General features: G+C 43.1%; 3 protein-coding genes and 1 long non-coding RNA gene across 9 annotated transcripts; 3 read left to right on the forward strand and 1 right to left on the reverse strand.

The window, feature by feature from the left end:
• Positions 1 to 19,952: 19,952 nt before the first annotated feature.
• SHQ1 (SHQ1, H/ACA ribonucleoprotein assembly factor) lies at positions 19,953 to 60,393 on the reverse strand. Of its 4 annotated transcripts, none has more exons than XM_069027824.1 (12): positions 60,320 to 60,393; positions 58,022 to 58,204; positions 57,500 to 57,564; positions 56,920 to 57,042; positions 55,999 to 56,147; positions 55,201 to 55,313; positions 53,170 to 53,297; positions 47,731 to 47,885; positions 46,417 to 46,470; positions 44,450 to 44,573; positions 41,585 to 41,705; positions 19,953 to 21,874 (listed from the first exon to the last, which is right to left on the reverse strand). In XM_069027824.1, the coding sequence occupies exons 2-12, from the start codon at positions 58,162 to 58,164 to the stop codon at positions 21,229 to 21,231; spliced, it is 1,821 nt and encodes a 606-aa protein (XP_068883925.1). In that variant the 5' UTR covers positions 58,165 to 58,204; positions 60,320 to 60,393; the 3' UTR covers positions 19,953 to 21,228. The 4 variants fall into 4 exon arrangements, with proteins under 4 accessions (XP_068883925.1, XP_068883924.1, XP_068883927.1 ...); XM_069027823.1 differs by lacking the exon at positions 60,320 to 60,393 and adding an exon at positions 60,065 to 60,173; XM_069027826.1 differs by lacking the exons at positions 19,953 to 21,874; positions 60,320 to 60,393 and adding exons at positions 36,129 to 36,394; positions 60,065 to 60,176.
• Positions 60,394 to 60,430: 37 nt separating this feature from the next.
• Positions 60,431 to 61,995, forward strand: LOC138117537 (uncharacterized). Its single transcript, XR_011154691.1, has 3 exons — positions 60,431 to 60,777; positions 60,885 to 61,074; positions 61,620 to 61,995. It is a non-coding gene; the product is annotated as an uncharacterized lncRNA (long non-coding RNA).
• Positions 61,996 to 62,107: 112 nt separating this feature from the next.
• GXYLT2 (glucoside xylosyltransferase 2) lies at positions 62,108 to 83,757 on the forward strand. 2 transcript variants are annotated; one of them, XM_069027946.1, is made up of 7 exons: positions 62,108 to 63,108; positions 69,914 to 70,103; positions 70,304 to 70,435; positions 76,135 to 76,386; positions 77,362 to 77,485; positions 79,791 to 79,963; positions 80,583 to 83,757. In XM_069027946.1, exons 2-7 carry the CDS (start codon positions 69,963 to 69,965, stop codon positions 80,763 to 80,765), a joined length of 1,005 nt encoding a protein of 334 aa, XP_068884047.1. In that variant the 5' UTR covers positions 62,108 to 63,108; positions 69,914 to 69,962; the 3' UTR covers positions 80,766 to 83,757. The 2 variants fall into 2 exon arrangements, with proteins under 2 accessions (XP_068884047.1, XP_068884046.1); XM_069027945.1 differs by lacking the exon at positions 62,108 to 63,108 and adding an exon at positions 63,573 to 63,847.
• Positions 83,758 to 84,819: 1,062 nt separating this feature from the next.
• Positions 84,820 to 115,437, forward strand: PPP4R2 (protein phosphatase 4 regulatory subunit 2). Of its 2 annotated transcripts, XM_069027514.1 has the most exons (9): positions 87,604 to 87,788; positions 88,490 to 88,571; positions 104,919 to 105,089; positions 109,554 to 109,647; positions 110,475 to 110,512; positions 110,832 to 110,906; positions 111,325 to 111,468; positions 111,741 to 112,009; positions 113,092 to 115,437. In XM_069027514.1, exons 1-9 carry the CDS (start codon positions 87,755 to 87,757, stop codon positions 113,403 to 113,405), a joined length of 1,221 nt encoding a protein of 406 aa, XP_068883615.1. In that variant the 5' UTR covers positions 87,604 to 87,754; the 3' UTR covers positions 113,406 to 115,437. The 2 variants fall into 2 exon arrangements, with proteins under 2 accessions (XP_068883616.1, XP_068883615.1); XM_069027515.1 differs by lacking the exons at positions 87,604 to 87,788; positions 88,490 to 88,571 and adding an exon at positions 84,820 to 84,929.
• Positions 115,438 to 121,896: the final 6,459 nt, after the last annotated feature.

Consider the following 121,896-nt stretch of genomic DNA (forward strand, 5'->3'; position numbering starts at 1 on the left):
TGTGCCTGTGCTACCTTGTGGGAATGGGGGGCTTTTCTGGATCCCCAAACTACAACAAACACTCATAAAAACACATCCTAATCAATAATTTATTATACTGAGATGGCAGCATAATTAAGTAACCGGAGGGCTTTGGGCAAATATCTGGTAGCATAAGGTGTGACGGGCTTTTGGCACGAGTTTTATTTAAACACGTTGGATCAATTTGAATCAATCTGACATGTACACACTTCAGGGCATGGCTAGTGTCAAATCAATTAAACTCCTTATGACTTTATGATTAGAAACCTGAGGTTAAAAACATTAATATAAAATTGCAGTTTATAAAGTGAAAAGTAAAATCCCAGCGTAACATTTCATAAAGATCACAGGAACATTATATAAGCTTCATTAAACAAACAAGGTAAGAGTAATTAGGCTGTAAATTGAGTACAGTAGTTAAAAAAAGAGGAAACTATAATTAGGAGGTGATGGCCACTTAGCCAAAGATAAGGAATTATGGAGAACTGTGCAATTTCAAACAAAAACACAGTTGATTTCCTCATGGGATGGTGCTTCCAAACGAAACCTTCAGTAGCAGAAGCTGGTTGGAGCAAATAGATGCAGGACAGGCAAGCAAAGAAATTGGTCTGAAATTGGCCTGGAAAGAGACAAAACCCCTACATTAAGCAGCAAGGCACAGATAGGGCTGGTATAAAATAGTGAATAAATTCCTGATTTGTATCATAGCCACAAGTTGTGCTCTGAAGCTGTGGTTCAGCAGAGCACTGAGCAGGTGCTCAGGTCTTCCCTGTGGGGAGAACGTACGTGTAAGTCCCACTAATTCACATGTACAGGACTAAAATGTGACCTGATAAGGAATGGGTTCAAGGTGGGGGCTTGGGAGCATTTCTAGGGGAAGGTCTGCCAATAGATTTTGCCTTCTTGTGCATTTAGTGTAGGAATTGTCAAATTCAAACATGCCACTCCCGACTAAGACAATTAACAGAAATCCCACAAGGACTAAATCCTTCCAATGAGCATTTAGAGCATGATGGTTTTGCTGCTTTTCTGGCTTGGCACAAGTGATCCAAACAGATCCAAACTATCCCTAGCACAACTGCATCCTCAAGCAGATTCATGCTTCCAAACAGTGTGAGACAGCCTGTGATTCTCCTTCAGAAATATGGATAGCAATGTTGCGTGAGTTTTATCTGCCCTACCCAAAACATATCTGTTAATACAAAAAACCACTGTGGATGAGAAAATGGAAGGGGCTTCCCTGCAGCTTCCTCTCTTACACACGTGGCATGAATCCCTTCTGAGGGCACTCAGCCACAAATGCCAAAGGGCAGGGTCCAAAGTCCTCAAAGTTATCAGGAAAACTCATCAGCCCCAGTGAGCTTTGCACAGGGCCTGGTGCCAGCAGATCTCCTTCACTCTTTGTTTTAATGGGGTTGAGGGGGTTGTTTAACAGGGGAGGCCCACACACGGCTGTGGGAACTTAACCTTCGCTCACACCCAAATGGATGTTTCTGTAGAGATGTGGAGGATCTGAAGAATAAAAATGTAAAATGTAGAATCATTAGAAGGCTTAGAAGGGATCCTAGAGATCATCTTGGACAATCCTAACTGATTTCAGGCAGAGAAAGGACTTCCAGCAGACCCTGCAGCTCAGGTCAGGTGTTGCCCTCTGTGGTGGTGTCACAGTGTGCCCAGTGTGCCCAGTGTGCCCAGTGTGCCCAGTCCCACAGCCAGGTGAATAAGAATCTTCCCACACTGCAGCCCAGGTGTTTTCAGGCAGCCCAGCTCCGTGTCCTTCTCTCCCCATCCTTCTCCCTGGAAAGCCCCTGCCACACACCCAGGCCCACACAGCTCATTGTGGGATGTATGTCTGTCTATCTATGACCAGACAGTTTCACTTCACACATAAAGGCATCTGGCCCCCTTCTCCTCTCTCCTGCAGCCTTTGCTGCATCATCCCCTGCCCGGAGGGGTCTGCAGCAAACACAGGACCTCTTTCACATCCACACACCAAGCCAGGCTGTGAGAGCCTCCCAAACCCCACCACAGCATCCCAACAGCTCAGAAAATAAGGTATAAAGACTTGAAACAAGCCCCAAATCTGCCACTTTGAACTTCTTGGCAACCGGTTCAGAGCCTTTGAAGCTGCATCCCAGTCCCACCTCCCTCTGGGTTCAAATGCAGAGCAGCCCACGTGCCTCCCTCAGCTGGCCAGCACATTGGGACAGCACATGGATGGGGGCTGCAGCACCCTGGCAGACCACCGGCACCACAACAGACCACCAGCACCCTAAAAAACCCACCAGCACTTCAGCAGACCCACCAACACCTCAGCAGATGCATCAGCACCCCAACAGACCCCAAGTACTCGGCAAGGAGCCTCAAGGGAGAAAGTTGTGGGGAAGGCAGCAGCTGGGGGTTCTGTAGGGAATTAATGAACAGAAAGAAGGGATGGGCCACTGTGGTGAGGCATAAGGCCCCTGGGATCAGACCCTAAAGGCTGCGGTATGTGAGTCAGGCCCCACAGCCGTGACCTTGGGTTAGAGCATGGGGAGGTTTGATTCGTTGCCCGAGGCTCGGCTGGTTCCCTGGTGGGTTTTGGCTTGGTTTTCAGGGGTGGGATGACTCATTTCTCCATGCTTTTCCTCCTGCCCAGAAAGGTGAGAAACTGCTAAAACCCAGAGAAACCCCTGAAGTTGGTGATATTTCCTGTGACTTTGCTGCAGGCGCCAGAAACCATCTGACCCCTGGGGAAAGGGCTCCGTGTGTGCAAATGGGAGGAGAAAAACTGGTTCTGTCACACAAGTGCTGGGGCCATGGTGGCCAGGTGACACTGTCCAGCCTCCCCCCTGTAGAGGACAGGGCAATGAGCCTTAAGTAGGCCTTGAGGGGCTCACAGAGACCCCCCTGCCTGGCTGTGCCACTGCAAGGATCTGGAGTGGCGAGTGGGATGGGAAGGGGAGCCAGCAAGGGAGGATTTTATGAGCTGGCACAGGGCAAGTGGCCAGGGACGCCTGAGCGCTGGCTGGGAGCCAGCACGACGCTCCTGCATTTATTAGGGGACCCGCTGGCTTGCCAGGAAATTACACAACAGTTAAATACTTTATACGCTGAACTAGTTTATTAAGGAACTGCTTGAGATTCTTTCATGGGGGACCGCTCTGGCAATGATGATGCTGCGAGCAGGAGCTGGCCCCAGGACGTGGCACAGGCCGTGGCACGGTGTGAGGCTCGGTGACATGGTGCTGCTGCGCTGCTGCTCGCAGGGAACAGGAGCACAGTGTGCAGGAAAAAGATTCATAAAATGGGAGAACTCTCCCAGGAGGCTGCAAACAAATCCAGAAGAGCAAATCCCAACAGGCATCTACAGTTACACATCGGCAAAGTCCTAGCCGCAGCACAGGCGGGCAAACCCATGTGGGTTTTTAATCTGTGAGTGTGGGCACTGGTGGACAAAAACCACAGCAGGATAAATCCCACGGGAAATAAATGCTTGTTCCATGCCTGGAATGAACACACTCCCACCAGGGCTCCCTGTGCCAGCACCCCTGCCCTGCTGTGCTCTCTGGAGATGGGATCAGACCCCACTGTGCTTTCTCAGGTCTCCACTAATTTTCCACGGATGCAAACCCAGCTGTGACTCAGCTTGGCCTCACGCACCAGGCAGGCTCTAGAGGCTGCCAGGATGGTAAATGCCAGCACAGCAACTAATGAGGAATAATCCCTGCAGGTGAGGAGTGACTCAGGTGCAGACCCTGGGCTCACAGGTGCCAAAGCCAACACAGAAAAATGACAAACAGTAAGCCTTGAGACTAGAAATGAAACGATGCACTCAGTGAGAAGGTCATGGTATGGACTGGTCAGAAAAGCCATCAAGGATGTTGCAAATAAACAAAGGAAAAAAAAGCCCTCACATTTTCTTATGGCAGTGAAGGAGCATTGGGCTCCTGCCTGACACGACGTGCTGGCGGCAGAGGGACTTTGCAGAGGGACAGGACTATGGCCAGGGGTTGCACACTCATTCCTACAACACACCCAGCCCCAGGGAGCACCCAGGTTTTGGCCAGTGGCCTCGGGCACAGCACCAGTTATCTGCAGGGGCAGGGAAAGCCCTCACTTCTTTAGGAGGGGAGGGCAACCTTTTCTGATTAAGCAGGAAATTCAGGGAGCCTGTAACCACCAGGGTGGCTCTGGCAGGGAGCTCCTCAAAGAGGGCGTGAGAATTAATCTTAGATTGGATATTATATAGGAAATTATCTGACACTGGCTACTAGGAAAATGTTCTTCACTTGAAGGGTTGTCAAGCCCTAGAACAGGCTGCCCAGGGCAGTGGTGGAGTCGTCATCCCTGGAGGGATTTAAAAGAAGTGGATGTGGCACTTGGAGACATGGGATTTAAGACATGTGGATGTGGCACTTGGAGACTGGCACTGGCAGTGCTGGGTTAACAGTTGGACTTATGGTCTTAGAGGTCTTTTCCAGCCTAAATTATTCTGTGATTCCATGAAAATTGCCTCTGCCCACACAAACCAGAAGGGTGGCACGTGGCAGGAGCAGCACACCCATTATCAGGATGACAGTGGCCATTCTGCACCTCCCAGTGAGGAGCAGCAGAAAATGAGTTTTCCATGGCCAGAACAACTGTCAGCACAGTGTTTGCATCTCATCGATCACCTCTGGAGAGAACGGGGACAGCGAGTGCGCTGACCTTTCCAGGGAAGCACCGCGTATCTGCGCCGGCCGCTGCCGGGCTGGAACGCACGGCTTGGCTGCTACCCTGAACAAAAGGATGTGTCTCGCTCCCCCGGCCTCGAGGGCACAGGAATCATGTCCCTCCTGTGCCAGAAGAATGGATTTCCCCTTGGCTTTGCCCAGAATTCGCTACCTCGCTGCACAAGGCCTTCTCCCAGCACCTGCTTCCCTGTGCTCCCACTCCTTTGCCTTCTGACTTTGAAGACAAAGCTGTGGGAGGTGCTCTGCCCTCAGGCCGCTCTGCTCCTGGACAACCCAGGCACACACAGCCCAGTGGGCACTAGATCATGTACGACTGCTGGAGTGTCACCAGCAAGGATGTGGCAAGCAGCAGCTATGGCCACTCACCCATGAAATGTAAATTTAATGCAACTATTTGCAATGTAAAGTGCTTTGCACTTTGAAAAATATGCTATTATTTGTGCCTTTTATTGGAGAGAGGGGGAAAAATACATTCAGAAACAGTCTCTTGTGCGTGTTCAGTTCTTTCTGCCTCCAGAGTTATGGAGTTTATATTGAAATTTAGCAGCTGTGGGATCTGTGGACCAACAGTGCCATCACCACTAAATCATCTCTTATTTAGCTAATGCCCTTCATCGCTTGCACTCGCCTGCAAAAGCTACATCTAGAATAGAAAATTACCTGCCAGGCTCCCAGCACACTGGTCAGGAAAATTCCTCCTTCCTTCAGTTCCTACAAAATGCATCATCCCAATAATACCAACAATGTGTTTATAAATATTTCAGGACTACTGGGTTTATTCTTCGGTAGTAATAACAATCTCCTATGAGTCTTTTTTTTTTTTTTTGTGGTTTTCATTCCCCTTACCAAAAGTGTCCACCTGAAAACAGTGAAATCCATTGGGAAGGAATAAATGCATTAAAGACTGTTTAATCCACCATTGTCCCAACGGCAATATTTTATTCTATTTAAAATTACAATAAAGACTTAACTTTCTAGTTAATATCATATTAAGGAGCTGGTTTTTTAATTGCACATCTGTAGATATTAACAAAGCAAGAAGAAAGTGTTCATTCGCCAACAGGAATATTTCAATTAATTCGACATATCGTGGGTTGGTTTTCAGTCATTTCCTGACATTCAAATTCATAGAATCATAGAATTTGAGAATGGTTTGGGTTAGTGGGTACCTTAAAGGCCATCTAGATCCAGCTCTTGTGGGAGGTGGCTGCAAAGGACATTCATCAGAGCAGAGCCACCCCCAGCCCAGGTGAGCTGCAGGAGTTTTCTGCATCAGCCTGGTGGCACAGAAAATTGGAGATTGGTGATGGTGAAGGAGATTTTCATCATTTAGTGAGGTAAGAGGCAGAGATAAACACTTGTGGGGGCTGCAAGGCTGGTGGGAGTGGTCTTACCTCACACCTCATTAAGTGACCAGAAAGCTTCATCTGCTGTCACCGAGGGCTACACTAAGGGGACCTGGTGGTTTTCACGGACTTGGCTCCAGGAGACAGCAAAACTTACCCTGAGCACTTCTTTAAAGCCACAGCCTTCGTGATGGCTAATAGAAAAAAAAACAGGGAGAAGGGCAAAATGAGGGTCAGTGAAAGCTGTACAGGTGGCTTGCACTAATTTGGTGCACCACAAAGGACAGTGGGAAGGAAGGGAACTCAGTGCAGAGAAATCCCAAAACCTTATTGCAAGATCTGCAAAGCTTCTGGCATGGGAAGCCAGGGAACAGAGCACTTCACGCAGCAGAGAATTATTATGAAAGACCATCATTTTCTGGCTTAAATGGATGAAAATTGGGATTTACCAAGGTAAAGCCTAAAGTAACAACTAAGCAACAGAAATAGCCATCCCAGAAAGCCAGATTGTGCTGAACTGACCCCAAACACGAGGATGCTGGTCCAGGTTCCCTCCCCAGGTGCAGAGGTGACCCTGCAGGGCTTTTGGGCAGGGCAGGCTGGACGTGGGGACACCCTGCTCATGGACCCACTGTGTTCACTCCCCAAACACTGCTCTCAGTGCCTCCCAGCAGAGCTGTCACTGCAGGGACCAGAGGATTCAGACAGCCAGTGCTCACGTAGGACCTTGCAAGTGTCCAGGGCAGCTGTCCCCAAGGATGAGCGTGGGCAGTGACTTGGGTCAGGCTTGGCCTCAGCTCCCCTCACCCCAACAGACCCCAGAGACCCGAGGCCATGGGGTCCCAGCACATCCATCATCTCCTTCCCAAGCTTCTGCCACTTTCCTGCCCAGTTTTCCTTCTCATTCAGCACACACAGGCACGGGTTAAAACCTAAAGCCATTTATACTAATTATGCTGAAGGTTGTCTACAGATAATGCAGCAAATAACACTGGATTTGGAAAAAAACTCCACTCTTAGCTTTAATAAAAGCATTTCAAAGCCCTGGAAGGTTATTTATAGGGTGTGTAAATGTAACTGGAGGGGAGGCAGAGTAAAAGGAGTTCAAAGGGTGTCTGTGAAAAGAAAAAAACCCACTGTGTTATTGACACTGCTTCCTGCTTTCTCACACTCAACAACCTTCTTAAAACAAACTAGAGGAAACAACAACAAAAAAAAGCTACTGAGAGCTATTTGAGATTAAATAATACTTTTTGACAGCTGGTAGGAAAGGGACTGGTTCTGCATTCATGCTTACAATAGCATGCTGCTCCCAACCCTAGCTGGCATTGTAGAAGCATCTGAAAGCCCAGAGGGAGCTGCGGGTCGGGGCTGGCAGGGACACGGGGATGGCAGGGAGATGGGGACAGGGATGGCAGCAGGATGGTGGCTGTGGGAAGAGCTGAGCTCTTTCCTGCAGTGTCAGTGGGCTGAGGTGCTGCCACAAGGTTCTCCCCTGGACCATCATCCCCCGGCATCACCCACGGCTCCAGGGGTATCTTTGTAGGATAAGTGGTTTTCATCCCCCCAGGCTGAGCTCACTGCTTTCCATCTCGTGAGGACTCCAATTATTTTGGGATGCAGCTCTGGCCTCCCTGCCACAGTTGCTGCCACTGGGCTTTGGTGGGAGACAGCACCAGCTGCTGGGGGCTGCCCACGCAGGCTCAGTTCAGGATACGTGGGAGAAATATTCCTGGCAGAAACTTGGCTTTAGGCAAAAATAAAATCATGTAGTGCCAGCGTTTCCTCGTGGCTTTGGAGCATCCGTAGGCTGAACATGGTTAAGAGGAAGGCTGAGGTCTGCCCTGCAGCTCCCAACTTCTCCAAGGAGCACCTTCCCACTCCTGATCCCTGGCCATGCCTGCCCCTCAGGAAAGCCACCCCTGTGCACCCTACAGAAAACCCTCGGATTTCTCCTTCAGCAGGCTCATCTGCAGATTCATCCACACCATTTTCCTTGCAGGATCTTTCCAAACCCAATGGCTCACACCTTTTCTTCTGCTCTGTCTGGGGAATGGCCAGAAGATCTTTGGCTGCCAAGAAGTCTGTGTGGGGTTGTAACAAATGTTCTCCATTGCAGCAGAAAGGAAAATAAAAAAAAGAAGAAGTGATGGAGGAGGAAGAGAGTTAAATTCCTTAAAAGAACCAGGGTGGGGAGGGAGGCACACCTGGATAAGGACAAGGATTACATCCCTTCGGTTCATCCAGCCCCAAGAGGGAAATGCAGGCAGGTGCCCTGCTGTGTCCTGAAGTCCTGCCTGGAAACCTGCCCCAATCCTCCTGCTTCCAAAAAATTTTGCACTGAGTGCTAATGAAGCTGGGAGGATTGGAATCACAGGACATGAAAGCTGCACAAACATAGATCCTGTAAACAGTCTTCATCTTCTGCTGCTCCCTTAAAATGCAAACCCATGCAACCACATTACACTCGGAACTGCTGAGTGAGCAGAGAGCCCCGGGGCCCGGAGCCCGTATTCCAAATGAGGAAATCGCTGTGGCCGGCCAGGACCAGCCCGTCAGCCCCGGGCTCTGCTAATGAGCACTTCCCACACGGATACAACAGCTCCGTTTGGGGGGTCCATCCCAGCCCTCCTCTTGCGTGGTTTGGGGCAGAGGCATCTTCAAGCAGAGTGGAGGAGGGTTTGGATGTGCTTGGCTGAGCAGAGCAGCTTGGAGGGGAGTGATGCAGGGTGAAAACATCAGCATCTAAAGCACTTTCCTCTTTGCAGAAGCCAGCGTGGTGCAGGAGAGCCGTGGGCTCGGCTGGCTGCTCCTTTCCTGCTCCAGAGAGCCAGCCAGCGTGTCAGATATTCATTCATTTTGGGTTAACTATCTTTTCCATTTCTGAACAGCTTCAATTTTCCTGATGTCTCGGGGAATGGTTTATGAGGAAATAGAGCCTTGAGGGTGGACAGATGGAGAAAAATCTCCCTTCTCACCAAATTGATCACTATAATCTTTCATCTGCTCAGCGCAGGCCTGGGCTGCTGGCATGTGGAGGTGCCACGGCTTTACCTGTGGATCAGTGTGTCCGGAGGCACGGAGCTTTTGCAGCAAGGCTGGGAGGAGGATGCACAGCACAAACCCAGACCATTGCACCTGACAGAAGGAAGAGGAAAGGAGATGGGGGAGTTCAGAGCTGGGGTCCTGAGCAGCCTCAGGGTTTGCCCACAGACAGCACTGGCACAGATTTAATTGCTGCCCTTGCCCCCTCCCTCTGCTACTGCTGTTCTGGGGCATGGAGGAGCTTCACATCTTTGCTGCTAATAAGGAGAGAAGAGAAACCCGCTGTCCTTGTTGTGAAGCACTTGTGTAACAACACATCCACGCCACAGGCTGTAACCAGAACTCTAACAGTGCTTGACAGGGACACACTGTGGGATCTCCAGTGCTGGCAAAGCTCAGGAAGGGGTTAAATAAACAGCTTCTGGGAATGATTTTGACAGGGATCAACCTGCCTGAGGGCAGGAAAAGAGATCTTGCAAGGTCTGTTTCCTTCTGGTATTCCCTGATGCAATGACATCACGGATACATTTTCCCCTGCAGAGTTCTGGGGTTGCTGAAAACGTGACCAGCTCAAGCTGGTGCCAGTGGAAGAAACATCTTCCCTCAGTGGGAAACATTGGTTAGCTGGTATTAAGCAAAATAAATAAGAAAGGAACATGCAAGGAACCATCCTGATATCCCAAATTCAAGCAGGTCTAGAGGGAAGAAGCTGAGCCTACACCAGTACATGGTGTAATTCAAGTGCCTGCACCCAGACACTCAGGGTGGAGCCCAGGTGGTTCATTTGACCATCACCCTTGTGGTCCCCAGACAGTTTCTCAATCCCCATCCTCCCCCAGGGCTCACTTTTCACTTCCAGGCTGTCCAAGTCACTCAGGAGAGCAGCCCCAGCCCGCCCAGCTGACCCCAACCTGCTCACTGGTGGCACCCAGGAGGGCAGGACAATGGCCCAGCCATGGGGAGGGCTCTTGCCAGGATCCCCAGCAGCAGAAGTGAATCCAGACCTGGGATGGACACATCGATGGGAGGCCTGTTGGTCAAGCCATGGGGTGAGGCAGCCTCTGAGCCAGCACCCAGGGAGATCCCCCACATCCTCCTCTCCTTCAGCTCCAGCCGCTCCCGTGACTCTCAATTAACATTTAAGATTTCACTGAATAGCTGGCTGATTTATTTCATTTCTAGGGCCAGTAATTTATGGAAATATATTCTTAAAAATCAAACAGAATGCACTTTACTAATAGCTGGGCCATTCTCTGACATTTCGCAGAGTAAATGAGCATCTGTACCCAGTGGCGTGTTGTCCCATGACTGAACCCCTATAAAGGGCTTCAAAAATATCTATTAGCCAAGCTCATTAGCTTAAATATCATTAAAATAAATTATATTTCTCTACACATGGGCCCCAAAGTGAACACTACTCTCAGCGGTTACAGGTCAAACGCTCACTTACTCTAAAGACTCTGTGCTGAAAATAGAAAGGGTGTTAAAATTAGTTTACACATCTGCAATGGTACAGAAATGATGTGCCCGTGCCTCACTGATCAGTTTAAAAGCATTAACATTGAATATGAAGAATTTCCTTTTCCAGAAAAACCAACTTTAAGATTTCCTGCTGGTTCTGTGAACATTAAAAAGATCTTTACCTTAATTGTTCAGCTTTTTAGATTTATTCATGTATCCATGTCTCCTGTTTAGAGACCCAGCTTAAGGGAATAATTCAAGGTGGGTTTATTTCGGTGTAGCACAGTTTCTCACATTTCTGCTTTCAGTTCAGGGGGGTGCTTTGTTTATTTTCCCATTAATCAGGCATAAAATAAACAAAAGTAGCACCAGCTCCATTGAAACCACACCAGCTCAATTAGGCTGATTTAAACCACTCCCCATCAGCAGGGCTGATTTACAGCCCCTGCCCGGCGCCGCACAGGCCCCGCTCCCGCGTCCCGCTGTGCTCAACGCTCCTCTGCCTCCAGCAGCTGCCACCAAGGGACTCCCTGCCCATCCCAGCCCTTGTCCCCAGCCAGGATGTGGCAATGGGCTCGCTGGTGGCCCACAAAGTGCCATCCTCACACAACAGACAAGACAGGTATACCTGGAGATGATGCAGCAGCAGGCAATGGACCTTCAACCCATCCAGCAGGTATTTTTGAAGAGCAGAGATGATGATTTATGTTGTGGTGGCTTTGCTGAGCTCAGGCTGCCAAAAGGGAGCTTGCCCTTCTCTTTTCTTGTTATGCCTCAACATCAAGTTGTTTTCAAAACTCCAAACAGTTGCATTTGCATGATTGTAGGGGCTTAAAAGGCTGGAGAGGGACTTTTCATAAGGATTGTAGTGACAAGAGGGAATGGGCAGGTTTAGATTAGACACTAAGAAGAAATTCTTCACTGTAAGGGTGGGGAGGCCCTGGCACAGGTTGGCCAGAGCAGCTGTGGCTACCCTTGGATCCCTGCAAGTGTCCAAGGCCAGGCTGGACGGGGCTTGGAGCAGCCTGGGATAGTGGAAGGTGTCCCTGCCCATGGCAGCAGAGATAGAACAGGATGGTCTCTAGGATCCCTTCCAACCCATTCCACGATTCCATGATTTTTGTTAGAATATGGACGTTGATAAGATGTAGTGGCATCACCAAGGACAGAACTGGGGGGGAGTGTGGTTGCAGAGGTAACACAGCCCTTGCTGTGCTCTACTCGACCCCATGTTATGGGCAAAGAGATCCGGGGTGGCTCCAACGGCCCTGGGCTGAATTTGCAGAAGTTAAAGTTCCTGATGAATAATCTCGTCACGGCACAGCGAACACGGCAGCCCACAGAGTGATTTTCACAGCCAGCTCCTGACAGGCTGAAGCAACAAGACCTTTTGACCTCGAAAGAACACCCTCCCAAAACGCCGTTCGGGCACATACCTGCACCCCAACCCCGCAGCTGCTCTAACTGCAAACCAGGGCTGCATCTCAGTCATCTCGGGAGAGAAAAGCACATGTAATTACCAAAGCAATTTGTGTGTTACTATTCTCAAAGCATCCCATGAGTTGTATTTTCCTTGTTAGCAGCACCTCGAGAACATTGCTGCCAGTGTAAGAGAAACCCAGCACTGAGGTCCCCCCGTCCGGACTGTGACAGATTGCTCGGAGAAACAACGGGGTGATTGAGGACCTGGACTAATCACGGCAATTGATATAAATTACCGTGTCAGCTACACCGATGCCGCAGTCTGCAGGTTCACACCTCATTAAGCTTCCAAGTGCCAAATGAATCAACAGGGTTCAGCAGAACCATTCTTAATTAATTGTTGTAGCAATAGGGAAAAAGTAACGGAAAAAGAGAATCAGAACTCCCGGCGCGGGCGGGCGGGCTTGCACAGACTGAAACTCTGCTCCGATTTAGCATTTGAGATTAAAGACGCCCACGGACTAATCTCAGCCAGCAAAGAATTGCCAGGGGCTGGTGTTGGACTAGGGTGGAGTGAAAATTCAGGCTGGAGACTTGCAGACCTTTTTCCTCGAGTTGTGCAGTGTGTTTTGCATGAAGCTCTTCTGTCGCCTGTGAAATCTCCAGGTTTCAATTTCCCACCCCACCCGCAGCGGGCAGAGGCCACTGCTGGGCACCTTGGAGCCTCTTGGAGCTGATGGAAATTGCAATTCAGCAGCTTATTTTTAAGCCAAATGTGTCCATTTTTTCCTCTTTATTCCCCAAAGCAAGATGCAAACTTACCAGCGAGGGACGAGGCCAGGAAAGCTGTGGTCGCACCTCTGGCTGAGCTCCCAACCTCTTTCTCCACGGACTCCAGCGTGCCAGGCTGCTGGAAGGACACAAAGTCAAGCTCGGGACAGAACGGCAGCAGCCACAAGTGAGTTTGAAAAGCAAAGGACACTTCAGTCACAATATCCTTGTCCTCCCAGGGGACTGTCCTCCAGCACAGGGCAGCGCCCAGAAGTCTCATCAAAGCCTGGAAGTCCTGGAGCTCAGGGAATGCTGAGGAAAGGCCAGCACAGCCTGTGGGCTCATGGCATCTCCTGTGGCTGAGCACAGAGCCAGCCTCCACAGGCACTTCTTGTGGCATCTTTAGGATGGATTCAACACAGCAGCAGCATCCAGCTCCCCAGAGTGGAGTTACACCAGCACGCCCGTGGAGCGGATCCAGCCGGGACCGCGGCGTGCGCGGCTCACGCTCTCCAGGGGAGGTTTGGATATCTTCTCCTGCCTTCCCTCATGCACGTTCCGCCAGCTTAAAGCCTCCCTGGAGCTCCCATCTGCTCACCACACAGCTTGTAATTGCGTGTGTAATGCGAGGGGCAGTTCAGCACTCAAACCACATTCCCAGCGTTGGATGTCTCTGGGTATTTGCACTTTCCCCACCGCTGCCACTCATCCGGCCCCTTTTCCCTAATCTATAAAACATCCATCGAATACTGATATCCCAGCAGGGCCCTGACAGCTCGTAGCTGCCACTGCTTTGCTCCAGTGTTCAGGCCCAGTTACACCAGATCACCCAGTTTCTCTGCACCATTGGTTAACCTGTAACCTCAGGAACTTGCCAGCAAAATGTAAATTGAAGAGAAAAATAGGATATGAACACAGATTTCACCTCTTTCCTGCTTCCAGCTGGGGAGCACCACTGCCTGGCAAGGGAGCTTTACTGCTGGAATCTTAAGGGATGTGGGGTGCCAGGAGTGTAAGGGAGGTGCCCATGGTCACTTAAGAAAACAGAGTAATGAGTGAAAATTAGTCGTCCTCATCCCTCATTGTGCCTGGGGTGGGATCCTGTGGAAATACGCAGCCAATTTCAAGGAACTCAGGGCTGGTTTAAAGCAACATTAGCATCCAAGAAAAGCTGATACTGCAGCTCCAGCCTTTTCTGCAGAGCCTGGTCAGGTCAGAGCCCATGGGGAAGGAGGATGTGGATCCCTGAGCAGCGACACGCTCAGGGCTGGGCATTCCCAGCACAAAGCCTCCCGCACTCCCACATGCACCAGGGTCTGCTTCACATTATCAATGAAAATATCTTCCCATGACTCGCCAAAATCCAACAGATTCTCTTAATGGACTGGTCTGTGACTTTCCTCACATAGAATCACTTCTCCTACCCAGCTAATGCGTCACTATTTTCTTTAGTTTCTCTTTCCCCCCTATAAATCTCTACTAAATTAATAAAGCCAACAATTCTTTAAGAAAAAAATATCTAAACCATATTTCTAAGCCTCAGAATTACTGTTCTAGCAACTAGCAGAATTAAAAAAAATATATTAACTGCAGTTTGGGAAAGAGGTTTTGATAAAGCTGGATCCAGAAATACTTGTATTATAAATATTTAAATTATAAATATTTTGTTCTCTTACACTTATTAATGCAAATCGGTGCAATAACATTTCTGCCCTTGTTTTATTTTAAGGGATTTAAGGTGCAAATTGGAGGATTAGCAATCCAAACAGAATAGCAGGACTACAAACAGGCTTCCAAGCCCATTCGTAAAAGCCAATTGCCAAAGAGTCTCTGTTCTCAAGCGAGGAGCCCAACATGGGAAGGCAGGTTCTTGTGTGGAAAGTCTCTTCACACCTTAATTACAGCTCCTGCCAACCACTTCAGCTCTGGAGTGGGATGTTTTCTCTGGTGAGAGGATACCATTAGTGCAAGGAGCAGCATCCAGGGAAATCACCTCGCAGGGGGAACTCCTCAGGCTTCTCTTTTTAGCCACTTTGAAAAACAATTTGATTAACACACACACACACTTGTGCAGGCGCACACACACCCATGCTGGCTTTGCACTGACACCCAACAGCTTCACAGTTTATAAGCAAAGTGTGATTTAGGACTTTCCATTAGGGTCATTAAGAGCAGTTGCAGTTATCAGAATCCTGGAATATCCTGAGTTGGAAGGGACCCATAACGATCATCAAAATCCAGCTCCTGGCCCTGCACAGGACACCTCAAGAGTCCCACCCTGTGCCTGAGAGCATTGTCCAAACCTGCTGTGTAATAGGTTCAGGAAAGGTGCATCACTGCAATTATTCATAGCTCAAACCTTGAGGATTTCAGAGCATAATCATGTTAGCACCAGTATCTTCTTGGAATAGAGACTTACCCCAGTTTTTAGGCAGTGCTATTCCCTTACTTGGAGAGCCTCCACACCCTCCACCACCGAGACCGATGGGGTTTGCTGTCAGACATCTGAAGGTAAAAGGCAACTCTCCTCTGGTGCCCTATGCCAAATGCTTGTCTAATCCTTCACACCGTGGATAAAGGACTGGAGCACTGCCAGGCACCTTGGTTCAGTGTCACAGCTCCTGTACGTGATACCCACAGCTCTTCGATGCAGCCTGTGTGGATGAAGCTGGGATCCTCCCACATGGTGCCACAGGATCACCCGGACACAGCCCAGCTCGCACAGACTGTGTGTAACTCCTCACAGCACTGCCCTGGGGTGCAGAAGCCCACAAAGAAGTGCCAAGGCAATTTAAAACACCACAGGATACACACCACAACTTTAACTTTGATAGTGTTCCCCCCCCAGGTGCGCTGTTCCCGGGATGTTACAGTCCCTGTGCATTGCTTGTTATGATGGCACACAACAGGTTCTGGGCAGTTTTTATCCCTCGGATATCTTCCAGTCGGACTAACAAAATGATTTGCTGAGTTACCTGCTGGCAGCAGCAGGAACCAGCAGGAGAACGAGCAGCACATTACCCTATTGCCACCCCTGATCCATCAGGGATCCGGGAGTGTGACAGAGAGAGAAGCAGCTGGGGAGGAATAAAGCTCCTTGTTCAGGACAGCAACTACTGACAGCTCATCCCATGCTCTCCTGGTTCTCCTTGCACTGGCTCCCACAGTCCTGAGCAACTTCTTCCTAAATTCACAGCACAAAGCATCACACTTGCTTTTTTTTAATGTCATCACTGGAACCCAGACTCACAGCTCAGATGCTTTGACCTTGTCTGCTGCACTCCTACATTCAGATTTTAAAATTAATCATCTAATTCCAGGTAAGTGCTTTTAAATTCAGCTGAATGGGGTATGAATCTTGCTGGATGGGAAATGCAGGTCTCTGCAGTGAGATGGATGAAGCCCTGCTACGCTCCCCGTTTTGTTTCAAGGCTTCAGTAGCAATTGCCTGCTCTAATTCGAGATGGGAGGACTCGCTGTAGGGTAATTAAGCACGTGGGGAGCTCAGGAGAGCCGCCTGCCAGCACCTGGCAGTGGGATTCCCCTTCCAGAGGCACCTGCACTAAATGGTAATTCCTTCCCTCCATTTCCCACTTCACTCCCGACGCTTCTCCCGGCAGCTCGGAGGAACAGATGGAGCAATCACCCTCCTCCTCTCCCCAGCACGGACCCCTGCTGCTACCCAGCGCCTCGTGCAGTTGTAATACACATAATTAGGCAAATCAATGGACAATGCAGCATATTAGAGGAGGTGGAGTTACATCAAGGCAAAACACGGATCCCTATTTATTTACTGCAGGAAACGGGATATTTCTGCATAATTGCCAAAAATTGCGGACAGGAGATGAAATGTAATCACAGCCCTGGCAGGTAGAGTGCAGCCAGCAGGTCACTACCTGGATTGTTTGGAGCACAGCTGAGAGGATTTGCTCTCATCTTGATATACTGTTGATTTATGCTTTAAACATCTCATTACCATTTATGAGTTATACTCCCAAATCTCTCACACACGCACAATTAGAGAGAGGAATGTTTGCAGCCACTCACCCCACCACTGACTCCAGACCAAAAGCACAACTGAAGGTTTTGAAGGTTGCAAAATGCTCACTGCAAGCAGCAGCCATCCCTGCCCTCCCTGGGAAGCCAAGGCCTGCCCGGCAGAGGCCAAGCACACACAGCTGCTGGCTCCTGACAGAAGTGGCTGCTGAACCTTCTCCTCCTGCCGCTCCCCAGGCACAGCTTTGTTTAAGGTCAGCGCTGGCTGCCTGCTCAGCAGCTTCTCTGCTCTGCTTCTCCAGCCCTTGCAGCTCCCACCCTGCAGAAAGCAGGACGTGGTGAGGTCTCACCATATCCCAATGGCAGAATGAGAAAATAAAAAATGATGTAAAATAAAATATATCGACATAAAGAGCAGGTGTGCTGTGGAGGAGCATCCTGTGAACAGAGATGGGACCTCCTGGAGCAGGGTAACATTCAAGAAGGGGGGCTCTGCATGGAGAAGAGGGGTACAAGCCAAATCAGTGATGAGTGAGAGAGGCGTTTATATTTCTGGCTCTTCAAGGAAGGCAATCTACCTGCCAAGAGGAAGCACCAGAGATCTGTTTCCAGTGCTAGAAATGGTCTCAGACACACCCAGTGTGTTTTATCCTGGGTTATGGAATCAAAGTCAGCTGTGCCCCAGGACTGCCTGAGAAAAGGACCTGTCCCTGAGAGCCACCAAAGTCTTGTTCAGGTGGTGCTGAGGCCTCACAGATGCCCTGGGCAGAGGGCTCTGAGGTGTTTTATGGAGGTACTGATACACAGTGGAATAGAGGCCAAGCTTTCAGACACAATGCATTTTTTTAAGAGGTTTCTGGGATCTGATTTTGGCCAGCTTTGTCAAATTTCCAGGAATTTAGAGGAGCAGTGACTCCAGCTGGTGTGGGTGAGCACCACAGCTCCCAAGGCCCCGATGGCCTTGAGTCACTTGGATACTGATACACACAAGGGTATTTAGGAATACATCAGAAATGGCAGATTTTAGCTTCTCGCCCTTGCCCTGCACAAGTCAGTAGCAGATTGAGAAATCTCCACTGCCAGATTTGAGTTTTACTCCTTTTCACTCTGTGTTCTCCTTCCAGAGTCTGGACCTTCCTGAGTTAGGCCTGGTACCTCTGTGAAACCAGGGAAAATTATTTCTAAAGTCACTCAGCACATCAGCATTAGAGGGACTGGCCACAGAGCTCCTGGGGTCACTGGGGAGTAGTATCACCTACTGACCTTGCTGCTTTCTAAACCTCAAACTTTTTGCCTTTTTCCATGCTCATCACTATAAAGGAAGCTTCTCCCATAGAAATGAGCTGCTCTGGGGCCAGAGCTGTCTATCATGGAGCTCTGCCAACATCTTAGTCCTCACCTAAGGGACACAGATCTTGTTTTTGTCTCCAAGTATCCTCAAAGTGCCACCAGCTATGCTCAGTTGCTGCTGTATGGTGGCTTATGATACGAGAAAACATTTAAACAAATGCAAACCAACATTACCAAGTGCATTTTGGATCTGATCTCAAGTCAGGTCACCAAATTCAGCATTTGTCGAAGTGGGACTGTCACTTCTCCAAAACCTAAGGATATAAAAATAGCCTGATTTATGGGTACCACAGTACTACAAACCCAGAGTTGTTGTGTCAATGCAAAATCATGCCTCACATGTGCCCACATAACCACAGGCTGCAGCCCACGTACCACGAAGAAGGGGAGGAACAGATCCACGACAGGCTCAGGAAACACTTGGGTGACTCAGACAACTGACACCGACACCGTTTGTTTGTTTCCTGTAAAGGTATAAATATCACCCACTACTGAAACCATTAGGAAAAGCCTGCAAGTTCCCACTTGCACTTCCCTGGGTGCTCACCCTGCTCCCTGCAGGCACCCTGGGCTGGGGGACCCTCTCTGCTCCCTGTGCCACCGCCCAAGTGCCACCACAGCGGCTCCACATTCATTTTCTTCTCCCAGCTTATCTCCCGCCGGCTTTGGAGTGCATTCTTCCTTATCTTGGAGACAAATGGCCTCCACGGAGAGCTCTAAACAGCAGAGCAATTTATCTGCCTGACATGTGTTTCCCTGTTTGTTTTCTGCAGCCTTGAGCCATCGGCTGGGCTGTGACAACACTCAGCTGTAGCACTGGTGGAGGGTCACCCGGCCCCTTCACTCAGGGCTGTGAATCAATGCCTTTCCCATATTTATCATTTATTGCAGTAAATCAAGGCTAATCGATGCTTTCTTTTTTTGACGTGCAGCAAAGCCTCTACAAGCTTTTCACAAATCTGTTTGGAATTAAGAAAAGCCAGGGGAAAAAAAAAGATATTTAATCAATTTGGTTCTAATTTTTAATTCAGGGAAAGAAAGGAAAAGGTGGCACTTGTCCCCATGAGAAAAAGGAATAAAAATCAAAACACACTTGTTTAGCTCCTTCTGATGGTTTCCAGTATTTCACTTGTTGATTTTAACACCTTATTCTTAAAGCACTACATGAATAAGCACATCCCTAAGACATCTCCATCCTTTTCCAGCCAACTCCTGGATGCAAAGGCTTCCCTCCCCTCTACATAAATGTGACTCCTTAGTGGAGTTCCTTAACTTTTGTTTGTTTTCCCAAGTGTTGATACTTCACAGACTCAGTAAGCCTCAATTTTGGTTAAACGGTATTAAAGCTCCGTTTTTCTTTCGCAAGTGTCCGTGTGCATTCTTTCCGGAGAAGCAAGGCTTCCCTCTCACGCAGACACCGCTCACCCTGACCACTCCACGTGTGCTGGGTAATTCAGCCACAGGCGAGATTCCAATCGCCCCCTATGGAAAAACTTCACACCCCACCCCTACAGAGGTCACATAAAATTGCCATCAATCAATCCACAACAATCAACATCCCTTATCAGCTGCACAACCAGAAAACACCAAGTTTCACACAGCTTTCTCCAGCCCCTGTTCAGATGCAGGAAGTTCCTGAGTTCATCCCTGGAATTTGGCGAGAGCAGGACAACTGCTCTTTTCTCCTGAAGTGCATTTCTCCCCCTTCTCTCAGACTTTGGCAGCTCCAGTGTGGATTTTATTGCCGGCATTTAGAAGAGTAAGTGCTCCCTGACACACAGGATGGGAAAGGTTTCTCCCCCAGGGAACAGAACACAGAGACTGATTAAGCGACCAGCAGGTATTTAAGAACATAAAAAATATTGGCAGGTGAGGGCTGCAGCTCTCACTGAGCAGGAGCTGGTGCAGGAACAGAGCTCACCTGCTGATTTCAAGCAGGGAACAGCACTGGTGAAGAGTAAGTCCTTTAGCTTAGGATTTTTATATGCTTTTTAATAGAAAAAAGGTTGAAAAGTAATCAAAACTTCCTTCTGCAGAGGAATGAATCAGGTGCTCCTGTTGGGTCTGTGCTCCTGCTGAGCCAGACCTGGTGGTCCATGTTCCATCTTCCCAAATCCTTCTGTAGAGTAGTAACAGCAGATGATTTGCAGCAGCCACCCCATTTCAGTAACAGAAATTAGCTAACAAACTGTATTAAGCTGACTGGCTTATTTTGAGCATTATAAAGGCAATAAAGGATAAACAAGTTGGCCAAAGCTGTGGGTGCAGACTAACAAAGCCAGGGCTACACAGGCCAGGTTTGCTCTCAGTTCTGTTCCAAGATGCACAAACTGTGGTGTTCCTTCATTCTGGTTCACATTACTGTGGTGGTACTGAGAGCATGTACAGAAAGAAACATTAAATAATTGGGATTTCTGTTCTTTGAGCAGCATCAGAAGTGTCCACACATAGAAACATTTCAAAAACAGCACAAAAGAATGAATACATGACAAAACTGAAAGAACTTATGGAAGATCTGCAGAAATATAAACTTCTAGCTCTTAGACATATAAGATACAAACATACAAGATACACAACAACATATAAAATCTTGTCTTCAGGGCATAGAAATTTCTTTTATTTTGTACAAAAAATATAGAATTTATATAATTTAAAATAATTTGCCATCACTATTTAAACTTATAACCATTATGTGAAGTGGTTTGCTATGAAGCATTAAAAATAACAGTACAATGCCATAAACAAGTTTATACAAACATAATGAGGATTTTTTCAAGTAAATTCCAACAGCTAAAACACATTAAAATGAGTCATTTCAGTTAGAATGATGTCCTAATCAAATACATCACTGAATAAGCTTAATGAAAACGGTTTCTAGAAGTTTATTGAAATTATACATTCTCACATCAAATATGAGACTGTAGATTTGGAGGAAAATAAAATAACTGTGAGAGTATCACACAGTCCTATCAATTCTTTTCAAAGCCGTCTTGTCCTCCAACAAAAAAAAACATTTTTGTGCAGCACAGGACAGCCTTGGGGCAGCTCATTACAGAACAAGCTGTGAGCTAGTGGGTCACTCTGTACTCCTGCATGGTCCTTTAGTCTTCATCTTCATTTGTGCTGCAGAGAAAAAGAAATGGATTTGGCTTGGGAGACACCTCCAAGAAATTTCCCTTCCCAGCAGCATCTTCTGAAAATCTGTCAGGCTCGGGTACAGGGTTTTCTTCTTGTTCCTGTGAAATGCAGCCTGCAGTAGCCAATCCTTCAGGCTGCTCTGAAAGTCTCATTGCAGAGTGGATTTGCATTTCTAATTCTTCTACCAGTTTTCCAGGAGTCGTGGATTGCAAGGAAACCTTTGATTTTCCATCACCGACCTCCACCGCCGAAGTGTTTGTGCCCTGCCTTAATCCATTACAGTCAATAAGTGGAGCTGTCCTCTCCTCCTGGAGCGTGCCTTGGAAAGAATTTATTTCCCCATCTTCGCTGGTCGAGGACTCCTGCTCATCTGAATCAGAGCCTTCTGTCTCAGATGATGAAGTGCTGCTGGATTCTTCAGAGTCACTTGTCTCCGACTCGGAGCAAAGCAGCTGTTGCTTGGAAACTGTGCCAGCAGCTTTTAACGCCTTCTCTTCCTCCTGTACCAGCACTGCTGCTGCTTCCAGCTCTTCCAGCTCCAGCCCCATGTGGGACTTGCTGAGCGTGGTTTTCTGCAAGGACTCACACAGTGCAGCCAACTTTTTTGACCTTTAACAAAGAACAAGATACGTTATTGAACCTGACAGAACTTTCCCATTCGATAACGAGAACATAAATCTTAAAACATTTCTTTCATTTTCTTGGGATGCAAACAACTTTCTTCTTCAACTCTGATTGTTACAGGAGGAAAAAATATCAGAAGGATTCATAATTACAATTATTTAGGGTAACTTTTCCGCCAAGGTTAGACAATATCCCACTGAAAGGCTTTGAGGATATTTTCAGGAAAGATCCTGCTGCTGGATGCTTCAGCCGTGCACAGTGAGGGAGGTTTCAGAAGAAACCTTTTCAGGTTTGCTGTCTTTAGCTGCACACTCTGCAGCACAGGGCTGGCTGGCTGCAGTTCATGTGCAGCAAAATTATTCTTGTTTCCTACCCTCCCAAATATATCAGTGAAATGCATATGAACCAAGGGAATATGGCTGATTAGTGATCCCTTCTCCTCCCCTCCCAGCCAGCCTGGTGCATGCACAAACACAGGAGATGTTCAATACTCTGTCTGCAGATGTACTTTACCCTTCACTTGGAATTCAGCTGAAATATAATTCAGCAGGAGGAACAGGACCATTTAGATAAATGCCCCTAATAAAGCAGACACACCACATTGGCTTCAAATCTCAGGTCCAGCCCTATCCATTTCCTCAAGTGTTGGAAGCCAGCACGTGCTTTACCAGAAAAGGGCACCACGGATTTATAAATAGAGACTAAAAAGTGGGAGAGTGCCTTGAAATGGAGGGGGGTGAGGGCAGAGGGGAAAATGGGCATGAAAACCCAAACATACATCCTGTTTCTTGTTGTGGAGTTTTGCCTCAGACTATCAATCAGCTTTTCACCACTTCCTGCAGCAGCAGGTCTGCTATAAATCCTGCAGTAACTGACTGGGTTTCATTTCCTCTGCCAGAGCTGTGAACCTGCAAGGCACGACACACTGACACTGGAGCAGGGAGCTGGGGATGTAATACACAGCTCCTGCGAGGCAGAAGTTAAAGTGCTTGCTCTCTCACTTGAATGATTTTAAAGATCTTTATATTCTGTTTCCCAGGGGGCATAATTACTCAGTAAAACGTAGATGCTTCCAGGTTTTGGTTTTTTTTTTTTCTGTTCCTAAAGGAATTGTATTTTTAAGTGGGGGAAGGGAAATTCAGTGCAGCTCCTTACACATTTTACAGACAGTGCAACATTTAAATGCTTTAAAAACTTGGAATAGAACACACTAAACTTCCTTAGTTCAACCCATAGACTAGGAAACTGAGAAATAACTTTCCCAGAAGTAAAGCAACAGAAAGCAATTAATATTTCTAGAATTTTCAAATCTAAAGCTAAAAATTAACTACAACATCATCCTAGCAGCCTCTAATATAAAGAAGGGTACCAAATTTTAAGGAGACATTATTCTAATGTTTTCTTTCTGGCAACTCATTTCCATTGTTTTGTCAAGAACTTGCATTTTTCTCGAAAAGTTAGGGGGGATTTGAGAAATTGCCAACCTAATTGGGAACAAAGTGAGCATTCTCCCTGCTCCATCAGTAAAGAGAAAGAAAAAGAAGCCAAGTGATACACTGAGATGTTCATGGAGCCTTGCAGGTAGGTGGGAACAAAACAAGTGGCTGCAGGGAAATCTGCTTCCTGAGACACTGGGGAGAAGCTGATTTATACCCCGAGTCACAAGAGTTTATATCCCTTTCAGAAAGCATTTTGCTTTGCTTTTGAAACAGCCTCTTTCCTTCCTTTTAACTCTGTGCATGTGTCCCTTTCCCTGTGAGAGCTGCTCAGAACATGAAGATTCAACTCCTTTTCCTCTCCTGTTCCCTGACTGTCCACAGCCACAGGAGCTCCAAGGCTGGATGTGCCCTGTGACAGAACCCTGTTTTGTCCTCATTTTATGTGGTTCCCTTGAATTTCACTGACACCACGAGCAACTCCTCACACATCCTCTGGCACAACAATTTCCTCTGGTGATACCCCCCAGCTCCCATTGCCTGTCTCACCCACCTGTTTTACTGCTGCCATTACAGACAGAAAAGCAATTTTCAAAGCCCTGTTTCCCCCCACACTTCCATTGAGCCTGTAAATTTGTTTCCCAGTTCCATGTATATTTTTTTTTCCTTTTTCCTATTCTTGCCTATTTTTTCTACCTCTTCATACCTATTTCCCCTGCTCCAGACTCTCAGTACTTAAAATCCTCTCCACCTCCTTCACTATTCCCTTATAATGCAGTTTATATATTAAGATACAGAAACGTATCACAGAACTGCATCAAGTATTAAGGAGTTTAAGAAATAATGTGCCTTTTTGGCATTAATAAATACTTTGCTGTGTCCAGGTTACCTAATGGCAAATGTTAAGGAAGAAAATACACAGTGATTAACTCATTTGACTCAACACACATTATGCTACTAAATTCAATGTGGTCCTGCTGACAGGTAAAAGAATAATCTCCCTAAAGCAGTAAGTTGGTTTTTTAACTCTTGGCCATGTGAAGTATTTGATGTCCCTGCTCATTGCAGGGGGGTTGGACTAGATGGCCTTTAAAGGTCCCTTCCAACCCTAAATATTCTGACTCTACAAAAAAGTCTCATTTCCGTTTTCTCTGTGGGTCAAATGTTTCTTCCCGACTTTCACTCTGCTCATCCAGTCTCAATCAGAATCTACAGAGCTCAACTTTGCAATATGAGACAAACTCAAAACTGTCACCTCTTGACAATTTTATACATAAACCCGAGAAACTCCACTCCCCAACTTTGCAATCTTGTATTAAAAAAAACAACCAAAGAACACTTGAAGAATAAGGTTGTTTCTTTCCTACCCCTGTGCAAGGGACTAAGAGAATTACAATTAGCCATCAGTTCATCTCCTTTAAGGCAATTATCTAATTTGAAGAGAACCAAGTTTCAGGAGTGCATTTCACATCAACCTTAAGAAAAGGTGGCAGCACTCCCTGGACAAAAAGCCAGGCAAACAGCCTAAAAATCAGAGCATGGAAATGCTTTCAGTGGGAGACCATGGGTCTTGGAGCTGATGGTTTTCCAAGCTGAAAGACAGGCAACAGTTCAGGAAACAAAAATGAGACAACAGAAACAAGATCTCGTGTATGAGAGACCTGCAGTAAACAGGCCCTGCTGTTTCCAAAATCTTTCGAGTAGTGTTTGAGAGATTAGACAGCAAATACTTTAATTTTTCAAGTATGATTAATGGAATCCATGATTACTTTAAGACATGCTCATTCAGTATGCACATTTGTGGTAATGATATCTTATTATTATGGTAATAGTGTTCTTACATAAACATGCATAATAGGTTTTAAAGGTGCTACACATGATAATTATTAGTTATCACGATGTCAGTTGCTTAAGGAAAATGTTTAATTACAGGTTAAACCGATCAGATGCATGTTTTGTTTAATGCATAGCTTTGAGGAACAGATAAGAGAAGCATCTCGGGGCTTGTCCATGTACTCTGGAATTAAAATTCCAAGACAGAACTACAGTAATCCTTGTCTAGGCACAAGAGAGTTTCTTCAGGTGCTAGAAGAATAAAAAAAAATCTTGTTCTACAGATCTTAGATTATAAAGGAGTGAAACTGGGCTGAAAAGAACAAAGACTCAAAGGAGATTTAGCAAATAAAGGGAGATGGATAAAACTCTGAGAAAAATAAAAAGAGGATTATGGCAACAGGAAAGGGAAATCATTAGAGGTTTATTGCAAAGGCCACTTGTGGTAGCATGAAGAGAAGTCATGGTGATGGGACTGACTGCAGGGCTGAGACATGAGTGACAACCAGGGTGGGAGCAGAGCAGGACACAGCTCCAGGTAAAGCCAAGCTCCTACAAGCTTCAGTTCTGCCTTCTGTTCCAGGGAGGACAGAGAGCACCAGGATCTGAAGAGTCAAGAGATCTGTTATCTCCAGAACACAGAGCTATGAGGAAGAAGTCTCACTGCAGACAGACATCAGGGATTTGATTGTTTCCAAGGAAGATTTCACATAAGCTGGAAGGGAAGACAAAAGTCAACCCTAACAGTAAAAAACAAATGCAGGACTTGGGTGGGCAGTACATCCAGCCACAAAATACTCTCATTTTTCCCAAATGATGAAATAAAAGAAAAATTATGCTTCTGTACACTATGTCCATCAGTCAGCACTATGAAAGGAAAAAGGTTTAAAGAAAGAGTGTTAATAACTCAGACCTTCCCATCTGCCTGGTACTTCCCTTATATCCAGTACTCCGTTTTTTTTAACATAACTGCTAAAACAAAACAACTCAAAGAGAACTTGAAATATGAAAATCAGCATTCTGCTCTTCATTGCAAATGATGATGGCACTGCATACTCAATCATGGCAGGGGAATTACACATCTAAAACACTCTGCAGATTATTTGCAAGCATGGGAGTGAATGTTGCTGCCCGAGAAGCTGTGGCTTCCCTGTGGGTCCCTGGAAGTGTCCAAGGCCAGGTTGGATGAAGCTTGGAGAAACCTGGGATAGTGGAAGGTATCCCCGGTTGAAACTGGCTGATCTTCTTTAAGGCTCCTTCCTGCCCAAACCATTTCATGATTCTATGAGAGAGTCACACTGGCAACACAACCTCCCAAAGCTGGAGTCAGTAACATCCAGCTGTGGAATGAAAAGTGACTTTGCACAGGCACAAGCTCCAGCTTGCTTTTGTTTTTGTAAACAATAGGAGGATTATTTCTACTGCCTCATCAATTTGGCTTTGCATTCACAGATGTGTACAAACATCCCCTGTTCTGAAGTACTCAGTGTAAACAAGGTGTAAGGCATGGCAAAACCCAGCAGAATCGCCTTGCTATCTCCCCTGGCTCAGTCCCGGCCAAGTTACAGCACAGAGCTGCTGACATATCGAGCTGCTCCTGCCCTAGCACAGCAGAAAAGGAACCAAACATGGGACCCTCTGTATCACAAACGTTGACAGCAGCTCTGCTGACCAGCCTGGTGTTTGAACGTGACCTAACCAATCTTGGAACTAACTAAAGATCATGCTGCTCCCGTGTGGTTAGGGCCCACTCAGTGTTCCAGTGGGAATCAGTCCTCCATGCCAGCAAGACTCGGCTCCACAGGGCTGACAAGCCCTGTTTTAGAGTGTGAAACACTTTCCATTAATTATCTTTACGCCTTGCAGGCAAGATAAACAAGTCTCAGAGGCAGCAGACTTCAAGCGCAGACGTGCCTTTGGAGCGGCGTGGCTTCCACCGGGGATGAACACGGGGCTGTGTCCCTGCCAAGCAGCTGGCCCTGGTGGGCCTGCAGCTCCCTGGGATGCATTCAAACACAAACCAGCAGCACGCTGTGCCACTCAGCAGGGCTGACAGACACAGAAAGGGCAGTTATTTAACTTATCTCCACTCAGCAGGAGCTCTGGACACACAGGATCCATCTAATAGTAAAGCTGCTGTGTTAAGCAAAAGGCTTCCTGTCTACTTCATCACAAGAGCCTCAGTTTTATCTCTTTAACATACAAGAAGTTACCAAGTTTAAAGAGAAAGCATCAGGCTATGTTTACACTACCTTTCCTCACAAGACCTGGCAAAACTCAAACTCAGGAGAGAAAGTTTCACAGACAGCATCCTTCTTTGATAAAACAGATAAGATACCAAGCAATACAACCAGACAAGTATCCCCACTTTAAATGTGTTCCAAATTACATACCTGGCAGCACTGCTCACATTTTCCCACAATTATTCATTTAGCCAGAGGCACTGTAAGTATTAAGACAATTCTAGAGTTAATATTATCTCAGACATCACCAGATATTATCCCAGCGTCTCAGCAGTTCAGATACAGAGTGTGCAAATTTACTATCTGTGGGACATTGAAATGTCAGTTAAACTATAAGGAATAATGGAATTTTCTGCCCTGCCACCAGACTGGTTGAGGACAGGCTGCAATAGGACATCCCTGGTATTTCTGCAGGGTCTGTCACCAGTGAATAAAAGGGCACCTGCAAAGGGACAGACTCTCCACACCTTTCAGATGGTCTCATTTTCTCCCTGCCCACAGTGGATCATGCTGGATTCCATCCATCACTGTCTTCCAGCCCAAGCCATATCTGCCCAGACATCAGGGGTGTGAAGAGACATTGTTCAGTGTCCAGTCGCCTGATAATGCCAAATGAACTCCCCACAGGAACTCTGTCACAATCCTGATGGAAATTAATATCCCTATGGCAGTAAGCCTACAGCTCAAGTTCTCTCAAAGCAGAAGGCTCAACAAGTTACAGCCACACATGAAAGCAGAAGATAAAGTGAGCTCATACAAGAATGACACAGCTGGCAAAGCACCCAACTAGTCCATCAAGAAGAAAATAAATTGTTCTTTGCTCTGAAATTCAGATGCAGCTTCTATCTAGCCCCAAACAGCTACTGGAGCAACCAAACTGGTAATCTTTGGGGAAAGCTTGAAGCTGATAGTTAACTGAGATCACCATGGTCACTGAGCAGCACATTCTGAGAGCCAGGGGTGGAGGATAAAGCAGAGGAAAGGCACATTCTTGAATGGCTGTAACAGAACTTAAACTTCAGGGGCTTAGCACAAAAGTAGCACAATTCCTTCAGAAAGGCAACTAAAAATGAGAAACATCCCTCCACACCTGATATGCACTTTCAAGCAGCTTGAAAGAAAAAAATATGATTGAATTCTTATGATACAGAATTGACAGACAATTTGATTTTAATAAAATATTCAAGACATGAAAGAGTCTGAGTTTGATCAGCCCTGACTGGTGAGACACAGGAGCAATAAGGATGATGGCACTGAATACTAAAGCAGAACTCATTAATGCAGAAACAGCTCGAGTCAACAGGCACAAAATTGCATAAATGGTCCAACAATGAGGTTAGATCACAAAACCCCTCCAGTTCAGGAAAAGAACCCTTACAAATGGACATTTAGGTACAGTAATAAGAAACTCATCACACTAAAGGCACCATCCATTTGCCCAAACCACTCTTTAAAAAGTCATGGGTTACAGAAGGACTTGAGCCTCAAAATCTGCCTGGAGACAAGAGACTAAGGCTCAATTACACCTTTTAGAGTGTATTTTATAGCATCTCACATATTTCACCATTTATTATTTCACTTTCAAGGTTATTTATAATGAGTGCTTCAATTATACACCAGTCAGTGACCTCCAATCATAGTGAAATCGCTTTGAAAAAGCAAGTCCAGGAGCAGTGAACAAAAATACCCCAAAGGAAGTTCTGAAGGAAATTCAGAGCAGAAAGTAATCTTGGTAAATGTTAACAGATAGTGCCACTCACATGGTCTGTCATGCACACTGCTGTATTACAGACCAGGACAACAACTAACTTTACACTTTACACTACACTAACTTTTATTGCTAAAGTACCTTCCTACACACTTCTACCCCAATTCTCCACAAGTTTGGGGAATCTGGGCACAGATTTTATTTCAGGCAGATCTGGGAACACAACTATTCCTTTTAAGCTAAAACTTAAAGCACAACAATACTACCACGAAGGTTAAGGCGTGAACTGGAAAATACACACAGCACCTGAACCACAGGGCAATCCTTTCACAGCAACAAAAGGCCCTAATTCAGAAGAGCACAGAAAAGATTCCGTTATAATCATCAGAAAAGTGAATGTGTAGCATCTACTAAATTCCTTCCCAGCCTTTATTAGCTGGTTAGCTCATCATACCCTACCTTGCTTAGGCGATCTGAAAGAATCACAGAAGAGGTCATACAATTAACAGAGATAAACACTAACAGCACCATCCAACAGTTTCATGTGCTCAGTTTATTATACACTTTTATAGTAAGAGGCAGAGGCCATAAATAACTCCATTAAAATCTCATTGGCTCTGATCAATGAGTACAGGAGATAATGGAAGAATGTTAGTAAAGGAAAAACAGAGTAATTTTTTTCAGGACTCAGGTAAAAATTGACCTAAACTTTAACTAATCTTTTACCATATCTGCAGCAAAAGAAAGACAGATGAGTATAAACACAACAGCAAAAAACACAACATTTGTTCACAGGAATTAGTTCTGGATTAACCATTGTTTTCATAGGAAAGAAACAAACCATCTCCCCAACTTCTAGAGTCAGTGCTCAAAAAAAAGGTGCTCAGTCTGTGTAAGATCTTTTATGCGACTGCAGGTAGGAATTCATGCTTTCTATCTCTCAAGATGATGGACTCTGCTTTTTTTGCCTAAATAACCTAGCTTTACACAGTTACACTGTCTATGTCCATACTGATCATTAATCATTTCCTTTCTAACAACTCCTGGAAACATCAGGCAACATCATCAAATTTAAGAGCAAGTAGAATTTAAGGATCTTTAAACTCCTACATATTTCATGAAAATAAGCAGAGGGATAAGTAACGAGCCTCCTGGGACAAGGCTGGCAGGACACAGCTATTATGTCTTGTCTTAGTAGAAGGCCAGGGCAGGCACCCACTAGCCAGCTGATCCCTGCTAATTCCAGCTGTGGACCTGCCTGGGAGGTGTCAAAATTATGTGGGGAAGGGACAAGAGCACAAGGCTTGGGTTGGGAAGTTTATCAAGTCTTTTTTCCTCCTTCCCTCACAATCTCAGACAAACCAGAGACTGGAACAGCCTTCCCTGCACAACAAATCTTCATTGCAAACAGGAAAACCACACCGCAAAAAAAGGAAGCACTGGGTTCAAAAAAGTCTGGAAAATGCATCTCCCCGTGAGTAAGATGCCCCCACTGCAAATGGACAGGATCAGAAAAGCAGAAATGAAGCATGAAGAAACTACTCTGGACATGAGAACCCCCCTTCTGTGCAGGTGACAGAACACAGCCCTGCCCCATAAACAACGGCTGATGGGGAGAATCCAGGGGGCTTAAGGGGAACATAAAATGCTTTAATCTTGGAATTCTGGCTTTCAAAGGGCATTATGTGGATTCTGAAACCAAGAGAGTGATGTACTTACACTGCAATCCAACTGGCAGTCTTGTAAACATGAACTGCTATCTGCATAGCTCAAAGTATTACAGTTTGTTAACCATAAATCAAATATAAAACATAGCACCATCATTTCAATTTAAGTGACTTCTTTTATGTTAATAAGTCTGAATGTTTCAAGTGACTTTCCCCCATATTTACTCTGAAATTCCACAGTGCTTCTTTCATAATGAATCTAAATACTGCATGAGCTGAACTTCACATTTATAAATATTTAAAAAAAAGATGAAGCTTTCCAGTGTAACATCTTACTTTCATTACTTGGTCTTTTTGATAAGTTGAAACCAAACAGATCATGGATTATAAAAGAAATCAAGTACAGCTTACTTATATAGATGATATTATGAAAATATTCATAAGAGGAAACAGACTTGGAATTAACATTGGACTATAAAAAGAAACTGAAGAGTACTTATATGTTTTAAGAATAGTTTAACGGAGCTTTGTTGCCAAAATAGCTCTAGTAAGTTGCAGCCAGTCCCAACATCTAATAATGGCACAGCTTCCAAAATAATATATGATAAACACAAATAATGAAAGATGAATTGGTAACTCACCACAAAACAAATGCAGAGAAAGAAAGACTGTATAAAACGATAGCAGTATTGGCTGTGTTACAGAAACAGAACACTGACAACTGTTCTGTATTAGGCCCATCTCCCTCAAGTTTCTTTGCTGCCATTACCTAGAACTTGGTCTTCACCATCATTGCTGATGATCTAGGAGAAAGCTCTTCTCATGCTGCAAATTACACAATTTGTGTTAAAGTATGGGAATGAAAAGTACTCACACACAGCAGGGCAGAAAATGTGAATTTTAGTGTCAGGATAATGCTAGCAAAGGCCTGTATTACAAAAATAACAACAGTGGCAGGGAACAGGCTTAAAGGCACAATTACAAATATTACTCCAACACAATTCTACCCCTCTGCAATGGAATTTATCCCCCAAACAACACAGTGGGGTTGATCAGAGTTTAACTCTTCCACTGCTCCATTGCTTCTGACACCCGGAGCACTTGAAGGGAAAACACCACCTGCAACCTCCTCAACTGAGTCCATTCCCAACTCACACAGTCTGAACAGAAGACACCAAACCTAAGCATCCTGCAAATTCCTGGCAGGAAAGCAGATTTTCCCAAGGGCCTAAAGTGAGCAGCCTGCTCCCAGCTCCTCCCACACACTCCCCGTTGTGTTTGGGCACCTGTTACCAGCTGCTCCAGGGCATGACTGCACAAGGGGGGATGGTTTTAAACTGCAGCAAGGTCGAGTTCGATTAGATACAAGAAGTTTTTACCAACGAGGGTGATAAAACACTGGAACAGGTTGCCCAGAGAAGCTGTGGCTGCCCCATCCTTGGAAATATTCAAGGCCAGGTTGGACAGGGCTTGGAGCAACCTGATCAAGTTGAAGATGGCACCGCTCATTGCAGGGCCTCTAAAGGTCCCTCCCAACCCAAACTGTTCCATGAGTCCATGATCATGGCTCAGAGAAATTTTTTATTATTATTATTATTCTAGTTGCTGAGCAGATTGGAAACAAACCAGGAAGATGTTCCCGAGCCTGCAGCTCAGCTTCCCCCCCTTAGACCAGAGCTGCACATTCCACCTGCTCCAAAAGGCAACGGCTGCAGCAGCTCATCCTTCCCTCATCAAACCAGAAATCCACTCAGCTGAGCTGTGCTGACTGAAAAGACACGACACAGATCACTGACCCTTCTGCAGGCATATAGGAACTGCCTCCCAACAACTTTGGAAAATCAAAGCAGTAGCCTGAGGGGGGAAAAAAATGGCTTTCTTCTTTGCCTTCTCTGCCCACAGCAAGGTGCATTCAGACACAGCCTGAAGGAATCTGAGCTATAGAAAAGCGATGGAATAAATAGGAAAAAACAAGAGAGAGCAGGAGAGCAAAAACATCAAAGGAAACTGCAGCTAGCAGCTGGAAGGAGAGATTAAATCCCTTGTTAAAAATCCATGTTTTACAGGGCTTGCTAAAACATACATGAGGGGGAATTTCTGGTATTATACACACCTGTCTATCACCCTTTTGAGCCCTCAGGGCAGTGTTTTGCCTTAAGGCTCTTAAGTCAGTGTATTATATTAGCTGTGTATTGTTATTTACAAGTGCTCCGTGTGCACCTCCTGCTTTACAGACAGGAGTGACAGCTCAGGCCCTAAACAAGATGCAGCACCTAAGGAGAGGCACTGGCAGCTCGTGATGGCAGCAAACAAACAGAAATTGTATTAAAAACATGCATCAAAACAGTGAAAGAGGAGACACACAGAATGTGCCTGCAAATTAGTAGTTACTATTTTTAAATCCAAGAACTGTGATCCAAGGTGTAAGAGCAGATGACTTGGGATGAAAATAAATAAATTTGGGTTTTCTAGCAACAGTCAATGTACGCTTTGATAAACTGGTGAAGTCCCACCTAAGTTTTAAGGAAAATGATAGGATTTCCTGCTTTAGTAGCATAATAAACTGCTCAGAATCTCCAATACTTTCTGCACCAGACCCAGAGCTTGGGGCTGAATCACAAGGTGTTCATCTGAGCTGTGCAATTTTGATAGAAAACGAGTAAGGCTGTACAGAGTTACCCAACAACACAGGGAAAACGAGTCAACTCAGAATTACTTTTCACTAGGAAAATGTGAGAACTTACTGCTGTTTGAATTTTTCCTGTTCAAGTAGACTGTAATGCGTGATTTTTTTTTTCGGTTATAAAACTCAATGGCTAAAACCCGCAATCTTTGTCACATCATACTTGTAGACAAGTCCTAATCAACCTTTAATTTTCTTACCAATGAACTCCTGGGTTTGTTTGCTGTCTTGGCTTAACACAGGTCACTCAGGCATTTACATTCATGAAGCATTTTCCCCCGTAATCCTCTCCATTTTTCAACATCTTTTTGAACAGGCACTAGAATCAGTGTTTTAACAGTCTTACAAATGATGCATTTTAAGGTCATGCCACTTCCTTCTTCTAAATGATACTACTCTGCTTCTTCAGCTCAAGTGTACTCACTCTCTCACCTGCTCAGGTTCAAACTGTTCTCAAGCATGACCCAACCTATTTTTCTGAAGCTGTTGCCCTCAGCTGTCTTTTATTCTCCAATCCATAACTGTGCTCTACAAGCTTTTACTGAGTGTGTCATTTTAGACTTGCTTGTATTAAAATGCACATTGTTCAAATAAGCACTTATGGCCAGTCGGGGGCAGCCTGTGCAATTCATTTTATACCTCTAAATAAATAACATTTAATGCCACAAAAAAATTTCTAACAAGACACATATATTTTCTTACAGATTCTTAAATATGCATAAAATGAATCTCAAAGAGACCATTTCCATTAGCTACTCCCATTATTGGTAAGAGCAGCTGGTGCAGCTCAAAGTTAATTCAGCACTCCAGGCCACCAAGGAAGTGAATGGGAAGCAAAGCCAGCACAGCACGAGTACTCCAAGCAGGCAGCAAACAGTGCTGCACACTGAACTGGCTGCCAGCAGTAGTAATGCCAGCTTGTAAAACCTGCTAAGAAGGAATTACAGTAATTGGGGATTGTAGTCCTGAGCTCCTGCAGCAAGTCCTCACAGGACAGTCAGGGTGCAGCCTGAGAAACCCCAGCTGCCTCACTGTGCTCAAGGTGTGACCACAAGCAGCACCAACGTTTTGGGGTTTGCCCTTGTACCTGCATGGCTCTTATCAAACCAAAGAGCAAAGGAAAGAATAGCTTTCAAATTAAAACTCTGCTAAATAGGAGTTGCTTTTGTTTTGCAGGGAGTGAGGGCAGAGAATTACCTGGCTTCAGTGCATCCACAATGACAGTTATCATTAAAAAGCTATCATCAAAAATATAAACCTCTCACTATAAACCAGATCAAATTAAGGAATTCTGTGATGAAGTCGTTACTCTACCTGATAAGTAAACACAACTGGCTACAGCAGAGCATACGCTAAAAGCACATGCTATTGGCAAAGCTGCTTTCAAAGAAGCACCATGAAAGCAATTTGGCTTTTCTCTGCACCACACACTTCGAAAACTGAGATTTTATCAAACCTGAAATTACTGCAGCCTCCACTAAACTAAGGCTGACACGGGCAGCAATGAAGGTAAAGTCAAACCCAAACCCTGCCAGAGCAGGGAACAGCTGCCCATGACCCTGTAACAAATGTGAAACACAACACCATGAGGGGCATTTTCCCTCACACCTCAACGGGATGAAGTGCTTTAAACATGCTGTACAAATCAGATTAATCCCACAGAGCCAAGAGGCAGGATTTTCATCCAGAATATATTACTGCCTATGCCTTTGTTCTTTGGAATCACGGCTGCTGGATCCAGGAGGTTAACAGCTGAAAATTAGCATATTCCTGTAACATTTGAGAATGCTTTAAAAGCACGAATTCATTTTTATTATGTGTTAACACAGTCCCTCTTCCCCCCATCACAAATCAAAAATTTAATAAACTAACATTAGCAGTGCACCATTTGAAAACCTTTTAGGACAGTTTTATTCCTGAATGATCCTGCCTGAACTCAGTATTTTCACAGGAGAGATGCAGAGCCTGCAAGAGTAACTCCATTTACTCCTCATTTAGTAGGACAGTCCTGAGTTTCAAAGGTTACAGTTAAACCCTTCCTAGGAACATGAAAATGCCATAATGGTGAAATAGAACTTCATGAGTATGGGCAGGTTTAGATGGGATATTGAGAAGAAATCCTTCCCTGTGAGGGTGGGCAGGCCCTGGCACAGGGTGCCCAGAGCAGCTGGGGCTGCCCCTGGATCCCTGGCAGTGCCCAAGGCCAGGCTGGACATTGGGGCTGGGAGCAGCCTGGGACAGTGGGAGGTGTCCCTGCCCATGGCAGGGGTGGCACTGGATGAGCTTTAAGGTCCCTTCTAGCCCAAACCATTCTATTAATCTATGAATATCAACCCTACAAGCAGCAAAAAAGCAAATACCAAAAGACTTTTAAAAGCCTGGCTTGTTTTCAAGTATTTTGAGCTTTACAAAATCCCAAAACACTAAAGTAAACAAAAATGCCACGAAGAAACAGCTGCCAAAATGGCAGAATCAAGATCTTTTTACATACTTTGAATCATTTTTCAAAGTTTTACAGATTTTAGCAAATAATAACCAAACCAAATTTCTTCAGTTTGCAGATAAATGATCCATTTCACAAATTATTTTAATATACCATCAGAATGTATGTTAAAATTCTATTTACATTCATTGAAAGATCATATTTGACTACAGAAACTTAAAGACGTTTACATGTTACAAACTATTTTCCCAAATCTAGCAAAAGCCTGAGGTAAAACCAATGCAATGGACAGAAACTACAATACTTTAAGGTTGAGTTCTTTACTCCCTTGTGCACTTTAGGATCTGACGTGATGCGGGCAGTAAAAATCCTTTTTCTCACAAATCATCTTTTTCCTTATACTCCTGGACTCCTTCATGCCTTTGCAGCATCAGGCCTTAACACTTCAGGGCAACATTACACTGTATTGATTAAACAAGGGAGTCAGAAAACCTGGGGAAAAGAAAAGGGGAGCTGAACAATCACAGTCGATCTCATCACCTCCGTGACATGCTGTGAATGTAATTAATCCTACATTTATTTAGGAGAAATTCACATCCTACACATCAAGCAGCAACTCCCTGCTGGCTTCAGAGCGGGTAATTATGGTGTAACAAGGACTAGGCTTCGATTGTAAGGAAGAGATGAAAGGGAAAACAGACCTATGAGGCCAACCCACCTTTCAGGAGCTGTCTCACCTGCAAACCAGGAGAAGCAAATATGACACGCTCAAGAATATCTGCCTTTAATTTAGTTAGTTCCAACAAAGACAGCAGCTTCTACAGAGACTGTAAAATTGCCACCAGGAATCTTGGTTTTTTACTGTAAATCAAGGAGTCCATGCTCGAACTGGCATGTTACACCTACAGTCACCAAAATTAGCAACATTACATTTGTCTCAGGGTGCAGTGCACGTATTTGTGAAGGATAACAAAGCAAGTTGCAGATACAGTTCCACAGAACGCAGCAAGGCAATTTAACAGCTCATCTGTCTTAGCTCACAGCTCTCCTTCACTGCACGTGTTGAAGCTACTACAAAATACAACACAAACAATACTTTTTTAAATTTTATGTTAAGTTAAAAAGTAGAAAAATAGTGATAATGAAAACTGTACATGGGATCAAACATTCTCCTGCACTCCTCATACCCATAAAGCTATAAAACAGTGAGAAGCAAGCAACTGTACAACAGCCAGGCTGAATGGATGAGTAACCTGGTCTTGTGGAAGTGTCCCTGCCCACAGCAGGAGGTTGGAACTTGATGATCTTTACAGTTCCCTCCAATGCAAACCATTCTGAGATTCTATACTCAGTGCACTAAACCCTGGAAAACTGCCAGGAACACTCACAGCTTCACCTCCAGTTCAGGTACACAGAAAATACACATTTACCAATATTAAAGTGGTACATGTTTAAAGTTAAATATCCATGTAAATATTAGGTACAAATATTTTAAATTGCCATGGGCTGGAGCTGTTCCCTCAAGCAAGGATGCAGAACTGCCTGTACTGCCTGTCTGGCCAAGGACTTGAAGGAAGCTGTTCAGCCTCCCACCCATGTCATGGCCAGCAGGCACACATGTACAACAGCAGCCAAAAAACACCATGTGAATAGAGCCTGGCACAAAGGGGAACACAAAACACTGGAGAAAGACATCAGGCCACACAAAGGAACCTCAGCACAGCAAGAGGCAGTGGGTAAACTATTCTGACTTCTACAAAGGACACAACTCCTGTGGGGTCACAGACAGACTCCTGACAGAGGGGAAAAAGGCTCTCCTGCAAGAAATGCACACCTGGATTCCCCTGGTCCCAGCTGCCCATACTGCAGCCATAAACTGAACAGTGGTTTCCCCAAAAACCCTTCTCCTCTCCCTCATCCCCTTCTGCTTAAAGGAAGGTGTGAAAGATAGAAAAAACTGCAGACTCAGAACACAAATTCAGTTCTAATTTCACCTCGGAGAGACTGCCATACGTATCAGAGTGGCTTATAAAAGCTCGGACCTAAAGAACAAAAGCATGCAAACCAAGCAAATTAAATTTAATTTTATTATGGAAATGAAAGCAATAACAGAAGTGACAGCAGGGTGGATGATAAGCTCACTTAGCAGGGGGATCAAATGAAGTGATGACATGTCATTATGACCTCAGGGGTTAAAGATGCAATTTTCCATCTGGCTGCATCTGGCTTTTCAACAGAAATGTTGACACCACCTGCTGAGATTTACCACAAGCTGCCTCCATAGGTCTTTGTCAAGCTTTTGTTACCCAGGTTAACATTTACTTTTCCCTCTTTTCTGATAAGTTTGGCTGAGCAACATGCTCCCTTTCTTCAAAACCTAACAACACTTAGAAGGATTTACATGCCCCTTTACACAATGGATGGAATTATTAATAGTCACTTCACAAGCAGCCTGAAGGGAAATACTAGGAACCTAGAAAGCAGGTAAAACTAGCTCTAAGATTGCCAACAGGAAGAGAAAATTTTAGCTACACTAGCTACTATCTTGCATTGTCTAAGACATTTGAGAATCTACTTTTCTCTCAGTAACAGGTACCTGAATAAAGTAATTTTTCTGGAAACAAAACAAACAAATCCTCAGAATTCCAGGCCTAGCTTGTACTCCCCATCCCCAGCTGACTATTAGCCACCTGTGTTTTATTCAGCATCTTCATCATTTCCAATTCCAGATACACTGTGCTTAAAATAAATCAGCTTTTGCCAGCCCAGTGACACATTCACTTATTAATCTAATTTACCCACAGCCAAATTATGATCTCAAACCAAATTTATAATCAGCTATTGACACACTGCTGGCTATAAGGTTTTTGTTTCCACATGGAATATTTAAAAGCTAGTACCTACCAGGGGTGCTTCTCTTCATCTGGAATGGGACTGTGTGCTCTCTATCACTGGATATATGCATTATGGTTTTGCCAGTGCCAAACTTTCTTCCTAAATCCAGAGATCTCTGCTAGCACAGGTGAGCTGAAGAGCTTGTTTCCAGCTGGTTTTAAAGTGCCCAAATTCTTCACTAACAAGAACCTACAGTCTGTTTTAACTGTTTAAACAAAGAGGGCTCAGCCTCCACCAGGAATTTGTTACTTAAAGGGAAAGAGGAAAAGAAAAGGAAAACCCTCCATGGATTTTGAGTGTTCTCAGCCACAAAAGGACAGGAGGAAATGGAGACAAAGGAAGTTAATGAAGCCTGTATGGAGCAAATAATAGCTAAGAAACAAAACAAGGGAAGTATCCAGACTGACTGGTGATAGAAATAACTCTACACTCAAAGACCACCACAATAACATCTATAAATACCTTCCCCTCCCAAAATTCTTCCACCACAACACCAATTATAGAATCACAGAATGGTTTGGGTGGGAAGGGACCTTAAAGCTCATCTCCATCCACCCCCTGCCCTGGGCAGGGACACCTCCCACTATCCCAGACTGCTCCAAGCCCCATCCAACTTGGCCTTGGACACTGCCAGGGATGGAGCAGCCCCAGCTTCTCTGGGCACCCCGTGCCAGTGCTTCAGAGGGAATTAATTACCAGAGGGATGTCACAACCCCTCCTCCCCTGGAAGGGAAGATGCAGCACCCTCCTCTCCAGGTGCCTCACTTGGGGAGCTGGGACCCCTTGCCTTGAACAGACAAATCACCACCCTGTCAGGGTATGTTCTGGAGTGACAAGTGAGCTTAGTTGCTCCCTTCCACATCAAGGAACAAAACCAAGTGTTCCCATTCCCTTCGCACTTGCTGAACTTCAAACACTGCTGAACTGCACAGCAATGACTGCAGCATATGCTTAAATGCTGTCCTGATTTAGGCCTAAAAATAGGACTGGGTTCTGCAGCTCCTCTCTCTCTCTTGCTCCCCTAATGACAGACAGCTATTGTGCCATGTCTCTCTGACAGTAAGATAGCTTAATTGCCCTCTTTCCAGCAGCTGTCAGTTCTGCTTAACTGGGACATAATGTGAGAGTCTGGGAGGAAATGTGTTAATCCATCAGTCACTTATAGCTACTGTGCATTTTCCTGGGCTGGATTTAAAGAAAACTGGGTTTTATGACTAACTTGCTAGACATTATATTCATTGATATGGGCAGCAGAGGTGTTACTGCTTAATGACTCATTTCTTTGTGAAAGACCCATGAAATAACCTTCTCCTTTATTTACTGCGCTTTTTCAACTCAACTTCAACCTGAATTTCCCCACACTTGGTGAATTTCCCACACATTTAAGGCGTGGTTGAAAAAAGCCTCCTCAAATATGCCAGTGTATAATAAACCGGCTGTTTCTGGAATTCATTAGGATTGATGAATCAAAACGTTTGGAAACACCTGTAATTGCTTTAAAGTACTTTATATATTGTTACCTATAGGAACAGAGTCACTGAAAGCACACACAGAATAAGAATCAACATCAACAACACATAATAAACAGCTATGAACTGAAGCTCTTCTCCAAGTACTGCTGAAGTCACACCTAAACATGCAGCCTGTGCAGGCTGACTCAGTTCTCTGCCTCATTCCCCTTTCTGATCCTGATTATTGGCAAATTCCCTCTATATCCCCTTCACTGTCTTGTGCACTTCAGTTATTTTATCCCCTGCAGTCTCATGTTAAATACAAAGACTATTTTAGCCAATGGTTTAGGAGTCTGCATTGCTGTATTAACAAATAAGACAATGCCATTTTTTGTGTGTATATTAGTCATGCCTGTTCCAACTCACACCTTCTTTTGTGGGCCTTCAGAGAAGGCTGTGAAGACATAAAAAGGAAGGAAAAATAATACAAAAGCTGTATGAAAAACAGAATAAATCTGACAAGAACAATATAAAGCTTAGTAAGATTTGAACACGCAGCTTGCTTTAATCATTTAATCCACTTCCCACTGTTTTCCTACTGATACTTTTGGTTTTAAGCCACTAGAACATGCTGGTATTCCAACCAGTCTGGCTGCAAACTTCCCAAAACTCTGGAAATAAGCCATGCTGATTCCTTTAAAAGAACACAGGTGAGACACACAACTGCAGGGATTTTGTCTGGAGGTGGCAGAGTCCCTCCTTCCTCTCAAGTAGTGGCAGCCAAAGCTTCCCACACTGCCAGGGAGAGCTGCAGCGGCAGGAGCACAGAGCACATGGAGATTTGTGACACTTGTTCTGGTGTTAATAATCAATTGGTGCAACTGCTACAGTCCATAAATCCATGTTCCATACAGCTGGGAATGCTCTACATGTGCTGTCAATTTTGACCTAGAAGCTCCTTCCAACCTTTACCCTGAAGTTACATAAGTGCTGCATAAACATTTCTCTTCCTAAGAAAGATCACAGTATAATGAGAATTCCCCAGAATTTGTTTTTCCCCCCCAAAACCTCTACTAATATATTAATGAAAATTCACATTTTTATTTAAAATGCAATTCCTTCCTCCCTCCCTCCTCCAGTGATGTCACTGCATTTAAAAAGTGCACTGAATGTCTTTGCTTCTGTATCAAGAATTGTTGGACAGACACTGTTGCTAAACAAAAAAAAATTGATCATATTCCCATGTATAGGAGACAGAATTTATTTTACTGACACTTGTTCGTAGATGAAGTATGCTAAAAACACCTCCCACATCACTAACTACTGAAGAACTTACTTGACTTTCTGGATCCAGATGCAATAGTCCGTAATGAAGAGATCATTAAGGATGTAAGCAGGGTCATTCTCCATAAAAATCTTGTGAATGTCCAGAAGACACTTCAAAACTGCAGCTTTTCCTGGAAATAGATTTTTGTTTTCGTAATTCACAAAAAATCATAATGGATCATCTTTATTATCTCACATCTGAGGGTTTAGTGACCACAGTATCTACGACCACCTTGGAAACTGGGGTTGACTCACAGGCTGGGAACAGCAGCACTGTAACTGTGTCCTTCAGTATCCACATCCCTGGGGATGGGAGCCTCTGGATTCAGCAGGAATCTCTGTAAGACCAAAGGCTGCAGGCCCAGTCATGCATGTAATTCTCCACAGCTGAAGCAGCCCCTTCCCCCAGCTTTTCCACTGCACCAAGCTCTGCTGGCCCAAACTTTGGCACAGCCAGGGCACTGTATTTAAAAAGAAAAGCAAGCTGGAAAGTAGCTCACAAATAACAAGAAGTTCTGCCACATCATCTCTCTTAAGAGGAGCATTTTTCCCTTTATGCCTACACCAATACCAGTGCTGGAAAATAATAAGGTTGGGAACACACAGCTCACAGCAGGGTCAAGCACATGGAATTGTGTGAGGCAATGTAGTGATTACCTAACAGCAGCCCAGGGCCTGGAATTAGGGAGAACTTTTCCTACTTCTGCTAGTTACAGAATAGTTTGGCAAAATGAAAGAAAAAACTCACTTCAGGCTCAGGAAGGAGCCATTTGACACACAGTAAATAAACACAGTAAAAGATTAAAAATGTGAGCTTTCTCATTCCACAACCAGAAAGCTTTCTGTTGTCAGTTTGGTTTTTCCTTCATATGCATCCATCCAATTATCTGGAATCCCCTCCCTTAGTTTTCTGATGACTAAGCTGCTAAAGGGTTAAGAGCTGGAAAACTTAAAAAAAATTATTTTCACCATTCATTTAATGGTGGGGGTAAAAAACCCACATTCAAATGAAAACAGCCACCACTGCAAATGGAATCTAATAACCCTCTCCCAAGAGGCTGGCTCCTCCTAGGCTATGAAACCCGAACAGGGATGAAATTACATTTTACAGATTTAGAGAGGAGAGGGGGGAAAAAAAAAGAAAAGAAACAAAGATCAGCACTCCCCCTGCTGTTCAAGCACAAAATTTGTTTGCTTATTTGTAAGTAATCCCATGCTGAAAAAATACAGCCAGAGAATGAAAGTTAAGGGTAAGGAAGATGGCAATAAGAAGGAATGTGGAGAGCAAAACGCCATGGCAAACAGAACAAAAAAAGCTCACTAGTAGGAAACCAACTAAGTCAGCAAAGAAAACATAAAATCCCAAATACAACTAATAACTTTTAAATTGTATCCCCATCAGTGCTTGTCAAACATCACTATTTTGACTAAAAGGAAGCATGCTCTTTTACAAAGAAATGATGTGTGGAATTAAAATTTTGCTGATTTTTTCAGGTTCCAGCTGTCAAGCTGTCAGCCCAACCCATTTCCAACATCCACTCCTGCTACTCCATCTGCCAAGTAACAATGTGCATCAGTGAATGTTACAGTAAGTTGCAACAAAAAATGTCTTTCTTCATAAATGAAAAGTTTTGGATTATAGTAGCTTAATGGGTCTCTAATGAGAGGCTGCAAATCTTGCCAGACTTGAAACAGGGAATCCTGCATCAGGCAAACTATCAAATGTCTGCTTTTAGAACATGGGCCCATGGGATTTAACAGTTTTTGCATGGTTACAGGTCTGCATTATTCTGATCAATAAATATACTGCTTGTTATGTGCACATACTACTTCCTGATTATTCAAAAAACCCCACTAGTTGTATTTAAAAGTACAAATCAAAAACCTTCCAACATATGTAACAGAAAAGTCAGAGCATGCTCTGCAGATGGCTGGATCCTTCAGGAGTTCCTTGCTGTGAGAGCTGCCAGACAACAGCCTGAAACCTGAATTTTACAGATGCAGAAATCCAGTCCTCTTTCCACAGACTATTTCAAAATGAGGATATAATTTAACCCCAGCTCTGTATCTACCATTTGATATGATAATCTGATTTTACACCACCATGAAATTCTAGCAGCTTTCATCCTGTGTATTTGGAAGGAAAGTTTAAGTCATATTTCTATTTTACATTATTTTTCCCCGCAGACTTCTGTGTGTTTTTTCCACATTTTCAAGGAGGAGCATTCATCTAAAGATAAACTGAACTTTGCTGTTATTCTCTCCTTTTAATGGAACAGTATTCTGACACACAAGAACAGAACTCTACCAACATCTAAACTGAAACATCCTGGTAATAACTTACCCAGTCAGGCAATATTTCACTGGATCACTGAATGTTCACTGCAACACCGTTTTCCACCATGACATTAAAAGAAAAGCAAATTTCTTACCTCTCATGTACTACCCTCCTCAGAAAAACCCCCAAAGGCTGTCAGCATTGTACCACTGCAGTTTTGATATCAGAATTTTCTTTTTTCACACTTATGAACAGCAACATAAGGCAGTGGAGATAAGTGAGGAGGGACAGCATCCATCTTCCCCTCGAAACTTCATTCCCTGACTGTTATAATGTCAATGGTATTTTCAATCAGCAACAGTTTTTGGCAGTAGTAAAGATTAATATTGCCATTTGTGTGGGTTTTTAATCCTGCAACTCACAAGCATTTAAAATAAACCACTGAAGCACTGCTTCTCAGTGATCCTTCTGTCCAAAAAATAAATCTAATGCTTTTTTCAAAGAAGTAACTCACGCTAAATAGAAAAGTTGCAGGTAACTTCAAGAACTCAAGATACAAAGATGGTTTTGTACAGCCTGTAGTCCCTAAACACTCACCCAGCTGCAGAATCATGACTGTGTCATTGAAGGCACGTGTCACCAGCTCAAAATGCCTGTACAGGGGATAGCACAGCACTCTTCTTCCAAAAGATACCAGGACATCATGGATGCTGGAGAAACTCTGTGTGTATCAGTGAAACATCTGCATTAGTTTGTGTGCTTGTTTGTTTTTTCCTTTAAGGAAAAAAGCCACAGCAGAATGGGGGGGGGAAAAAAGCACCTTTTGATTTATTATGCCTCTAAAAATCTGTATTTGAATAGATATGGAAATGTACATGTTAAATAGAAATGAGACCCTGCACATTTAGTTTGCATGGCAAGATAACAGAAGTCCTATACATTTTAGTGGTTTGGGATTAAAAAAAGAACATGGGAATAAAACATCTAACTCAAGACTTCGCCATCCTTTAGATTAAAGTAATAAATTACATCTGCCTCACATTATTGTATATATTAAGGAGAAGCTATAAAAACCCTTTTAAGAATAAAGAAAAATTAAATCCATATGATATTAACCAAATACATGTGGACATACAAGATCTTCAAAAATGATACACAACTCTGCTTTTCATGGAAATTCTAGATATTCAAGACAGGGATAAATATACCTGCCTGGGGAGAACAGTTCATTGCCCTCCTTTATCAGTGAGGAACACCTCTAATTTACTCAGGCCAGAGGCATTAAGGAGTTATTAAAGACTTTCTTAAGAGTGATTTCCTTTCCAGCTTTCACTTTTCAAGACAAAATACTCCATTTATTAATTAATTTTAAAAAATACCTATTTCATCTTGACCTCTCAATCTATTAAAAGTAATAAAAGCACTATGCTGACAGCCAGCACTTCTTTGCATTCTGTGACTACCTCAACCCATTGTTCATTTTAATGGATCACCAGCAAGCATTTAAATCATTTATGGTTTGTGATTGAATATTTAGAGGCTAAGGTGTGTACATGCCATGGCTAGCAAAATGGCAGTGAGCTCAAAATAATCAGAGCTGAGGGAATTTTTTTTTTTTTTTACAGTGATGAAAACTCCCAGCCCGAGTGGTCTGTCTAACAGAGATAGTTATTAACAGCTTGGTGCCAGGATTGTGAGTTTTCTGGGTGTGAAATACACTGTTGGCACAGGCTGCACCAAGAACTGCTCTATCACACGGTAAGCACGTGCAGAAAACTCCTTCACTATGTTAGGACATAGATCTGGAAAACAAAAAAAAAAATTGTGAATTAAGGCAGTTAGGGCATTTTAGCTGCACTCCTTTGTAACCTGCTACTGCAGAACTCAAAATAAAACCTGTTGTCAAAGGACAAGTTATAATTGATTATAACATTCACCACTACTGGAAAAGTTTGAAGGACTGGACCCAAAAATCCTGTCCAGTATCAGTTTTGATCCTGCAAAGTGAGAGTTGGCTCAGTCGTTTCAGGACTGAGGCTGGGACAGTCCTTTCCACCTTCCTGCATTTTAGGAATTAATGGATTTCAGGCCAGGTCAAGTCCTTTCCACCTCCAACGCTGTAACAATTTCTTTACACAGGCCTGGGTGCTTTCAGTGAACAATCTGAATGTGGAGAGAGTGGAATTCAGGGTTTACTCTAATCTGTGTTGGTTCCAAAGAGTGAGCAGCAACTAAACAAACAGGGATGAGGCCCTTGGACATGGTTTAATGGTGAACATGGTGATGGTGCTAGTTATGGTTGGACCTGATGATCTTAAAGGTCTTTTCCAACCTTTATTATTCCAAGAATAAGGCTGAAAAGAAGGGGGCAGGTAAAACAACACATGCCCACTAATTTCTGAAGCCCAGAAATCAATTTCAGGTACCATCAAAAACAGGACATGCATTTAATTCATCTTCAACACTGAAAGAGTAGTAAACTTGGCACAGAAACAACATAAAATACCAAAAAATCCTCAAGTAATACAGCAAAAATATAACTCAAGACTTTACTTTTACCTTACCTCCAGCCAGCACAATGTTGCACTCAGTTTCCTGATGTTCCAAGATGATTCAACCTGATTTTCAGAGGGGACAGTAAAACAAGTATCATCTAATCCAACACTGCTGGCAAACTATTTAAGATAACATTTTGGCAGCAATTTAAGAACCTTTGTGAATAAGAAGCAGTCATTACATTATGTGCATTGAAATGGCCACAGGACAGCATTAAAAATTATATTGCAATGCAGATGTTGAGTAACTGAGTTGGTTTCCATAGTGGGAAGATGCAGCCCATGCACAAAATCTTTAAAATGGAACAGCAATACACAGAGAAATGGTACTTTAGTGGAATTCAGTCCATTTGCACAAAGCAACAGAGACTTCAATCAACAAAAGCAAGCTCAAATACCTTGTCTCATGAAAACAGCTCAAGACTTTTGGCTTTCAGAGAGGGTCTTAAAGCCAGCAGTACATGTAAAATGTCATTATTCTTAATATGTGACAGATTCATAGTATTTGAGTGGAAGTGTGGTCTAGTGGGATGATTGGGGCAAAAAGCCAGAAAACCTGGATCTATAATCCTGGCTCTAGTGAAGATTTGTGTGGCCCAAATGTCTTGGTTTTCCTGTTAAATAGGAATAAAAAAAAAGGTAGGGGGAAAGGGAAAAAACCCCAGTGTGTTTTCCACATACACCATACAGTTAATGCAAAACCAATAAAGAATTGTACAGAGTTGCAGTTCTGTGCAGCACTAACATTCAACACAACAGCAATCCCAGATTATTCTGGTCAATCAGCAGGTCTGGACATTTTGCTTGTCATTCTACAATCCATGTCCTGCATGTCAGTCTCATCAAGAGAGAATGGTTTTGATTACATGCTCCAATATTTTGATCAAAAGCATTGAAAAGGCATCTCCTTGGTTCATAGCAGCACAGGAGATGCAAGGCACAAAGTTGTATCTGGGAAGCAATTCCATTTCCAAGAGGGCAAGGGATCCACACAGAACAAAAAAGAACAATTATCTTGTTAAATTTGCATTTGAATAAATCAAGATACACAAATCAGAAATACAGAGAATTGTCTGGAATCTCCTGCAACTCCACATCTCTCCTATTACAACGCTGCTGTAGAAGAACACGAGTGTTCAGAAATCCTACTAAACCCCACGTGCATGAAGTCTAGAGATGGAAAGTCTTCCATTTGAACTTCATCATGTATTTTTGATGCCTGGAAGTAAGTTCACTTGAAAAGGTAAGTTTCTTAAATGGCAGCACAGGGTCCAGCACTAGGTTCCTAAAATACATTATTATTTTTTACTTCTTTAAACTTACATTCTTGTCCCCTTCATTGACACAGATCTCATAGCAATATGCCAGAAGAATATCAATTAATCCAAGATATACATGGTGACGGCTTCTTTTATCCAGAATGTAAGATTTATTTGTGAACTTTCTCATCTGCTCTCTCTCTTCCTCAGAGAAGACAACTATAAAAAGTAAAAGGATAATTGATTATGAATTTAAAGCTGGCACATTCACTTTAATAGGTGGTAATACTACTTCAACAGTGTCTTTAAAAAGGAGCATGTAACTAATCAAAAGTCACCCATCACTCAAGTAAAAGCCTAAATCACTCTTATTTTCCTCTTTAACTTTTATTAAGCTCTGGTGTATTCCTTTCAATGTCAAGCTCCAGCACTGCATGTACACACTGATGATTTTGAACCTCTCCAAATGCTAAGGATTTCTGTGGATGCCTGGATATCTTATACAGACATAAATGCACTATCAGGATCTGAGTAAAATGAGGATTCTTAAGCCCACATTGTATGGGATAAAAATCCAGAGGCAAGTGACAATTTAGAAAGATAGGGTAGTTCTAACTCTGGTTTTCTGTTCATGCAAAGCAGTTCAGTACTACCCCTTGAATCACAACTATAGATGATGTATCTCTATCAGTAAATTTCTTTTTAAGTTGATTCTCCAATGAAAATGTGAGCCACACTCCACTTTTAAACAGCAAGCAAAGAAATTCCAAGTGAAATTCATAAAACATAGCAGTAAAGTTTCCTTCCTCTAAAATTCAAACTCTGAAGCATCATAACAGCTACAACTGGACCATAAACACAGGAATTCCAAGTCTACTAAATAGCAGCAAGTAAGATGTACACTAGACCATTCCCAAAGGTAAATGTTACAAGATGTTCATTAAGTTGCTGCAAAGTGCCAGGTGTTCTAAATAAAAATATCTAAATAAAATATCTTTGTCTGGAGAAGATACTTCAATGTTAGAACAAAACATCTACCCATTGCCTGAAGTTTTTGAACAATTAGTTATCCAGGCCTGAAACTCATAATTAACATGTCCAAACCACCACCTACTTTGTTTTCCCAGTTCAAAACTTCCAAGTACATGGTGTGAAATTATCAGAACAATTAAAATTGTAATTACATTTTCTGCTGTACTAAGCCTGTACACTTTTGTACACTTACACTGCCAAATTGTAGCTAACAATCTGTACCACAATCAGTATTAATCTAATGCAAAGCAGCACTTGCTGCTACTCATCAAGTAAGCTAAATTGGCAAGTTTTTTGTAACTTTGATTTAAAATTGTTTTGTGTATTTGCCAATGGCAAAACCATGCCAGAGTATAATTGTGTGTTAATAGATCCACATCTAAAGGAATCAGACAAATTCATCTCACAAAGTTACTGACAGATGAGACTGCAGACATTACCTTCACATTTTAATCACCTCTTTTACTTGTTTTAAGCTGGTCATTCCTCATGCTAAAAAAGAAGATACTTCAAATTGTCCTTCAGTAGCAGAGTGTCAGTGAAGCAGAGTTTAATCTCTGAGGGGAGGATGAGGTCTGACAGCCAGAGGGTGTTTTGTTACAGCCCTACTGGTATTTTACACTGTGATAACACCACTTAAATCACTGTGAGATCTGTATCTCGAGACTACTATGACACTTCCAGTTCTAAATGTGTTAGGAGCACTTAGATAAAATGTGCTGGACCCACACAGAGCTGACTCAGTGGTCAATCAGGAAACTACAGGTCAGGAAATACCTCTGATAATCTCCTGATGAGAGCAGAGCCTCAGTTTATGGCCCTCTCAAGCCAAGTCTTGAACCCCCCAGCTCTCCCAAAGGGAGAGAACTGAGCAGAACTGACCTTTCTCCTCTTTTTTTTTTTCTTTAAACTAGTATGCTACAATTCTGAGGTTTTTGAATGTGTGCTTCTATCCCTGTAGGTTAAGGAATCAGCAACACCAGCTAAAGGAGCAGATTAGTCAGAATAAAATCAGTTACTGATATTAATCAGTAGCAAACAAGTCTCTCTTCAAGCTCTTCCTAAGCCATTACAAGATGAAAGGCAGCACTATTCTGACTGCAGTCGCCCAAAGCCTTTGTGCAGAGTCAGCATTTTCCCCAGGGCTGCCTTAAAAATACTCAATAATAACGTAAACTTAAACAAGCAACTGAAATAATAAAGTTGATTTTCTGTTAAATTGCTTGAATTTGGTGCAGCCTGCAGAGGAATGAGAGGTCAGTGGAACTTCCCACTTCCTCTTTACACACTCTGCCCCTCAAAAGGTAGCACCGAAGATTTGGTGAAAGCTCTTCTCCACATACATGGGGCCATTTTTGGAAAGCTGCAGATTATGACCACCTTTGAGACTCCCTAAAGCTCTGTCCGGTAGACTGTGATCAGAAGAGCCTCAGTTTTTCAGGAAGTGAGCCAAAAGTCCTAAAAACACAAATCTATCCCCTCAGCACACCCATATTCAAGCTAACTACGGTTTGGTTTGTTCATCCCTCTCCTGTCTTTGCAATTCTTTCATCCAAATTTTATCTCCTCCACTTATCTTTTCTTCACTGTCAAGCCTCCACCTCCACTTCTCAAATCAACATTTCCAGGACATTTCCTCCACATCACTTCTGACCTTCTTCCTCCAGGCATTCTCCACAGAAGCACTGGACTTGGACAGCCTTTCCTGGGTCTCACACTTTCCTTTATACTAATTTTCCTTACTATTCCTTAAGAAATCCACAGTTCCTGCAAACATATCAACACCATACATCATTCTTTCTTCCTACTGTTCTTGCCTTTTAAAACCTGAGATATTTTACAGTGGAGACTGATCATTAAGAGTTTTGTAAGAATAAAATGCAGAATTTCCTCACATGACAAAAACCTGCTCTGCAGCAGAGCAGTGCCAGGAAGGAACACATGATGCAAAGCCCTGAAAACTGAGCAAAGCAGGTTGACAGCACAATTGCAGAAATTTGATAAAAAAAGAAAAGTAATCCATCTTAAACTTATGAATCTAGCAGTAATGGCATACATTTGAGCCGAGCCTTACTGAAAGGTGGAACTTTAAAAGGAAATTGCTTCTCTTTCTATAAAGAAATGAGAAAGAAAACAGTCACTGAAAGCATGAGAGGTTACCCCGAACAAAATAAGATATCCTTGGAGCATATAAATGTTAGATTAAATACATATGTCAGCCTGAGCCTTTGAAGATTATTGTGTTGCCTAAAGAGGAGTTTTTTACAGTTGTGCAATTGGAAGTAGAATAAAAATGAACTTTTAACCAAGCTGAATGTGACTGTTAGAAAATACAAACCCTTTCATCTGGAATCTGTAGAAGCAAGACACTCATGTAAACTTCAGCAGCAGCAGAAGGCAAGCTTTCCAAAAATTTTATCCCCTCATGGGAAAGGCTGTGTAATTAGTAAGGCTTTATGGAGTATTACTTGACTTAAGACATTGTAAGTGTGAACAAAAAGGGCTGGAAAAGAATACACAGTGAGATGTACAAAAAGGACAAAAGAAAGAAGAGACACTTAGGATAAGAAAAGATTTTTTAAAAAGGCAATATACACAAACTATGCATACAAGCTGGAGAAAAAGTAAAAAGGTCAAATAAAAATAGATTCAAAGTAAGGACAGAAGAGAGACAAAAACTTTAAATGTTAATGAGATGAACCAAAAAGAGAAAAAATTTGGTAATGAGACATTAGAAGAACCTGATGATGTAAAAACAAAAGAGAAAATAACCAGGGATAAATATAAGAGCAGCAATCAACCAAAGAAAATCTTCAGTTAATTGCAATGTCATGCAAAAAATAAAAAAGGCCATCTGTACTTCTAATTGCTCCTTGCAGTCAAAGACATTATAAAGACAAAAGTAATCAAGTTTTTGGCTCTAAGAAACCAATGAAGATAACAACTGAAAAGACATCAATGTAAGTCAGGAAAAGGAAGAAAAAAAATAATTCCATTCATTCAGTGTTTCTGAATAAGAAAATAAACTTTTAAAGAATCTGCTGATTTTTATGTCTCTTTCCTACCCTAAAGTCACTTTTACATGTTTAACTTGAGGAGCAGCACATCTTTAATCAAGAACAAATCTTTCCTTCACACAGGACAGACAGGAATTCCTGATTAACTGCACCATTCCTTTGGCTGGATAAAGCAATATAAAACCACAGGGGATGCATCCTGCTGATGATCAGATTCCAGGTGGAACAGCCTGGAGCCACATCCTGCCCCTTTGTATTTCCATTCACAGGAGGCCTTCAAGTAGAACCTGCACTCCCTCTCATGGTGGTTTCCTTCACCACAGCTCACTCAGGTTTAGGAACCTCCACTGATTTCAGCCACTTATTCAAACAGCACAATTGTTACCAAAACTGAGGTTTTTCCAAGGGAAAGGATGGGTTGTTGCCATTAACATCACCAAACTCCAGATTGCCTCTTATGTTACTTAAATTTCCTCAAGATTCAAAAAACTGCATGAGCCTCTCCACTCAGCCCCATGAAGGTGACATGTTTTGGATCATTCTTATTAAATATGTTATAAGAAATGGCTTGGAGCAAAGATGATCCTTTATAAAGTCCATTTTCTGTGTAATTTTCATTAGCAGGCTTGCCAGGCTTTTGAGGAGTGTGTTAGTGCCTCTAAGACCCAACAACATTCATGTTTTTCCTCACTACCTCAATTTGGAGGAGAAACATTCCTTATCAATAAAATCATCCAGCAGCTCTTCACTTTAATTATATTCCTCAACCAAGCAAACAGAGCAGTGTTTCATTTACAAAGGAGTGAATGGATAAAAACAAACAAAGGAACCCCTCATTATTGTGTTTTCAAGCCTCTTGTACCTTTGTCCAGTGCTTTTTAAATCAAGTGGTTATGATGGACATAATTAACAATTTTGGCTTCAGAGGCTGAAAAGAGACCAGGAATGAAAATCAGATTACATTCACAGTAAAATACACAACATCTACCCAAATTCTATTGTTCTCCCAGAGAAAATGTGGAAGTGCAAGTATTATCAGCATACTGAGAACCTCTGGTGAAGGGATTATCATCATCTACTTTAGTAATATCAGATTTTCATACTACATAGGAAATGAACAAAGAACAATAGAAGAAAATGCACAATGGTAACTTGTAGTGCTCTCTGCAATCACTGTGTGCAGGGAGGCAGCCTCAGTTATCTGTTAACAGTGCTCCCAACAAGGTCACCAACTCACCCTGGAAACATGCCTTCAGGTTTCCAAATGGACACAAAGAGTTTTCTTTGAAAAGTCTCCAAGATCCATAAAGTAATGTAATAAAGTAATAAATAATAAATGTAGAAGAGTAATACGTTTCCTTTAAGAACAATAACCTGTAACATGGCACCACAGCAATTATCATTCAAGCAGCAGATGTGTATGTATATATATGCATATATATGTATATTCTCACCAAATGCAGGACTGTCATGTTCCTGATGACTTTCTCCCTGCAAGGCTGTCATCTTTTTATGAGCATCAATCCACCAGGGTTTGTACTTTAAAAGATGCTTAATAGCTTCATCTTCAAAAAAATCAGCTCTAGGAAAAATAAAAAGAACTTTCATATGCTATTTATTTCAATTCATATTATATGTGGGTACATATTAACACATCCATAAAATACATCTCACTTGGCTCCAGGTTATTTTCCATGTTAGAAATATGTTTTTTGACTTTAAAGCAGAGAATAATAATTATTAAAAAAAAAACAAACCCCAATATTCTCTGTCTTTCAGTATTCCCTCCTTACTTCCTCCACCTTCCCTGAGCCACCCAGAAGCTCAGGGAACTGATGAGCTTGCAGCATCACATGAAGCTGAACCAACCCGATTTATTCTGAATGCAGCTAAAGGAAAACACTCCAAAGGCTTCTCACACAAATCACATGATTTTACTGGGTAGCTCTCCTGCTTAAGACCCAGGGAATTTGTGGGGAGGAAGTTGTGCAGCTGAAAGGTGAAGGAGAAGCCCAGATGGGGATGGTCTTTAAGGTAAGCAAGGACATGTGGCAGCAAGGTGGAAAAAGGAGAGTTGTACATGAATTCTGGAAGAGAGATCACCTCCATCTCAGCACAAAGCCACTGTGATAAAAATTTCAATCTAATAATTCTGGGAGGATTTGTCCTAAGCCTCCTCTTACCATTTGAGCTCGTTCTTCAAGCCAAACAATGGTATAACTACTGAGAATTGAAAAAAATAAAAACCACCAGGAAATTTCTTAATACCTTCTTAACCACCACACAAAACCTGAACACAGAATGCAATTTGCTTCACTCTCACACTGACAGATTTTTTTGTTGCCTCCCTTCAATCTCAAAGCAACTTCAAGATATATGGCAGGGTACATTTTCCTCAAAGCCACCAGAACTGTTGTTTGCCCCCATTTCTACCAGAGCTTCTGTTCTCCTCAGGAAAACAATTTTTGTTGAAGAAAGGCTGGTATCATCTGTTCTGAAACAACCAAGACAGAGCCATTAAACTAAATAGTGTAGCTCTACCAGGCCAGAACACAGAGTCTAAAATGGAAACTTAAAATTACTGCAATTTGCATCCCATTAGAGGTTAGGAACTACTTCACTTCTAGTGAAATGCAGCTCAAGAAAGCTCTTCTGTTTTCTGTGTGCTACAGGAAGACATGAGGCTGTCTCTGAAACATCCAACTGAGGAAAAATTCCAGGTTTGTAAAGCTACCTTCTGAAAAACTCAAAATAGGTTAAGCCTTCCTGTCCCCAACAAAACACACCACAGTGCTAATTCTCCCCATTGGGGACTACCCTCTTCTCCCACCAAACCCATCTTGCAGGAATCAATCTACATTACCAAGTCTCATGGCTTTCATTTATTTTACTTATCTGAATCTAATTTGACCTGAAATACTCCAGCCTGAAAGGTATAAAGAATCATTTTCACCTCACCACATGGAATGAAGCACAAAAGAAACACAGTCTTGGACATTTTCCTCATTCTGCTCTAAAACAGGTTTCATGTGGTGAAGGCAAAAAACAAAGAGGCCAAGACAAAAATCTTTGTAACTTCAAAACTCAAATTCTCTCCTCCTAGACCAGGATGGCTCATTAGTCCTTGTTTCACAACAGGAAAACAAAGTTCTGACTTTGTCAACCCAAAATGCTGGCAGGGAATGGCTGCTCAGCTGCTGAAGACATTAACTATGAAACAATGCTCTGCAAACAGTTGACAGCAGCCCCCCTTGCACACAGACTTAAGCAGTAATTAAACAGCTGAGTAACCCCAAAACAGATGAGCAATGTTCTGTGTCAGTGTAACACTAAGAACACCCATTACAGCCTGCTCCCATGAGACTAAACCAGCCCAAAAGTAAAGCTATTCTTTCCAAAAGTGATCTTAAATCCAATCATTTGTAAAAAGGAAAAGGGAATGTGTTTCAGAGGTACTTGGCCAGGTGAAGTCAATCAGTACTCACAGGTAATGATCAGGATCAAACTTGGCAGCCTCAGCTGCCAAACGTTTCCTCCTACGTTCCTCTGCAGGAGTTTGGTCTGGATCCTTAATGTCAATGACATCACTGAGCTCATCCTGCAAATGGGACCAAAATTATAGGACCAAGCCACTGGTATGACACACAAGATTTATTTAGTAGGAATTTAAGAAGGATGCTTATCAGCATTGCACTGAAATCCCTAGAAAAGCTTCAACCTTCCTTTTAAGTCTTCCAAATCCAGGCTCCATTGTGCAAATAAAACATCAAAATTCCAAGGAAATGCAATTATTTGAAGCTCCTTAGAATTCATGATATTATCGAGTCTATTCAGACCATTTTATCATAAGGCAGGGAGGTTATTTTGTATTAAGATAAATTTGCAATGTTTAACAAAGGCACAGAACCCCAACAAAGACAAGAATCAAACACCATTCTTGTGACTTTTGAGAACACTCTCACTCTTCAAAGGGGCTGTACATTAATTAATAGGCAATTGCAGTGCCCTTTTAAACATCATTAAGTAGTTATTTCCCATCCCATTAATGCTGATGGGAAATTTATTTCTTCACAAATTTCATGGAAATAAACCAACATATATGTCCTAACAGAATGCAAATACCATCCCCATTAAACAGCAATCCTGCTCCAAAACCTGTGACTACTACAGTTCATACAATAATGAGAGTCACATAACTGAGTTGCACTTTTCAAAAGTTGTCTTGTGAGCCAGGAAGCCTACCCAGGACTTTTAAGACAGGAAAAGAAAGAAAATGCATCTACCTGCAGCCTCTGGAACACCCCTGAGCGCAAATTCCCAAATCCATAGGGGTGCTGCAGTGGTGGAGTGCTTTCTTCATAAGGAATCTGTTCCACTTCCCAGTCAAATTCTTCCTCATTGTCCTCAGATAGCTCAGCAGAGGCAGCTGTAGCTATGGCATTGTCAGAGAAAGAAAATTATTACACAAAAAAATAGATATTATTTCCTAGAAAGGTAACAGTGGTAGCACAATAAAACTCCCTCATTTTACTCCATCTCTTAAGAAATTTTACTCAACACTGGGTCATACAGATCTGTAACCCACAGGTCCTGCTTCAAACTCCCCAGTTTTCAAAAATGAACATCAGGAACACTAAATTTTAAGTGCACTCCCTCAGACTGAAATACCTGTTCCACTGATTTCAACTAGATCAGCATTTGATGCTAGGAGAACCCTGACAGAACCTAAGTGATGTTATCAATAATTTAAGGCAAGTATTAAAAAACTAAACAGAGATACCCAAACATTTTTGTCTGTTAAATACTGGTGTTAAGCAAGACCCGCACTAGAATCTGTGGTTTTAATTAGCTTCTCATTTGAGCTAAAAGTCCAGTTGTAGTTTGTAGAAAGTAGAAGATTCCACTGTGTGTGTGTTCTACAGCCACTAGAGGGGTACAAAGACCTACAGAGCATTAGCATATTTTTAAAGCACATTTTCGAAAAATTTAAAAATAACTAAACCTATGAAGTTGATATGTGTATCATCTACTACATACTTATTTCCACTCTTATCCATACTTTGATTTATTCACACCCTTCTCATACCTTGGACTAGTCAGTAACAGAAATATTGTACTTTTCTACATACATCACTCTACAGGTCTATAACTGTTTCATTACACCCATGTATCATCTTGCATAAACAAGATTGATTTTGTCATACCCATCTCTTCTACCAAAGGTTTTGCTGATCTTGATTTCTTTGGTGCTAGAAGAGATGTCAGCATGTCCAGCCCCTCAAAATATTGGCCAGGATTCTCCTTGGGTAACTGAATTGTAAAAGTACCTTTAAAAAAAGTCAGAATGTAATTATTGCATTAAGATATTCAAGACAAACAAAACCATGCCTTTTTCCTCCAATGAGAAAGGCTCAGAGGAAGTAGGACACTTGCAGCTAGTGTTCTATTATGCATTGATCCCTATGCATGTTTTTAACCTTATTTCATAACAATTCAAGATTTTAATGACAAAACATGAAAGAGAATATTTAACTACTTAAGAGTCTCCTGACTTACACTGTATAAACACAAACCAACAGAAGAATACAAGCTTTATTTAATTTTTAATCCTTCTACCAAACAATCTACAGAAGCTACATTCACCAATCTGATTATTGTCTTAAGTCATGCAATAAAGGTTCTGCAAGCAACAAATTTATTGCTTTATTGCTTTTGTTTTTAAGTATAAATTACTGGAAATAGCAACATTTTCTGTGACACAGATACCAATACATCAACCAATACCTTCATCTGTATTATAAGATGCTTTTTCTCTGCCATCCTCTACAATTCTTCCAGGAAGCGTCAATCTGCAGGCAAAAAATGACATGCCTCACTCTTGACTAATTCTGCAAGTTAATGTCTCAGCCTATAAAAATGTAAGGCACATTCCAAAAGCAGCACAAAGGCCTTAACTACGTGACTCCTTTTCACAGTAATGAAATCCATGCAATTCAATCCCCCTGGATTCCTCCCAGGAAAAGACATGCTCTACAGAATTTACACCCAGAGAGTTGTCTGGCCACTTACAATTAAAAAGCCATTGTACAGTAAATTTAGAAAAGCATTTTTTTCAACTGCCTTTAACATGATTTAATGCCTAGGAACAAAGAGGCCAGATCCAAAAAAACCCAAATCTTTGCATGAACTGAGCTGTCTGTAGTCAACAGAATAAAAGCTGCAGATGAAGAACATTCTGAAGGGACCAAAATTAAGTTCATTTCCTAGTATGAAGGTCAATTTTTGAAAAAGTTTCCCACTACTTGCCTGAGGAAGTATGGCTTAGCATAAAATTTGAAATCTTCCCCCTCAAAATAAATGTCAAACTCTGAAGCTCTGGCGTAAGGCACTCTGATTTTTATAGTAAGAAAATCCGGATCCTGGGTCAGTTCAAAAGCTGGAGTAATCATGATGAATCCAGCAGGAAAAGCAAACACCAGTTGTCTGGCCCTATAGAAACAGGAAAAGAAAGAAAAAAAGATTACTGTAGGTTCCAATTTGTAAGAGTGAGTAGTGCCTCTTCAAAACTCTGTGAGAACATTTCAGATTCCCACAAAATTATCTCCCACACGGTCAAGATGAAAACTCGTGACAACACCAACAGCATCAAAGTGTCATCATGAATGTGAAGGTACCACCTCTGCACCTTAATGAAACAACTGAATGCAAAGCTGGAATACAGGAAAGCACCTGTTACACTCCACATGAAAACCACACTAAAATTCAGTCCTAAAATTTTGCTCTTTTTTTTTTGTTATTTATAATTTCACACATAGCAGACCTTAGGCCTCTAAAGTTCTTTAGTGACCTGAATACAAATCACGATTAAGAAATACTAAAACCCAGTAATACTTCCAAAAATAGAGCTGTTTTCTATAATTCACACACATATTAGCCAGAATAAGGGCAACAAATTTAAGGACAGTTTAGAATAACATCCCTCAGAACCCCATGTATGTATATACATTGGCATATGTATATATTTAGCATGACAGAAGGAATTTACACACTACTATTCACCTCATGTACAATTGTCTGACCCCTCAATAGCTTCTTTTCTCAGGTTTAACTTAGAACCCAGTCAAGGACTGGGGTTTTGGTTGCTTTGGGGGGTGTCTTTACAAAGGGTCACACAGTTTTGAAACTTAGCTTTTTAAAACAAAAATATTTTTAACCAAAAAACACAGAATAAAACTATTACCTGGAAAAGAGCTACTTTTCACTAACTTTCAGTTATCTTTACTGAACTTACCCCCATTCTAACAATTTCATGAACAGCCAGAAACCATTAACAAGCCTAAATTAACAGATCACTCTTTCTCTCATATGGGTATTCAGCCTTGTTTAGCAAGCATGAAAAAAATCAAAACTCCCCATTTCACCGTATCATGTCATTCCAGGGGCAACATTCCCACCCTTTCCAGGCTGAGAAGCTGCCACGTGTTTCACTGACTTGTAACTAAATAGGAAGCACCTGGCCTGTAGAACACCTGCACACCTGATGTGCTTTCCTGTGGACTTTCTTCTTCTCTCAACACAAGCTGGGGTAAGAGGCAGCAAAACTCCAATAGCTCATTTGGAGCCTTCAGGGATGATTTGCCAGCCTGCATTTTTATTTTCCCCAAAGCCAGGCCCAGCTCTCGCTGCCGCGTGCTCCTGCTGCATCCACGGCCCAAATTAATCACCCCAAACACCTGCGGGGGGGTCCCACACAAATCCCTGGTGTCTCACAGCCGAGGAACCACTGAGATACAACATTCAAACCCCAGGTATCTCAAATAAACACGCTTCCCAGCCTTTCCTGTGCGGACAGGGCTGTGCATTAGGGGAATGCAGAAGGAGCAGGACCGGGAGGAGCTGGCAGGGACAGGGATGATACATGAGAGGCTCGGCGCTGAAACACAGAATCGCTGGGACTGGGAGGGTCCCGGGGAATCCTCCAGTCCAACCCCGGCCAAGGCAGGGGGAGCTGGAGCAGGTGAGACAGGAACCCCCCGCGGGCTCGGAATGCCCTCACAGAGCGAGGCTCCACGACCCCCCGGGCAGCCTGCTCCGCCACTCTGCACGGGAAAAAGTTCTTCCTCATGTTGAGGCAGAACTTTCTGTGTTTCATTTTACGGCCAGTGCTCCTCGTCCTATCGCTGAACATCACTGAAAAGGGTCTGGCCCGTCCTCTGACACCCACTGGCGGTATTTATGTACATTAATGAGATCCCCTCTCAATCTTCTCTTCTCCAGCCTAACCAGGCCCAGCTCCCTCACCATGAGCAGTCTCTCCTCATCAGAGAGACGCTCCAGACCCCTCATCACCTTTGTTCCCTCCACTGGACCCTCTCCTTGTCTTTCTTGCGGTGAGGAGCCCAGAACTGGACACAGCCTCCCTCCGCTGCCGTCACACCGGGCCACGCACCGACCTCCGGCCGTCCCCCCCCTTAGCCACCCCCCTGAGGGCCCCCCAAGGGAACAGAGCCCTCGGGAGAGGCGGCTGGCAGCGGGAGAACCCCGGAAATAGCGCCGGGAAGAGCCGCGACCGTGCCCGCCCGCACCGCTCGCTCGCTCACTCACCCCCCACGCCGCCGCTTCCCGCGCCCGCCCGCACCGGGGGCGGAGCTGCGCCTGCGCAGTCGGGACGGGCCCGCCCCCACACGGCCGCCTCCCCTCAGGGCCTCCCGCCGCGCGTCCTGCGGGCTCTGCGCCCGGGGCTCGGTGTTTATAGCTCTGCTCCTTTGCAGAAACGTGCCGCGATTTAAATTCTTGCTGTCCGTAAATCTGATGAAGTCTCCTGATGTTTGCAAGAGTTGTTAGAAAGGGAATGATTAACAGTCAGCGTGGACGTGGGCAGTGTAACTGTGTAAAGCTAGGTCATTTAGGGTAAAAATCGCAATCTGTCATCTGGACAAATGAAAAGAATGAATTCTTACCTGCGATTGCATAAAATATCTTGCGCAGACGGAACATATTTTATTTCAGCAGCTGCTTTCTATAAAGAAGTGTGGAAATTGAACTTGAGTGGTGGGGAGATGGTTTGTTTCTTTCCTGTGAAACCAGTGGGTGATCCAGTACTAATTCCTGTGAACAAATGCGCTGTGTCTGTTATGTTTACACTCTTCTGTCTTCTCCTTTGCTGCAGGTGAGGTAGAAGATGAGTAAACAGAAGAGTGACCCCACGAGCAGTGTCAGAGTGGGAATTCCCAATTACATAAGGCTCTTCTAAACTACTGGATTAATGCAAACATTAACAAGGGTGAACAGCAGGCAGATCCTGATGGATCAAAAGAAATACAGCATTAAGGAGAACAACAAGCTTCAATAGCAGAAAAGTTGGTTTATACACTATAATTTATTAAACATAGCACCTAATATAGAATTAATCTAATTTTCCTGCCTTCACACCATGAGAGGTATTCTGGTTCCAGATAATTCTCTACATTTTTAAATGGCACTGACTGTCTTCTTCTTACTGCCCTTCTGAAATGCATTCAAATATTTTTCCTGGAGGGAAAAATCATAATTATGTAACCTTTCCTAATAAAGTTTTTTTTAAAAAAAAAAAGAAAAAAAAAAGTAGACAGACAAACTTCCAGGCTGGAAATCCAGTGAATATGACATCTCTTTATGAGAAAACTTCCTCACTCTTGAACTGAACTGAACCAGCAGTTCAAGTACTGCACAAAAATTAAATAATTTGCTTCAAAATAAATAGTTCTCCCTTTTAAATTTCTCCAAAATTTAAAACTGATGGATGGTTTTAATGTTCAGCCGAAACTTCCTTGTGTCCCAATGTTTCATGTGCAGAAACTGAAGATGCAAGGCATAGAAAAAGCTTTTCTTTTTATATTAAGAAGTTAATGCTATCTCATTTCAGCTGCTGATTTGGTTTGGACCAAGGCCTCAGTCATGTCCTCAGAAACTTCTGATGCATTTCTAGAGAACTTGAGCACTAATGAACTTTTGGACCTTGCCAAAGTAATCTGTAATAAGTGTATTGGACAGGAAGCTGGATTATGAACCAGTAACCACCATCTTCTCTGGGTAAATTCAAATTTGCAGGACAAGTCTGTGAAAGATAAAGAAGTTTCATCTGAGAATTTATTCTTGTCTAACTGATACTTTCCAAGACTGCCTCAGAATTATTTTTTTAGAGCCTAAGAACTCACAGCCTTTTTTTTTTTTTTTTTGTGCTAATACCTTTGTTGTAAAAGAACTATTTATGTACTGATTTTAGTGAAGAAAGTGGTGCATCGGCCATTCTGCTTTTCCATCCAAGTAAAGGATGAAGTAGCATCTCTAATGAGCGTGTCTTGCTTTCTTCTGTAAAATAATACATGCTGAGTTTTTTTAGAACTGTAATGAAAAAGTTTTATGTGAAAATGTCAAAGACTACATCTTTTATTGCATCTTTCTGATGAGGGGATTTGGCTGGTATATACTTAATGGAGCACTGAAGAATTAAAATGCACTAGCTACAATGTTTTGGGAAAGTAATTAGGACAACTTGCTGTCTGCTTGAGAAATAGAAACATGAAGCTTTGCAATTTATAAGCACAATTGGCTCTAGGTGGCTAATAATAATGAGTAAATCTGGCTGCCTTGGAAATGGTAATCCAAACCAAACTTACTAAGAGAGCTTAATTTACACATCTAGAGAAGAAAGCGATTGTATTGATGATACAAAAATCACACATTTGAACAGCTTGAGGATTGCAGCAGGTTGCTACTGGTACTCTTTTTCATTAAGTATAAAGTTTGGTAGGGTTTTATTACAGTGTATATATTCTGAGGAAAGAGCATATGTTTATGCATTGTGGCTTTTCTGTAGTTTCTCATTTAGTATTGCTATTTTCTCTTAGCATGAAAGAATTTACATTTTCATATCTGGCCACAATCCGAGTTGGATGAAACTCTGAAAGAGTAATTGTTCATTGCTTTTGGACTGGTGCTAAGGCAAAGTACATTTTGGGATACCACTGTTGAAAGCATGTGGGGTCAGCAGTGTAAAATGGACAGGCTGTCCAGTTCCGCTGCCAAGTGAATGCCAGCGTCACTTCCAGTGGCTCCACGAGGGACACGTGAGGCTCCTCCAGTACTAAACCCTGGGAGGGACTTGTGAGGCTCCACTTTCCCTTCTCTCCCCGTTGCAGCGTTGGTGTCGCCACTCTTTGCACAGGTGGTAGTCCAGCTCCATGGGGCAGCAAGAATTCTTGTACTTCTGTCATCCTCTACATTTAAAGGTCATAGAATATGAGCCCAAGTAAGATTTACTTCTGTGAAATTCAGTGTTACGATCTCTGCTGATATCCCACAGAAGACTGCTAGGATGGGTCACATGGGGACAACTTCAAAGCCACCCACAAGTGAGTGAGCGCTTTGTTCCTTCACAGTTCTACAAGTATTGCACTTTATCGTGTACCTGCCTTCAGTGCAGGTGGAGTGAGAAATGCGTACTGTCTGTAGGTGATAAACTGGGGCTGCAAGGCGGAGGGAGACTCGGTTTCCCTGTTAGCACAGCCAGCGGAAACTCGCTGCCGAGACGAGTTTCCCCTTTTTCTCCTGCTCACCTTGCTGTGCGCGCTCACGCTCTCCCGGCACTGCCCACCCGTGAAACCAAAGGCATCTCTGAGGAGCCGCGGTCCGTGCCTGGCGCTCCTCGCTGTGCCGCCCCGTTAAGGACCACCAGGCTCTGGCACGGCCGCTGCCCGCCGTGCCGGGGCGGTCCGGGCCCGGGCGGCTACTCCAGACAGTACGGTAGGCGCGGCCCGCCCCGCCCCGCCCCGCTCGGGCCGGGCTGTGCGGCCACGTCCCCGCTCGGGCCGGGCTGTGGCGATGCGGCCGGCGGGACGCGGCCGCACGGCGCTGCTGGCCCGGCCGTGCCGCGGTGCCCACCCGGCCATGCGGCCGTGCTGACCCGGCCATGCGGCGGCCCTGCAAGGTGGCGGCGGCCCTGCTGTGCCTGGCCGTGCTGTTGCTGCTCTATCTGCTGGCGGGCAGCGCGGCCCCGCCGCCCGCGCCCTCCGCGCCCGCCCGCCGCCCGCCGCGCCTCGGCCGGAGCCCCCCGAGGAGGAGCCCCGCGGGCGGCGGCAGCGCCAGCGCCAGGTAATGGGGGCGGCTCCATCCCCCGGCCCCTGCCCTCGGGAATTCCCTGCCCGCTGTGTCCGTGCCAGCCCCACGCGTGACCCGCCCGCCCCGCGGGTCCCCTCGGCGGTGTCGCTTTGGTGCCGGTGCGTCGGGCGCTTCTCTCTCCCAGATGTTCTTCCCCCACGATTGACCGGTGATGAGAGACCCTTGTGCGAACTGCCGGGGTTCACAAGAACTGACTTTTCCCTGCGTCTTTCCACCGGCAGCATAGTTGCCAGAGATGCCACGAAAGCGCGTGGAGGTTTTCCTTGTGCCCGAGCGGGGGTTCCCTCCTCTGCGTGAGCAGCTTCTGAAATAGCGGCTTTTCCATTAGTTCTGGCCTCGTTTCGGAGTCTGACGTGGGCAGTGTGGTACTCGCTGTCCGGAATGAGGAGCTGCTGTCACCTCGGGAGCTGCACTTTGCGGGTTTTCCAGGGAAAAGGGAGGGCGGCTGGTTTTTGCCGTGTGCTGCCTCTGGGTTCCAAACTGTAGAGGCACTGGCAGATTTTAAGCTTTCGAGCTTTTTGTTTTGAATGTTTTTTATATGTAAATTGATTTAGCAGAACTTTAAAGGAGTTTTAAATCGTGGTGTGTTGTGTTTCCTCTCCCAGCACCTTACAGGCAGGGTATTTTTTAAAAAACTAATTAGTTGAGAAAGGGCAGCTTTCGGTGGGTGGAGGATTTGTTTTCCCCTTTGCATTCCAATTATATTATGGTCAGTGTGACCTCATATATCTAATTAACTTGGTATGTCTTTGTGCCTCTGCTTCATGATTTCACAGAGATGTTCTGAATGAAAGACTATTCCTGTTTTTTGAGCCCTTACTCCTTAACTTATTAAAGCAGTTGGTTTCTCCCCAGCATTGTTGCCCTACTGAATGCAGGAGATGTTTTCTGGGGCTGAGAGTGGGCCACGGACAGAATTCAAATGCCGGTATTAAAGCAGGATTATTTCCACTAGCAACTGTACCTCCTGAAGTCATTTTTCTTTAAGGCATATCTTTGTGATTATCATGGAAAACAAGAAGAACACTGAAGGAGGGAGTCCGGAAAGTATGGAACTGCCAGAGAGAGTAAACAACCATTCCATTTCAATGAGCTTTTCAGTGGCATCTTGTTTCACAATTTGACATTATCTAACTTTTTGATTATTCGTTGACTTTGCAAGTACTTTTCACAAGGTCTGCAACACAACAGCAAAAAAGGAGGAATTCAGTACTCAAACCATGCACGTTCTTCAAAATTTTGGGGTTTTGTGGGGTTTGGTGGTTGTTTTTTTCCCCTCATGATCCTGTGCCATTGGCCCCAGCAGGAGTTTGTATAGCTGAGAAGCACAATTCTGTGGGTCCTGTTCAGCCACTTGCTGAAAGATTCTCTATTGTGTTAGTTAGTACTAAAATTTACTCAGGTGAGGGTATCCATTAAAAATGAATTTTTGTGGGGGGTGTGACATAAGTGTTTCAAGTGGAGGTGATGCTTGCCTGCTTGGAAAGGTGTCAGGTGGTGGGATCTGCTGGCCTTAAAAAGCCTGATCCAAGCTAAACTGAAAGCAGTGGGGGGGGGGCTTGAATTTGGATTGTAAGAAACAGGTCATGATTATCATTTTAGTTCTTCCTTATGAGCAAAGGAACATTATTTTTTAATTTGATGTGAGAAATCCCACCTTGTCTAGCGGATTCCTTCATGATAATAACAAATCTGATCAGGACTGTGTAAGAGCTTGTGATGTGATCACAGTGTACATGCTTATATGAGACTGCATGATTGATCAACAGAACCTTAGTGAAGTTCTGTCTGCGTGAATGTAAAACGTTTGAGTTCAGTTTTGCCAAGTTGGTTTGTGTAGTTGGATCAGAGGATGCAAATTTTGGGCTCAGCTCAGAAACAAAGGTGTTACTTAGGGTTTGTGTTTGCTTCATGAGACTCAGCATCTTGCAGGGAAGATGAATTTTAACTGGGATTTGTAATACTGCTTTCTGTAGTCACGAAATAACAGAAGACATCAGGTTTTAAGAAGTGCAGAAGCCTTCTAACATAAGTAGCTATACATGATAAAAGCTTAGTGTAGGCACACATCACTAGCTGGCTGGTGCTTCACAAGTGTTAGCAATGACGTTCATGTGTCCTGCTTTGGTCATTAGATAATTTTGACAAATCTAGGTAAGTCTCTGGTTAGCTTTGAAAACTTGATTTTTCATGGTGGTTTTAGTGCTCATTTCTCTTGGAAGTAGCAATTCCTATGCCTTCAGTAAGACTTTTTTTATAAATTTTAAATACATGCCAAACCAATGTGTGCAAAGTATCAAAAAGAGGGAGGATTGTTTTACATTTGAAGGGCAGATGTGACCACGCTCTCTCTTAAACCGGCATGGCAATGCTGGGGAAGTGAACCTTTGCCAGCACATTTAGTTCCCTGAAAGTAACTTTCTCAAAGCAAAACATCCCTTGCATGGCAACCTGTCAAGATACTTTTTCTTTCTGTGCAGCCTGTGCACACACACATGCAAGCTTGGCTTGAGTTTGATAATAACATGCTGAAGCCCCAAGTATTTCATACTTGTTTTGTAAAGAACCCACTTCATGAAAAGAGAGAGAAACATCCATTCTGGTTTTCAGTGGGTTATTTCCCTTTCTCTGAGTTGTAGGAGAAGGTGGAAACTTCAGCCATTTTTGGATTGATGGCAGCTACAATTGGTTTTGTGCAATTGCTGCAAAGTGAGAAATGTTGATTTAAAAACATTTCTATTTCAAAGTGTGCAAGGAAATGTGTTTCATACCATGGAGCCGCTGCTGGGACATTGACTCAGGGGTGGCTTTCAGGGAAGGAGCCTGTTCAGTGAATCACCAGTTTTGATACAACGCCTAAATCTACCCTTGTTTTTGTGCTGCAAAAGTAAATGAGATCATAATAGGAAGAAGGTTTCAAAAATTAACAACTATATTGCATTTTGGAAGCGTCTGCATGCATTATCTTTCTCTCAGGAATAAATTTGAAGGCTTGAATAGATTAGCAGGCTCAGTAATGCATTATTTTGAATGGATTTGGATTGATTTAGACAGGTTTTGGGTTAATTATGTTTGAGACACTTTGGCTGTGACTAATAAGAAAATTACATGTAATCTAAACTTTAAGACCTAGGAATGCACACTGTTGTGCTTGAACACTCAGGCTGCTCCTGCTGTGTCAGTGCCTTTCTGAAAAAATTGCATGTAGTAAATAAAATACCAGTGAGCAACTGGATGGGAGTTGCTCTGTACTGTTGGAAGGTCTTTGCTATAAATATTTTATTGTGCTCCATCTTAGTGAGTTCTGTCTTCAGTCACTCCATGGGGATGTGTTCTGCAAGTATTTTGTGATGCTTTCTGGAGTGCTTAATCTTAGTTTCTGTATTTGTTCTTGTCAAACACATTAAACTTTAGGTCCCAGGTCTCTGCATTGCTTTTGATGCATTTAAACATTTAATTTAGGTTATAAAATCCAACTACAGACTGTTCATAACAGGCAAGTTGAACTATAAAGGAGTGAATATAAATGTTCGGAAGAATTGACTAATGATAATAATTGCATTACTCTGTGGATCTACGGGCTTTTTAATGTCTTGGGAGGCTCTTGGGGTAGGAAATTCTTAGAACTGTGACAGCTGTTCCCATTTTGCAGGTAGGACAACTTGGCTATATCCTACACATCTTTATCCTTTCATCCAGCTGTTGTTCCTCTCTGTCCCTTCTGTTCTCCTTGCCCTGTATGAGGTGCTTGTATGAACAGAGCAGGGAAGGAGAGCTGGGATGTTCTTTGCCATGATCTGCTTGTTTGCCCTCCGAGCAGTTTGACTTTGCCTCTACACCTGCCCCTTCTCAGGCGTCTGGATAATTGTTATTTTTGGAAGGCTAAGTTAAAACTGCAGTCAATGCATCCTGCTGTGGCACTTTTTTTATCTCCCATTCAAGCTCACCTTTGTTTTCACAGTCCTCTAGGTTTCTTTAGCTACTTATAAAAAAAAGCAAAATGTTGTGTCCCAAAATTCTTCTCTCAGTACCTCATTGCAACTTCTGTCAGTGGTTATTGCCCTCAGTGTCCCAGATTATGACTGATGTAGTTAAAATAGCTCCTTTTTCTGGGATTTTTATTCCAATTCAGGCCACTCCAGAGTTCTGAACCCCTGCACTGTTGTTAATTCCTCACCTCCAAGGCTCAGCTTTCTCTCCCACAGTGTCTGTGTTGGTTGTCTCTCGTTATCCCTACTCCCATGGGCCTTCCAGGCATTCTGCTTTCACCAAGGATTGCTTCTGCTGAGTCTGTCCATTGGAAGTGCTGTCCACACATACTGGATTTTTCACTGCAAAACAGCTGTGTAATGCAGAGCTCACCATGGCTAAAACTGCTCAGGAAAGCTGAGTGCTTTGGTGTGGGATTTTGAAATGTTGCAATAAAAGTGCAGGGTTTAGTCCCTCTCCCAGTGAATTCCATTGCCAGAAGCTACATCAAAGCAGCTCCTAGACTGTGTATGGCTTGATTTAGAGACTCAATTAAGGGGAAACATTAAACAGATAGGGAGAAGGGGGAAAAGGTGATCTGTGTGAGCAGCTAATTATTCACTTCCATAATTCAGCGATTTTTACGCTAATAGGTTGGAAAGTAAACACCACTTCACATAGATGTACTATTCCATTATTTATACACTGATGAAATTGGGGGTTAATTAAGACTAAAGCAGAAGACTTTAAACGCTTAATGAAATGTGTTGCTTTGTATAGTCAGTGAAGTGCCAGTGGCTGGTGCTCCTTTACACATAGGTGGGTTACTCTGAAGGGTAGAATGCTGTTGTTACACAGAGCAGCACTTCAATGTCTGGAAAAAAATAATAACAGCTTAAAACTGATATTTTTCTCTTTATTTAGAACTTCTGTTTGTAGCATTAACTTTGGTGATGAACTGTGTGTGTGTAATTGTGTGTGCTGAGCAGGGGCTGGGATTGATGTCCTCTGCTCAGAGGTATGTCCAGAACAGGCAGTGATCTATGGTTTGCCTTTTGAACTCTCCTGGAATGATTACTGTGCCTGGGATTTAGTTGCTTGGTCAGCTCCATCCCATGTAATAGAGGCTAAGTGCCATCTGTGCTGGAATGTGGATACACCATGGTGGAAGCATTCCTGGAGGATGCAGTTTTTACTTCCACGCTAAACACAGAACCAAGAGAATGTTTTCAAAAGGTCTTCAACTCCCCAGGAGAACCTGATTTTTCTGGCTAGCAGGGAGCTTCAGTGTGCCTCTTACTGTGCTCCCTGTATCTGGCTGAAATGTACTTAAAGCTGACGCAGGTGGGTGCTAGGTGAAAATCCCAGTTTGGCCCTTGGAATATAGTCTGATTCATCTGGGATGTGATGTATTTGTTTTCAAAAATCTCTGTTTTAGCAAAATCTCATGGATTCCATGGGGTGAAATGGACAGCAATCCTTTGAAACTCTGCCAGTGCCTTCAGGCCAGGATTAAGGCATGCATCTTTAATGGCAAAATTAATTAACTGTTAGAACAATTTACATATGGATGGAGTGGTTTATTTTTTTAAAGTATGGATGTCTTCTTCCATTACGGGCTTGGAAATGAAGTTGCTGGATGCCATTGTGCCATCTGCATTGTGTTAGAAAGTTGGCTGGGTAGTTGTAACTCTGTTCTGGCTTCCTGACCTCTGGGCTGGGGAAAGAGCTGTCATTTGCACAGAGCAAGGTGGTATCTGGTTTGAGGTGCTGTGGAATTGGCTTCATCGGTGTCTGTAGTGCAGTGATTTTTGCAAACCCAGAAATGAAGGAATAACAGAAAATTTCTGAAAATAGCCTGTTTCTTTGTGCTGTGATTGTAACACTATTTATCGGTCTCATTGACAAAAATTAGCATGCCATTTGCATGTTAGTGGACATCTAACCAGAAAAAAACTCCTGATCCCTTGCAAAATGATGCTGAAGGAAAAAATCAACCACCCTGATGTCCGTTAATGTGGGATACTGTCTACCTCAGTAATTTTTATATGCCTATCTCTGAATTTTCAGGAAGCCTGGGGAGCAGAAACATCCAAAGGAGCCCCCATCCTTACAGTGCATGCATCTGGCAGTGGTGGCATGTGGGGACCGGCTGGAGGAGACGCTGATCATGCTGAAATCAGCAGTTCTGTTCAGCAACAGGAGGCTCTGCTTCCACATCTTTGCCGAGGATTCCCTTAAGCCTGAATTTGAGAAGAAGGTGAGTTTCTTTGTCATTTGGTAAATAAATAAATGAGTAAGTGATAAGTTGTAAATTTTTGAGAAAAGTTAAATTGAAATCAATGAGTAGCAGCTGAGCGTGTTGTTTACTTCACACAGTTACAAATTCCTTATGCATGCATTCTTTTACAAAAGCTGTATAATGTGTAGTGTCTGTTTTCCTCCCACCATCTCTTTCAGTTAAAGGAGTGGCCTTCCTCATATACAAAGAAGTTTGAGTCCAACATTTACCCAATAACCTTCTCAGTAGGAAATGCTCAGGAATGGAAAAAGTTATTCAAACCATGTGCTGCCCAGCGTCTGTTTCTTCCGGTAAGGCACCTGGGTTTCTGAGTAGGTTGCTTCAGGAAAAGGTTAATTCCACAGAAAGGAAGCTTTGCTGGTGTAATACTAAAGCCATTTTCAGTCTGAAACATCTGCTTAAAGATATTTTAGTCTGTGCTTAAGACACTGTAAAAAAACAACACAGAAATCCAGCCTGGCTTTTTCCTGGCTAACAAAGGATGTGTGTTTCTGATTTGTCTTCAGTTCCCTGAGCTCCTAGGGCTCTCCAGGCTCCAGAGAGAGTGTGAGAGCTCTCTCAGGGCAGATCTTTTGGGGTAGATGCTGCGTGCCTTTCATAAATAACATTCTTTACAACATGTCCTCTTTACCCACCATCTTCCTTTCCATATGTTAGCCCTTAAACTGATGCTCTCAGCCACCCCTTTTCCCTGAGTTCTCTTTCTTTTTTCCAAGACTGTCAGAATTGCCCTTAAGGTAATAATTCCAGTGTGTTTGAAGTTGGATTTCATGCAAGAGCTTGGTGTATCCTGGGATCTTCAAGTTCACTGAAAAGTTGTATTATACTCAGTGTCATAAACTTGGAGAGAAGTGTTGATACCAGTTTTGCATATCAGAAGTTGAAGGAACATTTGCATAAAGCAATTTCTGTGGAACTGAGAACATCTATCAAAAATATCTTGTGGGTTGCTGTTGATTGGGGTGACTCCAGTGAAGTGACAAGCTGTTCACATAATCCAGATTTCTTCATCGCTGTCTTAGGAGAAGTGGGGGGGGGGGGGACAAAGAAATCTTTCCCCTCTCAGATGGAAGCAATCAGGAGACAGCTGCACGTCCAGATACGTAGCCTGTGAATACATATGTGAGAAAATATGTGCTGTCAGCAGTTCTGCTGATCTGCCATTTAGGGGTGGACTATCAACGGCACAAAGGCCAGATGGGCTGGAAGTAACTCCAACTTCAGCAGGGGTCCTCTCTCCCCTGAGTAAATATTTGTATCACCTGGAAAAGAATCCCTTAGTGTTAGCTTGTTCCATACAGAGTGTCAGGATGTACTGGGTAAACAGAAATCTCTGTTCTTCTGTGGTATTGTCTGTCATTTTGGAATACTAATCATAGGAATGATTTAGCTTTTATTTCTCATCACTGTTCTGAGGACAGAAAGGGGATATGCATTCATGCTGATTCCTTCAGGCTGGACAGTGCTTTTATTGATTCCTTTTTGTCCCTCACGTTGCTGAAGTTCTCCAGCAACTTCCTTTAAGGAATATTACACTGTTGCACACTGTGTTACAAGAATGAGAGGGCAGCTGGGACTGTAGATGTTTGTTTCTCCAGGGGCAGTTGCAAAATGCTGTATGTGGTGAGGCTGAGGTTTATGGCTTTGTGTAGGAGGGGCTGTCCAAGAGGAGTTGCAGCTGACACGGAGTTGATGTGGGTATAGTAAGGAAAACAAGCTGTAGTCGTAGCTGAGGTGGCAAATGTCCTGTGAGTCCCCTTAGCTTTGGTGCTCAAGTTCACAGGCTGATAACCTTGGGCTGTTTCTGGGTAATTCCAGCCATTATTTTGGTTTTTTGGTGTTTGATAACTGGGTTCTGATATCCCATTTGAACTGTCTGCACACAGTGGGAGCAGAGGGTTCCAAGTGTTACTGTTTAGAGAACTAGTTTGACTTTTATTTTTAATAAATACCAGCAAAATATCAGCGTAATTTTTTCTTATCCTTCCCCGTACTGAGCATTTTTCCCTGCAGCAGCATGAAATGTGCCTGGATTTAGGGAGGACCCCAGGAGAGCAGTAGTTGAGTTTATCAGCTGTTTAGCTCTCAGTTGTGCAAATTGTCTTGCTCCTGATAATGCTAAGCCCGAGTGGAATGTGAGTCTTTGATTCACAAGTGCCTCTCCTGCCAAAGAAATCTCCTCTGCAGCACCAGCAGGCGTGTGAAAGTGGACAGGAGGGTCTGAGGAATGTGTTCAGGGAAAATAGGGTAAGAACCTTTCAGTGGTTTTACCCACTGATGAAGGTAGAGCTGTGGGATGTGACCCTGTGGTTTGCAGTACTGAACTGTTCTGTCCTGGGCAACAGGTTGAGGTGCACATTTCCCAACTTATTGAATCTACCCAGGATGCTGAAATATTAAGGAAGACTGTACAGGATCTTGCATTTTTTAGAGGCATTTTGAGACATCTGATCACATTTGCCACTTAGATGCAGGGGATGTAGATGGAGGCTCTGTGTAATCTCACAAGTCAATCTCTTGCTGCACTCTGCTGCAATAAAACCATCCAGGGCATTTGCAGAGACACCGGGAGGAAGATGTGGATCTTTTTGTGAATACAGAATGAAACTTTAGCACTAAACTAGGAGGGCAATGCTCTCAGCAGTCACTTAGAACTGGTTTGTACTCCTGGCATGGGTTTTAAGGCAGCAGGTGAGGGACATCTTCTGGTCCCAGGGATGTTGGTCCCTTAGGGCTGGCTGCAGCTGTCTCTGTGTTGCTCATCTGGAGCTACCAAAACAATCAGATAAAGTATCCTGAAATGCTTAATGGATTTTTGGATGATTTTTGGATGAACATTTAGAGCCCTTCTCAAAACACTTAATCTACTTAAGAGCTTTTAAGATAGATTAGCAATATCCCTGTGTTACAGCTCTGCTCTTGAGGAATGCTCAAGTATCCAGCCCAGTGGGAATAGATGCCAGGGCCTTATCTAGACAAAAGTCTCTGCTGTAACTTGAGTTAATCTCTTACTACAATGAGGTTTAGTAACTCAACTTTGTGGTACTGTTACTCCGGCATCAAGCTTTGTGATTTGTCCCTAATTTTGGATAAAGCTGTGCTAAGCTGCCACATGAGCCCTCACAAACCCTTAGGTAGCCCAGCTTCACAGTACACCAGCGTGTGTTTACTCAGGGGTGTGTTATTCCTTGCCAACCTTGCTAACACAGAGAGAATCTATGGAGACAGAAGTTGTGAAATCAAATTACAGATAATTGAGTATTTAAGTGAAGTGCCAGGCTAAATATAGCCAGTTCTGTGCAGAACTTTTTGACAGATTTACTAAGAATACTCTGTATAGCTGCAAAAAAAAAAAAAAAAAAAAATCACACTTTTAAGCTGTAAGTGCCTGTAGAGCAAGGGGAAGACAAGCACAGCAAGCCGTGTTTCTGGCCATCCCTTTCCAAAATCCCAGGCTGTCAGGTGTGTCTGCATGACTTTTGTGAGTTCAGACCTCCAGACACAGTGTGGCAAAGCTCCTGCTCCAGCTCACTGCATGTTGCTTTTAACCTGTGCTGCAGGTTCTGCTCTCTGAGGAACTCCTACAGCTGCAGTTGGTGAAATTAAATCCCCCCTATCCAAGGCACAGCCAGGAGAGATGTGAGCAATTCAAACTGACATCTGCAGGGTTTAAAGGAGTCTTAACATGTGAAAGTGTGAAAGGCTTAAAGGAGGTAACACAGCTCTTTTTTTAGCCGGTTGGGTGTCACTGCAGGGCAACACCTTGGACACAGGAGAAGGAAGAATCTTTTGACCAGCAGAAAGGAGGGCATGTGAATCCTGAGAGGAGGAATACCAGGTAGGGTCAGGTGCTGGTAGGTTGCCATTGCACAAAGAACTGAAGTACCTGCTTGAATCTGTAGGAAAATTGTTACAGTCTATGGACTTCCACAAACTTAAATTTACTTGTGCATTGAAGGCTGCTGAAAGAATGTTTTTCTGCAGGAAGAGGCAGTGGCCGGGCTGTCACTTATGCTTGGGGAGGATGACAAGGGTCTGTAGGTACCTGTTAAACTTCCCCCTGAACTGGGGTAAGTTTTTCCTGCTGGAAAATGGCTGAACTTGTCTCTCTACCAGGGCCCCCTTAGACAAAAATCTTTCATGGTCTGCAGTGTGCTGTGGTCTGCAGTCTTCTCTGCTTGTGTTCCAGAGTTACCTCCTGTCTTAGATAAAATTTTGGGTGATTTTTCTTTTTTTAATGTATTTTGATTTTATGTGACTTCATATAGCAGGCCCCTATGAATTAGGTAGTGCAGAGTAATTAATACACAATATCCAGGATATCCTTATACTGCAACCCTTTTCTCCTTTCAGGCTGTCTGTCTTCTATTGATTTGCTGTTACAGTAGCTGTCTTTTTTATTGGTTTGGTTTTTTAGTACTGGGCTTGAGGATACTTAACATCTGCAAATATTTACTCTGAGCTCTTAGTGTATTATTGAACTGTTTGTCACTCATTTATTGATACCTCCACATGCTGGTTTGTGGGTTTTTTTGTGGAAAAATGCTGTTTGCTATAATCTTCCATCCAGGCAGAGCGATCTGGATTGTGTTGAATGTGATTACTTGGAGTTTGTTGTAAGCATAACTTTAGTTTAAAATGCAGAGACAGTTCCTTCTCCTGCTTGCTTGCCCTGTTCTGTAGGAAGAACATGTAGTTATCCTGTCAGAAATACAGGTCAGGGATTTGTTAAACTTGACTAAATGTCAGTCTGAATCCCAAGGTGTTCAGTCAGGTGAAAAATCTCATTTAAGTCTTTACTCACGGATTTGGCATCTTAGTGGATTCCTGTTGAGCATGCTTAGAGGTGATATTTTTCACCCACTTGTTGAAAATCCTAATCTTCACTCTATTTCACAGGTAATCCTCAGTCACAATACATTAGAATTTATGTAAAACCCAATTTCTTTGGTAGAGTTTCCTGTAACCTGCATAAATAGGAGAGTTTGTCATTGCAATTGGATGAGAGAGTGATTGTTGTCTTCCACAACATGGTGAAAATCCAAAGCCTTTTGGATTTGATTTTCAAAGAAAGAGAGAGAAATAAATAGGGTTTTTGGCTGAGACCAAAGTAAGAAAATTTCAGTCCTTCAGGAAATTTTGGACAGTTCTAGCAATTAATGAAGAAGAGCAGCAAGAATGCAGTTGGAACTGGTGGTCATCTGTAGGTAATGATCTTTATTGCATTAGAAAGATTTGAAGCCCCAGATCATTTGTCCCACCATGGGATACTAATGAACGAGTGTGTAAGGATTTGGTCAACCACAAGGGGGAACATGGTCAGCAGGAACAGCTGGAATATCCTGGCTCTAATCTGCAGTTTACACCCTTGTGACCTGACCAACTTTACTGTGGTTATTCCTTATACAGAATCTGGTAACAGAGCTCAGAATACGACCTGGTGTGTTCTAATGTGACGCTTCGGTTTAACATCCAAATTTTGTTCTTCAGGGGGATGCACATATATTGTGATCAATGGGGTTGTCTTCATTAATGTGAAACAGTTGTATATATTAATACTGAATATAAGCTTAGAAGTTTTCTGCTCTCCTGGGTTACCCTTTCTGCCAGTGGAGAACACTGTATGCTTCACCACTTAGAGATTTTGAAAAGAGCTCTGTAAATATATGTTACATACGTGTAACTTCTGAGCAGATACTAAGTAGTCCTTGCAGGTATTTTTGGGAGCTTGGTAGATTGCTGCTTTATATGAAGGTTAATCCAGCCCCAGTGTTCTGGTAGCTGTTTCATTGTGCAGTTCAAAAAAACCCCACAGCAAACAACAAGCCAATAATCTGATAACTGCTGTTCCTCTGTGTAATTACATTTAGCTGATAAATCAATAACCTCTTCCAAATTATCAGTTTAAAATAAAAGTACATTTTGCCAATACTCTTTGTGTTTGTTGTCTCGCTGATTTGTTTCTCATCTCATTGCGCAAACCCCAAAGGTGATTTTAAAGGACGTGGATTCCCTGCTTTATGTGGACACTGATGTGCTGTTCCTGAGGCCCATCGATGACATCTGGCACCTCCTGAGAGAGTTCAACTCCACCCAGCTGGCTGCCATGGCCCCGGAGCACGAGATCCCCAAGATAGGCTGGTACAGCCGCTTCGCCCGTCACCCTTATTATGGCACCACCGGCGTCAACTCCGGCGTGATGCTGATGAATTTGACACGGATCCGCAGCACTCAGTTCAAGGTGAGAACAAATGCAGCTGTTGCAGAAGCTCAGGATTGGTGTATTTTTCACATCTTGGAAAGCTTAGTGTAAAATTACTTAAAGTTCGTAATACAAAGAATCAGAGAAATATGGAATATGTATAATTGGATACTAAAAGCAGTTGTGAACGTGATTATTAAAATCAATGAAACTTCCTCAAGGCTGGAGCAGTGAGAACTTGCAGCTGAAGCAGTCTGGTAGCAATGTTAAAAATGGCTTCCCCAACTTCTTACTTTTCCCTGAAAAGATGCATGAAAGAACAAACTCAAGGCTCTTCAGCGCAGTCCCTGTCTTGTTTTTAAAATTGGAAAGCTTGATGTGAGTACCAAGAGAAACTGGGAATTTTTGCAGCTGTTGTAAATAGACTTTTGCATCCTGGTGCAGATAAATGACTGTGAACTGGTGTAAGTGAGAAGGGAACATTTTCACGACAGATCCATGTTATTGAGCACTTATTCTGTAATCACTAAAACTTTGCTTACCCCAAGTGGTTCCTCAGGCAAGGCCACAGGTTTCCTGCATTTTTACAGGAACAGCTGGAGTAAAAAAATAAACAACAAACATTGCTCTTGCTACCATAATTCCAAGGGAAGATGACCTTTAGTCTATGTTTTTCCTTGCTCTTATACTTTGGTTTTCACCTTGTCCCTGCATTTTTCCACTTTTTTACCTTTTTCCCCTCCTGTTACTTGGAATAGAAAGACTGTGAATAGCAGGAGCTGACATCAGAGCTGGGCCCAGGAGACCTTGTTTTCCTGTTTAGACTAACACAGTGGGTTCTGCTGTTACAGCCCTGTCCTGGTCTAACAATTCCTGGCAGTTCTTCATTTTTCACCTGGGTGTCTGACATGGCTTAGCAGAATTTAGAGATATCTCTGTGTGCCCCTCTCTGAGTCAGATATCACAGCACTGATCCTGATATTAACCCCTTGCTTTTGTTTTCATGCCCTGCAGAACAGCTTGATACCAGGTGGTTTGACTTGGGAGGAAATGTTACATCCATTATACCAAAAGTACAAAAATTACATTACGTGGGGAGACCAGGATTTGCTAAATATAATTTTTTACTTTAACCCAGGTAAGGAATGATTCTCGGAGTTGTGATTATCTGTGTTGAGAAAATACCTTGAACTTGATTATTTTTAAACTGCTATTTGTTATTTATAATATTCATAAATACTCTGGTATGGAGTTACTGTGTAACTGCATCCTCATAGGATTTATAACCTATAAAAATATTTCTGACATTACTGCAGGTAATGGGGCTTGGACTTGCTTCCATTGAATATGTAAATCTGTTTTCTGGAGATTTGAGAAAATGATGAAGTATAAAATTAATGATGAAGTGAAGGGGTGAAGTTCACGTTGTGTCTGTGCTTCAGGGTGTCACTGGACCAGGGTGTAGCTGCAAAAATGTTTTTGTTTCATATGTTTATCTGAATGTGAAAGTGCCAAACTTCCTGCAAAGCTAAGGCCTGTTTTTCTGAAATTCAGCTGACTTGTGATACTTACACATATAAGTAACAAAGCTAATATAGACAGAAAGTGGAGACAGCCGTTGGAATATCTCATCTAAAGCAGCTTCCAGCCTTTGAACTGAGTGACCCGGCCTCAGCAGGCACCAGGATGGTGTCATCGATGTCCTGCTGGTGAGAAATGCAGGGATTTAAACATTGGAGAGTAGCACACACTTCCCAGAGAAGCTGAGAACCTTATTTCATGTTTCTAAATGGATGCTGAGTATCCATCCTTACCGCTTTTCCTGGTTTCCTATGTGACCTTGTCACCTCAAGTGATCTTAAGAATAAAACAAGTTTGGAATTATCTTTATTTATTCTGCTCCCTTTTTTCTCTAAAGAGTCACAGGGTAGGTAATTGGATATACCCAAATCCAGGCAAATTGCAGGAGTGAGGAGAAGCAAAGCAAAAAGCAAACATCTGTTTACTGCAGACAGATGTCAAACATCAGTGTCCCTGGTACACCATATATTGCCCCCTGTCCTAGGGAAAAATATAGTGGGAATTAATTTCCAAAAAGAAATTAATATTATGGGAGTATGGTCTCCTGGAGAAAGAAGAAGATGGAGATGGAGAAGAAGATGGATGGACTAGTTGTGAAGTCAAACTCAAGCTGCTCACTGAAGTGTGCAGGAAAAAAACAAAGATTGTAGAAATCCTTTAATTTTGTGATGAGTGTTCTCTGTCAAAGCCACATGTGGGGACTCCTCTGCACCACAGTCTGTCCTTTCCTTGGAACTGGTAAAGAATTTTTTATGAATTGCGTAATATCAGACTGCTCAGGAAAAGAAAACAAAAGAACTGGATACAATTAACACAGAAAACTGGACATTCTGGGGTCTTAAGCTCTGGGTTGTTGAGACTGCCTGGGGAGGGAATTGGCCAAGACTGCTGCAGGTGCCTTTTTACAGATGTGAGTTAAAACCACAGAGAACTCTGTTACCTGGACCTGAGGAGCTGCTGCCTTTGCCAATCTCCAAAGACTGCTCTCCCTTCCTGGAGAACTCTGCTAGAGAGGCCTTAAGGGAAGAAAACGTTCAGAAAGTTTTTCTGCTGCTTTTCAAGAACCACATGGGACCAGCTGCAGGCTTCCCGGGAAGCTGGGAAAGGCCAAGGGAAGAATTCAATCTTCAGTGCTTCTGCCATGCCCTGCTGGCACCAGCCATGATTCATTGTTCCCCAGGGCCAAGGCAGAAAGGTTGCAGGGACTGGAGTGATTTATGACAAGCAGATTGCAAGCACTGTGTGCACAGAGTTTAAAAAAAATCACCAGGAGAAAGGGAGTTATGAGCCCTTTTGAGAAATTAGGTTCATCTCTAAATAACCTAGACCTGTGAAATTAATGGATGATGACTCTTTGGAGGGCTGTGGATAAAATACACCACCCCTTATGCTCTGCTGTGTAACAAATTGCCATGGCCTCTGTGACAGCTTCAGCAGCAAACACTGGATGTACTTTGCAAGTTTTCCCATGCTGGCTCCAGGAGGAGTCAGAATTTTTCATAACCCTCATTGCTGTGTGTGCTTCCCAAGATATTCCTGTCACTCCAAAAACTCCTTGCTATGGCAGAGGGCGCTGGACAGTGCCGCCTGGTGTGTGCTCTGGTTTGATTCTTCCACTTCAGCTTTCTGGAGGGCTTCCTTGGGTTGTGTTTGGTCCCAGATTTTGTGTTGTCCTGTCTGTTCAGGACCAACAGCTGGGGTGTGTAGTCACCCATGAGGGAAGGAAGTGTCTCTGCCGGGAATACTTGCAAAAGAAGCAACTGAGTATTTCCTGATCATCAGTCCCAGGTTGGTTTAATTCACTGTAACTCTTGTCTGACATTGTCTTTTCTCCTTCTGTGTGCCCTGGCCAACGTGGGCAGAGTGTCTGTACGTGTTTCCCTGCCAGTGGAACTACCGGCCTGACCACTGCATGTACGGCAGCAACTGCCGGGGGGCGGAGGAGGAGGGGGTCTCCATCCTGCATGGCAACAGAGGGGTCTACCACGATGACAAGCAGCCCACCTTCAAGGCCCTCTACGAAGTGATCCGGGATGTAAGTGCTGCCTCCACAGAGCTGCTCCTTCTATCCCAGGGTGGGTTCCTGCTCCACTGGGATTGCTCTGCCCGTGAGCAGGCTGGGTAGTTGTGTTTGAGTAAAACCCATCAGATCCAAATAAACATGGTTGCTTTGGCCTCATATGCATTTGGGGTGGTTCAAACATTGCTTTTTTGTATATAGTAATCAAAAAGGCCAATTTTCTGTAATACTGAAGGTAGGAAAAAGGTGCAGGAGTGGAGCTTCTCATGCTGGGGCTGCAGCTCTGGTCCATAAATTGCCAGAGAAAGCTTGTCCTTCCTGAGCACATGGAGCCTCTGGGCACATGGAGGGCAGAAGCTTGTCCCACAGACACCAGTGCCTGTGTGCACTTGAGATGTTGTCTGCATACAGCTCTGCTTGCCAAAACTCCTGTTTCCTTACAGGATCCTTATGTTAATAAAATTCCTGTAAAAGTACACTCTCAGGCAGGGTGTGAAGTGATGGGGTTGGTGACACTTGGGCAGGTGAGGGACAAGACATTTCCCACCTATGGAAGGTTTTTCTTACAGAAACTTAAAAAATGCCATTTCACAACCAGTGAAAACTAAAAATTCTTATTTTTTCTTTTCTTTAGTTTCCATTTGAAGACAATCTCTTCCAGTCCTTGTACTACCCTCTGCAGTCGAAGTTTCTGGATACAGTGCACACTTTATGTGGGAGAATTCCACAAGTATTTTTGAAGCAAATTGAGAAAACGATGAAGAAGGTCTATGAAAATCGTGTCATTGTCTATTTGGGGGCCAACCACAGATACTAACTGCAGGTCTCTTCTTACACAGAAGTTTTAAGTCTTGTACTCCATTTCATGAAGGGTATAAATGAAGAATATGAACTCTTTCACTGAAACTCAGAATTAAAATATTTTTTTATCCAATTTCCTAATGACCCTTGAAATTACAAAAAGCAGGAAATCCTAGAAGCCTACTGAGATTGTTGCTGAGAACAGCAGGAGAATCCTTTCTTTGTGGAGTACAGTTGTAGCCTGCCTCCCCAGTCCCTTACAGTTTAAGAATATATTCTCTGGCTTGGTAATGTGAATTGCATTAGGCACAGTCCAAGACTATCGTCAATGAAGAGTACAACCCCAGGTAATAAGTGTTTCACCACCAGACAGTTTTCCATCCCTGCCTTGGGAGATGGCCAGTGCTGCCCCTGACTCCCCTCTCCTGCATGGAAATGTATTTCTGCCTGGCACTTCCATTTCTGGGATCATAGAACCACAGAATTCTAGAGTGGTTTGGGTTGGAAGGAACAATCATGGATATTTTGTTCCACCCCCTGCCATGGGCAGGGACACCTTCCATTGGACCAGGTTACTCCAGCCCTGTCCAACCTGGCCTTGAATACTTCCAGAGATAGGGAGTTGAGCTTTATGCTGGGATCATCATGAATAGCCTCAAAGTGAAAAAGTATACAAGATGCCTTTGATGTTTATTTAAAATACTATATTTAGCCTAAATTTCCGAAGTGTGATCATCTTGTGATATGCACAAAGAGCTTCTTTAAATTGCAGTAGCTGAAAGGTGCTTGGGCCCAGTCCCTGGGGAACTGGAAGTGAGGGCACTCCTACAGAGCAGCGATCCAAGAGCAGACTCACTCCTTCAGAGCAGTGATCCAAGGGCAGACTCCCAGAGGGCATTTTCTAGGAGTAAGCCCCAAGGGTGTGTGTAGGAGTGCTTCAAGGAAGCAGCAGAGAAAATGATCTTACTTTTCAAGTCTGTTCAGCAGAAAACATCAGCCACGACTCGGAACTGCTCACTTTTGTATCTAACAGGCAAAGTAGGAGCGGGGTGAGCAGGGTGAGATAATGAAGCCTTCCTGTAATGAAAGGAAAACTGGCACAGATGGATATCCTGTATGTGTCATACATTTGTCAGAGAGAAATGGTTGGGGGCTGTAGATGAGGGAAAAGATACGTTCCCAAAGTTAAAACAGGATTTCTGAGGAATTGCAGTTTTGGGCATTTTCCCCTATCCAGTCAGGGCTAATGTAGGGTTTCATAAGAAAACAGACTCCAGGAGTCTTCCTTTTGTCTCACACGTTTCTCTCTCCTTGTCTGGCAACTCCAGAGAGGAGGAAAAACACGACCTTGGTGCCATCCCAGGCTGCCAGATAAGATGTGCACGGGATGGAGTTCCAACAAGCTTTCCCAAACCCTGGAGTGTGGGAGTGTCTGTGACACAGCCTGGCAGAGAGCAGGACTTCAGGCAGCTGAGCGGGGGAGTGTTGGGACAGGGGCTTGGAGTAGGGAACAGCAAAACTGCCAGACCTCACAGGCATGACAGGAACAGAAACCTTGTTTGCACCTCTGCTGGAAATTGTAATCACAGTTTGATTAAACAGTGTGTTCTGACTCCAGCCCTTATCTCTCAGTGTTTGCCACCTCAGTAAATTGACATGTGAAGGACAGAGGCAGCTCGACTGTTGTGATTGAAAGCCTGGGACTGAGGCTTAAACTTGAGCAGAGATGCCTTTCCAACTTGCCTTAGGATTTTCTATTTCAGCTGAAGTTCAGTTGCCAATTTAAAGAGAGTACACTTCTAACTACTGAGAGAAGTTTGAAATGTAACCCAAACGAGCGTTGAAGATTTAAGAACCAGAAGGCAGAGAAAAGAATGCAAAGCTGCTGATTTAAAAACTTCAAAATAATGTATGGCAGGTAAACCTTTAGGCCAGCAATTCTGAGAGCTTGTATAAAGTATTAGCTTACTTTTTGGTCTTCATTTTCAAGTATCAGGGTAAAGCTGACACAGGTCTAACGAGGCTGGAGGAGCTGTGTGCTGGGCAGGCTGAATTCCTGATTTCCATGGGGTCTCCAAGCCACAGAAAGCTGCAGAGCAAAGTCTTGCTGCCCAGACAATTGCAGCCCCAGTGCTGAGGCTCTGGAGTTTTGGAGGCTGTGGTTGTGTAAGCTGTGATTCAGCAGAACGCTGCAACTATGGGCACATTCAAATGAAGGAGTGGAATTCATTACAAAACAAAAGCATTATTGCATATGAACTGATTAGAGATTAAAGCAGTGCTTTTTATGTTCACAGGAGGTGCTACATTTTATTTAGGAAGAACTGAGTTATGTTCTTAACAGCTATTAAATATATGAAGTATTTGCTTTAACATGAAGACTCTTGTTAATGTAATATCAGCTGGCAGGAAGAATGGGGGAGGTTCCCCCCTGCTGGGCTTTTTCTGAGGAAAAAAGCAATAATTTGAGCTCTCCAAAGTGTTTTAAAACAATTATGTAACTTTGTTTTTTGTTGTTGTTAGAATTATTACTTTATATTTTACTACAGCTCCCAAAACCATGTTATATTTTAGTTTTAACAGTAGTTGATTGTAATATTCATCTTACTTAGAAACCAGTTTTAATTCATTTTGTATTTCATACTTGTGGCTAATTCCATGTTAATTAGCCTTCATTTATCTTAATAATGGGATGTGTAAATACTTACAAAGACTTTGTGTCCTCATTTCCCCTTCCTCTCCTGTATTTTAGTTATTTCCAATGGTATAATTGATAGAGTTCACCAGCATTTTGCTTAAAGTGGAAACTGGAAACTGCTCAGTGTGCGTGTGTGCACAGCACGAGCGTGTGTGTGAAAAATGTCCCTTTTCTCTGTCACTGAATTGCTTGTGGATTTTTCTTTGACAACTGCACTGATTGCTACAGCTCCCAAGGAGGCTGAGCAGTGCATTTCTGGGTTGAGGATGATCCCTTGGCTTACAGTACAAATAAATGAAATTTTAAGCAAGCTCTGTACTTTGCTAGTTTTCTTTTAAATGCAAGATTTTGTGCTGGTCTGGTTGGGACAGAGTTTTGTAGGTGTGATGTTATAGTGTGTGTATACAGGGTGTGACAGCAGGGAACACAGATAAATGCTCCTCTTTTACAATTTTACTGTAGTGAGAGAGTCTGATATTGGATATAAAGAGACAAATATATTTAACTTTCCCCAGAGTGCTCGTGTGTCATGCTGCAGCTCCAGTTGTGTTACGGTGAGCATAGATCAGAACCTGCTCTCAAAGGAAACAAGGAAACTGAAGTTTTACCTTTTACTCTTTACTGCTTCTCCATTATGTTTCACTCTTTGGAGTCATTTAGCATCATTTCCCCTTCCCCCTTCTTGTATGCATTTTTTTGACATTCTTGTATGGTCACTGCTGCGCTGTCCTTGCTTGTGACGTGTCTGTGTGACAGAAACTTCTGGGCTGTCTGTTCAGCCAAACCCTGGTGCTGACACTGTTCCCAGCTGGGTGGTGGGTTGGGCTCAGCCTCAGCTCTCTGAAGTCAAAATAAGAATAAAACTGGCATTGACATGGATGGGCAGAGGTGGGGCCGGCTGTAAAACACCAGCCTGTGTGTGGGTTCTGGGAGGGCTGGGGCTGTGTGGAGTGTGTTACACACTCACAGTCACACTGCTCGGTGACTGAAGGTTTTTCACTTGCTCCAGTCAGTATTGCTGTGGGGAGAAGAGAGATTTCCCAAGCTGGGAATAAACTACAACTAACTGAAAGAAATAAATCTTGACACTTTATCAACTGTCAGAGAATCTTTTTCTCCTCTCCATCAGGTACAATAAAATGTGATGGTAGTAAATAGAGAGTGAGCACTCCTCCAGAGGTGAGGTGGGATGGGACAGTCACCAGGACCATCCCTCCAGAGTCTGGAAACATTCCCCCACTGCTCTTGAGGCAAGTGCTTGTTTGTGCTGGGATCAGCTTGCACCTCCCACTGGCATGAGATAAGGAATTGCTATCTGAGCTTCAAAAGAAAGAGCAGTGTTTGGAAACTTTGCTTTCATTCTGGATCAGAATAAAAACCAAACTGTCAACGCTCCCTTTGAAATGAAAATGGAGACAAAACACCAAATTGAGAATCAGCATTGAAGATGAACAAAGCACTTTGTTAATGTTTTCTTCTGAGGTAAAATATTTTGATTTGACTTTTACATTTCTATAAATGTACCTTAATTGCTGCTGTTACTTTGTGGAAACTACAGTATAGCCCAAAAGTGTTTTAAGTTTTGGTAATTAATACTGAAGAAATTACATGGCTCTTTATTTTAAAGACCTATTCTTCTAGAAGCATCTTTTCCTGAATCCTTCTGAAAATGTTAGTCCCCTCCTGTGAAGGTTAGAACTGTGCCCAACAGTTCCTTCTCAGGGTTCACACCTTCAAAGCAAGATCTCCTTCCCATTTTCCTCAGTGCTTCCAAAGGGCACCTGGCTCCTCACACCTGAGGCTCCAGGTGAGAAAACAAGTTTGGTTTTAGTCTGACTGGTCCCATAGTTTGTGGAGTGATGTCAGGAAGCTCCTGTCACAGGGATATACTGGGAGGAAGGTGTGAGAAATAGCTTGGAAAGAAAACTGAACCGGCCAGTTTGCCATGGGGTCTTGGATTAATAGGAGACAATCCCTGGGGACTGGCTGGGGTCAGTGGCTGAGCTAGGAAAAGCCTGGAATGTTTGTCACATCCAACTATTCCTTGTTTTTTTGTATCTCCTCTGGGTAATCTTTCAAAAGAAACACCAACTCCCACAAATACCATTTTCCTGTTTTCAACCTCTTTTTTTTAAGGCGCTGTGTGTGAGCTGTTCTCATCTTTTGATACTTCCAAGTCTTCCAGATTTTTTAAAAGCGTGGTAAAGATTTTTATTCATTTTCTCAGAGGATAAACATAATTTGTCTCGAGGTGGCTGTGATATACTTTAAAAGAAAAAAAAACTTTTCCTCTGTGGATGGTTCAGAGATCCATGATTTTTAGCGTCATGTTACTGTGCCATACTCAGGTTTCTGCAGCTGTAAATTAAACCAAACAAAATCCCTATGCTCCTTTTGTAAATCCTTTGATGTGTATTGATGTACAATATTTTCTGAAGACCTAAGTGGGGTCTTGAAATACAAGATTGTTCTCATTTTCTTATTGTTCTCACTGGATTCTGCTGCATCTCACTTGATGCTATATTGAATTGCTACAGATTGTTTCAAAGCACAACAATCAATTTTGGTTCAAACTTGGTGGAAATACCTTACAAATTGCTGTCACACATCAGTGAAAGGAAACTGCTTTAAGTAAATTTGGGTCAGGGATCTCTAGATACCTAATCTAAGCTTCATTACTGAGAGCAGAAGAAGTAGCTGTTGGTCTTACACCCCAAATAATTTTAATTATTGATCCATGCCCAGGGGCTGGACAGCCTATAACTCTCAAAAAGTATGTTTTAAAATCTAAAACATAAATCTTAACAAGGCTTTGTGTAAATTCAGTGCAAGAAAAAAACCAACCTGGATTGTAAAACAGTTTCTCATTGTTCTTTAGTTTGATGTTTAAACCACCACATCTTCCCCAGCAAGGTGATTTTTCTTATTGTTGGATCTCAGTGAACAGTCTACAAGCAGGCTGGGAACTGACACAAAATGAAATCATCCGCTCTGTGTACATTTTTATTACAAGGTGTGTCAAATACCTTACAAGGAGTAATTATCATTTATGTTTCATTAATGAAGAAGCTCAGGTGTGATTGCCTCACCCCTTTGCCTGAGATCACACAACAACCCGATGATGAAACTTAGCTACAAGGTTTTTGTGTTCTAGGATTATATTTCATTGTTTCAGCTTTGAAAATGGAAGGAAAAGGTGATTCGCTGTGAATTGAAATCTCCCAGTTAGTAGAGGGGGCTGGGCTAGAGCTTCTTATCTGCTCTTTGCCTCACCTTGGGACCTTGGCCAGGAAGGAGTGACAGGGCTGCCAGAGCTTCACGTCCTCACCTTAGAGCCAAGTGCTGGCGATGGGTGAGCGAGGGGATCATCCCAGGAGCACAGGGAATGTGTGCCAGGGTGGGAGAGGGGGGAGGAGAGTCTCCTGGAGGAGTCTGAGGGGAGACCTCATGAGGGGAAGCGGAGGGGCAGGTACCGATCTCTTCACTCTCGTGACCAGTGACAGCACTCGAGGGAATAGCATGAAGCTGTCGGGGAGGTTTGGGCGGGATATCAAGGTTCGACCCCCAGAGGGTGGTGGGGCACTGCCCAGGCTCCCCAGGGAATGGTCACGGCCCCAAGGCTGCCAGAGCCCCAGGAGCGTTTGGACAGCGCTCTCAGGCACAGAGTGGGATTGTTGGGGTGTTTGTGCAGGGCCAGGAGCTGGACTGGATGGTGGGTCCCTTCCAACTCGGCATATTCTGTGATCTTCTTGAGAATAAAAGGACAGGCACGTCCCGGCGCAAACAGGGATTTGGGGTGGGCGGGGTAGCGCGGTTACCCTCAGCCGGAAAGCGGGGAGGAAGGCACGAGAGCTCCCTGAGGGGCCGGGGTGTGAAGGGGGAAGGCTCTGCGTTCCCTCCCCCGAAGATCTGCATGGCAGGCCCGGCATGAGGAGGACGATAACCCGCAGCCCGAGAAGAAGACCAGAGCCGCCCTCAGACCGTCCCTGCCGCTCAGTCGGGAGGACGCTGCAGCGGAGCCTTTCCCGCCGCCTTTCCCGCCCCTCCCTCACGGCCGCTCGGCTCCGCCCCGTCACGCGGGACCCCCGCTAACCCCGCCCCTGCCGCGGGACCGCCCATTGGCCCCGCCCATTGGTGCCGCCCCCGGCGGGCGGGGCCGTGGGGCCGCGGGGCCGCGCACGGGCACGGCGCGGGCGCCATGTTGGAGCGTCGCTGAGCGCGGGGTCTCGCTGTGAGCGCGGCCCGGTCTGCGCGGGACTGGGGCAGGGGAGCCGCGCGGAGCCGCGGGGGAATCGCCCGGGCGGATCATGGACGTCGAGCGGCTGCAGGAGGCGCTGAAAGGTGGTGGCGAGGCTGGCGGCGGGGGGTGGGGGAGCGGTGTCGCCGCGCTGAGGGGAAGACTGAGGTCTCTCAGACCCTGTGGGGGGAGCGCCCCTCGCTGAGGGCCACGGGTCCCCGCGCTGTGGGGAGGGGGCTGCTCGCTGGGGGGGGTCCCGCAGAGGGGGGAGAGCCCGGAGGTCGTTGTGGGGAAGTGAAGGGCAGGGCCCCCGATCCCCCTACCCAACGATCCTCGGGGCTGCGAGAGGGGGGGATCAGTGACTCTCGGGTCTCCCCGGCTGCCGTCCTGGGCTCCCCGGCCCGGGCGCCCCTTCCTCCTCATTCCTGCCCCTTCCCCGCCTCCCGGCCCCTTCCCCCGCATCCCGGCCCAGCCCGGACCTGTCCGCTTCTCCCTCCCCAGCCCTCTCTGTTCTGGGCTCAGCTTGAGGAAATCAGCCTTTTTCTGTGCCGTAGCTGCTCAGAAGAAGTTGCAAATCAACTTTTGCTACTCTGGTGCGTGCGGTTTCTCCTCAGGAGAAATAGTGTGTGTTTCCCAGGGCTGGGAAGCTGGTGGAGTTCGTGGGAACAGCCGGAGCATTGAGAGAGCACGACAGTGTTTGTGTGGGAGCTGTACTGATAGTTGAAGCAAATCGCTAATTATTGTGAATTTTTGTTCTGTCCCGTCTTCTTTTACCGTTCTTTTTCTGTCGTTCTCATGCCAACAGATTTTGAGAAGAGAGGAAAGAAGGAAGTGTGTCCAATACTGGATCAATTTCTTTGTCATGTTGCTAAGACTGGAGAGACGATGTAAGTGTGACTGTTTTGGTGGTCCTCAGTTGTGACTTAAAACAAATCTTGCATTTTAAGTCAGTGAGATTCTACCAGGATTCTCTTTTTGCCTGTAGGTTGCTTCATTGAGCTAAATAAGCTTTCCCTAGTTCCCACTTAATTTTGTGTGAATTAGTTTAGTTTGCTGATAGTTTTATCTAACGGGGGCAGACTTCTTGTATAGGCTTTGCTCTGGGGTGTCTGTCAGGTCTTACTGATCCTGCTCAGCACAGTAAAAACCTGTTGCTTTTCCCGGATTTTAAGAGAGATTCAGGTTTTGTAAGTGGCGAGTTCAGCTGCTGTTGCAACGTCTGCTGTACACTGTTGTATAACTGCGTTTGCAGTATCTAACTGTGTTATTTACATAAAGATATCAGTGGCTCAGATTGTTTCTTTCTGGGCTTTGTAACCATCCTGAGATTGTGTGTGGGTGCTGCTCGTGAAGAGGGGGCAATCCGGAGGTGCTTTTTGCAGACCAGAAGTGTGGGAACTGCACTGAATTGGCGTCGTTTTTCAGCTGGCAGGGGAGTTTCCCTTCTGCTGCCCTTTCTGTCGCGGTTCTCCGGGAGGGTTTTCCCGGCGGTGCGAGGTAGCGGGGGAGCCGCGCTCCTTTCAGGGATCGGTGCTGGAGCGGGTGACTTCCTTGTGGATCACTATTTGGCAGGAAGGGGAAAGGCTTCCCCGGCTGAGTTGCCGTAGCTGGGCTCACTTTCTGGCGCCCAGGCTGCCTCCTTGTTTTTGAGGCCTACTGTCAGACTACGGCTCCCGCAGGGGAGATGTGCTTTTACGAGTTTTTTTGTGACTAACCAGTGACCGCAGGGGCTTTGTTTGAGTTTCTAGAGTCCCTCGAACTTGTAAGAGGTTTTGTAGGTTTTGGTGTTTTTCTTTTTTTTTTTTTTTTGGTAGCTTGCTGGTACTGCTTGGATTAATGGTTTAGAAAGAAAAACAAGTTCTGAAATGTACTTTGCTCTTTGAATAGAAGGCTCAGGCTCAGCAGACATACACAGCTGTAATGCTTAAATTTTGGTGTAGTGCTTATTATACAGAGAAAACACACCACGGTAAGCCCATACAAAAATATGTTTAAAATATTTTTTCCATTCTGAGGTATTTCTTTAGGTTGTTTTTACTGTTTCTGCCACTATCACATATATTCCAAAGTAATTTTTAAAAAGTGATTCTCTAGGGGCAAGTTCTTGGGAAAATTATTTCCTCTCTGATTTTACTTCCATTTAGGAAATCGAGGTTTTGTTTTTTATTATTTTTATTTTAGTTTTACAAACTTAAACCTGAACTGGGATTTGTTATCTGATATACAGATCCTGCTTTCTATGTTTCCAGCGTTTTCTTTGTGGTGTCTTTGAGGTCTGTACCTCTTTTCAGCCTTCTTGAACCTTTCAGTTGCATTAAATTATTTTTTAAAAAGTGTTGGATGTGAATATCAGAAGTGTGTAATATAATCTGGAGCATAGGATGACATGGAAATACTGTTCTATAATATTAAATTTGCTTCAAATTATCTACCAAAGTCTTTATTTGTTCATCAAACATGCTTGTGTGTTCACTGATGTGTTATGTATCAAAAGCTCAGGGAAAAAATGAGTAAAAATTAAAATCTCCTGGGAATCACTCACGTGAAGATTGATAATGTGCATTTTAAGAACTTAAGTGTATTTTTAAGCTAGTACAACTTGGCCATTGCACAAGTATTCTGGAATAGACAAACCTACCAAATATATTCAAATTTAAATTCTCTAGATAGTCGTTATTTTCATTCATACAAAAGTAACTTTGTGTAATAGAATCTAAACCAGTAATAAATAGATACTTTGGAACGAGGAGATAAAATACTAGTTTGCAGTGACATTTGTTACGATTTTTACTAAGTTCAGAGTATAGTTTAAAAAAAACGAACAGCAAGGATGGTTTAGTCAGGGGTAATTACACCCGTGGTTTGCAGACTTGATTATTGAAAAACAATGGATCTTACTCAGTCACAGCCTGTTCCGAATACAACAAACAAAAAGTACTGAGGCGAATCAGGACAAGTGAAATGTGAAATACTTTTGCTTTCAGTTAGTAGTTCTAGGAGAGTTATATGGTCTTCATGGGAGTTCTGTCAGCTTTTTAACTTCATCATGACTACTGATTTTTAGAGTATAAACTGCAGTCTGCATCCTGGGGTAAATGTTCTCACCCTCCATACGTCTTCAGACACAGTTGCAGCAGATCTTGGTGACTCTTAGCAAACTTAATTTGAAAATGTACTAATGGAGTAAATGAAAGTGACTCTTTAGTTTCTCCTTGAAGCTCGATTATGGCACACATAACTTCCTCAACAGATGGAAAGCACAGGCTCAGGTAAGGTCGCTGGGTACCTCCCTGCCCCCACTTGTTCCAAAGTGCTTATTCATCTGAGGGAGTTGGGAACAGGTAGGTGCAGGTTTAGGTGAGGCTCTGATCTTCCTGGGATTTCTCTGGCAGCAGCCTTGTGTGGTGCAGCCCGTGGGTCACTGTTTCACTTGGGGTGTTCAGCTGCTTCTGCAGCCCCATAGGGACCCGGGGCAGGAACTTCTCAGTCCTGACTCTTTTGGACGAGGCTGAGTTCTTTGATCCACATGTTTTTTCCCTGGTAGCTGGTACATCCAACTGCAGAGCAACTGGAGAGGTAGTGAAGCGGAGGAACAAAGGGTGAGAGGTGGTAAAGCCATCACTGCAACTATGATAAAGCTCTTAGAGAGTATCTTTATTGTAATTAGAGGTCTTTCTCACTTACAAGGAGGGTGTGGAACAAAAACCTTGCTAATTTTGGTTCTATTATCGGTGTAAGCTTAGTTGTGTTATCAGTGCTGTGTAGTAAAATCCTGATCATACAAGGACGTGCATTCACTTCATCTTTTTGAAGTTTTCCTCTTGTGCAAAGTTAACCATTCACTTAATTGCTGGTGAGATTATGGCCTACATTTACAAAAGCCAGTCTAAACTTCCTATATTAGAGGTGACAGAAGCAAAAGTGTGATTGCTTGGCTGCTTTGAAATATTTTTGTTTCTTAACAGTTGCCATGGTAAGACTTAGCCTCAGGTGAGATATAAAGTTTGTTGTTCGACCTTTTTAAAAGTTGTCTTGAGTTTTAGGAATTTTTTTTTTCTCTTTTCAGAGGAGTGGCATACTCCCTATTTAATCTGACTTTTTACTGAGATACTAACTTGGAATTTCCTTAGTGAGACCAAGCACAGTCAGGGAAGTTTGTTATAACTTCCTTGTCTCCACTTTGTAACAGATCCGTGTGACTTGCAAAACTGAGGAAGGTGAAGAGAGATGAAATTTTTTAGTCCTAATACTTTACTGTATCTGAAAGACCTCTAGAAACAGGATGAGGTTTTGTGCCCTTTTTTTTTTCATAAGAAATTCACTTACCTATTTTTTCTGAAGTAGAAAGAGCTTTAAGAGATGGGGATGGAAATCAGAGCACTGCAGTACTAGAAGTGACATGGAACAGTGAAATTATTTTGTTGTTTCTGAGAATTCTTAAAAATAGATATGAGGATCACTTACCAATTGCGATCTTGTGTCCTGTATTTAAAATGTTTTCTCTTACCTCTTAGGAAATTCTCTTGAGTTTAGAGTCACTCTGCCACTTCAATAGTAAAAATGTTTTTAAACCATTTATTTAGGTATTTCATCAAGAAAATCCAGTGTGTTGCACTGGATTTTTCTAAAGTGAAAAATACGACTTAGAAAACTAAAGCAATCAAAAATTTTATTTTGGTTTTCTATGCATTTCCCCCACTCCTGCCCTGGGGCAGGGAACCTATAAAATGCAATTTTAATGGCTTACTGTAGTTGAAAGTATAATGCAGAAGCTTTCTGACAGTGAAGGAATCCAGAAAGTAGTGAAGTACCAAAATCTGGAGCAATAACAGCTCATAGGCAGAAGTGATTAATTGTAAAATCCTTCTAGGCCCAAGTAGAGAACACTGCCCAGGATGTGAGGCAGTCACACCGGTTCCTCCCCTTAGTGCAGCATAAACAGCCATTAAAATACATTCTGGCTTTATTTCTTCCTGTAGTGAAATTCTTTTGGAAGCTCAGAAATGTTAATTTGAACCTCATCTGAGCCTGAAAACAGAACTTGTTTCTTCGTATATCTCCTTGAGGGCCAACACAAGTGGTTTTTTGCAGAGTTTCTTGAGTCAAGTTTAATTCATGTGATTGTAGGGCAAATATGGGCATCGGTACTATCATCTTAGAACAGTTGGAGGCAACTGCTAGAAGTGATCCAGGCAGACCCTGTGCTCAAGGAGAGCTAATTCCAAAGTTGGATAAAATTGATGAGGGCTTTGTGCAGCATTTCTGAGAATCTCCAGTCATGGCAATTCAATAGCCTCAGTTAGGCTTCCTGTTTCACTGCTCAATCACATGCGCTGGGAAGAATGTCTCCCTTGGAGCATCCTGGGCCCAGTGCCTCTCACCCTGCACTTGTGCACCTCAGAAAGAAATCTGTTTCCGTCTCTTTGGATGCAGTTATCCGTTCAGTGGTGAAAGTCAGCAGTTGGATTCCACCACCAGAGCCTGTGTTCCAGAGGCAGTCGTGCTGCCTTAGCTTCCTGCAGCAGCCTTGGTCACAGCACAGGCTGACAGTGCTCAGCTTCCCCCCTGCCAGCACAGGGGTTGCCCCGCTCTGGGCTCTGAGCACCAGCGTTTGTAATTGGGTGTGGTTGGACTTTGGATCCCAAGCACCACAAGTACTGCAGTGGAGCCTGATGCTCCCCTGGGGCTGCAGCTGCCCAGCTTTGCCAGGGCAGACTGTGTTGGTGTGCCTTGCTCAGGTTGAACTACAGTGTTCTCTGGCCTTCCCTCCACAGCAGTCAGTCAGGTGGATCAGGGATGATTTGCCTTTAGTAAATTACATAACTGTAAATGTAAGTTACATAACTGCAGCTCCACCAAAGATAATGGCAAAAATACTTTTGACCTTTTGATGCAATTTCGTGTACCTTATGTAGCAGTGAACTTTTTTCCTACTATACTTTTAACCTTTTTTGAATCAGTTTAACTTTTCTATTAGTTTATTACATCAGTGACATAGTTTGTCAGCTATAGGAGAGCTGAGTGAAGATACAGTAGCCATGAACTCCTACAAGAATAAGTTTGCATCTCAGTTGAAGTGTTTTAAATATGTACTCTGAATGCCTGTATAATATCCTTTCTCTTGTTACAGATGTATAGATTTTTAGCCATATGTCCTCTGGCTTATTTCACATGCTTAAATTTAAATCTGTTTTTTTCTTCTAAGTATGTTCTCTGCTTTTATTCAACAGTTTTCTTGCTCGACATGTGTGTGCTAGCATTTTTTCTGATTTGGAGACAACTTACTTTCTGGAAATCTTAATGCTTATTTGGGGAATGTAATTCCTTATGATTTTTTTTTAAACATGAAATAAAACAATTGTCAAGTTTCTGTTGTAATGAGCAGGATCATATTTTTCTGAAAGAAGTCTCTGTGTGCCTTTGTTAGTATAAGCCTCTTCCATTTCCATGTTCTCAGTAAAGCAAGAGATATGAGTAAACTTCCTTGCATTGTTGTCCACTATTATTCCTCACTATTCCATTCAGCATCTGGAATTACCCCGCCACTAACTCCCACTGACACTGTTTTCTGTTTCATAATCTACTGATATCTTGAAAGGACAGGGATCTTTTGTCAAAAAGCCTGCTGATATACCTTTGTCAACACTAATTTAGCTTCCTTGCTCTTTTACCTCTATTATAAACAAAACTTTCTGTGTGTGTGAATTGTGTAGCTGTAGTACTTCAGAGCAGGCAGTGGTGATATTGATGAAATCACTTGCTGCTTTGGGAAACACACACTGTTGTAGTGTTTTATTTTAAGTGCTGCCACTTCATATCTATTGGGAGTGGGGTTTACAGTATAAAGGTCAGACTTTAACTGCCATTATAAAATGTGTGTGATGAACTGAGCGTAATAAACATTAGTCTCTCTATGGAATACACGTGTAAGGAAACCCAAAAGGCAAACTGATTGCAGCACTGAGTTTTTGGGGTGATGGGACTGTTTTAATCACAAATGTAGCTCTGCACATTCAGATTTGCAGTGTGAGTGTGGCTTCCTTCCCTGTTGCTATACACAGTTCGTTCTTGTGAGCACATTTCCTGATAATATTTTTGGCAGCCAGTCCATGTCACTTTGCACAGAAAACCACTCCACCGTGTATTCTCTGGTAGTTAATGCAGTTGCACGTGTTTCTGATGATCACTTTTGCTTTTATTCTGTGGTCATCCTTCTCCTCAAGCTCAGTTCTCTGCCTTGCTTGATAGGATTTGTTATCATCCTCAGAGTTTCTCTCAGTTTGTACCTTCACCTCTCAGTGACGTTGCTGTAGTGGATGCTTCAGTGTGACCTTTGATATTTTCCAGTGGGCCTCAAGTCTGTTCTGTGGGGGTTGTGCTCATATTTAATTTGAAGTACTTCCCCAGGCATTTGGGTATTGTTCACTCCGTATTACACTTCTGAGCGGTAAGGATGTTTTTCCATTTTGACTTTATAATTGGTGAGCCTTGATCCCTCTTCCTGTCTAAAGCTTTTGGGAAGGTTTGTGCCTGATGGCACATGGGGGAAGGAACGAGGCAATAGTGCACACAGAGGGAAGGATACAAAGCAGTCTGGTTGACTTGGGGAAGGTGGATTATCAAGTTTGTGGATGAACCAGACTGATGCTGCTTTTCCACAAAGCTGATACATGTCTGGCAGGTCTCAGTTTTAGAGATAAAAGTACTTGAAGACAGTGACAAGATTTCCATGATGGCAATACCTGGTGATGCTTGGCTTGGAAGTGGCAAGGGAGTGTGATGAGGCACAAACACTGAATGCCTGTGGATTAGGTCACTGAGGTGTAGAGTACACCTTGTCAGCCCAAGCATATGTCAGCTGAAAATGCCTTGTGTAGAAGCCAACTGGATGGCTTTTGTTTCTGGTTCTGAGTGAGTAACAGGTGCAATTTCCCTGGTCCCAGTAGTACTGCTGTGAGACCTGAGTGAGGCCTGTGAGTTTTGGGGACAGTGCGTAAGGTGGCAAGCACAGGGACTCACTGCAATAGAGATGCAGGAGTAGCTGCACAGGGTGCATTTTCCTAATGTGGTTTCCCAGCTTTATCGCTTGATATAGTAAAACATCTGATCATATTATCTCAGTGTGGCCTGCCGCTCCTCTGAGGTGACCAGGTCCTTTAACAGTGACAGCTACATTTACCAGAGGAACTACAGGATTTCTTGTGTGGATTTGGTTGTTCTGGGCAAACTGGTGATACCTGAAGCAACATTGATGTCCTGTATTGCTTTCTCCTCTGCTATAAGGAAGTTAATTTTTGAATGAAGAATGTTGTAATCTTGTACTTTTTTGTTCTGTGGTCAGTTTTTGCCTTTAAAATAAAAAAATGAAAGGTGCTTGAGTTTGATTTTAGATAACTCTATTCACAAATGTATCTCCTAGAAAATTTTGGACTGAAGTTTTTTTCTGTTCTGTGGGACAGCTGTATTCTGTTGGAGTCAGCTGAATATTTATCAGCAGAGATCAGAATTAGTCCCTTGATGATTACAGATAGTGCTTTAATGTCTTCTTCAGCTGTCTGTTTCCATAACTAAATCTTAATCTTTGTTGTTCCTGGCAAGAGCAGTAGTAATTTTCAAGCAGCAGAGGTGAACACTCACACTACTGAAGTAGATGTAGTTCTAATGCCTGACAGTTTCCCTGGTTCTGGAATGAGCTTATTGTGCTCCCAAGGAGAGTAAAGACTGGATTTAGGCTGACAACAATCAATGAGTGAAAATGGAAAAACACCTCCTGTGCTTGTGGGAAATACCAGTTTTTCCTCTTTTGAACACTTCAATATATTTTTAATTAAAGTGAAAGGTAACATGAGGTAAAATCCTACTGAAGATAAAATGTGAGAGTGTTTAATTTTACATGAGTTATCAGGTGAAAGGGAACAGGACGCTCTCCCAGGACGAGTGCTTTGCCAGTGTTTCTCTAAAAGGAGCACGCTCTGCAGCAAGGCACAGTGTTCCAGGAAATTCACCCTACCTGGAACACCTCAGCTTTTAAAATTGGTTGCTCATTTGGAAACACTCATAAAGGATCTAGCACTTGCTTGGGGCTTTGATTTAATGTTAGGTTGAGGGGTTTGTCTGTTTGCCAGAAGCATGTGAGAGGCCAGTCTCCATTGGGGTACAGGGGATTTTGCTGTGTAAATCTGTTGTCGTTGTTTGGAATTTCCCATGTTAATCTGCACTGTGTGAATGGTGAAAATAGCAGCAGTGTGCAAACTTATGACACTAAAACGAATTGCATCAAAATACTGTTAAAATAAAGCACAGGAAATAGAAAAATAAGTTTAAAATACAAAGAATATTTGATACGAGTGGAATTAGGTAAGGTGTATTCTTTTACCTGGTAAATGAGTGCAGCTGCTTAAAGGAATGGCTCAGCTCCCTGTTAGTCACATCACACATCTTACTCTGCCTTATCTGCAGCATTAATTTTGTGGTTAGATCAGTGATCTGCCTCACCCCCCTGTGTGTGGGATCACGGGAATGTGTGGGAGCAGCAGAGCACGCTTGCCCCTTTTGGTGTAGACAAGGACAAGGTTAAGTGTGTGTGGTGGGGCAGCACCCTCCTCCTCTGCACTGGGATGAGATCCCTGTGGGAACCTCAGCATGGCTCATCTCCCTGGTAGTGGGAGTTCAGTGCTGCTGCTTTTTAGCCCAGAAGTTTTCAGAGGTATTTTCTGAAAAAATTGAAAGCCATTTCTCTACCACTGAGCACACCTAGTTGAGAAGCAATCTGTTTATATCATAAATAATGAAATAGTAATTCCTGTACAAAAGCTAAGATGCCAAATGGCAACAGGTTTGGGTTTTTTCATTTGTTGGTCTGAAATCACTGGAAATTGTGTTTTACAGGCACTTCTTAAGGTTTTTATCTTGTACACCCGTTCTGTATAACTGTGTATGCCCAGGTGTCCTTATTTATAGCCACTGAATAGATTTCATATTTGGGTGTGCTGGATAAGGTAAGGATTGATACAAAACCCTGGCAGAAAAGGCAGAGGGAGTAGGAGTAGAACAGAGATATCCAAGGGAAGAGCTGAACGTGGCCTCGGTCTCGTTCTCCCACAGGCCTGCAGTCCATGGGTTCCCTGTGCAGCTGCAGCTCCATTGGCTGCTGGAGAGGATCCCTGGATGCTGCTCCGAGTGCTGAGGTGCTGCCAGGCAGTGGGACAGGGCAGGCAGTGGGACAGGATAGGCAGCGGGACAGGACAGGCAGTCCCAGGCAGGCTCTGGCACTGCCTCCCCGCTGCTGCTCTTTCCACAGCCTGGGGGAAGGGAGCCACACTGGGGCTCCTCGTGCCTGGCATGAGTTCTGTGCTCCCTGGTGTCAGACACGGGCCTTGGATTTGAGTGGGCATATTCCACCTAGTCCTTAATATTCCTGTTTGATATATCTTGCATCGAGGCTGTGGAAGAGCAGCTGGAAAGCTGCCTTGCCAGGGGTTTGAATTGGATATGTGATTGCTGAGTGCACTTCATTTTCTCTGCCTTTTCACTTTCCAAATAGTTCTGGAGATCCCATTGATAGACCAGAATAGGAAAGGAATTAACTTGTTTTGGATGAAACTTTAATTTTGCCTTTGACAGCCTGGGGAAATTACTATGTCTTATACTATATCTTTGTCTCCTACAAGCTCTAGAACAAGGCACAAAAGAAAAGAAACAGTAACTAAAGTTGGCAAGTTACTTCACTTCAAAACACCTGTTTCCTACTAGCAGGTCTCTGTGGGCGTGTCATCTCAGCAAAAATTGGGGAGGCAAAGGTAATACAAGTGACTCACATCTCTCGTTCCATGTTAAGTGACTCCCTCAGAGATTGTCCTCTGGTTCTTTCCTTGTGTGTTCTGAGGACATTGCCTTAAAATCAGTTTAGCTGGACATAAAATATTTGCATCCTAAATATACAAATTAGCTTGCCTTTTTTTTTTTTTTTAATTTTCTGCTTGTCAGAGACCCAATAGTAGGAGAAGTGTAGGGAGGGAAATACTTCCTTTTACTAAGTTCTGATATTTCTTTTATGGCCTGTTCAATGAACAGAATCAATAGTAGATCTACTTTGGTTTCCTTTTATGTTCTGTGTGGTATTCAGCATCTCTCCAAAACAGATGGCATCCTCTTAAAATTTAAATCAAGTAATTTTGTAATGAACTTAGACACTGTGAAATCTGAAGACAGACATCCACCAGGACTCCTGGGACTCTTCATGCTTTAAGTACATAGCTGGGTCTCTGGAAGCTTAACATCTCTTCTATGTAATGTTTCTCTTAATTAAACCTGTAATCTGTAAGGCAATTCTAGAAAGATTTATGAAATAATCGCAGTACTTTCAGGCGTAAGCCTTCTTTCAGGCACTCTGAATTTTTCCTCCAGTTCTTCAGTCAATTTTAGGTTTTGTCCTGCTTTACTTCAATGGGTCTTACTGGAGTTTGAACCTTAAAATCTTGCAGAGTTTGTCTAAAGTGCGTGAGCCATATACATTCCCTTAGGATTTGTCTGATGTTTCATTACAGTTTTCAAAAAGGGAGATGAGTAAGTCAGTGTAGTTGTCTTCTGCACTCCTGGAGCCTTGGTAGTCCAACCTCCACCTCATGTCCAAGTCGTGTGTTAGTGTAGGGGGAGCACTGTTAGAGCAAAGCCTTGCAGTGCAGTGCTAAATACATGAGAGGGAACCATATTCTGTTTGTTCAACATGGATAGTTTTCCCTTAAAAATAGTAGGGATTTTCATGTTTGTCAGGTCTTGCCCAAACAACCTTGTTAAATATTTCAGGCTTTTTGCTCTTCTCGTTGACACCTTTTCTCCCAAAGTGAATATACCAAGTGGGAAAAGAATCAAGTATAAAAACTTGTCCAATGGTCAGAAGAAAATACCAGTTAATTCTCTGACACAAAAATAGTGCAGATATTGAGCTGGTTCTCCTCTTCCCCAATAACCATTGTAGTAAGAGAGAAAGCTGCTTTCACAGTTTTACCAGTACAAGCATTTTGCATAAGCAGGAGATAAGGGAATGGGGGGATGTCTTTTACACTCTGGGAATGATATGATTAGATTATTTCCATGTAAAATGCAATTTTGTTTGGATATGCATGTTTGGAAGGATGAATCTTATGCAAATCACATTAGTAGAGACGCAGTCATTCCTTGCAAGCAACTTTGTGCTACTAATTCTTTGAAATCAAAGCATTGCATCAGATTGCTTGCCCTGCTTTCTGTCTGAGGTGGCCTGTTCCCTGTTGAAGATGCTGTTCATCAAGTAGAATTGGTGCATTTCTAAACTTGGTTGATGTTGCTTGGCAAATTCTGTTGATCTGTAGTAATGGATTAGTTCCAAGAGCAAATCATGTAGTGCAAGTACAGGTGTGAAATAGATTGATGGCTTTTATTATGGAACAGAGCTATTTAGGATTGTATTCTTCCGTGGTTCTGCTCTGATAATGTTAGATTGTGTCTAAATTAGCCTCTCTTCTTTTTGATGTTGTTTTTTATTATTCTTCCTTGTGCAGGGGAGATATTTTTGCTGCTTCATCAACTCAGTGACTCAGTGTGTTACTGTAGCACTGTTCTGACTGTGGAGTTCCCCATCCCTCCTTTGTGGCTTTCATCTTAAGAGTTTAACTTTCTTGTCTTCACCTACTAATTTTGATTCCATTCTGGGGTTTTATGTAGTTCTGTGTGGGATTTAAAAAAAATTATTTATTATTGATTTTTTTGCATAGTCTGTCATTTAATTTAATCTCTACTTGCTCATTTCATGTCTTATGTGTTCCTTCACCCTTTCCTAGCCTTTTGTCATGTTGTCTCTCTAATTCTATGTAAATCTTCTCAAAACTTGCTGATGTTTCTTGTAGGATTGGCTGTTTGGTTAGATGCTGTCTGCTTTCCTGATCGACTCTGAAAACAGAACTGAGTGTCTTCAAACACTGAAATCTCTTCCATCCATGTTTCTCTCTTATGTTTCTAATGTTTAACGAGATTTCAAGGTCAGGGACTGCACTGGGGTACAATATTAGGGTGTTAAACATCTTTTCATACCTTAAAGCACATTATTAGCAAGTATTAAATGTTTAAGTAAGGTACAGAGACTGAAATGTTGGACTCTGTGTGAGCTTCCATGCTCTCATTTGTTGCTTGACTTTTATAGGTGCTTTTTAAAAAACAATTAAATTGTTGAGTTAAACTACCAGCAGTTGTGTCTGTCCTGGGAGAATTTGAAATGGGTGGTGCCTGTATGGATACAGGCTGTAGTTCTGAAGTGCTGTGATTGGTTGTTCCTCTTCAGCCATTCCTTTGCCTCTGACTTTTTCTTGTTAGGTGCTTTTTCATTAAATCAGTTTCTTCCTCTGTATGCCAGAGCAAATCATTTAGGTTGATAAAAGGGAAGGATGGTGGGAGGGAAGCAGAGGACTCTTCCCAATAAGCTGGCATTTTTTCCTGAGTGATTTGGAGCACGTGTGGGACTACAGGCTCATTAGCCCAGGAGAGCTCTTTGTACAGGTATGTTTACACAGAGTGACCCAGATAATGTAGTGATAGGTGCCTTGATGTACATAAAATGTATGTAACTACAAAGCTGTCATGGTCTAGAATCAAAGTACACTGAACCAAAATATTTCGGAATCAGCTAATTTTTGAAGGTGTGGTCACAGATCATACAGTGTTCTCAGGAACTTTTTTTCTTTGAGTGGCTATAAAAGCTCTCAAAGTTGCTGATACAAATTCCCAAGCTAGTGTAGGGGACAGGAAGAGCATGGTTTGGAAGAAAAGGCTGATTATGTGCAATGCTGAGTGGGAAGAGCAAGTATTTATAAACAAGGCTGCTCTGAAAAAAGTATGAACAGTATTTTCTCCATGGAATTTCTTCAATTTGTTATTCTTACAGAACTTAAGATGTTTATCAGTTATTTTCCAGTGTATAAAACTGTAGAAGAATTTCCTTTTGCTTCTGTTTGGCTCTTGTTAGATCAAGAAGGTATTGACCAAACTTTCCTCTTGGTTTTGGGTTCCCGCGTTGTGTAACAAAGCAGAGAAGACAGAGAGCTTTCTCAGGAGGTTTGTGATACATGTGGAATATTTTCCTTTTCCTGAAAACAGATATTTGGCACTTGTTTGTCTCTTCTGTTTGTCTTTCTAAGCAACGAGTCTTTCAGTGACTGGGGATAACTTAAAATTTCTAGAGGTGTAGATACAGATTACTTTGATAGCTAGTAGGATATGCCACTTTTAATTTTGTATTGTCTAGCAGTTCTACCCATTGTTATTAAGGAACTGGTTTTCTCTATGGATGAGACACATGAGTTTCTAGAGTTCAGCTGATGCCAACTTGTACGTGTCATTTTCATAGACTGGTAAAACAGGAAAGGTGACTTTGCTCTTGAGACACTCACTTTTGATCACTTCCACTAAGTAAATGGGAACTGAGAAAATCTTACTGTCCCTGCAGAAATAGCTTTGGGTTTTTTTGGTCAGAAATGAGTTCATTGTTTTAACAACACTGATGTCAGGAGAAGCATGGGACAGCTCTGTTTATAGTTTGAGCTGCAGTTCTGTCTGAGATTGCACTGAATGTAACAGTGGCCTTTGAGCAGTTCAGCTTTCCTGCTGCTGCTACTGCAGCCCCAGCAGCAGGGAATCCAGCAGTGCTGGGAAAAACTGCTGGAGAAACACAGAATGTCCGAGCAGCAAGGCTGTGCTGAGCCCCTGCTGCTGTGCTTACACAGCTTCTAGCAACAGCTTGTTGGGTTGATCTAAGCTGGTGTTGCTCTGTCTGGGTTAGCTGTGGTCAGCCTTGTGATTGCAGGATGAGTTTATCCTTAAACTCTGCTGCCTCTGTGTGTAACCTGTCCTGTGTTACCTGGTCAGCAGTCATTTAGTAAATGGTTTGGAATGCAGGTTGAGAGATGCTTTCTATGTCAGTAGTTCAAGTGTGTTGCAGATGTAAGTTCTTAGCCTTTTTATAATGGGACAAATACTAATTAAAATTTTGAGTTTAAAATCGAAGTGATAGTTTTCTGGACTTCTGTATACGGGCAAAATCTTTGTTTTCTGTAGCTTCAGCATTGTAAAGGAGCTGGTGGGTGCTGGTTTCAGGCAGTAGATTGCCATTTTAAACCTCATGTTGTTGATTTATTTCAAACACTGATGGGTTAATAGTCTATGAAAAGATAAGTGTTACTATTTAGCAAGAAATAAATAACAGCGAAAACACAGAACAGTGGAAGTTTTAAAGTGTGGAAATATATCCAAATGGAGTTGTCAAAGAATGTTTAGAATAATAGTGGAATCCCCTTTCATGAGGCAAGTGAAGCTCTTGCGATGCTCTGTGGGGAGTAATCCCACACTGTCACGGGGTTATTTACTGTGGTTTGTGGTGTGTTTATGTATTAAATCTGTGATTTGTTACAAACACTTTGGTTTCGTGGTGGTAACACTGCAGAATTGTATAGCTTTTTTATTTAACATTTGTAATAGTAATGCCTAATATTGTACATTGGAAAATTGTAGTATTCTGCTTTGGGTGTAGAATGCTGATTGGAGACTTAATCCAGTGAGACTCAGTGGTGCTCTTTAATCCATGCCATTCCCTTTTGGGACCTTGATATTTATTTATTTATTCATTTTTATTATTATTATTCACTAAGTCCTATGGTCCCTCCAGTTGTGAGGTGCTTAAAGGTCTCTTGTTTAGGGAAAACAGAGGTTTGCTTTCTTCTTTGGAATTCCCCCATTCTTGCGAATTTATCATTCCTAATAAAAGACAGGGGCTTTGTGTTTGGATCTCTATAGATAAACCTGAGCTGTATTTTCCCCCTTTTCATCTCATAATTATTTCTTTAAAACTAAGGAGGAAATTAAGGCAAAGATGACGTGGCCCTGCTTTTCTGGTGCAAGCAGGCTGATAGAGCTTCCTTGGCCAGTGGTTTGGGTTTGGTGGTGCTGGTGCTGGTGCTGGAGAAACAAACATCACCACAAGTGGTTCACAGCACAGATAGTTGTGTCAGCCCCACAGAAGGGCAGCTGTTACGTGGGGTTGAAAATAGGGCCACCAAAGGCAGCCTGTAGATAAAATACAGCCTTTGGCTAAATAGTTCTCTGTATAGTTTAATACTGCTTTGAGCAGGAGCTGAAGGGCTGTCCAGGGGCTCACATTTTACACTTGTTTGGTTTGAGCCTGCTCATACCAGATCGTGTGTGTTACAGATAAATGTCCAAGATCATTTTCTCTACTTGTTTATTGTTTGTTATTCCATATTTCTTCCTTTTCTCCATCCTGGAGCTGTGCAAGCTCCTGCATTAACAGGTATAGAATCAACTCGATCCTGAACTAAATTAGTTGTTTTCACATTGCTCCCTGTGCTGCTCAGACATGCACGAGCCCAAGGAGGCCCTGAACAGCTCCTGTGGGTGCTCTGTGGGGCTGTGGGTGTGGAAGGGCTGGCTCAGCACCCCTCTGTTGTACCTAGTGTGAGGGACCTGTTTGCTTGAAAATTTCAAAATGTAGAATTTTATAAATGATGAAACTTGAAGCTGTAAGGCAAAATGTAATTTAGAAACATCTTAATAGCTTCCTGCTGTGAGAATGTTTATGGGAGTCAAAGTTGTTTTGCTCAGTTTTTCGTCAACAAGTGCCAACTGAGATATAGAAAATCCTGGCCTTTTTGAGAAAAAGAGATGCAGTGAAATGCTTTTAAGGTGTGTGGAGTTACAGAAGGCTTTTGGTAAGGTTTTGTTGGGGAAGCAGATAATCCTGTGTACAGTTGCTCTATGGATTCCAGACTTGAAACACTTTTTGTTTTGGTGTGGTGGTTGGGTTTTTTTTGTTGTTTTTTTTTTCTTTTTTCCCCTTGCTCCTTTTGTGAGCTCAGTGAAAACTTTAGGCAGCATGTAGGCTCACTTTATATTGTATAGACATGTGCATATTTCACATTTAGGTTTGCATTGTCAGTGGATATTGGTTCTTTAAGGAAACGGCTTCCCCTGCTGTTAGTGGCAATTGATTTGTGTTACATTGTTCCAGTGTAATTTTTGAAATAGTTACCATGCTTTAAATTCAGGAAGGAAAATAGCACTGCATTACTTGCCTTGTTCATCTTAGGACTGGCATACCAGGGTGAATGTTGTTATGCAAACATAAACTTACACTGTTGTTCTTTGGGTTTAGGACTAACTTCCCTATGTCTCAATGCTTGTGTTTTATGCAGGGTTCAGTGGTCTCAGTTTAAAGGCTATTTTATTTTCAAACTGGAGAAAGTCATGGATGATTTCAGAACCTCAGCTCCTGAACCAAGAGGGCCCCCTAATCCAAATGTGGAATATATTCCCTTTGAAGAGATGAAAGAAAGAATCCTGAAAATTGTCACTGGATTTAATGGGTATGTATCCTTTGTTTTCTAAAATCAGGCTAACAAACATATTTCTCCAGTTTTGTAACATAGTTTGTACTGTCTGTCTGGAACTGTTCATCTTGCTTCCTTGAATAGATGAGCAGAAGCAAATATGCACCTTGGAAATACATTGCAGTAGTTTCTGAACTTCATTATTCTGTCACTGAATGAAAAGTGTGACATGCTGTCATGTCATTCACATTGTTTTTTCAATATGTAGTTAGTTTTTAAACAGTGCATTCAAAGAAGCATCATATTACTATGTGCATTTAAGAGGTTAAATAGACAGTAAAGTCATATTGCTTTCAGTATATTTTGCAATACCAAATGGGAAGAGGTCTTCTGGTGTTCAGTTCCTGATTGTTTTGTGGCAGTTCACTGGCTTTTGAAGAAGTCATGCAGTGAGAAACAGGGTGTGACCAGGAGGTGTACCTGGGTTGGAATTGTTAAATAATGCCAAATTCAAATTTATAGCTGAGGTGATACTGATGAAGGACATGGGATGTTTGATCAGTTGCTGACAGCGTCCTAGATTAAAATGTATCTGTGCCCTTTGCTGGTTTCCTTTTGGAAGTTTTTGTTTCCTTTCAAATAAAGCTCCTGATGTTTTTGTCTTATTTGGTGTGTCCTTTTTTACTAGCTTACATAGTATTTTTGTTGTTTCTAAACTGGATTACATGCTTGCCGTAAGCTGAGTCATCCTGGCTGTGGTGCTCAGTGCTCGTTAAGATTTTTCAGCGTTTTTGTCAGCTTGTTACAAATCGGCATGTTCTAAATTTTGTATTCCTGATACCCTGAAATTTCAGGTTCAGAGGTGCTACTGACATGTCCTTAGTATTGTATTTTGATGCTGTATTTATAATTTATACTGTCATTGTTCCATGCTACTTCATTTATTTGCAGTTTAGGAGTCTAAGTCAGATCTCCTCTTCCCCCAACAACTGCTCTCATGTAGGAGACTTCTAAGAATGTGAAATTCAGCTTGTTCTCAGCTCCCCAATATTTATACCAAGCTGCTTCACTGCAGGAATTTAAAAACAAACCTATCCTTTATGCTCAAGTCTGCCTCTCTCTCTCCTCCCCCAGCTTTTTGTTAATGCTTCGTTGCCCACAAAATGGGTAATGTTCTCCCAGGGACAGCTAATGAATGGGCTGCTGTTATCTGCTGTTGTTCCCAAGTGCACTGAACAAACCTCTGGATGATGAGTCTGGAGCTTAGGCTGTGCCTGTGCTATTTTCATCCTTTGCTGTAGCACGTCAGGGTGCTCAACTTCCTCATACTTTGCAGTGAAACTCCCAGGCTTTGAGGAAGCAAACTGCATCCATTAGTTACCTTAAAGGAAATAATGCCTGGGAATGTTTCAGGATCTGGGATTGCAGAGTGGTTCATTCAGTAAATCTTGGAACCCCCACAGGGAGGATGTGATTTTAAAAGCTGAATCATGTGGAGATCTGTCCAAAGAGTAATAGCAGCAGGTTTTGGGTTGTGTGATTTGTATATTCAGGCTTCTTTAGAGCTGTGGGTGTCATTTCAGGGTACCCAGGGTATACAAGGAAGCTACTTGATGTGACTTTATTATTGGGATGTTTTTATTAGCATTTGTTTGAGAGAGAGGGAAAGAGTTCAAAGTAGCAAATTTTTAAAAAGTTTTAATTTGAGTCAAAGAAGTAACACATGAAAAATCACCTCTTTTTTGGGGTCTTTCTAGCTGAAGTGCCCTTTAAAAAAAACACAAACTGGCTCTTTTAGCCTGTCTGTATCTTACTTGACATGGTGTCTTCACAGGTTTACAGAGCCAGATTCTCTTTACAATTCTCTTACAATTGCTTTGGAGTAGGAACTTCTTGCCATTTTTTTATCCTTTTATTCTTTTGTTAGTGAAACAGGAAGTTCCATGGTAAGTTATTGGGGATCTCAATGACAGAGAAATTTTCACAGCATGAATAACCTAGATCATAATCCAGATTTCATTTATGTGGGTTTGTTTGTTTGTTTGGGGGTTTTTTGGCTACAATTTAATGTAACTATTCTAAGTAATTTTCCCAGGTCCCTCTTCAGTACTGTCCAAATGAATTTTTGGTTTGTAATTCACTCTGGACTGTAGTGCTGGAAGTGCTGTTTTGAGTGTGTTGGTATAGAATTTTAAGTGGTTACCTTAAGTGGGCAGATCAGGACTATTCATGCAGCTCATATGCTGAACTAATTAAATTTCTGAGCATTTACAATCAGTTCTCATACTGCTCACAAACTTTACTTTGGTGTTCCTTTATAGATTTACACCAATTTAAATTACTTGTGTTTTAAAATCACGTTGTTGAACTATTTTAAAACAATAGTTTTTCACCAGAAAGAGTTCCTGAGGTGAAGTTAACTTTGGGTTTTGCCAACTAAAAGCATTTGCAAGTGTTGAAGGAGTTCCATGCAGAGCAGTGATTGTGTGACACCGGGTGCCATCTGCTGCTCAATGCACGAAGTTCACTTTGCTGTGAAGAATTTGGAGGGAAATGAGTTGGCTTTTGCTTTTTTATTTTTAACTTCTTATAGCTGAGAGTAAAATAGGAAGACAGCTTTTCCTTCTGGAGTCAGTTGCAGGCTGCACATTCCTCGAGTTTTCAGTCTTTCTTGGGGGATTAGCACTGTGTTGATGTTTCAAAACACTTCATGTCACAGCATTCCAGGTGACCCACTAAGTACAGCTAAATCCAAATTAGCCACATATTGATTCCCCAGGATGTCTTACAGATCTGGCTGATGGAGAATAATTTAAAATTCTGTATGTTTTTGTTTCTGTTGAATAAATGGATTTTTGAATGAACTGTCTAGTCTATTAAAAAAAGATGAAATATTTTTATTTATGGATTTTCAACCAAAACCCAAAATGGCCATCACAAGAAACAGATCAATATAATATTTTATCTATATGGAAAGATTAACAGATCAAGTAAATTGTTTGTGACTTAAAAAGTTGGAATGTTTAAAGAAGGCACTGCACAGAAGCTGAATATTGTGAGTATGGACTTGATCTTAAAGGTCTCTTCTAAGCTTGATGATTTAAGAAGAATTTGAGTGTCAAAGATTGCTGCTTGACCAATGAAGAGCAAGGGAAGGGAAACTAATAATGCCAGAACCACTGTCAAGTTTAAGAGCGTTCATGTAATAAACTGAATTAGAAGGAACACTTGTTCCTGTGGTTTTTCTGGTTTGTTGAGGATTAGGACTTCCTCAGTAACATAATGTACAGGCAGTTCTGAAAAACATAATTAAATTGCTGATACTTAGTCACTCTCTGAGTACTACTTGCTTTTAGTTAAAGTGAGTTGTCATGTGGGATGATGAATTGGAGCTGTGCTGACCTGTTTGCACTGAGCTGGTGGCAGAGCTGGCCATTTCTCACGTGGCTTTTTAGCAAATGGGCAAAGGTGGAGATCCATGCTGTGTTAGCTCATGGCACAGGCTGGAGATACCATGTACTGACTTCCTCAGAAAATAATAAAAGTGGAATTTGCACAGAAATTGACAGTATAAGGATATACACACACATGCATATCAGTCTGTATTGATGCAGCTCTGGATTTGTATTCCCAGCCAAAAAATGGTTCATAAATATTGTATTAAATATTCTTCTTAGATAACTTTTAAAATCCTTATGGCTTCAACTTCCAATAGTTAATTGTAAAAATGCATGGTACTTTATAATTATACTGAAATATTTTTGTCAGAAGTTTGTCAAAATGTGATGCTGAAGTTGGATTCAATGTGTGTGACACCTCAGGTAACTGGGAATTGTCTGTAAAGTATTGCTTGTCTGAAAGGTCAGTTTCTCATTTCAGCAGGGATGAAACTGAGTGCAGAATTGTCAAAAAAAGAAATGTGTTTATGTGGTTCCTATGGGCTTATACATCACTAATTATTATTAATTATTTTTCCTGATTTGCTCTTTGATAGATGAGTACATTGTCCAGTTGTAGCAAAATAGATGATTTGTAACAGCTGAAATATAATGGTTCTACTAATTCCAGCATTTACTGCTTTTTCTGTAACTGTGTTTTGTAAAACCTGAAATAAACTACAAGTTGAGACTTTTTTAGCTCTAGTGTGTATGACTCAAATTTGTTTTGAATCCCTTAAAATTTCTCTATATTGGAATAGTACAGTCAGAAACTTCACTGTTGATCTGATTTCGTTTTTGTTGTTTAAATGAATCCTTTGAGTTGTGGGATGATGCATTTAGGATTCTGCTTGGGTTTTGTGGTGGTGAGCACAGGAAACAGCTTTGTGTATGAGATAGGGAAAAAAAAAGTCTTGAGGTGCCACCCAATATTGCTTATGGTAACAAATTTCAGTACTGGTTTTGTTCCTCCTTCTCGGTAATGGGGAGAAAGCAATAATGTTGTTGCTTCCTAAGAGTCACTAAAATAAAATTAAATTGTTATAAATCTATTTCATTGCAGCATCCCCTTCACTATCCAGCGACTCTGTGAGTTGCTGACAGATCCTAGGAGGAATTACACAGGAACAGACAAATTTCTAAGAGGTGTGGAAAAGGTAAGTATTTCTCTGACAGAGAACACAGCTCCACCACTTAATAACTTCCCAATTGCTCCCAAAGGCTGCTGGTTTCCTTGGGGCTCAGAGCCAGAGTATAGCTAATGGCTGCTCTTAAATGTCTGAGTTTGTTTCATACCTTTCAGCAGCAAAAAGCAGTTCTAAAATAACTTCAGACATAAAAATTAATCTCAGGGCTGCAACTGCTGTGTTTTGTAATCACTGTGCAGTACTCCAGCTGTAGTGTGTGGGGGGGGTGTATTGGCAGTTGTTATATGGAGTCCTAGTTAGAAATGATCAGATGAAACCTGAATCTTTTGATCAGGCATTTCCTCCCACATTTGGTTTCAGAGTAGATCGAGAGGTGAAGAAGAAGGGAGGCCCCTTCCCTCCAGTGTCTTTTGTTTCAGTGTTTAAATCCTGTGGTGTAGCAGAGTGTGCCTTCAGAAGAGCACACAGGTGTCTTAACTGGCATTTTACAGCTTCCATCAGAAGGTGGGATCCTTCAGAAGCCAGGAACAGATTTTCAAGATATGGTTCCACAATAGGATTCAGCATTTCTGGAGAACTTTGTTCTCCAGACATTCCTCAGTTAGAAATTACAGACACTCAGGCCTGAGGCTTAATGTGCTGGTCTTGTTAAAACAGCAACAAATTTATTAAAATCCTGAATTTTAGTGTAATTATGGCCTGACCTTGTATGTGGGAGCAGAGCTACCTTAACAGATAGGACCAAAATTCTGTAACTTTTGAAGTTTTGGGATGTTGTCAAGAGCTGAAGCTTCTGTTTCTGAACTCTCGATGTGTTTGTTGTTTGTATATTACAGAATGTCATGGTTGTCAGCTGTGTATATCCATCTTCAGAGTGAGTATAACCCTCTTTTCCATGAAACTTCAAGCCTGTGTTACTCTCAGGGAGAATGTATGTGTGTGTCTAATGCATTTCTCTTGCTGTCAGTAGTTGTGTCTAAAAGCCAGACAGGGAGAGTTCACATTTTGTTATCCATAGTTCAGTCAGCAGTAGGGATGGTGTCTGCAAGTGTAGTAATTGGGAAATAAGTAAAAATTCCTTGGGGACTGACAGTGGGGGCGTTACAAGTTTGGGATTGGGAAATTCTCTGCAAACAAGCTTGAAGTGATTTAAAGTTCCTTTATTCATAACATTTTGTTGTTTTATTTGTTAGGAAAAATAATTCCAGTAGTTTAAATCGGATGAATGGTGTTATGTTCCCAGGAAATTCACCAGGGTACTCTGACAGGTGAGTTCAGTTCCAGGGGTTAACTTTGACTGGATAGAAGCAGTGGAGTTCTGGGAATAGCTGGTTCAGGTCCCTTTTTACCTGTTGTGATCCCAAATAAGTAGCCTTAAAAATGAGGTGTGCCATGGAATACTGGGGAGTGGGGGTAGAGGAGGCAGGAACATGTATGCTACATACTGTGTATTGTCATCTCTCTGTCACCTCATTGTTGAGAATTTTTTCTTGTTATTTAAATTTTTTAATCAAATTTGCACATTGTAGGCAAGGAATATTTTATTCAGTATAAAACAGCAAAGCCCCTCATCTATTTGTTTAGTTTTGTTGATCTTATAAAGGAAGGGTGTAGCTGCTTTCTGCAAAATAGGAACAAATTACTTTGCTGAGAGGCTGGGTTAACTTTTCATTATTATTTTTAAAGATCGAATGTAAATGGCCCTGGGACCCCCAGACCCGTGAGTCGAACGAAGGTTTCATTGTCAACTCCCATGACAACCAACGGTTTGCCAGACAGCACAGAGCATAAAGAGCCCAGCTTGCAGCAAACAGAGGAGAAAAAACACAGGTTTGTCAGAAGGAGTGTATTTTGAGCTTTTAGTATTCTCAGGTTTTTTATTTATGTTTAAAAAATAGTTTAAAAAAGACATGTAAGGGATGCATAACGGAGTCTTAAGTCAGGAGCGATGACTAAGGTTTTGTTATGTAATAAGTGAAGCACATTCTGTTGTTGTGACTTAAAGTGTTTAAATCGAAGTAGTTGCTACTTTTTTTTAAAGTGTGACAAGATACAGAATGCTTGTCTTCAATAAAAGCTACATCTGCTTTTGTTGCTTGTAGTGAATCACCAGCATCTGAATCAGAAGGTGCTCAGAGCAGCCCAGTGAAAAATAAGCACTCTGAGGATGATCCTGCAGAAGCAGAAGGACATGAGGTAAAAAGACTTAAATTTGACAAGGAAGGGGAAGCCAGAGATGCACCAAACCAAACTGCCTCTAGTGAAGTCTCTTCAGGCATGGGGGAAGAGACAGAAGCATCCTCTACATCTCAGGATAAAGAAAAAGATGCTACCTGTGGCAGACAGCACTGTACAGAGGAAGAGGAGGAAGGTATTCTGTCTTCTTTTACTTCCAAGGAGTTGGGATTTTCTTTGCTGGAGACCAGTGCTGCTGGGATTGCTGAATGTCTCCTGTTGTGCTTAAAGATGAGCTGCTTGTTCGTACTTCAATTTTGCGTAATTTACCAAGTCTATCACTTCTTTTTCCTTGGTCCTACACTCAATTTGAAACTTAACACAAGGGTATTTAAAATCTTTTGGGGCCATAAATTAGATCAGGGTGCACCAAGAATTCAATAATGCCTACTTTAGGGTATTATCAGGTGTTCTCATCCTTTCTCCAGCATGGGGATAGGTCATACTTACGTTTTACTATCTTTATTAATAATGGAATTTACTTTATTACAGCTATAAATTTATGTTTTTTCACTGAGGAGACTGAGCAACAATGTCTCCACATCCTATCAGAACAGTAAAAATTATCTCACTGAAAGGCAGGCTCTGTACCTAAGTAAAAAAAAACCAAAAAAACCCCAAAAAACTGCAGTTAAGAGACTACTCTAGTTTTTACATATTCTTCAAAGTTTCGTTTTAATTATTTTTTGCGGCTGGAGAAGCAAACATCTCTCTGAAACATCTACCAAGAATCTGTCCATATATATTTATTTCCCACGGGACTCCTGGTTTGATACATTGTGTTACAGTATCCCCACTGTAACAGTTTTTTGTGGCTCAAGTATTTGTACAATGTTCCTGTAGATCATGATGGCTGTACACTTGAAACAGCCATGTTTTCATAATTTCCTGAAGACTGATTCTGAAGGCAAATGGAGGATGTGGGGAAGCAAGAAAAAGTTACTTCTTAGACTTCATCTTTATCAAGTGAAGCTTCACTAAGTGAAGCTACCCGTTAAATAAAATAACTGGACTTTATTTTATGGTATGTTGAGATAGTTTGGATATTCTGACAAAGGTGGCCACTGCTTTATCTTCTAATAAAATCGGGATTTGTCTGTTTTTCCTGTCCTTGGCTGTGTTGTGGAAGTTCTGCTCAGCATAGCTGGGAGTGGAAAGCAGCAGGATTAAGGTATGTTGAAAAATCCCTTCGTAATACTGTACTTTCTCTGTTCCTAGAGTCCTTCATGTCTCCCAGAAACGTTGGTCCAGACAGAAAAGAGCAAGACAAAGACAGTGACTCCTCAAGTGTGGCCGAAGAGAGCTCTGAGGAGAACAATCAGATGGAGGAGTCTGAGCAGTCGCGGGCAGAGAAGGATTTGCACTCGGCTGACAGTGACATCAGTGCATCTGCCACTAGTGGAGCTGACTGCAGTGAAACAGAAGAGCTGGGCTCCTATGCTAGTGAAACTCCTGAAAACTCCTCAGAGACCCCGATGGAAAACAGTGATGAAGCCACAGAAGCTGCAGATGAACCTATGGAGCAAGACTAATTTAAATAAACTTAGAGGCAGTATTTTCCATAAGGCTCCGGTTTTACACTGTATAAATAATTTTATGTAATAAAGTGGACCTTTAGTTTTACAAAAAGAAGCAGGTTGTAAAATAAACTTCTCCATGGATTGAACCTTGAAAGAGTTGTACATGATAAGAACTGTGAATACCAGCTCCTTCAGGTCCTGCTTACCGCTGAACTTTCGTTTGGTCAAATCAGTGGTTTGTGTATAGTTTTTTTTATTTAGAATAAAAGTTTTTAAACTGGAAGGTAATTATAATTTTGACAACTTTTTTGGAGATCACCACACCTAGTTGTATGTAAGCAAGAAAGCTTTTTGTCTTGTCTCTTTCTGACAGCTCTAGCAGTTACTTCATATTTTGGTTACAGTTTCAACATTTGACATGTGAAATTCGGGGTTTCAGGCTGGTTTCTGGATTTTTATTTGAATACACACCAAGAAACCTTCTGTTGTGTGTTTCAAATGTGTTCCATTTCACACACACATTTCACACACACATCTCTGCACAGCATGCACACCTCCGTGTACCCTCAGTGTTCTAAGGGGGAAAGGGTATATTTTTCTGTTTCTATAAAAGATAAATACAGCAAATACTTTTTCTATAGGGAAAAGACTGAGTTCACCTCTCAAGGCACTTTGCCTCTGGAAAAACAAAACACATGAAATCTGGCCCATATGAAACCCTGGAAGTACTAACATTGTTAAAAACACCCTAGTAAACACATTCCAAGAGAACTGTTCCAATGACAACATTTTTGTATACTTCTGAGGTGCCTGAGTGAAAGGAGTTCATTTATTTATGACAAAATGTGCTTTATGTTGAGAACGTTGTAATCAAAATATTAGCTTAAACTTTTGTAGAAGAAATGTTTGAAAATAAAATACCTTGGAAGAAATGAGCAGGTATTTGCCTTTCTGAGTGCTTCTTGGAGCTTGTGAATATTGTAGAGAAGTCTCAAGAGTTCCTCCAAGGTTTGCAGGTGGCATCGGGCTGATCACACCACTGGCTGGGAAGGATGGAGACGTGACCCTGGTCATGTTCCTGAGCTACAGGGCTTAGGGGTGCAGAGGAATCACCACGATTTGTATAACATTTTGGAAGTGAACTAAATATTTTTGAACATGCTACTTTGACAGCCAGTGTTACATTTTTTTCAAACCAGCTCAAAGCACAAACTACTGCTTTAAACTCAATATTTTCCAGTTCCCATATTTAAAGACATGCAAGCTGCAACCTCCCAGTCACAATTACTGGCTGCCAAATTTATACCTGTTTCTTCAACTGTACCTTTTTGATATTTAGAATTTTTAAATTTCTGTAAAGTAGATTTTTTGTAGATTGTAATGAGTGCTCACTGCCATTGTGAAACGGTATATAATTGTATAATTTCTGTGTGTAAACTGAATGCTTGGGCTTTCAATACAGTATTCATATAAAGCAATAAATATTAATGTTATGAAATATCTGAGTACATTTTTATCACAATTGTCCCTCTTTGGTTTTAAGTTCATGTACCTGAAGTACAAAAATGACCTCTAAAATGCATGCTGATAGTTTCTTGTACTACATGGTCTGCTTTGTATTGTTTGGGGGAAATTTAGGTTTTGATTAATACCAGAATTAATTTGGCTCAGTTGGACTATTTATAAAGTTATTTCTTGCTGATGTTACCTATCAAGTTGTGAGCAGACAGGATTCAGGGAGACGCTTGCAAAAAAAAAAAAAAAATCTTACTGATCGAGATCCCCTTGCAGAAGGAAAATTGTATTTTGACTCATTTTCATTGTGCTGAAGGGTTGGATGTGTGTCATCAAATTAAAGGACTGAACCAAAATGTTGAAATTAGGGAAGTTTAAGATTATAGTGACATCTTACACTTCTTTTTTTCTTTTTTTAATATTTTGCCAATGAGAAAATTTTAAAATTTCTAAGTTTAGAGATTTCTGAAATTTTCTTTAGATTGTTTATTTGTGACGATACTGTCAATAAACTTGTTCTTTAAGCACCTGTGACCTTTCCAGATGTTTGTTTGAGCAGCATTGGTGCCACTCCTGCAGAGACCTGCAGAGGGACTTTGAGGTATGGATCCATTTCTGTATCTGCAACTTATTTTAATGGCTAATAAAAATTTAAATAATGCTTCAACCTCACAGCAAGGATCTTTATCCTAAACGTGTACCCTCCATTTAACAAAATCTGCTTTAAATTCCCTAATTACACCCCAGAGCACGTGGCTTCAAACTGAGAGTGGGTTTAGATTGGATTGGGGAAGAAAGTCCTGGCTGAGGGTGGGCAGGCCCTGGCACAGGATGCGCAGAGAAGCTGTGGCTGCCCCTGGATCCCTGGAAGTGTCCCAGGCCAGGCTGAACAGGGCTTGGAGCAGCCTGGGACGGTGGAAGGTGTCCCTGCCCATGGCAGGGGGTGGGGTGGGATGAGCTTTCAGATCCTCCCAACCCAAACCATTCTTACGACTCCATGATTCTGTGTTCGTATGCAGCCAAATGGAGCATTCTGCTTGGCTTCTTGAAGGAAATACTGGCTTCTTGAAGGAAAACCCGCAACAGGTGCTTGATACCATTTGTGGGTGTCTGTTACAGCGGGGATTCCTGTAACCCGCATGTATCAAACCAGGAGTCCCCTGGAAAAGAAATACCCATGGACGGATTGTTGATAGATGTTTCAGAGATGTTTATTTCCCCAGCCCATGGACGGGATCTGCCGAGGAACCCTCACAGTCCGGGCCGAGGGTCCCTGCCCGTGCAGGGAACACAAACCAACCCATGGGAACCAGGCTGCCCAGGGGCAGGGAAACCTCGTGTGTCTGTGCCCTCAGGGGCAGGGAAACCTCGTGTGTCTGTGCCCTCAGGGGCAGGGAAACGCCCGTGTGTCTGTGCCCTCAGGGGCAGGGAAACCTCGTGTGTCTGTGCCCTCAGGGGCAGGGAAACGCCCGTGTGTCTGTGCCCTCAGGGGCAGGGAACCCCTGTGTGTCTGTGCCCTCAGGGGCAGGGAAAGCCCCGTGTGTCTGTGCCCTCAGGGGCAGGGAACCCCCCCGTGTGTCTGTGCCCTCAGGGGCAGGGAAACCCCCGTGTGTCTGTGCCCTCAGGGGCAGGGAAACCTCGTGTGTCTGTGCCCTCAGGGGCAGGGAAACCCTGTGTGTCTGTGCCCTCAGGGGCAGGGAAACACCCGTGTGTCTGTGCCCTCAGGGGCAGGGAAAGCCCCGTGTGTCTGTGCCCTCAGGGCCCCTCTCCCAGGGCTCCATGTTTTCGAATATTTCAGCAGGAAATACTCCTAGCTGGAAGAGAAAATTGGAATTGTGTTTCAGTTGATGCCTGGCCTGGGGGATGCAGGAAACAGGCTAAAATAAATACTATGCTTCAGCCTGTGAGTGTTTTGTGTGCGTGCTGTCCTTTGCTTGAGCAGTTCACTGAGAAGCTGCATCATGACTGTCCTGGGTCTGGTGCAAAAGAATCAAGCTTTTATTTTTAGCTTCTTTGTTAATTGTATGAGAGGGAGAAAAAAAAACCCCAACAACCCAGAGCCAAAGCCTTGTAAAATACTAGTTCTATGAGTTTTACAATGATTTATTAAAAATAAATAGATTTTTTTTCCTAGAATGGATGCCTTCTATTGACTGCAACTGTACAGAACACCCTTCTGCACTCCTTTGGCATTTTTTATTCATACAGTGCACTTCTAGGAAGAGTTTAAAGGTTATTCACATCTCTGTCTGTCTCAGGTCGTGTTTTTTCAGTGAGACACGTATGGAAGAGTTCTGGATTGCTGAAGGCATCCCAGTTACATCCCTCCGTTACCAATGGGAGGCCCGTGTTTTGTAACTTGTAAACTTTTGTTAATCAGCTCTTCATTCACCTCTTCAAGGACTTCTTAAAGTAGTTCTGTAATCCTGTGGGAAACAAAGGGTGTAAAAGGGTTGAGGAGAAAGTGGAGCTGTGTGGGCCAGCAGCACGGCGGCTGTGCTGGGATAACCCGCATGGGGACAGCGAGCCCAGCACGGCGTGGCCTGTCCTGGCGTGGCGGTCACACAGCTCAGCACGTCCATGTGCAAGTGGGAGGACGAGGATTCCTTGGATAGGTGAGAAAACTCTTGTGCAAGCTCGTTGCCATGACGGGAAACCCGAGCTGTGGAGCTGCTCTGGACACGGGGCAGGGCACGAGGGGAAACCGGAGACGCTGCGGGAGCGGGGCTGATGGAAGCGGCATTCCCCGCTGACGGACGTGTCCCGGTGCTGCCGGAGCTCCGGGCTCCGTTGGGTGCAACATTCCGTGTGCCAAGGGCAGGAAGGGCCGGGGACGGGGACAATGAGGGGACGCGCGGCCGGCAGAGGCCGCCTCGGGAACGTGGGATGTGAGGAGACAGCCCAGGAGCTGCCGCAGCAGCGCTGTCACAGATCCCTGCCCCGAGAACAAACCCGCAGATCGGGCCACCTTCCACATTACAGAAATCAGGGATGCCTGAACCATTTTAAATCTTGCCGCTTAAAAGTTGACAGCTTTGCAGACTTTCAAATTTACACCCTGATTTCAGTGAGAGCTGAGCCGTCCCTGTGTTAATTCCGTGGCTCCAGGAGATGGAGCTTTAGAACAGACAAACATCTCACTGTGGGAAAACGGGCGCGGAGATGCTCCAGGAGCAGCAGCCTGAGAGATGGGAGGTGCAAAAGTTTTTTTGCCTTTTCCCTGTCCTGAGTTGTAAAGATGTTAAGGAGATGCTTTGTTCTCCATCAGCTGAATGACTGTGTGGGAGACAGAGAGACTCCTGCCTTCCACTGGCGTCACTTATCTCCCTGGGAATCTCAGCAAGGAGTGACAGTCCCTGTCACAGGGGCCTCTCTCAGGCAGTTTCCACACCCAGGATCTTGCCTTTGGATGTTCTGTTGCTGGGGAGTCTCCATAAATCAGCCCCTGGTCAGTGACTGCTGCATTCCAGGGTTTATTCCAGGAGTGATTAATGTGAATTCCCCAACAATTTGGGGAGCAGGAGGTTGGCATGTTTTCCCTGGCAAGGTGACTGCTCTGATCACTGGGCTAGAGGGTGATGCCCAAACTTGCTTTTTTGCTTTGTTTTCCTGGACCAAAGAGACAACTTTGACTCTTCACTTGTACAAGGGATAAACTAAAGTCATGTGGGAAAAAAAATTCTGTGATTATTAGGGTCTTCTTTCTCTGTAATTGCATAATTTAGAACAAGATTGACCTTAAACAACAAAAGAAATGCCTTGTATTCCTGGTGCTGCTGGACTATCAAAACAGATCTCTGCATCTCAGAGTCTTACCAGCTTCTTTCTACTCCTGGTCTTTTGATTATTTATTCCTTTCTGCATTCTCTTTGACTTGTGGAGGAGCTGTCTGCCCTGCACCAAAGGCCTCCTCTTCAGATCTCCCTCTGTCTGCTAAAACTGCACAGAAAATATAGGTCTTGACTGTGTGATCCTAAAGGGGGTTGCTCTCCAAGCACAGGGGCTTGGCTTTATCAGGGCATTATTGCAGAGCTCTCTGGGGTCACAGAACCCTCACCAGGCTTTCCTCAGGCAGGGGCAATGCCTGACACACAGACAGCTGTCTTGTGTATCTGTGTATGAGGATGGAGAGGTGGGACCTTTTGGAGCTAAGTTACTCTAAATAACCAGCTTCTAAACATAAATATTTTCTTCTTGATCATTTAAAGTGTTTACAGTGGGAATTTCACCTTTATGTAGTCTTGAATTCTTAGAGCATTTTAAAATAATAACAGGAACTTCCAATTTAGCAACTTTATGGGAAACATTAACCTAATCTTTGCACTTTCATAAGAGGGACTGTGTATTGATGCATTTCTGGCTGTGCCTAGCAATAAACCTCAGGTGTTTATAAAATAGGCTTGTGAGTTTTCAGTCTTAAGGCAAATAAAACTGTGAAGTGAAAAAGGATTCTTTAGTGAAAAACTGAGGGCTGAAAACAACCCTTGCCATGGGTAGGTAGGAGGGATCTTCACCAGTCACACCTGATGTGTTTCAGGGATTTCAGTCATACCTGATTTGTATCAGCTGGGAGCAATCCCTAATCCAGAGTGGTGGAGTGGGATGAAAAGAGGTTGGGGAGGGGCAGAATTTTCTGTGGTGTGAGGGGATGGTGGGGTTTGCTGTTTCTCTGTAGGGAAGGGCTCTCTTAGTAGAACCTCAGCTACTGTTTTGATGGCATGAAGTCTGCTTTAAGCAGAAGGAAGATGATGTGGTAAGATCTGATGTGTTACTAAATGGTGGGGGCACTGACCTAGCAAAGCAAAGATGTGGTTTTTGGAAGGTGATATGGCTTTTTGTAAAAATGCCTTATAATTTTAGGGCATAGAGTCAGATTTCTTCTGACAAAGGGGGATGTTTAGCCCAGGCCTTGCTGTGCCCTGTGGGCAACGGAGGGGCTGTGGAGGTTGTGTAATGAAGGGGGGGGGAGGGGTGCTCCCCTCTCAAGGGGAAGGGGTAAGGAGCCCAGCTCTGAAGTTATTCCATCTGAATTTGAGCTGAGTAATTCTGGATTGATCAGAGACTGCTCTCCCTTGTTTTAAAAGGACTAAAAAGAGCATTTGTTCAACTCCTGTTGAGCATTGGCTGTTAGGATTTTAGCCACCATTTTCTTTTAGGAAACTGCAGTAGCTCATGGAGGGCTTTGATCAGCTTTTGTTAATGAGCAAAGCAGCTAATTACACCTCACCTTCCAGAAGAAGTATCTCTGTCTTATGAGACACTGGCAAGCAGTTTTGTAGCGCTTTCTCAGGGCTGAAACAGGGCTCTTATGTTACCACTGGGTTGCACAGGAAAAAAAAAATATTAGGTGCCCTCCTTGGGGAGGTGAAGCACCCACACAAAGTATGAACTGTGTGACTGACATGGAGCATAAAAACAAATTGATATTGTGGAGGTGTGCTTAAAAAGTACAAGCAGGTGGGCAGGTGAACCCTCTTCCAGCTGTGCTCTCCAAAAGAGCAGAGTGAGGAATAGGTGAGCTCCCAGGAACAGCCGCACAGTGAGGAGAAACCAGCCCCCTCAGCCCCCAGGTGTGATGGTGCAAACTACCTGTGAGCACGAGGACTTCTGTGGCTCTGTGTGCTTTCCTGGCTGGGGCAAGTGAGGTACTGGTTCTGAGTTTCTCTGTGGTATGTGGCTGTTAGCCCTGGCTTTGATTTCTTACTAATGTTACTTTGACTGTGGTCAGTTCCCACCCTGCAGGAATAAATGACTAGGTTTGCATTTTTCCAGCTGAACTATGGAAAAAGCTCACCTGGGACTGAAGCAGCTTCAACTTGTGTGTGTGCACCTGAAGGCAAACTGGATTTGCTCTGTGAACTGTAAAAGGGTCTTAGGTGGGAGTGCTGAATTCCTTTTCATGGGGGTAATTAAAAAGTCTGAGCAAAGTCAGCCAGCCTGCCGTGGCTCAAATAGTTTCCCTGTGTAGCAAAGGGATAAATCTCGTTTCAGCTGTATCGCTGCCTGCAGTCAGTGGCAGCCTGGGAGCTGCAGTGCTGACACTGCCGTGCTGGGTGTGTGCTCAGGCTGGAGCTGAGCCCCGGGGTCTGACAGTGCAGGTTCTTGGCTGTGTCCGTGGGCAGGAATTTGCACTTGTGCATGTCTGAGGCTTCTCTCGAAAGCTGCAGCTCAATTCCAAACACAGCTCAGCTGCACTTCTGCAGCCTCTGCCTGGGACTTGCACTGGGACAGAGGTGTCAGCACATTCATCTCCTTCCTCCAGGCTGCCCGGGAGGCTGTGCTTTGTGTGAGTCTGAGAACGGCTGCTGGATGGGCGCTCCCCTTTCCCGCCCACCCCTGGAATTATTTAGCACGGGCTGAGCCGAGGAGGGCGTGACAGATGTTCAGAGCAGCTGTGGTGCATGAACACTTGGGGTGATCTATGGACAAACTCGGAGAGGTCAGCCCTGAGATCTTTGATCAGGCAAACCCCCTTGCAGACAGACTTGACAGGAATGCAGAATTAAGCCTGACAATAAAAGTGGCTTTTAAAACTTTCTCTTCCTCGCAAGCTTCCTTAATGGGAGTTCCAAATCTTGGCACACTTCAAGACTTGTGATTTCTTCCATAAGTCATAGAGAGCAAATGTTTTATACAACTGCATTTGAAAGAGAGGCGTAGTTTTACGTTGGCATCTGATGCTTTGAAAGTATTTATGTGATGGGGAGCTTGTCAGTTGTGGCTGCACAGCCTCCCTTTGACTGGCTGCTTGTTAAAAGCACCACCCCAGAGCCAGTGGCTGCACTCTGGACAGACTTGTGTACATCTGGTGCTTTTTAAGCTTGTGGGAAGACTGGACAGTTTTTTTAAAAATCAGCATTGTTTAAAATAAGACAATCCTTGTAGGCGTGTAACAAGAAAATTATAATGCAGGACAGAGGTAAAACAAAGGGAAGGAGAAACTGGAGATGGGTGAGGAAAGGTAGAGGGAGCAGAAACAGTCTGTGGT

Source organism: Aphelocoma coerulescens, chromosome 12, assembly GCF_041296385.1.
Source record: "Aphelocoma coerulescens isolate FSJ_1873_10779 chromosome 12, UR_Acoe_1.0, whole genome shotgun sequence".
NCBI classification, from domain to species: Eukaryota; Metazoa; Chordata; class Aves; order Passeriformes; family Corvidae; genus Aphelocoma; species Aphelocoma coerulescens.

What these genes read in the sequence shown, in the direction of transcription:
- PPP4R2 (XM_069027514.1), top strand. Translation starts at nt 87,755, where the DNA reads ATGGACGTCGAGCGGCTGCAGGAGGCGCTGAAAG. An exon ending in GCTGCAGGAGGCGCTGAAAG is followed by an intron (nt 87,789 to 88,489) that starts GTGGTGGCGAGG and finishes TCATGCCAACAG; the next exon opens with ATTTTGAGAAGAGAGGAAAG. An exon ending in ACAGAGGAGAAAAAACACAG is followed by an intron (nt 111,469 to 111,740) that starts GTTTGTCAGAAG and finishes TGTTGCTTGTAG; the next exon opens with TGAATCACCAGCATCTGAAT.
- GXYLT2 (XM_069027945.1), top strand. Translation starts at nt 63,666, where the DNA reads ATGCGGCGGCCCTGCAAGGTGGCGGCGGCCCTGCTGTGCCTGGCCGTG. An exon ending in CCCAGCGTCTGTTTCTTCCG is followed by an intron (nt 70,436 to 76,134) that starts GTAAGGCACCTG and finishes CAAACCCCAAAG; the next exon opens with GTGATTTTAAAGGACGTGGA. An exon ending in TCCGCAGCACTCAGTTCAAG is followed by an intron (nt 76,387 to 77,361) that starts GTGAGAACAAAT and finishes CATGCCCTGCAG; the next exon opens with AACAGCTTGATACCAGGTGG.
- SHQ1 (XM_069027824.1), bottom strand. Translation starts at nt 58,164, where the DNA reads ATGATTACTCCAGCTTTTGAACTGACCCAGGATCCGGATTTTCTTACT. An exon ending in GCTAAGCCATACTTCCTCAG is followed by an intron (nt 57,565 to 58,021) that starts GCAAGTAGTGGG and finishes TTTTGCCTGCAG; the next exon opens with ATTGACGCTTCCTGGAAGAA. An exon ending in CAACATTGTGCTGGCTGGAG is followed by an intron (nt 44,574 to 46,416) that starts GTAAGGTAAAAG and finishes TGATACACACAG; the next exon opens with AGTTTCTCCAGCATCCATGA.